This window comes from Lathyrus oleraceus, chromosome 5 (genome assembly GCF_024323335.1).
Source record: "Lathyrus oleraceus cultivar Zhongwan6 chromosome 5, CAAS_Psat_ZW6_1.0, whole genome shotgun sequence".
Classification (NCBI taxonomy): domain Eukaryota; kingdom Viridiplantae; phylum Streptophyta; class Magnoliopsida; order Fabales; family Fabaceae; genus Lathyrus; species Lathyrus oleraceus.
This window is the reverse complement of record NC_066583.1, coordinates 518,094,052-518,238,230: the sequence shown is the minus strand read 5'-3', so window position 1 is coordinate 518,238,230 and position 144,179 is coordinate 518,094,052.

Genomic DNA, 144,179 nt, shown 5'->3' with positions numbered 1-144,179 from the left:
GTCAGAACGTGGATAGGATACTCGCATGAGATACATTATCTATTACCATCAGAACGTAGATAATATACTCGCATGGTAAGAAACACCAAGGATACCGGTTACTGGGTATATAATAGGTGATCTACCGAAAACGTGGATTGGTTTTTACTGCCAAAACACTCATCATCCGAAACACAAACTGGTTAAAGGATGGATATTCGATTCTGCAGAGAATACGAATCTTACTCTACTGGGGAAAATCAACGAAGGACTCCAACCAAAGAGCGCACGAGACATATTATTCATTACCGTCAGAACGTGAATAATATACTCGAAAGGAAGAGACACCAGAGATACCGGTTAAGGCATATAATAGGTGACTTAACCAAAAGAGAGACAATTTATACCAAGCATACGGGTAAACGAAAGACAACTCAAAGGAAATTACAAGCATCCGGCAATTATCCGAAACAAAGAACATTCGGTTCCACAAAGGAAAAACGAATCTTACTCGACTAGGGAAACACAAAAGGCTTCGATTGAAGAGTGCATGAGATATATTATCCATTACCGTCAGAACGTGGATAACATACTCGCATGGAAGATTATCCGCAGCCGGTTACTGGGTTAACAAAGGATAAATCATCCGAAAAGAAAGGCATCGGGATACCAAAACTAGGTATATAAAGATGACCAATCAAAGGGAGCAACAATCATTACCAAGCAAACGGGTAAATGAAAGGTGATCTGCTGGGGATGAATTACAAGCATCCGACAATTATCCACGAGGACTAGCTGGGGATACATTGATAAACAATCAATAATCTGGGGAACAAAACACTAGCAAACGGTGAAAAGACCCACTGGCGACTTCAAAGGGGATAACATTGCGAGCATACGACAATGATCCAGAAGACTTGCTGAGGATAAATTGCTAGCATCCGACAATTGTCCAAAAGCAAAGAGGAATATCAACATCGAACAACGAATGAAGATAACCACAAAGAGTAACCATCATCGGTTAGGATGAACAACAAGGTTAACTCTGTAAAGGAGAGAAATTAGGGTTTACAACTACCGAATACTGGGTAGAAAACCAACAACTCCGCGTGGGGATGGAAAAAATCACAAATCCGCACGGGAACCAAAAATAGGGTTTATAACAAACCACAAACTCTGCTGGAGAGTAAGCAAATAGGATTTACGACTACCGACTACTAGGTAGAAAACGAAAACTCTTGCCGAGGAATAAAAGGTATAACCACCAATTTCCGTCAAAATGGCAAGGAACAATAGGACTTACAACTACCGGTTATGGGGTAGAGGCCCAAAAAGATTCCGCTGGGGATAAAAGAATTATTGCCGGTTACTGGGCAGTTCATTCATTTATTCCACAGGGAAGCACAAGAAACAGCTGACGACACGCCGATTCGGGATCGATCCGAAAAGACAGACTGAATCAAGACTCATCCTAATGAGGATATAACTCAATACGAAAACTCCATCCCAATATATGTGTTGGGAGGAAACGGAAGAAACCGTCATCCACGAGGATATATCTCAGTGGGGAACTGCAGAAGGAAAGACAGACGATATATGCTTATGGGGCTGACTCTATATGGAGAGACTTAAACACCCGACATCTGCTTGGGAAGATCTATAAAGAGATCTATACCACCCATAACAGGGAAACAACAAACAAAGGATATATGGCAAACAATGCAACATGAATATTTGAATGTTTATGAATATGCATGAATATGTGTGGTTTATGTTTGATGAATGCTGACCAAACAGACATATCTAACACAAACAGGTCCAGGAATCAAACGCCCGGTACTATACTTCCAGGGGAGAACCAACTGGAAAGCCAATCTGCGGAGACTCACATGCTATAAAGCAAAGATCTGCGGGGAGGCAAAGAATCAGAGATATCAGGAAACACCAAATCTCTGAGTGATGAATCAACAAACACCCAACCAGGGCACAGAAAGTCACAACAGGCAAACTGCCACCAAGACCAATCTGTCGGGGAACAAGAGAAAACCTCGAAGTTCTGCAGGGGATCCCAGTATCAACTGAGAAACAAAAGTTCACTGCACAAGCAAGAACCGCTGCAAAAGCAACTCCAAACAACTCCGGGGAACAACCCACTGAAGGAGCAAGCATCACACAAGTAGATTCTGCAACAAGCCACTCTACTTGGGGAGAACACACGTCCTACGGATCACGTCAGTAGATTCTGCAATATAAGCCACTCTACTGGGGATCACAAGCAATCAGGAAATCAATCCAATCTTTGGATGCTAGAGCCACCAACCGATCCTACTGGGGATCGAGAAAGTTTTCAACAGGCAGAAACTGCCACAACAACCATTCTGCAGACTAGGCTGGGGAAAAAATGGAAAGCAACCATGCTGAGGAGGCAGATAAAGTACGGAGATGTCAACCCATTAACTGAATCTTCCAAAGACAACATCCATGCTAGGGAGAGACTGCTGCTGGAGAAAAACTGGGTCTTCAACAACACTCTTCTTGCGACTATACTGGGGAAAGTGACGGGGTACCGGGATGTCAACCCAACAACCGCCGAATCTTCCAAAAGGAAAGCACCCATGCTGAAGGGAGACTACTGCTGGAGGAAAGTATGAAGTTTCACACAACACTCCGCTTGGGGAACAATCCCAATAACAACTCTGCTTGGGGAACAACCCCAACAGCAACCCGGAGAAATAAGGATACACCCATGCCAGGGATATGAACAAATGTCCTACCTGTTGGAAATCATACCACCCTCGGGAGAGCACTGAGACATTCTTAAGTACCCTTTCAACATTGTGAATATCCACTTTGTTTAAAACAATAATTTGAAAAAATTTGTTTAAAACAATGACATTTTATCAATTAAAACATGCAAAACATTTGTTGAATTGAAACAAATAAGAGTGCAAATAATTGGATAAAAAGCTCAAATTTATTTGATGGAATGGTAGCCTGCAAATGGCAAGACTCCATAGATCTGTACAAATTTGAAATCAGTGATATATATTGGAAGAGGGCTACATTGAACATAATGATCCTTTCTCTACCAATTTGAATCTCGATGTATTCGAAACTTCAGTTGATGACGAATCGAGAGTCTTTGACGAACAGACAGCTGTAGAACAGAAAGTCTTATCAGGATGCAGTTACTTGCCAAATCCCTAATTTTTGCCTAGATTGCCCCAGAGTGAGGTACTCAATCTAGCGGGATGCAAATATATATTTTTTCCAAGTCTCTAACATTTGCCTGGATCACCCTTGCGGGTTCTCCACCAAGACGCTCATTTTTGCCTAAGCCGCCCTTTCGGGTTTTTAACTTAGCGAGCTATTCTGTTTTTATTTGCATATACTTCTTTTTTAGGCAAAGTATTTCTTGACTGCATCTGAATTCACAAGACGAGTGAAATCCTCCCCATCCATTGTTGTAAGCATCAAAGCACCGCCTGAAAAGGCTCTCTTAACAACATATGGACCCTCGTAGTTTGGAGTCCACTTGCCCCTGGAATCGGGCGCGAAAGGCAAGACTTTCTTGAGCACGAGGTCACCTTCTCAGAAGACACGAGGCTTGACCCTCTTATCGAATGCTTTCTTCATTTTCTGCTGATATAACTGACCATGACACATGGCAGTCAATCTCTTCTCTTCAATCAAATTCAGTTGGTCATAACGACTCTGAATCCATTCAGCATCAGTCAACTTGGCTTCCATCAAGACTCGCATTGATGGGATCTCCACCTCTACTGGGAGAACAACTTCCATGCCGTAAACAAGAGAGAAAGGGGTTGCCCCTGTTGAAGTGCGTACAAATGTACGATATCCATGCAAAGCAAATGGCAGCATCTCATGCCAATCTTTGTATGTGACTGTCATCTTCTGGATAATCTTCTTGATATTCTTATTAGCAGCTTCAACAGCCCCATTCATCTTGGGTCTGTAGGGAGAGGAATTATGGTGTGCGATCTTGAACTCAGCGCACAACTCATCCATCATCTTATTATTCAGATTAGATCCATTATCAGTAATGATCTTATCTGGCACACCATAACGACAAATCAGCTGGTTCTTGATAAACTTCACAACCACCTGTCTGGTCACATTCGCATACGAAGCGGCTTCAACCCATTTGGTGAAGTAATCAATTGCTACGAGAATAAACCTGTGTCCATTGGACGCTTTCGGCTCAATCAGGCCAATCATGTCGATTCCCCACATAGAGAAAGGCCATGGTGATGAAATCACATTCAGAAGTGTCGGAGGGATATGAATCTTATCCGCATAAATCTGACACTTGTGGCATTTCTTCACATACTTGCAGCAATCAGACTCCATTGTCAGCCAATAATAGCCTGCTCTCAACATCTTTCTAGCCATGGCATGTCCATTGGAATGAGTACCAAATGAACCCTCATGAAGCTCAGTCATTAACAAGTTTGCTTCATGTCTATCCACGCATCTGAGCAAAACCATATCGAAATTTCTCTTGTACAACACTTCACCACTGAGGTAGAAACTGCCTGACAACCTTCTCAAAGTTTTCCTGTCTTTCACCGATGCCCCAGGCGGGTAGACCTGGTTCTGGAGGAAATTCTTGATATCAAAATACCAAGGCTTGTCATCTTTCACTTCTTCAATTGCAAATATGTGAGCTGGTCTATCCAAGCACATCACAGCAATATTGGGCACTTCATTCCAATATTTCACAACAATCATTGAAGCAAGCGTAACAAGGGCATCTGCCATCCGATTGTCCTCTCGAGGAATATAATGAAAATCAACTTCTGTAAATCCTCCTTGCATAATCTCTGTACGGAATGAGACCAGGCTGATTCGTCTCCCATCCACCCTTGATCTGATTAACAACTAGGGCCGAATCACCACACACATCAAGATGTTTGATTCTCAAATCAATACATTCTTCAAGTCCCATAATACAGGCTTCATACTCCCCCATATTATTCGTGCATTTGAAAGTTAGCCTTGCTGTAAACGGAATATGAGTACCATGAGGAGTAACAATCACTGCCCCAATTCCATTTCCATACTGATTCACAGCGCCATCAAACACCATCGTCCATCTGGAACCAGGTTCCGGACCTTCATCAAGTGTAGGCTCATCACAATCTTTCATCTTCAAATACAGAATCTCCTCATCAGGGAAGTCATACTGAACAGACTGATGATCTTCAATTGGCTGGTGTGCTAGATGGTCAGCCAAGTTACTACCTTTAATAGCTTTCTGAGCTCGATACTGGATATCATACTCAGACAACAACATCTGCCAACGGGCAATCCTCCCAGTTAAAGCAGGCTTCTTGAAAATATACTTAATTGGATCCATCCTGGATATCAACCAAGTTGTATGATTTATCATGTACTGGCGCAAACGCTTAGCAGCCTAAGCCAAAGCACAGCACGTCTTCTCAAGCATCGAGTACCGAGACTCACAATCAGTAAACTTCTTACTGAGGTAGTAGATAGCAGATTCTTTCTTCCCTGATTCGTCTTGCTGACCGAGTACACAACCCATCGAGTCTTCAAGAACTGTCAGATACATAATCAGAGGTCTTCCTTCCACGGGCGGAGACAGGATCGGAGGTTCAGACAAATACTCTTTGATACTGTCGAAAGCTTTCTGACAATCCTCGGTCCAATCATGAGACTGATCTTTCCGAAGGAGCTTGAATATTGGCGCACATGTGGTAGTCATGTGGGATATAAATCTGGAAATATAGTTCAAGCGGCCAAGAAAACCTCGGACTTGCTTCTCAGTTTTAGGTGCAGGCATCTCTTGTATTGCTTTGACCTTTGCAGAATCAACCTTAATACCTCTCTCGCTGACAACAAAACCCAACAACTTGCCGGAACGGACTCCAAATGTACATTTGTTCGGATTCAGACGAAGTCTAAACTTTCTCAAACGCTGAAAAAGCTTCAACAAATGCTCAACATGCTCAACTTCCGTTCGGGACTTAGCAATCATATCATCGACATAGACCTCTATCTCCTTGTGCATCATATCATGAAACAAGGTAGTCATAGCTCGTTGATACGTGGCTCCGGCGTTCTTCAAACCGAAGGGCATCACTCGATAACAAAATGTTCCCAAGGTGTGATGAATGTTGTCTTCTCCATATCCTCGGGTGCCATCTTGATTTGATTATATCCGGAAAATCCGTCCATAAACGAAAAGACTTTGAATTTAGCTGTATTGTCTACCAACATATCAATGTGTGGTAGAGGGAAATCATCTTTCAGACTAGCCTTATTCAAATCTCTGTAATCAACACACATACGGACTTTTCCGTCCTTCTTAGGAACAGGCACAATATTGGCCACCCATTGAGGATATGTAGAAGTCACCAGAAACCCCGCATCAATTTGCTTCTGAACTTCCTCTTTGATCTTCACTGCCATATCTGGATGAGTTCTTCTGAGCTTCTGCTTTACAGGCACGCACTCAGGCTTCAACGGCAGGAAATGTTGCACAATATCTGTATATAGACCCGGCATGTCTTCATACGACCAAGCAAAGATATCTGAATATTTTCGTAGCAAACTGATCAAATCATTCTTGACAGACTCTTCAAGAAGTGCCCCAATCTTCACCATACGAACACAATCCTCAGACCCCAAGTTGATTGTTTCCAGATCTTCAAGGTGCGGCTGAATGATCTTCTTCTCGTGCTCTAGGAGACGGGTAATCTCATTAGGAATCTCTTCAACATCATCTTCCTCTACCTCGAATACAGGGAATTCAAAATTGGGAGATGGCGTTGGATCATTATGTTCAATGGGTTTTAGAATCAACCTGCATAATGATTTTGGTTAATGAAAAAACTTAGAATTTAAACAAGCAAATCATTATGCAGATGAAAAAGGATTGCTTTTATTCTTGTTTTTATGGTTTTTTGTGATCACTGATTTTATGCAAAAAGCAAAAAGTGAAAATAAAGGGAAAACAAATGTTTAACAATGCATTAATTGAATGAAAATATCATTGTATAAATGCTTTGCCAACAATGTCATCACTTATCCTTTTGGCATGGGAGAAGGGTTTTAAACAAAGTGAACAATTACTTTGATCTATGGATGACTGTAGAAACATCTACAGCGACCCAATTGTGGCAGACACCACCAGGAATGACGAAATTGTTCAGATCCTCTGCATCCTCTTCCAAGATAGCAGTAGCTTCTTCAGGTTGATCAGCATGGATGAATCCTCCACTCTTAAACAAACCTTGCTCATTAAATGCCCCAGAACAATAGCCAATGCCAGCCCGGGATCTATTGTCTTCAAGCTCGATCACCTTCCCCAAACCAGCAACTGCACCACATTCAATGGCCAGTTTTGCATCACGGTAGGTAGCAAATGAAGGAGACTTCTTCTCAATTGGTTCATCAATAGATAAAGCTTGGAATGGAGTTCCAACTTCATCCTCAGCGTCAATGTATGAGAAAGAAGACAAGTGGCTAACCAGGAGAGCCTTTTCTCCCCCTACCACAACCAGTTTCTTATTCTTCACGAATTTCAGCTTCTGGTGTAAGGTGGATGTCACGGCGCCAACCTCGTGAATCCATGGTCTACCAAGGAGACAGCTATAAGATGGGTGGATATCCATTACCTGGAAGGTAACTTGGAAATCACTTGGTCCAATCTTGATTGGGAGATCAACTTCCCCAATCACAGTTTTACGTGACCCATCGAACGCTTTCACAACAACACCACTCTGCCTCATAAGAGGACCCTGATATGACAATCGAGAGAGTGTGGATTTTGGCAATACATTCAAAGATGATCCAGTGTCCACCAGCACATTGGACATGGCGTCCGATTTGCAGTTCATAGAAATATGTAAAGCCATGTTGTGATCTCTTCCCTCCTCAGGGAGATCAGCGTCACAAAAACTTAAAGTGTTGCAAGCAGTAATGTTTGCAACTATACTGTCAAACTGTTCAATAGTGACGTCATGATCGATATATGCCAGATCCAAAACCTTCTGCAGAGCCTCCCTATGGGGTTCTGAATTCAACAGCAGAGATAAAACGGAGATTTTGGATGGCGTTTGTAGAAGCTGGTCTACAACGTTGTACTCACTCTTCTTGATGAGCCTCAGCATCTCATCACATTCTTCGTTCACAACGCCACTAGGGCCAACTGAAGAAGTAGAAGTCTTTTGTACAGAGGAGGGTTTGGCAGCAGCAAGTGCCGGATTCTGAACATTAACAGCCGTCCCCACAATACGTTCAACAGTATCAGAAACAACGGGAGCCTTTGGGGGTGCCGAGAACACACGACCACTCCGGGTCAATCCACTCACATCAGCAATGTTGGTAACAGCAGTTGAAGGCAAAGGCACTTCCATCCCATCTTCCACAACGACGGGATTGTATCTGAATGGTACAACTTTGTAAGAAGAATAAGGCACAGGGCCTGCAGGCTTGATGACTAGTGAAGGAGAGACCTTCGGCTTGCTGCTATCATATCGGATAACAACAGGCTCGGGCAGCTTGAACACAGGAGAAATAACATTTACCTCAGGTTCATCTTCATCAACATTACGGTTCTGAAGAATCTCAATGGTACCTTCATCTAGCAGTTCTTGAAGTTCTCTGCGTACCTGATTGCAACCCAGATGGTTAACGGAACAAATACGGCATTTGTCATGGTCATGCTCCATATGGCTGTACTGACACAACAAACGATGTAATTCGACCAATGACCGTCGAATATGACTCACATATTTGACCTTATATTTCCCGGGACACCCCTGGACCATATTTACAGATTTCCCATGCGCGGGCAATGGGTTCTTTGTAACATTGGGGCCTGAGTCCTCGAAGCTCAGAATGCCACATCTCATCAGGTGTTGCACCTTGGTCTTCAACGGAAAGCAGTTCTCTATGTTGTGACCCGGAGCACCGGAGTGATACACACAGTGTTGGTCTGGCTTGTACCACCACTGAGGATTTGCAGGCACGGCAGGAGGATCCCTGGGAGAAACCAACTTCCTTTCCAACAAGGAAGGATATAGCTCTGCATATTATATAGGGATTGGATCAAAGCTGATCTTCTTCCTATCATAATTCAAATTAGCCTGGTTGGTTGTACTGCCACGAGGCTGGTAAGCCTGTTGCTGTGGACGATGTTGTTGCTGATACTGCGGTTGCTGTTGATGCTGATGTTGCTGAGGTTGCTGATATTGCTGATTATCCCTGAAAACAGGTGTTATATGAGCCACCTGATGCTGATTGTTGTTACGCCTGTAAGACCCCAATTTTGGCCCTAAGATCCCTCATGGCCCATATCATCTCATATCATGGCCTCAAGGATCATTGCATGCCCTAGTTTCCCTCCTAGTGGGTGGGTTGCCTTGTGAGTTGATTCTTGATCACCAAGCATGTTTTGCATTTGTATATCTTTGCTTTTCATATGTTTACTAACCAAAAAGTACAAAAATATTGTCATTCTAACCATGTTACTTGCAGCTGAAGCAATCATCAGCCAATTAGGTCAAAATCAGTCAAAATCAGTCATTGCAGTGCCTGGTGGCCATTCTTGCAGAATTTGGGCACCATGATCAATAATCAAGAGTTCATATGACTTGGGACATCATTTGGAATCAAAATATCAAGGAATTAGGGTTTGGAATTCATCAGAAGGTGGTTCAATCATGCAAAACCCTAGAAAAGTCAACAGAAAGTCAAACTTGGTCAACTGTGGATTTAATCAGTGATTTGAGGATGGGATTTGGTCTGAGAGGTCTCATTCATGCCTATCTAAGCTTCATATATCATGTCAAGCATCCACAATGAAGAAAATCAAGTCAGACAGGAAATTTCCAGAAATAGAAAGTTGACCTGTAATTCAAATTTGCCAAAAATGGAAACTTCTTGATCTTAAACTTACATCATGATACAAGCTTCAAATGAATTTTTGCCCAACATGAAAGTTGAAGATCTTGTTCTACCATTTTCAAAAAGTCCAAGAACACTCAATTCCCATGTATGGTTGGCAAGATATGATCAATTCATTTTCACAATTTCATGAACTTCAAAAGGCCATATCTCATGAACCACTTGGCCAATTTTGATGGGGTTTTTTCCTACAAGCTCTATTTGTTCCCCTCTTTCCAAAAATGCATTCATCATTCATCAAAACCTCACCATGCAAAATGCCATTTTTGGACTTGACTTCATTAAATTCAAGTGGTGCAAAAAGTTGACTTTTGGAATTAAACATTTTCAGCACATTTGGCCATTTGGAACTTATTTGAGTTGATATTTGAAACTTGTCCAAGGCCCAAACTCGGCCAGACCTTACACCTCCATGTGCATTTGGTTAAAACTTAGCAATTTGGCATTTGGCTTCATTTAAGTTAAACATGCTTAGCACCTTCATTAGCAATGTTAAACAGAAGTATAAAATCAACTTTTCTGCAAATTGAACCCTAGTTGCAGCCTCAAACATACAAAAATTCTCATTCTCTCTCATTTTCCATTTTTACATCTTTGCATTTTTTGCTCAAAACTTCCAAAGACCACGAGCCACCTTCATTGTTTCATCATCTGGACATCATTTAGAAGTAATTTGTAGCATCAAACATCAGCTGGAATAGCATTTCGAGTTATGTTTCTCCATGAACCCAACAATGGTGATTTTCGATTTGGGCGTTTCCAAGAGTTGTTGAGCTACAAGCCATCCTCCAGTCATCATTACCAACCATAATCTTCCTCTGTTTGAGCTTATATCATCAAAACAACAACTGTTTCCTCCATTTCTTCCAAATCAAGTAAGATATCGACTTCTATTATTCTCAAAATGTTGCCATGTTTTGTGTAGTCCTTGCCTTGCTGAGTATTGTGAACCTTGAATCATTGAAAATGGTTAACTGTGCTGGGAGAAATCTGAATTTAAAGTTTGTTGTTTATTATTGTTTTGCATGATTTCTTGATGGTTAGCTCGAGTTAATGAATTTTGATGGTAGCATGCTGATATGCATTGCGTGCTGGTTACAATGATATGTCTATTGTTCATTTCTGGGATAAATTGTTTTTCACGATTGGTTGATGATGAAGAACAAGATGCTGCCGTTACTGTACACAAACCCTAGTTCATTTTTTCCAGATTTCTTTTTTTTCAAACGCGTTTGGCTGCTGTCCCGTGTTTCTGCATGAGAAATGCTACTGTTGTATTGCCATAACAAGTCATCGCTTGCCACGCTGCATAACTATACGCACCGTTTCATTTAATTTCCACCCGAATTACCATAATGCCATTGGTCCCAATTATTTGAATTAATTCATTTTAATTGTTCAATATTTATTTCATTTTGGTTATACATCTTACAAAAATCATAACATCTTCATATTAAATCCAAAATTCATGAAAAATTTTCCATTGTGCTCTGCTTGATGTCTAGTATTTTATCATGATTTTTCCAGAATTTTTGCATGGTCGAGTTTTAAATGGAATTAGGGTTTTGCTCATGTATGCATATTTTGTACATCTTACCAATTCAATTGTGAAATTGTGATGCATTGCCCATTGGATCTGAAATTTTTTGTGCTTAATCTACACTCATCCATGGTTATTTTGATGTAGAGTTCATGATTTTATCTTATCTGGTTGTTAAGATATGAATTTTTGAAGTAGGGTGTGACAATTTGTGTCACACCAATGATATGCAATTTCATGATTTTTGTTGACATGCTTCCTGACCTCCAATTAATGTGAATCTTTGCATGAACCTTCTCTTATATGTCTAGTTGACTTGTGATTTTTCTTGGAATTAAGTATGCCATTTCCTAATTGTTTGAGATTTTTCTCCCCTGCCTAGTCAAATGTTAACTTTGTGTGATACATGTTGCCATTCCATTTGGGAAATTCTCATACTTTATTGGATGATCATGAAATTTTACATGTGCATACTAGACATATTAAGCTTTGAATTGGTGTTGATCCCATTCATTTCTCATCTGTTGGCATTGAGTTATGATTTTTTGAAGTTAATACATGTTTGTTTGACTTCTTTGTGCATGCTTGAAATTGTTTTGACTTCCTGATTTTAATTGACCATTTTCCCATAATCCAAATGAGCTGAAATTTTATATGCATGTCATTATGTGGATTGTGATTGAGCATGAATTATTTTATGATTTTTGGAATTGTTTATAATTGGTTTTGAGCTAAGTCTTGCTGTTGACTTCTATGAGCCCTCATTTGCCATGCTTTGACTTCTTTTGTCTATGAAATGATGATGATGCATGATATGAACTTGAAACCAATTGGGTTTGCTTTTTAAATGTTTGAATTTGATCTTGATTGGATATTGTTTGCTGTTTTGGCTTTCTCATTCATTTTTGACCCTAGGCTTGTCCTAGTGGTCCTCTGCTTATGATTGAGTTCATGTTTCAGGTTAAGCTACAAGAGCTTCAAAGAAACTTTTGCAAGTTGATTGGGTTTATCTGTTTATCATGAGCTAACCTTTGTTTTGTAGGTGGCTTGACTCATATGATTTGAGTCTTGTGCTTTGCACATTCATCTGATTATGTTGACTGTTAATTCTATTCTCATTTTGCTTTGATCTTTGAGTTGTGTACTGATTCTGTTTGACTATTTCAGGTACCTTTAGTTGCTTAGTTCTTTAAGAACTTGCTTTGCTTTGCTTTATAGCAATTTGCATTTGAGGTATAATTCCTTATTCTTCATGTAGTCTGGAAGACCTGGCCTGTTACTTGGCCAGGCAACTGTCTGAAGTCCTCCTTAAGAGGCAATGCCTGTGTGTGTTTACATTTGTCCCAAGCAGGAAAAGTCCTTCAAATAAGGCAATTGGTAGATCAAAGAGATAAGCAACCTATCTCCTACTATTCTGTGAGTCTTCTCCTTGCTCCCATTACATGGTTGTAGCATTGAGATCCAAACCCAAGATCTATCGAGTCAATAAAATGTGGAGAGAGTTCCTACTTTCTGAACTCCCACACCTTCTGATATTCAAATGCTCTCCCTGATCAGGGATAAGAGCAATGAGGCACACCCCTCATCTCCTTTCATCTGCTTCACCTTAGCCCCTCAATGGCAAGGTTAAGAGCACCATCAACCTATTCCAGTTGGCTTCAGTGCCTAACCCTCTTGTATGAGCCTCCTTGTTTGGTTATAGAGTGTGCTGTTTGATTCTCATTGATTGATTGTTGCTTCATATGCACATGTTTTCTTGTATGCTTTATGCATTTATCATCATTTATTGCCCATTAGTGCATGATCATCTCATTTGTCTTTGTGACATTATCATTGTTGTTTACCCATTGAGGACAATTGTATGACCATCCTTTGGCCATTGTTCCTAGGATATGGAAGTGAGTATAAGACCATCACCTTGGCCACTCATCTTATCTTTGCTTGATGCATTTGTTTGATTGTATGTGAGGATGCAATTATAAGTCCTTGTAAGTTGGCATTTGCTTTCCTATGATCATATGTTCCTTTGTTTGTTTGTATGTGAGGATGCAATTATAAGTCCCTGTAAGTTGGCATTTGTATTCCTAGGACCATACTGTGGAGGTTAGAGTAAGCCCAGACAGATTGGCATCTGACATCCATGTTTTGCTTTTGTTTGCTTATGTGAGGATGCAACTGTAAGTCCCTGCAAGTTGGCATTTGCTTTCCTATGATCATATATTGGATATTGGTATAAGTCCAGACAAATTGGCAACCGGTATCCAAGTTTCATTTTGTTTTAGGAGATTAGTATAAGTCCATTGAGTGGCCTCTGATATCCATTTCTGTTTTAGGAGACTGGTGTAAATCCATCTATTGGTATCCGGTATCCACCTTTTATTTCTTTGTTTGAGGAGATTAGTGTAAGACCATTGAGTGGCCTCTGATATCCCGTTCTGTTTTAGGAGATTGGTATAAGCCCAGTGATTGGCATCCGATATCCGCTTTTGTTGACTTTCTTGTTTGTTTGTTATTATCCATTGCTTATTCCAAAGGACACACTTGAATTATCCCCTATATGATTTCAAGAAGTGAACCTTCTAAGAAGTTTTACAATCCATCTCCATCCATTCATCCCCATTATGTCCTAAACCTTTTCACACTTTGATTTCAAACTTGACATAGATATTGTGCAAACATCTTCATGTTTTCAAACTAAAAACCTGGACCCCAAGTCCTTGACTTTTTTCAAACTCCATTTCATAACACTTCTTTTGAATCAATCTTAATCATACTTTGACCCTACTTTCACAATCACAATCAATTAACTTCACCCATTCACTTGTTTTGGCTTTGCCCATTGATAATCTTTTCATGCATTAGCCATAGGTTTCAATTATCATTGTGGTTGATGTAAATCTTACCTATCCTTAGTGAGTCGACAGTAAGACTTCCGTACTGAAAACAGGGCTAACCCCTCTAGTACGTCGAAGCTATCCTCGCATGGTGGATGTTGTTCCTTGGTCGAGTTTTCTCCCATTGATAATGAAAAGCCTCAGTGCTATTGTTTAAAATTGAATCCACCAACTTTTGGAAATCTTTTAGCCGAACTACGGCGTTTTGATCCTTACCTTTGATGGAAGGTACGTAGGCAGCGGGTTCATCCGTTCAAACCCAATAAAAATTGTACATTCTTTTCTCATCATCCCAATCATGTTTGCACAATACTTATGTCATAACAAATAACAATCTTTTACAACAAGTGTGAAAAGGGCTCCCTAGGAGTACCTAGGACGTAGTGGGTGCCTAACACCTTCCCATTGCGTAATTTACCCCTTACCCAGACTCTCTGATCTTTTTATTAGTTTTCTACGTGTAAAACTTCTTAGGCTTTTGTTCGCTTTTTAGCCAGTCCTTTGGATAAATAAAAGTGCGGTGGCGACTCGAAATTTCATTGTATGCTTTGCTTATGATTTAATCGATAAATCATATAGCGACGAATACACCGCTACAGAAAAGTGGCGACTCTGCTGGGGACGAATCGATCCTTGGTGGTATTGCCTACTTTTCACCCTTGTTGTGCTATATTGTTACTTTTTATTTGACATATTTTTGTACAATTTGGGATCACTGTATTGATTGTAATGATTGAATTGCTTGATATACAATTGCTGTTTGCTTTGGTGATCCGTGAGATGAGTTCTATACCCGAACTCGAGTGCACTCTAGGATAGGAGAATGGCATAGTCTTGTCGACTGGTGTGGAGTATTCCTTAGCCAGTTGACTTGCGAGTCCATTCACTTGGTGGAGGTCATGTTGAATTAATAATGTCACACAAGTTATTTGTGGTTAGGCATTATTCTTTCAATCATGTGCCGCAGAAGCCAAGGACCTTAGTTTACCAAACCCATCTTGGCCTATTTTTAGGACCGTAGTGCGGAGGTCGTTCAGATGTCAGTTCTGATACGATTGTTACGCGATACTACACTCATAAGAGTTTCTCTTGAGAATATTCTTGGAATACGAGTATTCGTTCCTCCGATAATATTCGAAAGATGGAACGATGATTATGGGAACCTCTGATAGAACATGTCTGGCAGGTTTAAACCCTAGTACACTCCCTTTGGGTGGTTCTTAACCGAGACTCCATGCTCGTGACTCTCAACAAACCCGTGATTCGTGGTTGAGTCGTTCAAACATTGTTAATATCAATGGATCCCGGATCAGGTGTAAAACCTAAAATCCACCAAAGCGGCTGGTTGATATTAAGAATGTTAGAACCGGTTCATGTACCGTTAATATCAATGGAACTTGGGTGTCGATAAGGTGAAAACCTAAATCCACCAAAATGGATGATTGATATTAGGGATACATAGAGCTTTCCCACGACCTTTGTTTGGTGTGCTTTGCTTGATCCTTGAGTGTGTTTGTTGCATTCATGCATTCACCCGCATTCATGTCATCAAAAAAGAGAAAATTTTCAAGGAACTTAAAGGGTTTATTTGCAAAATTTTCAGACATGGAAAGACCAAAAAGGCATACAAAGAAGTACAGCTTCAAGCAGCCCGATATAAAAGAGTTAAGGAATCTGACATCGTATGTATTAGATCCCTTGGGTTTCAAAGCTCGCTATGGGAAGCTTCTACCTCTGCTCACCACTCAGGTTGACGAAGGATTGATGAGCACTCTGGCTCAGTTTTACGATCCCTTGCATCATTGCTTCTTATTTCCGGACTTCCAGTTGTTGCCGACTTTGGAAGAATACTCTCATCTCATTGGGATTCCTATTCTGGATCAAGTGTCGTTCAGTGGCCTAGAGAGTATTCCATCTGCTCGAGAGATTGCTAGTCTGTTGCACATAGATGAAGATCTGATTGGAGCTAATCTGACTACCAAAGGCGGAATTCAGGGTTTTCCTTCCGAGTTCCTCATTGCCCAAGCTACCTTTTATGGGAAGGCCATGAGTGAGGATGCCTTTGAGGCTCTATTTGTGTTACTCATCTATGGATTGGTGCTGTTTCCCAACTTCGACAAGTTCGTGGACATGAACGCCATTAGGATCTTCTCAGTCCTTAATCCAGTTCCGACTTTGTTGGGCGATGCGTATGTCTCTTTGCACCTGAGGAATATGAAGGGTGGAGGAGTTATTGTCTGCTGTTTACCCCTGCTGTACAAGTGGTTTATTTCGCACTTGCCGCAGACAGTTGCTTTCAAGGAGAACAAGGGATGTCTACGGTGGTCTCAGAGACTCATGTCTCTCACCAATGATGATATCACCTGGTATGATCGCGTGTATGATACCGTCCAGATCATCGATTATTGTGGTGAATTCCCTAATGTGCCTCTTCTTGGTACATGTGGTGGGATCACCTACAATCCAATTCTTGCACGTCGTCAGCTTGGGTTCCCCCTGAAGGATAAACCTAATAACATTCTGTTAGAAGGTGTGTTTTTCCAGGGGGGTAAAGATCCCCAAGGCCTGAAAGCCAGATTTGTCCGTGCATGGCGCAGTATCCACAAGAAGAGTAGGAATGAGTTGGGTCCAAAGAACTGCATTGCTTTGGAGCCATACACTTCTTGGGTCAGACAGAGAGCTGCCACCTACCTGATGTCGTACGATCATCCGAGACCTACACTGTTGGATGTGGCTGGGCCTTCAACCCTCCCTACCCAACATGTAGAAGAGTTGAGAGAAGAAGACCTTTCGCGTGCTTGGATCCGCGAAAGAGAGGAATTGCTGCAGCAGCTCAAGGAGAAGGATGCTATGATTGAATTTCTCGAGCACCGAGTGATCGACGATCCGAACGACACTTGGACTTCTCTGCTTCCTCAGTCATCCAAATTCTGGAAAAGGAAGTATGATCGACTTGCAAAAGAGAAAGCTGATATGGAGGCTGCCTATGAGAGAGAGATTAAGAAGTTGTGCACTTCTCGTCTTCCAGCATCCCGAGCTAATAGGGATCCATAGGATGTCATTTACCTTTTCTCTTTGTAATAATCAAAAGAATGATGTATTTCTTTGTCTCAATATATTGAATGAAATATTTTCCATGAGCAATTAAAATGTTTAGATATTCAAAATATTGCAAACAATACCCTAAGGGTTCCTTGAAAACAAAGCATTTGCACAAGCATTTCATGCATCATTCTTGCATAAGCAGGTACCCTTTTTTCTGGTCTTCTGTTCCTAACCTTCTGTTCTTCATTTATTTTGAAGACAAGCTGACTCACCGGTATTATACGCGGGTCAATTCAGCAAGGGTCATGGAGCAATTGGAACAAGAGAACAGAGAATTGAAGGAAGAGGTCGCCAGACTTGGCGCTTTGATGGAGCAACTCCTTGCTGCTCAGAACCAGCCTGCTCAACAGCCAGCAACGCCTGTTCAGAGGACAGTCATTTCAGAAGTCTCTACTTCAACGGTGCCAGTCAGTGCCCATCAGCCTAATGCCATGCCTCTCGGTTTTCCTTGGGGGATGCCTCCAGGCTTCATGCCTGATCTGCCAGCTCCAACATTTGCTCCGATGCCGGCATCTAGCCCGGTCCCTGTTCCCGCTCCTCCTGTCGTGCATACCATGCCTAGGGTAGACGACACCATCTATCACTCTGAGGCATCTGAGGGCTCAGATGTTCATGAAAAGATGGACGCGATGAACGATCAATTCCTTGAGCTGAGAAAGGAATTGAGGACTCTCCGTGGCAAAGATCTCTTCGGCAAGTCTGCAGCCGAACTCTGCCTAGTTCCCGGTGTCAAGATACCGATCAAATTCAAGGTCCCTGACTTTGAAAAATACAAGGGGAACACCTGTCCACTCGCTCACCTGGTCATGTATGCCAGGAAGATGTCAACACAGACTGATAATGATCAACTGCTGATTCATTATTTCCAAGATAGTCTGTCTGGTGCCGCGCTCAGATGGTACATGAGCCTGGACAGTGTCAACATCCGATCTTTCAATGACCTTGGCGAAGCTTTCGTCAAGCAATACAAGTACAATGTCGATATGGCGCCTGACCGTGATCAACTCAGGTCCATGTCATAGAAAGATAAAGAGTCGTTCAAGGAGTACGCCCAGAGATGGCGTGAGCTGGCAGCTCAGATCACTCCACCGCTTGAGGAGAAGGAAATGACCAAGATCTTTCTGAAGACTCTTGGCTCATTTTATTATGAGCGGATGGTAGCGAGCGCTCCCTCTGATTTCACCGAGATGGTGAACATGGGGATGCGTCTTGAAGAAGGTGTCCGTGAAGGACGGTTGGCCAAAGATGATGGTTCTTCCTCTAAACGATATGGAGCGTTTAAGAGGAAAGAAGGTGAAGCACATGCTGTGCAATCTCAGCCAAAGCATAGAAAACCCTCTGTTCAGAGGAAGCCTGCACGTCGTGCCGGACATCAACACCAGGTGGCTCATATAGCGCCTGTATTCAAAGATAATGCTCAACAGTATCAACATCAACAGTATCAGCATCAGCAGCAATATCAGCAACCGCAATACCAACAACAACAGCAGCGTCCACAGCAACAGGCTTACCAGCCTCGTGGAAGTACAACTAATCAAGCTAACATGAATTATGATAGGAAGAGGGTCAGCTTCGATCCAATTCCTATGACATATGCAGAGCTTTATCCTTCCCTGTTGGAAAGGAAATTGGTTTCTCCCAAGGATCCTCCTGCCATTCCTGCAAATCCACAATGGTGGTACAGACCAGACCAGCATTGTGTCTACCATTCCGGCGCTCCGGGCCACAATGTAGAGAACTGTTTCCCGCTGAAGAATAAGGTGCAAGACCTTATGAGAAGTGGAATCCTGAGTTTCGAGGACTCAAGCCCGAACGTCACCAAGAACCCATTGCCTGCGCATGGGGAGTCTGTGAACATGATTCAGGAATGCCTTGGGAAATACAAGGTTAAGTATGTCAGCCACATCAGGCAGTCGTTGGTTGATTTACATAAGATGCTATGTCAGTACAGTTACTTGGAGCATAACCACGACAAATGTCGCGTCTGTTCGGTTAACCGCTTGGGTTGCGACCAGGTCCGCCGTGAGCTTCAGAAGATGTTGGATGAGGGTGCCATTGAGATTCTGCAGAATCGCAATGTTGATACAGTTGAACCCGAGGTGAATGTCATATCACCAGTGTTCAAGCTGCCCGAACCCGTTGTTATTCGTTACAATAGCAACAAGTCGAAGGCTTCACCTTCTTTGATCATCAAACCAGCTGGCCCCGTGCCCTATTCGTCTGACAAAGCTGTGCCATTCCGGTACAATCCTGTTGCCGTCCAAGATGGGGTCGAAGTGCCTTTGCCTTCAACATCCGTGACCATTATTGCTGATGTTAGTGGGTTGACCCGAAGTGGTCGTGTATTTTCTGCGCCTCCAAAGGCTACTGTTTCTGATACTGTTGAGCGCCCTGTGGGAATAGCCGTGAATGTTCAGAATCCGGCACTTGATGTTGCCAAACCCTCCTCATCCGTACAAAAGACTCCTGTTTCTTTAGTTGGCCCAAGTGGCATTGTTGATGAAGAATCTGATGAGATGCTGAGGCTCATCAGAAAGAGTGAGTACAATATTGTAGATCAGCTTCTACACACGCCCTCCAAGATTTCCATTCTTTCTTTGCTGCTGAATTCAGAACCCCATAGGGAGTCTCTGCAAAAAGTCTTGGACCTGGCGTATGTCGATCACGACGTCACCCTGGAACAATTTGATAGTATAGTTGCAAACATTACCGCTTGCAACACTTTGAGCTTTTGTGACGCTGATCTCCCTGAGGAGGGAAGAGACCACAACATGGCTTTACACATATCCATGAATTGCAAATCTGATGCAATGTCCAATGTGTTGGTGGACACTAGATCTTCTCTTAATGTATTGCCGAAATCCACACTCTCTCGTCTGTCATATCAAGGTCCTCCTATGAGGCAGAGTGGGGTTGTTGTGAAAGCATTTGATGGGTCACGCAAGACCGTGATCGGGGAAGTTGATCTCCCAATCAAGATAGGACCAAGTGATTTCCAGGTTACTTTCCAAGTAATGGATATCCACCCATCTTATAGCTGTCTCTTAGGCAGACCATGGATTCACGAGGCTGGCACCGTGACATCCACCCTACACCAGAAGCTGAAGTTTGTCAAGAACAAGAAACTGGTTGTAGTAGGGGGAGAAAAGGCTCTCCTGGTTAGCCATTTGTCTTCTTTCTCGTATATTGACGCAGAGGATGAAGTTGGAACTCAATTTCAAGCTTTATCTATTGACGAACCAATCGAGAAGAAGTTTCCTTCATTCACTTCCTACCGTGATGCAAAGCTGGCCATTGAATATGGTGCAGTTGCTGGATTAGGGAAAGTGCTTGAACTTGAAGATAACCGATCCCGGGCTGGCATTGGCTATGGTTCTGGGGCATGCAATGAGCAAGGTTTGTTCACGAGTGGAGGATTCATCCATGCTGATCAACCTGAAGAGGAAGCTGCTGCTATCATTGAAGAAGAAGATGCAGAAGACTTGAACAATTTTGTTATTCCTGGTGGTGTCTGCCACAATTGGGTCGCTGTGGATGTTCCTACAGTTATCCATAGATCAGAGTAAATTGTTCACTTTGTTTAAAACCCTTCTCCCATGCCAAAAGGAGAAGTGATGACATTGTTGGCAAAGCATATATACAATGATGTTTTCATTCAATTAATTGCATTGTTAAACATTTGTTTTTCTTTTGTTTTCACTTTTTGCTTTTTGCATGAAATCAGTGATCACAAAAAACCCATAAAAACAAGAATAAAAGCAAACATTTTTCATCTGCATAATGATTTGTTTGTTTAAATTCTAAAGTTTTTTCCTTAACCAAAATCATTATGCAGGTTGATCCTAAAACCCATTGAACATAATGATCCAACGCCATCTCCCAATTTTGAATTCCCTGTATTTGAGGCAGAGGAAGATGACGTTGAAGAGATTCCTGATGAGATCGCCCGTCTCCTTGAGCACGAAGAGAAGATCATTCAGCCGCATCTCGAAGACTTGGAAACAGTCAACTTGGGGTCTGAGGATTGTGTTCGTCTGGTGAAGATTGGGGCATTTCTCGAAGAGTCTGTCAAGGAAGATTTGATCAGTTTTCTACGAGAATATTCGGACATCTTTGCTTGGTCCTATGAAGACATGCCGGGTTTAGATACAGATATTGTGCAACATTTCCTGCCTTTGAAGCCTGAGTGCGTGCCTATGAAGCAGAAGCTCAGAAGAACTCATCCAGATATGGCAGTGAAGATCAAAGAGGAAGTTCAGAAGCAAATTGATGCGGGGTTTCTGGTGACTTCTACATATCCTCAATGGGTGGCCAACATTGTGCCTGTTCCTAAGAAGGACGGAAAAGTCCGTATGTGCGTTGATTACAGAGATTTGAATAAGGCTAGTCCAAAAGACGATTTTCCTCTACCACACATTGACATGTTGGTAGACAATACAGCCAAATTCAAAGTTTTTTCCTTAATGGACGGATTTTCCGGATATAATCAAATCAAGATGGCACCAGAGGATATGGAGAAGACAACATTCATCACACCTTGGGGAACATTCTGTTATCGAGTGATGCCCTTCAGTTTGAAGAACGCCGGAGCCACGTATCAACGAGCTATGACTACCTTGTTTCATGACATGATGCACAAGGAGATAGAAGTCTATGTTGATGATATGATTGCCAAGTCCCGAACGGAAGTTGAGCATATTGAGCATTTGTTGAAGCTTTTCCAGCGTTTGAGGAAGTTCAAACTTCGCCTGAATCCGAACAAATGCACTTTTGGAGTCCGTTCCGGCAAGTTGTTGGGTTTTGTGGTAAGTGAAAGAGGTATTGAGGTTGATCCTGCAAAGGTCAGAGCAATACAAGAGATGCCCGCACCCAAAACTGAGAAGCAAGTCCGAGGTTTTCTTGGCCGCTTGAACTACATTTCCAGATTTATATCCCACATGACTGCCACATGTGCGCCGATATTCAAGCTCCTCCGGAAAGATCAGTCTCATGATTGGACCGAGGATTGCCAGAAAGCTTTCGACAGTATCAAGGATTATCTGTCCGAACCTCCGATTTTGTCTCCGCCTGTGGAAGGAAGACCTCTGATTATGTATCTAACAGTTCTTGAAGACTCGATGGGTTGTGTACTCGGTCAACAAGATGAATCAGGGAAGAAGGAGTTTGCTATCTACTACCTCAGTAAGAAGTTTACAGATTGTGAGTCTCGGTACTCTATGCTTGAGAAGACGTGCTGTGCTTTGGCTTGGGCTGCTAAGCGTTTGCGCCAGTACATGATAAATCATACAACTTGGTTGATATCCAGAATGGATCCAATTAAGTATATCTTCGAGAAGCCTGCTTTAACTGGGAGGATTGCCCGTTGGCAGATGTTGTTGTCTGAGTATGATATTGAGTATCGAGCTCAGAAAGCTATCAAAGGTAGTATCTTGGCTGACCATCTAGCGCACCAGCCAATTGAAGATCATCAGTCTGTTCAGTATGACTTCCCTGACGAGGAAATTCTGTATTTGAAGATGAAAGATTGCGATGAGCCTACACTTGATGAAGGTCCGGAACCTGGTTCCATATGGACGATGGTGTTTGATGGCGCTGTTAATCAATATGGAAATGGAATTGGGGCAGTGATCATTAATCCTCAAGGTTCACACATTCCGTTTATAGCAAGGCTAACTTTCAAATGCACGAATAATATGGCGGAGTATGAAGCCTGTATTATGGGACTTGAAGAATGCATTGATTTGAGAATCAAGTATCTTGATGTCTATGGTGATTCGGCCTTGGTTGTCAATCAGATCAAGGGTGAATGGGAGACGAATCAACCTGGTCTCATTCCATACAGAGATTATGCAAGGAGAATTTCAACTTTCTTTACAGAAGTTGAATTTTATCATATTCCTCGAGAAGATAATCGGATGGTAGATGCTCTTGCTACGCTTGCTTCCATGATTGTAGTCAGATGGTGGAATGATGTCCCCAACATTATTGTGATGCGCTTGGACAGACCCGCTCACATATTTGCAATCGAAGACGTGAAAGATGACAAGCCTTGGTATTTTGATATCAAGAATTTCCTCCAGAACCAGGTCTACCCGCCTGGGGCATCTATGAAAGATAGGAAAACTCTGAGAAGGTTGTCAGGCAGTTTCTACCTCAGTGGTGAAGTGCTGTACAAAAGAAATTTCGATATTGTTTTGCTCAGATGCGTGGATAGACACGAAGCAAACCTGTTGATGACTGAGGTCCATGAGGGTTCATTTGGTACTCATTCCAATGGACATGCCATGGCTAAGAAGATGTTGAGAGCAGGCTACTATTGGCTGACAATGGAGTCTGACTGTTGCAAGTATGTGAAGAAATGTCACAAGTGTAAAATTTATGCGGATAAGATTCATATTCCTCCGACACTCCTGAATGTGATTTCATCACCATGGCCTTTCTCTATGTGGGGAATCGACATGATCGGCATGATTGAGCCGAAAGCGTCCAACGGACATCGGTTTATTCTCGTAGCAATTGATTACTTCACCAAATGGGTTGAAGCCGCTTCGTACGCGAATGTAACCAGGCAGGTGGTTGTGAAGTTTATCAAGAACCAACTGATTTGCCGTTATGGTGTGCCAGAGAGGATCATTACTGATAATGGATCCAATCTGAATAATAAGATGATGGATGAGTTGTGCGCTGAATTCAAGATTGCACACCATAATTCTTCTCCTTACAGACCTAAGATGAATGGGGCTGTTGAAGCTGCTAACAAGAATATCAAGAGGATTATCCAAAAGATGATTGTCACGTACAAAGATTGGCATGAGATGCTGCCATTTGCTTTGCATGGATATCGTACGTCTGTACGCACTTCAACAGGGGCAACCCCTTTCTCTCTTGTTTATGGCATGGAAGCCGTTCTCCTAGTAGAGGTGGAGATCCCATCAATGCGAGTCTTGATGGAAGCCAAGTTGACTGATGCTGAATGGATTCAAAGTCGGTATGACCAGTTGAATTTGATCGAAGAGAAGCGTTTAACTGCCATGTGTCATGGTCAGCTATATCAGCAGAGAATGAAGAAGGCATTCGATAAGAAGGTCAAGCCTCGTGTGTTCCGAGAAGGTGACCTTGTGCTCAAGAAAGTTTTGTCTTTCGCGCCCGATTCTAGGGGCAAGTGGACTCCAAACTACGAGGGTCCATATGTTGTTAAGAGAGCCTTTTCAGGCGGTGCTTTAATGCTTACAACAATGGATGGGGAGGATTTCACTCGTCCTGTGAATTCAGATGCAGTCAAGAGATACTTTGCCTAGAAAAAAAAGTATATGCAAATGAAAAAAACAGAATAGCTCGCTAAGTTGAAAACCCGAAAGGGCGGCTTAGGCAAAAATGAGCGTCTCGGTGGAGAACCCGCAAGGGTAATCCAGGCAAAAATTAGAGACTTGAAAAAATAAATATATTTGCATCCCGCTAGATTGAGTACCTCACCCTGGGGCAATCTAGGCAAAAGTTAGGGATTTGGCAAGTAACTGCATCCTGACAAGACTTTCTGGTTTATCAGTCGTCATTTCGTCAGAAGATTCTCGATTCGTCGTCAACCGAAGCTTCGGATACATCGAGATTCAAATTGGTAGAGAAAGGATCATTATGTTCAATGTAGCCCTCTTCCAATATATATCACTGATTTCAAATTTGTACAGATCTATGGAGTCTTGCCATTTGCAGGCTACCATTCCATCAAATCAATTTGAGCTTTTTATCCATTTATTTGCACTCTTATTTGTTTCAATTCAACAAATGTTTTGCATGTTTTAAATTAATAAAATGTCATTGTTTTAAACAAATCAAATTTTTTCAAAATTTTTGTTTTAAACAAAGTGAACATTCACAAGACTGAAAGGGATGCTCAAGAATATCTCAGCGCTCTCCCGAGGGTGACATGATTTCCAACAGGTAAGACATTTGTTCATATTCCTGGTTTGGTTGTATCTTCTTTCTTCAGACCTTTGTTGGGGTTGTTCCTCAAACAAAGTTGTTGGTGGGGTTGTTCCCCAGTATAGTCACAAGCAGAGTGTTGTTGAAGACTTCGTTTTCTCCAGCAGCAGTTTTCCCAGCATGGGTGTTTTCTTGTGAAGTTTCGGCGGTTGATGGTTTGTCATCTTGGTGCCCCGTTACTTTCTCCAGTGGGTCGTTTGCCCCAGACTTTATTTGTCTCCTCAGCACAGTCATGAGTATAGCTGTTATTGATATTCCCCTCGGAGTCTCGAGTAGAGTTGTTATCACTCTTCCCGGTGCAGTTGCCAGCGGAATTGTCTGTTTCCTCAGCATGATCATTTTCTTTTTGAAGACTTGGTAAGTCAGTGGTTTGATACCCGGTACTTTACCTTTTCCCCGGCGAAGTCGTCTGTGGAATTGTTGCTATCTCTCCATCAGAGTTTTTCTCTTCAGCAGAGCAGGATTTATTTTCCTATTCAGTGGTTGATTGGGTTGATATCCCAGTATATTTCAACCATCTTTTCCTCAGCGTAGTCTGCAGAGCGTTTGTTGTGGCGGTTTCGCCTGCTGAATATTCCTTCAATCCCCAGTATGGTCGGATGATGGCTCTAGCATCCAGAGAACGGATTAATTTCCTGACTGTTTGTGATCCCCAGTAGAGTGGCTTATATTGCAGAATCTACTTGTTGTGATCAGTTTGCTATGCATATTCTTCCCCAAGTAGAGTGGTTCGTTGCAGAACCTACTTGTTTGATCTGTCCTCCCTCAGTGGCTTGTTCCCCAAGAGAGTAGCCGACAGTTTTCCCCAGTAGAGTTGCTTATGCAGTTAGATTCTATTTGGATGATGTCATTCTCCCTCAGTGGTTTGTTCCCCAGCGGAGTTATGTGGAGCTGCTTCTACAGCAGTTCGTGCTTATCCACGCACCTTTTTGTTTCTCAATTGACACTGGGATCCCCTGCAGATATCTTGGGACTTCTCTTGTTCCCCTACAGATTCGTCTTGGTGGCCGTTTCGCCCGTTGTGACTTTCTGTACCCTGATTGGGTTGTTTCCTGATATCTCTGACCCTCTGCTTCTTCAGCAGTACCCGCAGATCTTTGCTTCTCAGCATATAGATCTCCGCAGATTGGCTCTCCAGCTGGTTTTTCCCTGGAAGTATAATACCGGACGCTTGGTTCCTGAACCTGTTTGTGTTAGAATTGTCTGTTTTGTCAGCATTCATCAAACATAAATCACGCATATTCATGCATATTCATAAACATTCAGATATTCATGTCGCATTTCTTGCCATGTATCCTTTGTTTGTCGTGTCTCCTGCTATGGTGATATAGATCTCTTTATAGATCTCCCCAAGCAGATGTCGGGTGTTATAAAATCTCTCCATATAGAGTCAAGCCCATAAGCAGAAAATGTTGTCTTTCCTTCTGCAGTTCCCCACTGAGATATATCCTCGTGGATGACGGTTTCTTCCGTTTCCTCCCAACACATATATTGGGATGGATGTTCCTATTTGAGTTATATCCTCATTAGGACGTGTCTTGATTCAGTCTGTCTTTTCGGATAATTCCCGAATTGGCTATTTGTCAGAAGTCTTGTGCTTCCCAGTGGGTTGTTCCCCAGCGGAATGTCTTGGGCCTCTACCCTCATACCGGTAGTTATAAGTCCTATTTTTCCTGGCTTTCTTGACAGAATTTGTGGTTATACACCTTTTATTCTCCAGCCAGAGTTGTTGGTTTTCTACCTAACACCCGGTAGTTGTAAATCCTATTTTCCTGCTCTTCAGCAGTTTGTGGTTTGTTATAAACCCTATTTTGGTTTCCCGTGCGGATTTGTGATTTGTTCTATCCCCACGCGGAGTGTTGGTCTTCTACACCGTATTCGGTAGATGTAAACCCTAATTTTGTGGTCACCTCCACTCCTTTTGGCCCTCTGCCTACAAACCAGCAGTCGTAAGTCCTATCTTTGCGGTTTTTCTACCTACAAACCGGTAGTCATAAACCCCGTTTTCTCCACTTGCAGAGTTAACTTTGTTGTTCATCCCAACCGATGACAATTTTTCCCTTGTGGTTATCTTCATCTAGTTCTTGATGTTGATTTTCCTTTGCTTGGATAAGTTGCTCAGATCAGCACTTATATCCCCAGCAAGTCTTTTGTGGATAATTGCCGTATGCTAGCAATTTTATCCCCAGCGGGTCCTTTCACCTTTTGTCAGTGATTGTGTTCCCCGGATCTTTGATTTTCATCAATGAATCCTCAGCAGATCGCCTTTCATTTACCCTCTTGTCGGTAATGTTTGGTGCTCCCCTTGATTGGTCATCATTATATGCCTAGTTTGGTATCCCGATGCCTTTCTTTTCGGTTAATTTATCCTTTATTAACCCAGTAACCGGTTGTGGATAATCTTCCATGCGAGTATATTATTCACGGTCTGCCGGTAATGAATAATATATCTCATGCACTCCTCAGTCGAAGCCTTTCGTGTTTCCCTGGTCGAGTAAGATTCGTTATTTCCCTTCGCGGAATCGAATATTTCTTTGTTGTCGGATAATTGCCGGATGCTTGCAATTTATCCCTTTGAGTTATCTTTCGTTTACCCGGATGCTTGGTATCGATTGTCTCTCTCTGTTTTGGATAGTCACCTATTATATACCTCGGTATCCCTGGTGTCTTTTCCTTTCGAGTATATTATTCACGGTCTGCCGGTAATGAATAATATGTCTCATGCGCTCTTTAGTTGGAATCCTTTGTTGATTTTCCCAGCTGAGCAAGATTCGTATTCTTTGTAGAATCGAATATCCATCCTTTAACCAGTTTGTGTTTTGGATGATGAGTGTTTTGGAAGTGAAATCCAATTCACGTTTCGGTAGATCACCTATTATATACCCAGTAACCGGTATCTCTGGTGTTTCTTACCATGCGAGTATATTATTCACGGTCTGCCGGTAATGAATAATATGTCTCATGCGCTCTTTAGTTGGAATCCTTTGTTGATTTTCCCCAGCTGAGCAAGATTCGTTTTCCCGTTGTGGATTCGAATATCCATCCTTTAACCAGTTTGTGTTTTGGATGATGAGTGTTTTGGAAGTGAAATCCAATTCACGTTTTCGGTAGATCACCTATTATATACCCAGTAACCGGTATCTCTGGTGTTTCTTACCATGCGAGTTTATTATCTACGTTCTGACGGTAATAGATAATATGTCTCATGAGAGTATTCTATCCACGTTCTGACGGTAATGGATATTATATCTCGTTCACTCTTGGGTCAATCCTTTGTTGCTTTCCCCTCGGAGTAAGATTCGTATTCTTTGTAGAATCGAATATCCATCCTATAAACAAGTTTGCTTTTCTAGCTCTCTTCAGGATGATGAGTGTTTTGGAAGTGAAATCCAATTCACGCTTTGGTCGGTCACCTATTATATACCCAGTAACCGGTATCCTTGGTGTTCCCTCCTTTCTGCTCCCTATTATGACCTCGGTCCCCTGTGGAGTCAGATTTTTCCTGAGTTCATGTACCTTTTCCAGGTCTTTCTCAGATGTTTGGTTGATTGATATCTCTCACCCTTATACCGGTCTTAGATATTCATTCTTCCTGAGTTTGTTACCCTTATACCGGTAACATCTCATTTGTTTGGCGTTTCCTCAGTGAAGTTTTCCTTTTGATTCTCCCCAGGAGTCAGCTTGTGTCTCTCCAATGGATCTATTTTCCTTTGGAATTCTTTTCCCCAGTGTGAGTCCTTCACTCCCCAGTGAGGTTTTCAGTCTGTTTTCTTTTCCCCTAATCAGAGTCGTGTCTTGATTCACGCATATTCTTTTCCTGTTACTATCCCCAACTAGAGTCTTGTTAGAGTCTTTGTTCCTGGTGAGTGTATTACTCCGATGGATCGTCTTTTCTTCTGTGTGAACAATATTCCCCACAGAGTTTGTGTCTTTTGCATGCATACATCTGCATCATGAGGTCTCTTAGGGACCAAAATTTGTCTCATTACTGTTATTTAAGCCCATTCTACCGCGTCGAGATGAAGATTTCTAAACTTCACTTCTCCAGCTAGAATGACCTTAAATAGGGGCATCTGTAAGACCCCAATTTTGGCCCTAAGATCCCTCATGGCCCATATCATCTCATATCATGGCCTCAAGGATCATTGCATGCCCTAGTTTCCCTCCTAGTGGGTGGGTTGCCTTGTGAGTTGATTCTTGATCACCAAGCATGTTTTGCATTTGTATATCTTTGCTTTTCATATGTTTACTAACCAAAAAGTACAAAAATATTGTCATTCTAACCATGTTACTTGCAGCTGAAGCAATCATCAGCCAATTAGGTCAAAATCAGTCAAAATCAGTCATTGCAGTGCCTGGTGGCCATTCTTGCAGAATTTGGGCACCATGATCAATAATCAAGAGTTCATATGACTTGGGACATCATTTGGAATCAAAATATCAAGGAATTAGGGTTTGGAATTCATCAGAAGGTGGTTCAATCATGCAAAACCCTAGAAAAGTCAACAGAAAGTCAAACTTGGTCAACTGTGGATTTAATCAGTGATTTGAGGATGGGATTTGGTCTGAGAGGTCTCATTCATGCCTATCTAAGATTCATATATCATGTCAAGCATCCACAATGAAGAAAATCAAGTCAGACAGGAAATTTCCAGAAATAGAAAGTTGACCTGTAATTCAAATTTGCCAAAAATGGAAACTTCTTGATCTTAAACTTACATCATGATACAAGCTTCAAATGAATTTTTGCCCAACATGAAAGTTGAAGATCTTGTTCTACCATTTTCAAAAAGTCCAAGAACACTCAATTCCCATGTATGGTTGGCAAGATATGATCAATTCATTTTCACAATTTCATGAACTTCAAAAGGCCATATCTCATGAACCACTTGGCCAATTTTGATGGGGTTTTTTCCTACAAGCTCTATTTGTTCCCCTCTTTCCAAAAATGCATTCATCATTCATCAAAACCTCACCATGCAAAATGCCATTTTTGGACTTGACTTCATTAAATTCAAGTGGTGCAAAAAGTTGACTTTTGGAATTAAACATTTTCAGCACATTTGGCCATTTGGAACTTATTTGAATTGATATTTGAAACTTGTCCAAGGCCCAAACCCGGCCAGACCTTACACCTCCATGTGCATTTGGTTAAAACTTAGCAATTTGGCATTTGGCTTCATTTAAGTTAAACATGCTTAGCACCTTCATTAGCAATGTTAAACAGAAGTATAAAATCAACTTTTCTGCAAATTGAACCCTAGCTGCAGCCTCAAACATACAAAAATTCTCATTCTCTCTCATTTTCCATTTTTACATCTTTGCATTTTTTGCTCAAAACTTCCAAAGACCACGAGCCACCTTCATTGTTTCATCATCTGGACATCATTTAGAAGTAATTTGTAGCATCAAACATCAGCTGGAATAGCATTTCGAGTTCTGTTTCTCCATGAACCCAACAATGGTGATTTTCGATTTGGGCGTTTCCAAGAGTTGTTGAGCTACAAGCCATCCTCCAGTCATCATTACCAACCATAATCTTCCTCTGTTTGAGCTTATATCATCAAAACAACAACTGTTTCCTCCATTTCTTCCAAATCAAGTAAGATATCGACTTCTATTATTCTCAAAATGTTGCCATGTTTTGTGTAGTCCTTGCCTTGCTGAGTATTGTGAACCTTGAATCATTGAAAATGGTTAACTGTGCTGGGAGAAATCTGAATTTAAAGTTTGTTGTTTATTATTGTTTTGCATGATTTCTTGATGGTTAGCTCGAGTTAATGAATTTTGATGGTAGCATGTTGATATGCATTGCGTGCTGGTTACAATGATATGTCTATTGTTCATTTCTGGGATAAATTGTTTTTCACGATTGGTTGATGATGAAGAACAAGATGCTGCCGTTACTGTACACAAACCCTAGTTCATTTTTTCCAGATTTCTTTTTTTTCAAACGCGTTTGGCTGCTGTCCCGTGTTTCTGCATGAGAAATGCTACTGTTGTATTGCCATAACAAGTCATCGCTTGCCACGCTGCATAACCATACGCACCGTTTCATTTAATTTCCACCCGAATTACCATAATGCCATTGGTCCCAATTATTTGAATTAATTCATTTTAATTGTTCAATATTTATTTCATTTTGGTTATACATCTTACAAAAATCATAACATCTTCATATTAAATCCAAAATTCATGAAAATTTTTCCATTGTGCTCTGCTTGATGTCTAGTATTTTATCATGATTTTTCCAGAATTTTTGCATGGTCGAGTTTTAAATGGAATTAGGGTTTTGCTCATGTATGCGTATTTTGTACATCTTACCAATTCAATTGTGAAATTGTGATGCATTGCTCATTGGATCTGAAATTTTTTGTGCTTAATCTACACTCATCCATGGTTATTTTGATGTAGAGTTCATGATTTTATCTTATCTGGTTGTTAAGATATGAATTTTTGAAGTAGGGTGTGACAATTTGTGTCACACCAATGATATGCAATTTCATGATTTTTGTTGACATGCTTCTTGACCTCCAATTAATGTGAATCTTTGCATGAACCTTCTATTATATGTCTAGTTGACTTGTGATTTTTCTTGGAATTAAGTATGCCATTTCCTAATTGTTTGAGATTTTTCTCCCCTGCCTAGTCAAATGTTGACTTTGTGTGATACATGTTGCCATTCCATTTGGGAAATTCTCATACTTTATTGGATGACCATGAAATTTTACATGTGCATACTAGACATCTTAAGCTTTGCATTGGTGTTGATCCCATTCATTTCTCATCTGTTGGAATTGAGTTATGATTTTTTGAAGTTAATACATGTTTGTTTGACTTCTTTGTGCATGCTTGAAATTGTTTTGACTTCCTGATTTTAATTGACCATTTTCCCATGATCTAAATGAGCTGAAATTTTATATGCATGTCATTATGTGGATTGTGATTGAGCATGAATTATTTTATGATTTTTGGAATTGTTTATAATTGGTTTTGAGCTAAGTCTTGCTGTTGACTTCTATGAGCCCTCATTTGCCATGCTTTGACTTCTTTTGTCTATGAAATGATGATGATGCATGATATGAACTTGAAACCAATTGGGTTTGCTTTTTAAATGTTTGAATTTGATCTTGATTGGATATTGTTTGCTGTTTTGGCTTTCTCATTCATTTTTGACCCTAGGCTTGTCCTAGTGGTCCTCTGCTTATGATTGAGTTCATGTTTCAGGTTAAGCTACAAGAGCTTCAAAGAAACTTTTGCAAGTTGATTGGGTTTATCTGTTTATCATGAGCTAACCTTTGTTTTGTAGGTGGCTTGACTCATATGATTTGAGTCTTGTGCTTTGCACATTCATCTGATTATGTTGACTATTAATTCTATTCTCATTTTGCTTTGATCTTTGAGTTGTGTACTGATTCTGTTTGACTATTTCAGGTACCTTTAGTTGCTTAGTTCTTTAAGAACTTGCTTTTCTTTGCTTTATAGCAATTTGCATTTGAGGTATAATTCCTTATTCTTCATGTAGTCTGGAAGACCTGGCCTGTTACTTGGCCAGGCAACTGTCTGAAGTCCTCCTTAAGAGGCAATGCCTGTGTGTGTTTACATTTGTCCCAAGCAGGAAAAGTCCTTCAAATAAGGCAATTGGTAGATCAAAGAGATAAGCAACCTATCTCCTACTATTCTGTGAGTCTTCTCCTTGCTCCCATTACATGGTTGTAGCATTGAGATCCAAACCCAAGATCTATCGAGTCAATAAAATGTGGAGAGAGTTCCTACTTTCTGAACTCCCACACCTTCTGATATTCAAATGCTCTCCCTGATCAGGGATAAGAGCAATGAGGCACACCCTTCATCTCCTTTCATCTGCTTCACCTTAGCCCCTCAGTGGCAAGGTTAAGAGCACCATCAACCTATTCCAGTTGGCTTCAGTGCCTAACCCTCTTGTATGAGCCTCCTTGTTTGGTTATAGAGTGTGCTGTTTGATTCTCATTGATTGATTGTTGCTTCATATGCACATGTTTGCTTGTATGCTTTATGCATTTATCATCATTTATTGCCCATTAGTGCATGATCATCTCATTTGTCTTTGTGACATTATCATTGTTGTTTACCCATTGAGGACAATTGTAAGACCATCCTTTGGCCATTGTTCCTAGGATATGGAAGTGAGTATAAGACCATCACCTTGGCCACTCATCTTATCTTTGCTTGATGCATTTGTTTGATTGTATGTGAGGATGCAATTATAAGTCCCTGTAAGTTGGCATTTGCTTTCCTATGATCATATGTTCCTTTGTTTGTTTGTATGTGAGGATGCAATTATAAGTCCCTGTAAGTTGGCATTTGTATTCCTAGGACCATACTGTGGAGGTTAGAGTAAGCCCAGACAGATTGGCATCTGACATCCATGTTTTGCTTTTGTTTGCTTATGTGAGGATGCAACTGTAAGTCCCTGCAAGTTGGCATTTGCTTTCCTATGATCATATATTGGATATTGGTATAAGTTCAGACAAATTGGCAACCGGTATCCAAGTTTCATTTTGTTTTAGGAGATTAGTATAAGTCCATTGAGTGGCCTCTGATATCCATTTCTGTTTTAGGAGACTGGTGTAAATCCATCTATTGGTATCCGGTATCCACCTTTTATTTCTTTGTTTGAGGAGATTAGTGTAAGACCATTGAGTGGCCTCTGATATTCCGTTCTGTTTTAGGAGATTGGTATAAGCCCAGTGATTGGCATCCGATATCCGCTTTTGTTGACTTTCTTGTTTGTTTGTTATTATCCATTGCTTATTCCAAAGGACACACTTGAATCATCCCCTATATGATTTCAAGAAGTGAACCTTCTAAGAAGTTTTACAATCCATCTCCATCCATTCATCCCCATTATGTCCTACACCTTTTCACACTTTGATTTCAAACTTGACATAGATATTGTGCAAACATCTTCATGTTTTCAAACTAAAAACCTGGACCCCAAGTCCTTGACTTTTTTCAAACTCCATTTCATAACACTTCTTTTGAATCAATCTTAATCATACTTTGACCCTACTTTCACAATCACAATCAATTAACTTCACCCATTCACTTGTTTTGGCTTTGTCCATTGATAATCTTTTCATGCATTAGCCATAGGTTTCAATTATCATTGTGGTTGATGTAAATCTTACCTATCCTTAGTGAGTCGACAGTAAGACTTCCGTACTGAAAACAGGGCTAACCCCTCTAGTACGTCGAAGCTATCCTCGCATGGTGGATGTTGTTCCTTGGTCGAGTTTTCTCCCATTGATAATGAAAAGTCTCAGTGCTATTGTTTAAAATTGAATCCACCAACTTTTGGAAATCTTTTAGCCGAACTACGGCGTTTTGATCCTTACCTTTGATGGAAGGTACGTAGGCAGCGGGTTCATCCGTTCAAACCCAATAAAAATTGTACATTCTTTTCTCATCATCCCAATCATGTTTGCACAATACTTATGTCATAACAAATAACAATCTTTTACAACAAGTGTGAAAAGGGCTCCCTAGGAGTACCTAGGACGTAGTGGGTGCCTAACACCTTCCCATTGTGTAATTTACCCCTTACCCAGACTCTCTGATCTTTTTATTAGTTTTCTACGTGTAAAACTTCTTAGGCTTTTGTTCGCTTTTTAGCCAGTCCTTTGGATAAATAAAAGTGCGGTGGCGACTCGAAATTTCATTGTATGCTTTGCTTATGATTTAATCGATAAATCATATAGCGACGAATACACCGCTACAACGCCGTGTAGGCTTCCTCTGAACAGAGGGTCTTCTAGGCTTGACATGGGATTGCACAACATGTGCTTCCCCTTTCTTCTTCTTAAACGCCCCATATCGTTTAGAAGAGCTCTCATCCTTTGCTAAACGTCCTTCACGGACTCCTTCCTCGAGACGCATCCCCATGTTCACCATCTCGGTGAAATCAGAGGGAGCACTTGCTACCATCCGCTCATAATAAAAAGAACTAAGAGTCTTCAAGAAGATCTTAGTCATCTCTTTCTCTTCCAGCGGGGGAGTAATCTGAGCAGCCATCTCTCGCCACCTCTGGGCGTACTCCTTGAATGTCTCTTTATCCTTCTGGGACATGGCCCTGAGTTGATCACGGTCAGTCGCCATGTCAACATTGTATTTATATTGCTTGACGAAGGCTTCGCCAAGATCATTGAAGGACCGGATGTTTGCACTATCAAGGCTCATATACCAGCGAAGAGCCGCACCAGACAAACTATCCTGGAAATAATGAATCAACAGCTGATCATTATCTGTTTGAGTAGACATCTTTCTGGCGTACATAACCAGATGAGCAAGAGGACAGGTGTTCCCTTTGTATTTTTCAAAGTCAGGAACTTTGAATTTGATTGGAATCTTAACACCTGGAACAAGGCAAAGCTCAGCAGCGGACTTGCCAAACAAATCTTTCCCTCTGAGGGTCTTCAACTCCTTTCTCAGCTCAAGGAATTGATCATTCATTGCCTCCATCTTCTCATTGACATCTGGGCCCTCAGACGGCTCAGAATGATAGATGGTGTCGTCTACCCTGGGAATGGTATGCACGACAGGAGGAGCAGCAACAGGGACCAGGCTAGATGCCGACATATGAGCAAAAGTTGGGGCAGGAATATCAGGCATGAAACCTGGAGGCATACCCCAAGGAAACCCGGCTGGCATGGCATTGGGCACAAAATGAGCACTGGCTGGCACAGTCGAAGCGACGACCTCGAAAATAACCGTCCTCTGGGGAGGAGTTGCAGGAGGCGGAGAAGGTTGATTCTGAGCAGACAGAAACTGCTCCATCAAAGCGCTCAGGCGAGCGACCTCTTCCTTCAGCTCACGGTTCTCTTGTTCCAACTGATCCATAACTCTGGCAGAATTGGCTCTTGTATAGTACCGGTGAGTCAGCTTGTCTTCAAAATAAATGAAGAACACAGAGTTAGGCCACAGACAAGAAGACCAGAAACAAGGTACCTGCTTATGCAAAAATGATGCATGAAATGCTAATGCATATGCTTTATTTATTTTCAAGGAACCCTTAGGGCATTATTTGCAAATTTCTTTTGAATATTTAGCATTTAATAGCATATGGAAAATATCTCATTCAATATATTTGGAAACAAAGAAGTACAACATTTTTTTTGATCATTACAAAGAGAAAAGGAAAACAACATCCTATGGATCCCTAGAAGCTCGGGATGCTGGACGACGGGATACACACAGCTTCTTGATCTCCCTCTCATAGGCTGCTTCCATGTCCGCTTTCTCCTTAGCAAGCTGATCATACTTCCTCTTCCAGAACTTGGAAGACTGAGGAAGCAGAGAAGTCCAAGTATCGTTCGGATCATCGATCACCCGATGCTCGAGAAACTCAATCAGAGCGTCCTTCTCCTTAAGCTGCTGCAACAATTCCTCTCTTTCACGGATCCAAGCACGCGAAAGGTCTTCCTCTCTCAACTCCTCTACACGTTGGGCGGGGAGGGCTGAAGGCCCAGCCACATCCAACCGCGTAGGTCTCGGATGGTCGTATGGCATCAGGTATACAACAACTCTCTGTCTGACCCAAGAAGTGTATGGCTCCAAAGCGATGTAGTTCTTCGGACCCAACTCATTCCTACCCTTCTTGTGAATATTGCGCCAAGCGCGGACAAATCTGGCTTTCAGGCCTTGGGGATCTTTACCCTCCTGAAAGAACACGCCCTCTAACAGAATGTTATGAGGTTTATCCTTTAGGGGGAACCCAAGCTGACGACGTGCTAAGATAGGATTGTAGCTGATCCCACCATATGTACCAAGAAGAGGCACATTAGGGAATTCACCACAATAATTAATAATCTGCACAGTATCATACACGCGATCATACCAAGAGATATCATCATTAGTGAGAGACATAAGTCTCTGAGACCACCGTAGACATCCCTTGTTCTCCTTGAAAGCAACCGTCTGCGGTAAGTGCGAAATAAACCACTTATACAGCAGAGGTAGACAGCAGATAATAACTCCTCCACCCTTTGCATTCCTCAGATGCAAAGAGACATAGGCATCACCCAACAAAGTAGGAACGGGATTAAGAACCGAGAAGATCCTAATGGCGTTCATGTCCACAAATTTGTCGAAGTTGGGAAATAACACCAAACCATAGATGAGCAACACAAATAAAGCCTCAAAGGCATCCTCACTCCTAGCCTTCCCATACAAGATAGCTTGAGCAATGAGGAACTCGGAAGGAAAACCCTGAATTCCGCCTTTGGTGGTCAAATTAGCTCTAATCAAGTCTTCATCTATATGCAACAAACTTGCAATCTCTCGAGCAGTCGGAATACTCTCCAAGCCACTGAACGGCACCTGATCCAGAATCAGAATCCCAATAAGATGAGAATACTCCTCCAAAGTAGGCAACAACTGGAAGTCCGGAAAAGAGAAGCAATGATACAGAGGATCATAAAACTGCGCCAAAGTACTCATCAACCTGAGTAGTCAGCAGAGGCAGAAGCTTCCCATACCGAGCTTTGAAACCTAAGGGATCTAATACATAAGATGTCAGATTCCTTTCACATCGGGTTGTCTGAAGCTGTACTTCTTTGTATGCCTTTTTGGTCTCTCCATGTCTGAAAATTTTGCAAATAAACCCTTTTAAGTTCCTTGAAAATTTTCTTTTTCTGATGACATGAGATGCAGATGAATGCATGAATGCATGAATGCAACAATCACACTCAAGGATCAAGAAAGTCACACCAAACAAAGGTCATGGGAAAGCTCATTGTATCCCTAATATCAATCATCCATTTTGGTGGATTTAGGTTTTCACCTTATCAACACCCAAGTTCCATTGATATTAACGGTACATGAACCGACTCGAACATCCTTAATATCAATCATCCGTTTTGGTGGATTTAGGTTTTACACCTGATCAACACCCAGGTTCCATTGATATTAAGGTTGTCTGAACGACTCAACCATGAATCACGGGTTTGCTGAGAGTCACGAGCATGGGGTCTTGGTTAAGAACCACCCAAAGGGAGTGTACTAGGGTTTAAACCTGCCAGACATGTTCTACCAGAGGTTCCCATAATCATCGTCCCATCTTTCAGATATTATCGGAGGAACGAATACTCGTATTCCAACAATATTCTCAAGAGAAACTCATATGAGTGTAGTATCGCGTAACAATCGCATCAGATCTTACATCTGAACGACCTCCGCACTACGTCCTAAAAATAGGCCAAGATGGGCTTGGTAAACTAAGGTCCTTGGCTTCTAAGGCACATGATTGAAAGAATAATGCCTAACCACAAATAACTTGTGTGACATTATTAATCCAACATGACCTCCACCAAGTGAATGGACTCGCAAGTCAACTGGCTAAGGAATACTCCACACCAGTCAATAAGACTATGCCATTCTCCTATCCTAAGGTGCACTTGAGCTCGGGTATAGAACTCATCTCACAGAGATCACCAAAGCAAACAACAATTGTATATCAAGCAATTCAAACATTACAATCAATACAGTTATCCCAAATTGTACAAAAATATGTCAAATAACAAATAACAATATATCACACAACAAGGGTGAAAAGTAGGCAATACCACCAAGGAAATTTATTCTTTCCCCAGCAGAGTCGCCACTTTTCTGTAGCGGTGTATTCGTCACTTTATGATTTATTGATTAAACCAAAAGCAAAGCATACAAAGAAATCGAGTCGTCACCGCACTTTTATTTATCCAAAGGATTGGCTAAAAAGTGAACAAAAGCCTAAGAAGTTTTACACATAGAAAACTAATGAAAGATCAAAGAATCTAGGTAAGGGGTAAATTACGCAATGGGAAGGTGTTAGGCACCCAAAACGTCCTAGGTACTCCTAGGGAGCCCTTTTCACACTTGTTGAATGAAAAATGTTATTTATTTTGAAATATTTATTGTGCAAACATGAATGGGATGGTGAGAAAAGAATATACAAGTTATTATTTTTTTGTGTTTGAACGGATGAACCCGTTGCCTACGTACCTTTCCATAAAAAGGTAAAGGATCAAAACGCCGTAGTTCGGCTAAAAGATTTCCAAAAATTAGTGAATTCAATTTTAAACACAAGCCCTAAGGTCTTACGTTAACCACGGGAGAAAACTCAACCTTATATAAACAACAAGTCCACCATGTGAGAAAAGCTTCAACTTGCTAGTGAGGGGTTAACCCTATAATAAGCAAGGAACTCTTACAATTCAATCACTAAGGACAAAAGGTGAGATTAACATCAACCAACTAGGATAAATCAAACCTATGGCTAATGTATGAAAACTTAACAAGAATGGACAAAGCCACAAAACAATTGAGTGAGTGAAGTTAATTGATTATGAGTATTCACAAAAGGATGGTCAAAGTATGATTAAGATTCAATTCAGAAAGAAGTATTAACAAAAGTGAAGTCTGGAAATCAAGGACATAAGGTCCAGGTTTCTAATTTGAAAAGGCATGAAGATGTTTGCACAACATTTATTTCAAGTTTTGAAAAGCAAGATGTAAAAAGGGGTTTTGGAACCAAACAGGTATGGATGAAGGAATGTAAAACTTCTTAGAAGTTCACCTCTTGAAATCATATAGAAGATGATTCAAGTGTGTCCTTTGGAATAATCAAATGAGCAATAACAAATAAGCAAACAAATGGATACCGGATGCCACTCAATGGACTTACACCAATCTCACAAAACCAAGATGGATACTGGATACCAATCAATGGATTTACACCAATCTCCTAAAACAAACAAGGATATCAGATGCCAATCAATGGACTTATACTAATCTCCTAAAGAAACAAAACAAATAAGGATACCAGATGCCAATAAATGGTCTTACTCCAATCTCCCAAAAGCAAAACAAAACATGGATATCAAATGCCAATCTATCTGGACTTATTCTAATCTCCACAAGATGATCATAGGAATACAAATGCCAACAACATGGACTTACAATTGAATCCTCACATACAACAAACAAACAGAAGCAAATAAGCAAACAGGATACAAGTTGCCAATGAATGGTCTTACACTCAATCCCTTCCAAATCATAGGAACAATGGCCAATCAACAGGGACTTACAATTGATTCCTCAATGGACAAACAAATATGTCACAAAGATATGAAGTGATGATCATGCAATAATGAGCAATTAATGATGATAAATGCACAAAGGCACACAAGCAAACATGTATAAATGGAGAAGCCAACAAGCAATCAATGATTCAGTTAGCACACACTATACACAAGCAATTAGGCTCAAGCAAGGGTTAGACTTTAAAGTCAACTGGAATGGGGTAGATGGTGCTCTTAACCTTAACATTGAGAGTTAAGCTGAAGCAGATGAAAGGATATGAGGGGTGTGCCTCATGCTCTTATCCCTGGTCAGGGAGAGCTTCAAATGATAAAAGGTGTGGGAGTTCAGAAAGTTGGAACTCTCTCCACAAGTTAATGACTCTATAGATCTTGGGTTAAGATCCACAATGCTACAACATGTAATGTGAGCAAAGGGATGACACACAGAATAGTAGGAGATGGACTACACATCTCTTTTATCTACCAATTGCCTTATCAAAGGACTTTTCCTGCTTGGGGACAAAGATAAACAATCACAAACATTGCCTCTTAAGGAGGACTTCAGACGGGTGCCTGACCAAATAACAGGCCAGGTCTTCCAGACTACATGAAGAAAAGAAAGTATACCTAATTGGTTAAGCAACCAAGCAAAAGAAAGTTTAAAATGAACTTAAGCAGCTAATGTACCTGAAATCAATCCAACTCAATCAGTATACAAGTCACAAAAGTCAAACAGAGAATCCAACAATCAACAGACAATATACAATCACAAGTCAAGCTACATTGTGCAAAGCACAAGCTTAAATCAAATGAGCAAAGGGCATCCTATAAAACAAACCAAGTTTAGTCATTAACAAACAAATAAACCAACTCAAGCCAAGTGAGCTCATCTCCTTAAAGCCATATACTTCTTAACCTGAAAACAAACTCAAACATGAGAAGCAAGACCACTAGGACAAGGCCTAGGTTCAAAGAAGGAGAAATGATCCAAAACAGAACATGAAAATTGACCAAAATCAATATTAATCAATCAAGAACAAATTCCAATTGGTCTCATATCAAAAGCATTAACCAATTTCATTTCATAAACAAATCATGTCAAACTAAGCAAGTTGGAAACTCAATGAGGTAAACAGAATGAATCAATTCAAACCAAATCAAGAATGGCTCAATAAATTCCAAGAAAAATCATGCTTAAACAGAACACATTAAATGAGCAACATACCAAAAATCATGGCATTTGGATAAGTATAGGCATGTCTAAGAAAATCACTAAGTCATGGTATGCAAAAACAAGCTCAAACAAGACCACAAATGGTGCATCAACTTAAGGCAATCCTAAAACAGAAATGACATAAGATAAATGAACCAAACCAAAGCCAAAATGAACTTCAACATGTCAACAATCAATGTACAAAATTTCAAGCTCATATGATAAGGCACAACAATTTCACAAATCATGGAAGTTCAACACTCATTTAAAGTCCAAATATGACCAAACAGCAAAGAAAATCTCAAACAAATTGGAAATGGATCCAAAAATTCTACAAACAGTCATGCTTAAACAAGACATCCAGAAGTGTCATCATGCAAAATTTCAGATCATTTGGCAAATGAATGGCATGGTAAATAAAATCAACAAGATAGACAAGAAATGGTGTGACACACATTGTCACACCTCCATTGATCACATCATATGTCAACATCCAGCAATGCAAAAATCACAAACTCTATACCAAAAGATCAGTCAAGATGTCTAGATTATGCATGTAAAATTTCAGATCCATTGGATCAAGCATCATGATTTCATAAAAGAAATGGCAAGCAATATGCAAGAAATGACATGTGAGAACAAACCCTAGGCAATTTTTAAGTCCAACCGAGCACAAATTCTGGAAATATATCCAAAAAATAGCAGACATTACAAGGATCATGGCACAAAAAATCTCATGTGAATTGGATCAATATTGTGAGAGTTATGAATTTTTTAATGTGGAAGAAAATTGAAAAAATGCGAAAGGAAGCATATGAACATGATAAGGCATAAGTGGAATAAAATGCAAAAAGCAAAATATGAAGAAGCCTTGGCCTGGGATCGAACCGTGCCAATTTTCAAATGTGGCGCTCACTTAATGAAACGCACCGTTTCATTAAGTGAGGTGGCGCGCTATGATTGGTGCATGGCACACAAACAGCCAAAACTCATGCAACACACGGCCAGGCAGATCAAAATGTTTCTGGAAATTGAAAACCTAGACATTCATAGCGTGTTCATCCTGTTCACCATGATCAAGTTCCAAACCTCACAGAAATTTATGAAATGCATATCATTCGATTCATCTTTCATCATACATCAATAATACAACAATAATTTGACCTATCTCTAACTGTATCGAACGCATCGATCAAAGAAAGTTTCATCAAACAACATTCAAATCAACCTAACTTTCTCAAAACTCAATGAAATCAAGAGATCTAAAGTGCAAAATGACCTATGTTCCACGATCTACAAGATGCACATGATAATTGGAAGAATTAGAGCAATCGAATTTTTACCTCTATGAAGATGCAGAGTTGGATTCGCTTGATTCAAGACCTGGAAGTGTGAAACAGATGCTTTATGTTGCTTGGATGGATGAATGGAAGCAAGATTTCAGCTCAACAATGCTTGATTCTTCTTAAAACTCCAACTGCCATGGAAGTGTGCAATCTTCAACAATCACGATCCAGCTTGAATTCTGCACAATCTTGCTTCAAAAGATCTTCACAATGCTGTTAGATGATGAACAGATCGAAAAGCAAGCAAAAGAAATGAAGAAAAAAGAAGAAAAAGTTGAGAGAATTTGAGAGGAAAATTTTTTGGATCTGAAATTATGAAGTGTTGTTGATGAATTTTGTTAGAATTAAGGTTTTATATCACCTGTTAATGAAGCTTCTTAATCATGATTAGCAAAAATGCAAATGGATTAAGTGAAATGAAGGTTTATGCAATTTGGCCAAAACACCGTTATGCATATGTGACCAATGGAACAGTGCGAATTTGGCTTGGAAATGCATTGCAAATTCTGTTTTGATGCATATGAAATTGGTTTGGAGTGAAAATAATGCCCATTTTTCAAATTCACATTTTCCCACCAAAATTCAAAATGAAGTCAAGTGAAAAATGCATTTTTTTGTGATGAGTTTTAATGAAATGTGATGCATGATTATGATAGTAGGGATCAAGAGAAAATTTCTCCAAAAAGAACCACATGATTTGGCCATTTGGTGCAAAAGTTATGCTAGCTTGAAGTTCAAAAATCCTTGACAATGATTTGATCATAACTTGCCAACCACAAATGCGAAATGGATGTTCTTGGACTTTTTGGAAAGGTGAGAGAAAGATATTCAACTTTCATGTTGGGCAAAATTTCATTTGAAGCTTTCTTGATGATGTAAATTTGAGGAGAAGACCTTTCCATTTTTGGTAGTTTGAAATTACAGGTCACTTACTATTTTTGGAAACTTTTCATCTGACCTCAAATCCTTCAATGATGATGTTTGGAATGTTATATGAGGCTTGTATGGATATGAATGAGACCTCTCCAACCATCTCCCACCTTCAAATCCCTGATTAAATGCACAGTTGACCACAATTGACTTTGCTAGGGTTTTGGTTGACTGAACAATGCCTTGATGAATTTCAAGCCTCTACCACTTGAGATCTTGATTCCAAATGATACCACAACTCATATGAACTCTTGATGAATGATCATGGTGCCCAAATTCTCAAGAATGGCCACCATCTATTGCTTAATGGCTGACTTTGACTGTCTTGACCTAGTATTGCTTCATCTGCAAGTAACAAGGTTAGATGACATATTTTTGTACTTTTGGTTAGTAAACAAATGAAAAGCAATGATATACAAATGCAATACATGCTTGGTAATCAAAAACCACACTCACAATATAGCCCACCCACAAGGAAAGAGGCAAAGGTGCACAAAGATCCTTGAGGCAATGATATGATATGATATGATGCCATGAGGGATCTTAGGGACAAAATTGGGGTCTTACACCGACCTCAAATAGTTGTGACTTCTACATAAGTCCAATTATGATTTCTTAATATATCGCTAAATTTGTGACATAAAAAGCATAAACATTCTAGTTAGTGAGATTGTAAGTCTCCCCTCTTTCATGGTATTGTGTGGAAACTTTGCATTTTTCCTTCCTTTGGAAGATATCTTGGTTCAAGGATCCATGCTTGTGATAAGTGGGTTGAGTGTTCTCCAAAGAATGACTTCAATTAAAAAGAAAAATCAAAGCAATACTAACTTCTAACTTATTAACTACTAACTTTTAATTTCAAGCTCTTTACTTTAATGCCATTTAATTCTAGCTTTTATACATTTGCCATTGTTCATATCATTCTAATTGCTTATGTTAATGCAATTTTCACTTTGTCCATTTGGACCATATTGTGTGATATATTTTGTTTGTGTATACTTTGTTTGTTTGGGTGGTCTTTCACCATTAATGTACATAATAACAACAAAAAACCCTAAAAAACTTTTGAGTGGACTGTTGGTTTGATCTTGGACAAATGGACTTAGAATCTAGGCAACATTCCTATGCTAAAGGACTTGGCCAATGCCAACTTATTGAAGAACCAAGTGATTGCAATTTGAAACTTCATCTGATACATCATTTAAGATCTTTCTGAGTTCATCTGCAACATGATCATTGTGAAGTTGTTACTTTGAACCTGAGACCTGTGGAATTCATCTGTTACATGAGCTATTTTGAAGAAGATCATGGAATGGATAAGCTTGGATGTGGATATCTTTATTTGATGCCTTTCTCTTCAAGATAATATAATTGTGCATTGTGTTGTTTGATTCTAAAAAGTCCAAGGGAATTCTAGGTTTCTATTGACATTCTTGTCTATTGGATTGCTACCCACTTGGTCAGATCTTTTCAACTCTAAACTTTTAAATTTTGTATAGAGGGTAGTCTCTTCATCTTCTCCCAATTTATTTAATTTCAAAATCTCTCTCTCCATTTTTCAAAATCTTCTTTGTGTGAACTACTTTTGTTCTAAACTTTGACCACTTTGCAAAAAGATAGAAACTTTGGCCTTATGCCATTGCATTTTCAAACTTCTTTTCTTAAATCAAACTTGTAAATAAACTTAACTATTCTTGACCTAAAATTTCAAAAATCCAAAAAGAATTAACTCATTCAAACTGTAAGACCCCAATTTTGGCCCTAAGACCCCTCGTGGCATCATAACATTGCATTTGCAAAGCCTCAAGGATCATAAGCATCTTGGTTCCCCTTGCCTTTGGGTGGGACCTCTTGTGAGGGGTTTGAGATCACCAAGCATGCTTGAATTATATATCATTGCTTTTCTCATTTTATTTCCTAACCAAAATCACAAAAATAAGTCACTAACATTTCTTGTTTGTAGCTTGAGCAATCACAAGGTCAAAAAGCTTCTAGGTGATCCTTTATACAATGATATGGCCAAGAGAAGATGAAGGCAAGCATGACAATGGTTCCCAAAGCTCTCATCCACCAAATATGCCTCCCTAGTATCTCAATTCATCATTTTGATCAAAGCAAATCAAAGGGTTTGAAGTTTGTGTCCCAAAGGGCCCTAATTCCTTTGTGTACCAAGTGTGCCTTGCTAATGAAGCAACCTCAGTCCATGGCCAAATACAATCAAGGGAAGTTCTATAATTCATCATTTCATGCATATTTGAGCTTATTTGAGTGTCCTCAATCATCAAGATATGAGTTGTGGACTTGAGAAGTTGATCAGTCAATTCATCTAACTATTTTGAAATGCACTAAGACCTAACTTTTTATGTGTTGGTTAAATGGAGATGATCCCAAAAGAAAAAATGTTCTTAAGGACACTACGAATAACTTTCATGTTCATAAAAAATTGATTTGAAGCTTGGAAGGTCATCTCCCATTCCAAGACATTATAGGTCATTTTGACTGAAACCCTAATTTTTGGTCAACTTCCCAAGAACATAAATTAGGGTTTCAGTCAAACTATTTATGATTTTGATGTGGGATCAAATGAATTGGAAATCTTATTGTGTCTAATTCAAATGTTATGTTGGACAAAATTTCAAAATCTCAAAAGAAATACATGTGATAATGCAAAACATTATAGGTCACTTTGGACCAAATGCATTGAATGACAAAAAAGTCCAACTTCAAGTGCCCATAACTTCTTCATCCAAAATCCAAATGATGAAAACTTTAAGTCCATCGTGATTGTCTTGAAAAGATATACAACTTTGATGTTGAAGGAGTATCCATTTGAGGCTTGCATCATCAAAATAGAAGGGCTTGAAGTTGGTTCATTTTGACAAAATTCTCAAAGGCATGTTTTGCACTATGAACTTCATGACCTGTTTTCATAAATTTCCGCACTTCAAATGAGTTTTTGTCCAACATAGCATTCGTTCCTTATGTCAAGACCTTTCCAACCATTACCCATATACTTATGTTTGGATTTCCTAATTGGCATTTTCGAAGAGATGAAGTTTTAGGCATAATTATGGAATTCATGATGAAGCTTCATGCACAAGCAAATACCATGCAAAATGCACGTCCATTTCACTTCAAAATGAGCTCAGCTTGCATTTGCATTTGATCATGGGCCTCACATGCGCCTGTACAGGCCCATGCATGGAGGACCTAATTCTCATGCACACGAATTCTTAATGACCTTGCATCAACTCCATCTATAAAAAGAAGGCATTGCTCACTTCAAAACTCAACCTAAGGGTGCCTGAAATACTGCAAGAGTGAATCCCCAACCATACCAAAGGAACTAAATCCATTTTCTTCAAAAAAATTCAGATCTGAAATTCAATTGAATTTGGTTGAATCTTCAAATCTAAAGTTCCTAAACCTTCATCATCTGATCCATTGAAGTTCTGTTTTGCAAAAGGAACCAAGGAAAGTGACTCAAAGCTTCACAATTCAAAGGTGTTCATCAACTGGTTTTTTCTTCAAAACTCCTTATTCTTTGATCTGTTGGCCTTGATATTGTGTTGTCTGAAGTCCTCTCTATAGAGGCATCATTGTTGTATGCTCAATTTTCAAAATCAAGCAAGTTCATGATGAACACCATCAACCTTCCATCTCTGATTTCACTCTTAATAGGAATCTAGAGTGGAAGTGAGTGGTATACGAGTGATGTACATCACTTCCTCTTTCGATTGATGCCTAGATCATCCATTTTGGTGAGCATTTGAACCTCTGTGTTTTTTCCCTCACCGGAGAAGACGGTGGCACCGGCCACCGTCTCTTTGCCAGATTGAATCTGGACCATTGGATGCGTTTCCCACGATCTAATCCTGGCCCTTGTTATGTTTGACTCCATTTAATACATGGTACCACGCGCTTGACTCATGTACATGGTAAGCGCGCACTTGTGGAGCGTTTGATCAGCCACGTCAATTAATGAGGTTTGATCAGACGCCTCTCCTTTTTTCTGATTTTCTTAATTTCCATTTTATTTCTTTTATTTCATTTAACTTCAAAAATTCATAACTCTCTCATTTTTAATCCAAAAAATATGGGACCAATTGCCTTGTTTCTCTTTTTAATTCTAGTTTCTAAAAATGATTTTTAATATTTTTTATTTCATCATTTGATATTTTTTGTGAATTTTATCTTTTCTTGTCATTTTTAATTCATTTTAAATAGTTTTTGATATTCAAAAAATACAAAAATATTTTCTCAACCTATTTGAATGATGATGGATCTATGAAAAATATTCTCATTAATTTATTAATTGATTTGAGATTTATTTGAGATTTTAATTCAATTAGGTTGTTTTTATTCATTTTTAATTGATTAAAAATAGTTTCTGACTTTTAAAAATGCTGAAATTTTTTGTCAAACTTTGTTTGACCTTGTTGAACTTGGGATAAATCACTTGGACCTTTCAAGGTTGATTTGAAGTGATTTTGAAGTTTGACCTTTCTTTATTATTTTAATTCAAGTTTATTTTGAATATTAAAAATTCCAAAAATATGTTGTTCATTTCTTGACTTCCAATCTTCATCTCAATTCTGTTTTTGATTGTTTGACCATGATCCTCAATGTCATTGGTCAACACTTGTTGATTGGTACATTCTATCTCATTTAATGCACTTTTATTCTTTCCATTTTCATTATCCATTACTCATTTCCTTCTTCTTCTTCTTTCTTTTTGATCAATGAGTTAAAGGTTGATAACTTAGCATTGATTAGTGAGGCTTAATCTTCCTTGATTCAAATCTAATTCATCTTGATCAATTGATCAAATGAATGGCTTTGCATTAAGGATAGGTTGCTTCCTAAATCATGCAAAGGACTTAAACCAATACAAGATCAATTCTCTTCTTCTTTTTTGCATGGCAAATTGTTGGAACTTGGATCACTAATCAAGACTTCTAACTTGTGTTGTTGCCTATATTATTATTGACCGGCCTCAGATAGTTGTGACTTCTACATAAGTCCAATTACGATTGCTTAACATAACGCTAAATTTGCCTTATGGAACACTAACCACTAACACTAATCATTAACCATTAACATTTACTTTTTGCACTTTACATTTATGCATATTACTATTCTTGTACATCTTTTTCATTTGCTCTTTTCCTTTGCTCATTGTAGCACATGTTTATGTTAATGCAATTTGCCTTTTGCTCACTTGAGCACATATAATTGTGTATATATCATTTGTGTTTGTGTTTTGTTTTGATTGTTATGGACCAAATACAAAGAAATGGACAAATGGACTTAGATTTTAGGACTTTCCCTATGCAAATTTAGAGTCAAAGAGCAACTAGGCTTTGGGCCTTTAGAGTGCTATAAAAGTCAAAGAGCAACTAGGCATTGAGCCTTTAGAATGCTTAATGTTGAAAGATGACCTTGAAAGGACCAACTTCTAAACTCTTCTTGTCCATTCCTTGTTTGTTTTGCTAGAATCTTTTAATGTGTGTGTTCTTGTGCTAGGGATTCTAACTTGATCCAAATTGAGGAACCATTACCATGAGCTTCTAAGAGGGAGGGACCCAAGATACATTGAGGAGATTTCCAAGAGTTCATTTGATTATTGATTGCTTGAGTTTATACTTATGTGATTGCTTATTCCAAAGGATGGGAGCTACTTGAATCATCACTATGATCTCAAGAAGGGAACTCCATTTGTGGTTTTGCTTCTTACTCCTTACCTCTTGTATGTTTAGGACTTTAGCCATTCTTCTTCTTCTCTCCACTCTAACCCAAGCCAAAACTTTTTGCGCAAACATTTAATATTTATTTTCAAACATTAGAAACCTAAGCCTTATGCTTTTGATTTTCAAACTTTCTTTTCATAACACTTATTTTGAATTGAACCTTTAAATCAACTTTGACCATATTCTGTGAATACTTTTCATTGGTAAATATAACCCATTCAAAATACCTTTTTTATGGTTTCAATGGCCACTTTCTTAATCCAATTTTTCATAACCTCTAGCTGTTAGGTTTAAGTTATCCTTGAGGTAGATGTAATACACACCTATATCCTTAGGGATGGACAATGAGTCTTCCACGCTTATTATAGGGTTAACCCCTTACTAGCATGTTGAAGCTATCCTCACATGGTGGATTTGTGGTTTTAGGTTGAGTTTTCTCCCTTGGATAACAAAAGACCTTTAAGGCTTTTGGACCAATCAATTCACCAACTCATTTTGAGGTTTTTTACCCCGAACTACGAGGTCTTGATCCTAATCTTTCTTAAGATGGTACGTAGGCAATGGGTTTATCCATCCAAACACAAAATGTAAATAAACTTGTATATTCTCCTCTCATCTCTTCAATCATGTTTGCACAAATCAATTTTCATAAAATACCAACCTTACAACAAGTATGAAAAGGGCTCCCTAGGAGTACCTAGGATGTTTTGGGTGCTTAAAACCTTCCCATTGCATAACCAACCCCCTTACCCAGATCTCAGACATTTTTACTAGTTTTTGATTCGATAAAACTTGTAGGTTTTTATTCGCTTTCTAACCATTCCTTTGGATAAATAGAAGTGCGGTGGCGAATAGACTTGTATGGTTTACCTTGGATTTAGTCAATATCTCTAATGGTAACGAATACCCCGCTATAGAAAAGTGGCGACTCTGCTGGGGAAGTAACTTTGCCTAGTGGGTTTTGCCTACTTTTCATATTGTGTTGTATTGTATTATATATTGTTTTGTGACATATTTTTTGTGCAATTTGGGATTACTGTATTGTATGTAATGATTGAATTGCTTGAATATTAATTCCTTGTATGCTTGGTGATCTTTGTGAGATGAGTTCTATACCTGAACTCGAGTACACTTAGGATAGGAGAATGGCATAGTCTTGTTGACTTGTTTGGAGTTATTCCTTAGCAAGTTGACTTGCAAGTCCATTCACTTGGTGGAGGTCATGTTGGGATCAATAATGTCACACAAGTAGTTGTGGTTAGACATTACTCTTTCCAATATAGACCTTAGAAGCCAAGGACCTTAGTTTACCAAGCCCCTCTTGGCCTATTCTTAGGATGTAGTGCGAAAGTCGTTCAAGTGTAAGATTTGATACGATTGTTATGCGATACTACGCTCATAAGAGTCTTTCTTGAGAATATTTTTGGAATACGAGTAGTCGTTTCTCCGATAATATCTGAAAGATGGGATGATGACTATGGGAACCTCTTGTAGAACATGTTTGGCAGGTTTAAACCCTAGTACACTCCCTTTTGGTGGTTCTTAACCGAGACTCCATGCTCGTGACTAGCAATAAACCCTTGATTCGTGGTTGATCCGTTCATGTATCCTTAATATCAATGGAACTTGGGTGTTGATAAGGTATAAACCATAATCCACCCAAATGGATGATTGATATTAAGGATAATATGATCCATCCCATGACCTTTGTTTGGTGTGCTTTGCTTGATCCTTGAGTGTGATTGTTGAATTCATGCATTCATGCACCCATTTGCATCCATATCATCAAAATAATAAGAAAATCTTCAAGGAACTTAATAGGTCTATTTGCAAATTTTCAGACATGGAAAGACAAATAAGGAATACAAAGAAGTACAGCTTCAGACAACCAGATTTGAAAGAGCTAAGGAATTTGACATCCTATGTATTAGATCCCTTGGGTTTCAAGGCTCGTTTTGGGAAGCTTCTTCCTCTTCTGACTACTTAGGTGGATGAAGGATTGATGAGTGTATTGGTGTAGTTTTATGATCCCTTGTACCGTTGCTTCACGTTTCCGGATTTTCAGCTTTTGCCCACACTTGAGGAGTATGCTTACCTTGTGGGTATACCTATTCTAGACCAGTTGTCGTTCAGTGGCTTAGAGAATATTCCTACTTCTCAAGAGATAGGAGACATGTTGCATATAGATGAATCTCTGGTTGGTGCTCATATGACTACCAAAGGTGGAATTCAAGGTCTCCCTTCTGAGTTCCTCATTGCTCAAGCTACTATGTATGGGAAGGCCATGAGTGAGGACGCCTTTGAGGCCATATTTGTAATTATCATCTATGGGTTAGTGTTGTTCCCCAACATCGACAAGTTTGTGGATGTGAACGCTATTAGGATTTTCTCTACTCTTAATCCCGTTCTGACTCTGTTGGGTGACACTTATTTTTCTTTGCACATGAGGAATGCAAAGGGTGGTGGTGCCATTGTGTGATGTTTGCCTCTGTTGTATAAGTGGTTTATTTCTCACTTACCGCAAACGATCGCCTTCAAGGAGAACAAAGGATGTCTACGGTGGTCCACGAGACTTATGTCTCTCACTAATGATGATATCTCTTGGTATAACCGTGTGTATGATGGCGTGCAGATTATCGACTCTTGTGGTGAATTCTCCAATGTACCTCTTCTTGGTACATGTGGTGGGATTAGCTACAACCCCGTTTTGGCACGTCGTCAGCTTAGGTTCCCCCTAAAGGATAAACCCAATAACATTCTGTTAGAGGGTGTGTTCTTTCGGGAGGGTAAAGATCCCCAAGGCTTGAAGTCCAGGATGGTCTGCGCTTGGTGCAAGATTCATAGGAAAGGAAGGAAGGAGTTCGGTCCTAAGAATTGTGTCGCTTTGGAGCCTTACACTGCTTGGGTTAGGAAGAGAGCTTCTGAGTATCTCATGCCGTAAAAGTATCCGAGACCTACACCTTTGGTTATGGCTGGGCCATCAATCCTCCCTGACCAAGGAGTAGAGGAGTTGAGAGACGAAGACCGTTCACATGCTTGGATCCGTGAACGAGAAGAGTTACTTCAGCAGATCAAGGAAAAGGATGCTTTGATTGAGTTTCTTGAGCATCAGGTTATTGATGATCCTGATGACGCATGGACTTCCCTACTTCCTCAGTCTTCTAGGTTCTGGAAGAGGAAGTACGATTGACTCGCCAAGGAGAAGGCAGATATGGAGGCAGCCTATGAGGAAGAAGTGAAGAGGCTTCGTGCATCTTACCTTCCAGTCTCTCGAGCTTTAGATGATTGTTTCTAGGGATCCATAGGATGATTATTTTCCTTTTCCCTTGTATTTGGTTACCAATGTTGTACTTCTTTGGTGTAAAAAAATATTTTCCAGATATTATTGATAGGATGTTTCCATATGTGATAAAAATATAATATTTCCCAAAATTTGCGTATAGAACTCTAGAGTTCCTCTGAAATAAAAAACAAATCATATGCACAAGCATTGCATGCATCATGCGTATAAGGAGGTTTTGCTCCAGGCTTCTTGTCCTTTGGTCTAACTCTGTGTTCTTCATTTATTTTGAAGACAAGATGACTCACCGGTACTACACCAGAGCCAAGTCTTCAAGACTGATGGATCATTTGGAACAAGAGAACCGCGAGTTGAAGGAGGAAGTAGCCAGATTGACTGCCCTGATGGAGTCATTCTTGGCCGCTCAGAGCCAGTCTTCTCCAACACCTGCAACTCCTCCCCAGAGGACAGTCATTTCTGAGATCGTAACTTCTACTATGCCTGCTGCGATAGCTCACTTTGTGCCATCTATGCCAGCTGGGTTCCCTTGGGGAATGCCCACCAACTTTGTGCCATAGGGTTTTACTTCTAATCTTGCTTCCTTGCCGGCATCTAGGCCGGTCCTTTCAATGCCACCTCCTGTCGTGCACACTTTACCAAGGGTTGAAGATACCATCTATCATTCTGAGCCATCTGAGGGCCCAGACGTTTATGAGAAGATGGATGACATGAAAGACCAATTCCTTGAGCTTCGCAGGGAACTGAAGACTTTAAGGGGGAAGGACCTCTTTGGTAAGAGTGCTGCTGAGTTGTGTCTGGTGCCCAACGTGAAAATCCCTTATAAATTCAAAGTGCCGGACTTTGAGAAGTATAAGGGAAACACATGCCCTCTCAGCCATCTTGTGATGTATGCTCACAATATGTCGATGCAAACGGATAATGATCAACTGCTCATCCACTATTTCCAGGACAGTCTGTCATGTGCCGCTCTCCGGTGGTACATGGGTCTGGAAAGTTCGAACATCCGCTCTTTCAATGATCTTGGCGAGGCCTTCATCAAGCAATATAAATATAATATGGATACGGCTCCTGATAGGGACCAGTTGAAGGCAATGTCTCTGTAAGACCCCAATTTTGTCCTTAAGATCCCTCATGGCATCATATCATTGCATTTCATAGCCTCAAGGATCTTTGAGCACCTCGTCTTCCTTTCCCATTTGGTGGGACCTCCTTGTGAGTGGTTTGAGATCATCAGGCATTGTTTGCATTATGTATATCATTGCTTTTCTTGTTTTAATCACTAAGCAAAAGCACCAAAAATATGTCATCTAACATTTGTTTTGTAGTTTAAGCACCACAGGTCAAGCCATTCAAGAGCATCCTTTGTGCAAGAGATGATGGTATTTTCTTGAGATAAAGACCACATGATATTATGTTGAGCTTATATGAGCTATGGTTCCATTTTGGAGCATTTTCCCCAGGAGGTAAAGGCCCAAATTCATCAGTACATGTCAAGGTCATCTGAGGACCAATACAATCAACTGTGCAATTAATTGAAGGCTTTGAGGTGGGGAAGTGAGATGAAACACTCCATTCATGTTCAAACAAGGCCTATTCATCATGTTAAACATCTATCTTGAAGATTTTGAAGTCAATGTAAAAGTTTCCAAAAATGGAAAGTGACCTGTAATTTCAAGTTTCCAAAAATGGAAAGTTTTTTGGTTCACATTAAACTTGACTTTCCAACATCAAAGAAGCTTCAAATGGATTTTTGGTGAACATGAAAGTTGAAGATCTTTCTCTCCCCGTTTCAAAAAGTCTTATATCATGTCCATTTGATAATTGGATGAGAAGTTATGGCCAAATGATAGCAAAGTATGCATGGAAGTTCAACATGGCATAACTTTTGATTCAAAACTCCAAAATGGTCCACTCCTTTTGCAAAATGCTCCTTGTGACCAAGAGATTCCAAATCAACCATTGCCTTGCATGAAAGAAGCTCATATGATCATTTGTTCATGCATGTGCATTTTGGAGGGAAAATTGATAATTCAAAATTGGAAGATCATACAAGCCAAATACCAATTCCATATTGATTATTGAAGGATTTTGAGTGGAATTGAAGCTTGCATGGCACTGTTCACGTACACATGATCACATGCTAAGCACACTTGCATTTTTGCATCACACGTCATATTTCCTTAATCATGTATTAACCAATGCTTAATTATCATTTCAGTGTGATTAACAGGTGGTATATAAGCTAAAGCATAACTGTTTTTTGGGGGAGAAGCAATTTCAGATCCAAAATTTCCATTCCCTCCAATTTTTCTCTCTCTTTGATTTCCAAATTTCTTCACAGAATTCATCAAAATCCTTGCATAATCTTGTTCATCATGCATCATTGAGTAGGAATCCACCTTTGGTTTGAAGAATACAGTGCATATTCAAGCTACACAAGTGCAAACTCATGAAGATGGAACTTGAAAATTGAGCTAGATCCAAGTTGTTTCCATTGCCAATTCTTGCACAAAGCTTCAAGGCACGCATAGAGGAGAAGATCTAGAGCTGGAAGAAGCTTAAGGACACGAATTCAATACATTGCAAGTTCAGGTAGGTGAAATTCGATCATCACACTTTGCCAATTTCTTGCCATAAACATGTAGATCTCGCATCACTAAGCATGCTGATATAATTTGTTTTGAAAATGGATGAAAATTGTGCAAGATATGTTGATTTAGAGTTTGGATGTTCATAATGTTTTCCTTCGATCTGTTCGATTCATGAGGATTTAGGCTAAATGAATATGATATTTGTGATCTATGTTGTAAGACCTTTCCAACCATATATGATTCGTCCAAATCTGGAAAATTTTCTTGTTGCTCCACCAGAGTTCAACCGGAGAAGACGGTTGAAACAACCGTGCGCCACCGCCTGGTTTAAGGCTAGGGTTTGTGCTTAAAACGGTGAGTTTCATTCAAACGCTCCTGGCCTGGCGCGTGTTGGTTCGAGTCCTGGCATTTGTAACTTGTTAATTTAATTTTTGAAACGCTGCGTTTTGGTGAACGCTCCTGGCCTTGCTTGCACGGGTTCGATACCTGGCCTGTATGCTTTGTGAATTTAATTTGGATTTTCGCTTTGAACCTTGCGCGCATCAGTTCGAATCCAGGCGTGTGCTTGCTTTTGAATTTAATTGTTGCATTATCATTTGACTTGCCATGCGCGTGTTCGATCCTTGCCTCATGCATCTGATTTTTATTTCAAATTCCATTTTTCACATTATTTCATATTATTTTCATTCAACTTTGAAAAATCACTAAAAATGGAAAAATGCTTCAATTTGATCCTAATGTTTTTTCTGATCTTGTTTTGATCTCTACTTTTTTATAGGATTTATTTCCTTATTTGTTGATTGCTGGATTTTTAATGAGTGATTTTTGTTTGAACCTTATGCCAAATTAACATGTTACATTCATTGTTTTGTGAAATGCTCATTGTTGATCCAATTGATCTAAAATTTTGCATGCTTGATCCTCACATGTGATATGATTTTTGAGCTTTTGTTTGGAATTTTTATCATATGCTATCACTGTTTTGGACACATGAACATATGTTGTGACAATTGGTGTCACATTTTGGATGTTGTATTTGTGCATTTTCATTTGTCTATCATTTAAGCTCTTCTGGATCTAATTTTTTGCATGATGTATTTTCATAACATGTTGAATTCACATAAAAAAATTCATGATCGTTGGATGCTTTTCTGTTTTGATTTGGATTTTCTAATTTGGATGTCCAACTTTGTGCACATTGTTTGCCTTTGCATAACATGAATTGTTTGAAGCATTTGCATTATGATTTGATCTTAGTCCTTTTGAGGATATCTTATGACATGTTTGAACTTGCTTTGTGAAAAAGATAGACTTCTGGTTTGGTCATTTGACTTGCTTTTGAACCTAGTCTTTGCACTAGTTTGTTTTGTACATACTAATTGTGCTTTATGTTTCAGGTTTGAGCATTTAACTTTGATGGTTGGTGTGGCCTCATTATTTGAGATACAAGTTTCTTTGATTACTAACTATTGTTGTGTTGTAGGTCCATTGATGTGATGAACTCATTTGAGTGCTTGCACTTATGACTTGCATTGTGTACATATTGGAAAGTTCCACTATTGTCTGTTGGTTTTCTGAATGCAATATTAACTGTTTGGCTTTTGTACAGGTACATTAGTTACTAGCTTTGCTTTGCTTAAGCTTTGGAGTGTGGTTGATACACCACTGAGGTAGTTTAGCCTTCTTACTCCATGTAGTCTGGAAGTCCTGTCACCTTTTTGGCAGGCATTTGGCTGAAGTCCTCCTTATGAGGCTCTGATTGTGTTTGTTTATATTTGTGCCAAAGACCTCTAAATGAGGCATGTTACTTGTTAAGTCCTCCTAAGTGAAGAGGCAATTGACAGATAGAAGGGATTTGCAATCAATCCCCTGTTATTCAGTGAGTCGTTCTTTATGCTCACACTACGTGCTGATGCTCTAGAACCTATACCCAAGATCTTGTATAGAGTCTGTCATGTGGAATAGGATCCCTCATTCTGGATCCCCTCATTTTCTTTGTCATAAGCTCACCCAGGCCAGGGTTAAGAGCATGAGGTCTCATCCTCATTTCCATTTTGATCAGCTTCACCCTAACTCTCAATGTTAGTGGTTAAGAGCTCACAGATTACCAATACAGTTGGCTTGTTTGTCGAGGTTGATATGACCCCTCTTGACTAAAGCCCACCTTTGATTGAGCCTCTTGTTTGTATATAGAGTGTGATGCTTGACTGCTTGTTTGCTTACTTGTGAATCTTTCGTGTGTTTGCTTTTCATGCATGTTTGTTTGTTAGGAGTCAGTTATAAGTCCATATATTGGCATTCTGTTCCCTGTTTGTTTTGTGGAGTAGATGTAAGTCTATATATTGGCATTCTGTTTCCTGTTTTTTTGTGGAGTTAGATATAAGTCCATATGTTGGCATTCGGTTTCCTATTTGTTGTGGAGTCGGATATAAGTCCATATATTGGCATTCTGTTTCCTATTTGTTGTGGAGTCGGATCTAAGTCTATTTATTGGCATTCTGTTTCCCGTTCTGTTTTGAGGAGTTAGATATAAGTCCATATATTGGCATTCTGTTTCCTGTTTTATTTTGGAGTTGGATCTAAGTTCATTTATTGGCATTCTGTTTCTTGTTTGTTTTGAGGAGTTAGATATAAGTCCATATATTAGCATTTTGTTTCCCGTTTGTGGTTTGGAGTTTGATATAAGTCCATTTATTGGCATTCTGTTTCCAGTTTTTGTTGTTCTCTTATGAAACTTGCTTATTGCTTTTACTTTGTGTTGCCTAATTCCAAAGGAAATTACTTGGATCATTTCTATGATTTTGAGAAAGGAATTCCTGTTTGTGGCTTTGTCCCTTAACCCTCACCTTTTTGTGCTTAACCTTGATCCATATCTTCATCCTTAACCCAAACCAGAAAACTTTTGTGCAAACATCTGACTTGTTTTCAACATTAGAAACCTAGGCCTTATGCCTTTGATTTTCAAACTTTCTTTTCATAATACTCATTTTGAATTGAACTTTAAGTCATCTTTGACCATCTTTGTTAATACTTCTAATTTGTTAATTCCACCCATTCAAATTTCTTTTGTGGCCTATGTCCACTTCTTAATCAAACTTTTCATGCATTAGCCATAAATCTGAGTTATCTTAGTGGTTGATGTAAATCTCACCTTTGTCCTTAGTGATTGAATTGTAAGACTTCCCTGCTTATTATAGGGTTAACCCCTCACTAGCATGTTGAAGCCATTATCACATGGTGGACTTGTGGTTGTTCAGGTTGATTTTTCTCCCTTTGATAATGAAAGACCTTAAGGCTTTTGTTTAAAATCAATCCACTCATTTGTTTTGAAATTTGTTACCCGAACTACGGAGTTTTGATCCTTATCTTTCATGAAAGGGTACGTAGGCAATGGGTTTATCTATCCAAACACAAAAATGTAAATAAACTTGTATATTATTTTCTCATCCCTTCAATCATGTTTGCACAAAATATTTCATAAAAACAATAACAATACAACAATTGTGAAAAGAGGTTCCCTAGGAGTACCTAGGATGTTGTGGGTGCCTAACACCTTCCCATGACATAACCAACCCCCTTACCCAGATCTCTGACCTTCTTTTACTAGTTTTGTTTGTAAAACTTTTAGGTTTTTGTTCGCTTTATAACCTTTCCTTTGGATAAATAGAAGTGCGGTGGCGACTCGACTTTGTATGATTTACCTTGGATCTAGTTAATATTTCCAATGGTGACGAATACACCGCTACAGAAAAATGGCGACTCTGCTGGGGATAAATCTTCCTAGTGGGTTTGCCTACTTTTCACACTTTGTTGTATTATATTGTCTATTGTTTATGACATATTTTTGTGTTATTTGGGATTACTGTATTGGTTGTAATGCTTGAATTGCTTGATATATCAATTGCTTGCTTTGCTTGGAGATCTCTGTGAGATGAGTTCTATACCCGAACTCGAGTGCACCATAGGATAGGAGAATGGCATAGTCTCGTTGACTTGTGTGGAGTTATTCCTTAGCAAGTCGACTTGCGAGTCCATTCACTTGGTGGAGGTCATGTTGGGATCAATAATGTCACACAAGTCATTTGTGGTTAGACATTACTCTTTCTAATATGTGCCTTAGAAGCCAAGGACCTTAGTTTACCAAACCCATCTTGGCCTATTTTTAGGATGTAGTGCGGAGGTCGTTCAGATGTAATATTTGATACGATTGTTACGCGATACTACACTCATAAGAGTCTCTCTTGAGAATATTTTTGGAATACGAGTATTCGTTCCTCCGATAATATTCGAAAGATGGGTTGATGACTATGGGAACCTCTGGTATGCTTGGCAGGTTTAAACCCTAGTACACTCCCTTTGGGTGGTACTTAACCGAGACTCCATGCTCGTGACTCGCAACAAACCCGTGATTCATGGTTGATCCGTTCATGTATCCTTAATATCAATGGAACTTGGGTGTTGATAAGGTGAAAACCATAATCCACCAAAATGGATGATTGATATTAAGGATGGTTGAGCCGTTCATATATCGTTAATATCAATGGAACTTGGGTCTCGATAAGGTGAAAACCATAATCCACCAAAATGGATGATTGATATTAAGGATAATATGAGCCATCCCATGACCTTTGTTTGGTGTGCTTTGCTTGATCCTTGAGTTTGATTGTTGCATTCATGCATTCATGCATTCATCTGCATCCATATCATCAGAGAAAAAGAAAATTTTCAAGGAACTTAAGGGGTTTATTTGCAAAATTTTCAGATATGGAAAGACAAAAAAGGCATACAAAGAAGTACAGCTTCAGACAACCCGATCTGAAAGAGTTAAGGAATCTGGCATCCTATGTACTAGATCCCTTGGGTTTCAAAGCTCGTTTCGGGAAGCTTCTTCCTCTTCTGACTACTCAGGTTGATGAAGGGTTGATGGGTACTTTGGTGCAGTTCTATGATCCTCTGTATCGCTGCTTCACTTTTCCAGACTTTCAGCTTTTGCCTACCCTTGAGGAGTATGCTTATCTGGTGGGTATACCTATTCTGGATCTGTTGTCGTTCAGTGGCTTGGAGAATATCCCTACTTCTCAAGAGATATCTGACATGTTGCACATAGATGAATCCTTAGTTAAAGCTCATATGACTACCAAAGGTGGAATTCAAGGTCTCCCTTCTGAGTTCCTCATCGCTCAAGCTACTGTTTATGGGAAGACCATGAGTGAGGATGCCTTTGAGGCCATATTCGTGCTTCTCATCTATGGATTGGTATTGTTCCCCAACATCGACAAATTTGTGGATGTGAACGCTATTAGGATCTTCTCTGCTCTTAATCTCGTTCCGACTCTGTTGGGTGATACCTATTTCTCTTTGCATCTGAGGAATGCAAAGGGTGGTGGCGCTATTGTGTGCTGTTTGCCTCTGTTGTATAAGTGGTTTATTTCTCACTTACCTCAGACGGTCTCCTTCAAGGAGAACAAAGGATGTCTACGGTGGTCTACGAGACTTATGTCTCTCACTAATGATGATATCTTTTGGTATAACAGTGTATATGATGGAGTGCAGATCATTGATTCTTGTGGTGAATTCTCCAATGTGCCTCTTCTTGGTACATGTGGTGGGATTAGCTACAACCCTGTGTTAGCACGACGTCAGCTTGGGTTCCCCCTAAAGGATAAACCTAATAATATTCTGTTAGAAGGTGTGTTATTTCAGGAGGGTAAAGATCCCCAAGGCTTGAAGGGCAGAATGGTTCGCACTTGGCGCAAGGTTCACAAGAAAGGCAGGAAGGAGTTAGGTCCTAAGAACTGCATTGCTTTGGAGCCGCATACTGCTTGGGTAAGGAAGAGAGCATCTGAGTATCTCATGCCTTATGATTATCCGAGACCTACACCTTTGATTGTGGCTGGGCTTCAACCCTCCCTAATCAAGGAGTAGAGGAGTTGAGAGACGAAGACCTATCACGTGCCTGGATTCGTGAAAGGGAAGAGTTGCTTCAGCAGATTAAGGAGAAGGATGCTCTGATTGTGTTCCTCGAGTATCAGGTGATTGATGACCCTGACGATGCATGGACTTCTCTACTTCCTCAGTCTTCCAAGTTCTGGAAAAGAAGGTACGACAGATTAGCCAAAGAGAAAGCAGATATGGAGGTAGCCTATGAGAGAGAAGTGAAGAAGCTTCGTGCAGCTTATCTTCCGGTGTCCCGAGCTTCTAGGGATCCATAGGGTGTTTATTTTCCTTTTCTCTTGTAATATGATTGACAATGTTCTACTTCTTTCTTTTGATATAATTGATGAGATATTTTCCATATGCGATAAAATGCTTAATATTCCAAAATTTGCAAATAATAACCTAAAGTTCCTCTGAAATAAAAACAAATCATATGCACAAGCATTGCATGCATCATTTGCATAAGCAGGTTTTGTTTCAGCCTCCAGTCCTGTGGTCTAACTCCGTTTGCTCTTCATTTATTTTGAAGACAAGCTGACTCACCGATACTACACTAGAGCCAACTCTTCTAGATTGATGGATCATCTTGAGCAAGAGAACCGTGAGCTCAAAGAGGAAGTCGCCAGACTGAGTGCTTTGATGGAATCGTTCTTGGCTGCCCAGAGCCAGTCGTCTCCACCGCCTGCAACTCCTCCCCATAGGACAGTCATATCTGAGATTGTTTCCTCAATTGTGCCTGCTGCCAGTGCCCATTTTGTGCCAACAGCCATGCCGTCTGGGTTTCCGTGGGGGATGCCTCCCAACTTTATGCCTGAGCTTCCTGCTCCAACGTTTGCTTCTCTTCCGGCATCTAGCCCAGTCCTTGCTGTTCCTCCTCCTGTCGTGCATACCGTTCCTAGGGTAGACGACACCATCTATCATTGTGAGCCGTCTGAGGGCCCAGATGTTCATGAGAAGATGGATGCGATGAATGACCAATTTCTTGAGCTGCGCAAGGAATTGAAGACCCTTCGAGGAAAGGATTTGTTTGGCAAGTCTGCTGCCGAGCTGTGTTTGGTTCCCGGTGTTAAAATTCCTGTGAAATTCAAGGTCCCTGACTTTGAGAAATACAAGGGGAACACTTGCCCTCTCAGCCACCTGGTCATGTACGCCAGGAAGATGTCAACTCAGATAGATAATGATCAGTTACTCATCCATTACTTTCAGGACAGTCTGTCCGGTGCTGCACTACGTTGGTATATGAGTTTGGACAGTGCGAACATCCATTCCTTCAATGACCTTGGCGAAGCCTTCGTCAAGCAATACAAATATAATGTGGATATGGCTCCCGATAGAGATCAGCTCAAGGCCATGTCCCAGAAGGACAAGGAAACGTTCAAAGAGTACGACCAGAGGTGGCGAGAGTTGGCAGCTCAGATTACTCCTCCGCTAGAAGAGAAGGAAATGACCAAGATCTTTTTGAAGACCTTGAGTTCATTCTATTATGAGCGGATGATTGCTAGCGCTCCTTCTGACTTCACCGAGATGGTGAACATGGGGATGCGTCTAGAAGAGGGGGTTAGAGAAGGACGTCTAACCAAAGATGAAGGCTCTTCTACCAAACGATATGGGGCGTTTGCGAAGAAGAAAGATGGCGAGGCACAGGTCGTGACCTCCCATGTTAAATCCAGAAGACCCTCTGTGAAGAGGAAACCTGTGCGTCCAGCCAGCAATCAGCACCAGGTGGCTCATATAGTTCCTGTTTTCAGGGACAATCAGCAGTATCAGCGTAGCAACAATCAGCAATCGTCTCAGCAATACCAGCAACAGCATCGTCCTCAACAGCAGGCCTACCAGCCTCGTAATAGTAATCAAGCCAGTACGAGTTATGAGAGGAAGAAGATCACTTTTGATCTGATTCTGATGTCATATGCAGAACTGTATCCCTCTTTGATAGAGCGGAAATTGATTACTCCGAGAGACCCGCCAGCTATACCTGCTAACCCTCAGTGGTGGTATAAGCCTGATATGCATTGTGTTTACCACTCTGGTGCTCCCCGCCACGATGTGGAAAACTGCTTTCCGTTGAAGACTAAGGTTCAAGACCTTATGAGGTGCGGCATTTTGAGCTTTGAGGACGCAGGTCTTAATGTTCCGAAAAACCCATTGCCCGAGCATGGGAAGTCAGTTAACATGGTCCAGGGTTGCCCTGGCAAGTACAAAGTCAAATATGTCAGTCATATTCGACAATCTCTTGTTGAGTTGCACCGTTTGCTGTGTGACTACAGTCATCTGGAGCACGACCATGATAAATGTCGAATCTGCTATGTTAACCGTTTGGTTTGTCGCCAAGTGCGCAAAGATCTTCAGGAATTACTGGATGAAGGAGTGATTGAGATTCTTCAGAATAGGAATGTTAACGAAGATGAACCTGAGGTCAATGTGATTTCTCAGTGTTCAGGATACCTAAGCCTATTATCATTAAGTATGATGGTAGCAAGCCGAAGGTTTCTCCTTCCCTGATTATCAAGCCTGTCGGCCCTGTGCCTTATTCTTCTGAGAAGGCAATTCCCTTTCGATACAATGTTGTTGCTGTGGAAGATGGGAAAGAAGTGCCTTTGCCTTCCTCCTCTGTGGTGAATATTGCTGATGTGAGCGGGTTGACCTGTAGCGGTCGTGTGTTTTCTGCCCTGCCGAAGCCTCAGGCTAAGGCTGATTCTGTTGAGCGTTCGGTTGGGAATGCAGTGATTTCTCCGAACTCGACACTTGTTGTTAAATCCTCCCCTGTACAAAAGACTCCTACTTCTGTTGGCCCTAGTGGCAATGTGAATGAAGACTGTGATGAGATGTTGAGGCTCATCAAGAAGAGTGAGTACAGTGTTGTAGACCAGCTTCTACAAACACCATCCAAGATCTCCATGCTGTCATTACTTCTGAATTCAGAACCGCATAGAGAGGCTCTGCAGAAAGTCTTGGATGTGGCTTATGTTGATCATGATGTCACTATAGAACAATTTGATAGCATTGTTGCAAACATTACTGCTTGTAACACTTTGAGTTTCTGTGACTCTGATCTCCTTGAGGAGGGAAGAGACCACAACCTGGCATTACACATTTCCATGAATTGCAAAGACGACGCCATGTCCAACGTGTTGGTGGACACTGGGTCATCCTTGAATGTATTGCCGAAATCCACTCTCTCTAGATTGTCATATCAAGGGCCTCCCATGAGGCAGAGTGGAGTTGTTGTGAAAGCTTTTGATGGGTCGCGTAAGACTGTGATTGGGGAAGTTGATCCCCAAATCAAGATTGGACCAAGTGATTTCCAGATTACCTTTCAGGTTATGGATATCCACCCATCCTATAGCTGTCTCCTTGGTAGACCATGGATTCACGAGGCGGGCGCCGTGACATCCACCCTACACCAGAAGCTGAAATTCGTGAAGAATAAGAAACTGATAGTGGTAGGGGGAGAAAAGGCTCTCCTGGTTAGCCATTTGTCTTCCTTCTCATACATTGATGCTGAGGATGAAGTTGGAACTCCTTTCCAAGCTTTATCTATAGCCGAGCCTGTTGAGAAGAGAACTCCTTCATTTGCTTCCTATCGAGATGCGAAATTGGCCATTGGATGTGGTGCAATTGCTGGCTTAGGTAAAATGATTGAGCTTGAAGACAATAAGTCATGGGTTGGCATTGGCTATTCTTCTGGGGTCTTCAATGAGAAAGGGTTGTTCAAGAGTGGAGGTTTTATCCACACCGGTCAGAGTGAGGAAGTTGCTGCCATTCTGGAAGAGGATGCAGAGGATTCTGACAATTTTGTCATCCCTGGTGGGATCTGCAATAATTGGGTCGCTGTGGATGTTCCTACAGTCATTCATAAGTCAGAGTAATGATTCACTTTGTTTAAAAACCCTTCTCCCATGCCAAAAGGAGAAGTGATGACATTGTTGGCAACATTTATACAATGATATTGTCATTCAATAAATTAATGTTAAATGTTTGTTTTTCCAATTGTTTTCCCTTTTCGCTTTTTGCATGAAATTGGTGATCACAAAAAACCCTAAAAACAAGAATAAAAGCAATCTTTTCATCTGCATAATGATTGCCTTGTTTGATTTCTAAAAAGCTTTTATATTCAAAATCATTATGCAGGTTGATTCTAAAACCCATTGAACATAATGATCCAACTCCATCTCCCAATTTTGAATTCCTTGTATTTGAGGCAAAGGAAGACGATGTTGAAGGGATTCCTGATGAGATTACCCGTCTTCTTGAGTATGAAAAGAAGATCATTTAGCTGCATCTTGAGAATCAGCAAAACTGTCAAACTGGGGCATTACAGTAAAAAAAAAAGGGTGAAAAATAAAATCAAAATAAAAAAAAAGGAAAGAAAAATGTAAAGGAAATAAAAGAAAAATAGCACCCTCAAACCCCAAGTTGACCGGTGCTGAATGGATTCAAAGTCGTTATGTCCAGTTGAATCTGATTGAAGAGAAGAGATTGACTGCCATGTGTCATGGTCAGTTATATCAACAGAGAATGAAGAAAGCATTCGATAAGAAGGTCAAGCCTCGTGTGTTCCGAGAAGGTGACCTTGTGCTCAAGAAAGTCTTGTCTTTCGCGCCCTATTCCAGGGGCAAGTGGACTCCAAACTACGAGGGTCCATATGTTGTTAAGAGAGCCTTTTCAGGCGGTGCTTTGATGCTTACAACTATGGATGGGGAGGATTTCACTCGTCCTGTGAATTCAGATGCAGTCAAGAAATACTTTGCCTAAAATAAAAACAAAATAGCTCGCTAAGTTGAAAACCCAAAAGGGCGGCTTAGGCAAAAATGAGCGTCTCGATGGATTGAAAACCCGAAAGGGCGATCCAGGCAAAAGTTAGAGACATAAAAAAAATTGCATCCCGCTAGATTGAGTACCTCACCCTGGGGCAATCTAGGCAAAAATTAGGGATTTGGTAAGTAACTGCATCCTGACAAGATTTGTTCTACATCTGTCATCCTCCAGAGATTCCTGTTCATTCGTTGTCAACTGAAGCTTCGAATACATCGAATCCGGAATTGGTCAGGAAATGGTCATTATGTTCAATGTAGCCCTTTCCAATATATATCACCAATTTCAAATTTGTAAAGATCCATGGAGTCTTGCCATTTGCAAACTACCATTCCATCAAATAAATTTGAGCTTTTATCCAATTATTTGCACTCTTATTTGTTTCTATTCAACAAATATTTTGCATGATTTTAATTGATAAAATATCATTGTTTTAAATAAACAATTTTTCACAAATTGTTTTTTAACAAAGTGAACATTCACAATGATAAAAAAGATAGTTAGGAGATCCTCAGTGCTCTCCCAAGGGTGGTATGATTTCAAACAGGGTAAGACATTTGTTCATATTTCCCTGGCTTTGATTGAATCCTCTGCCTCCGGAGCCTTTTGTGGTTTTCTCCCGAGCAGGTTGCCTTTCTTGGCTTCGTTCCCTTAGCAGTGTGTTGGGACGATTTTTTTTCGCGCTCCAGATCTCCAGCAGAGCAGTAATCTTCTCCCTTCGGGTGTGTTCTCTCTGGAAGATTGGATTGGTGGTTTCCTCCTCAGTGAAGTTGTTAGAGCAGCAGTCTTCCCTTTATCTATCAGATGGACTCCCCAATAGAGCTGCTCATGTGGTAGAAGTGGTCTTCTTGACTACTATCCCCAGTTGGAATGTTTATTGATTCCTCCCTTAGCAGAAGAGCGGTGGTATTTCCCTCTTCAGCAGCTGTGTCCTTTTGAGGGTTCGTTACTTGGTGGTTGATTCCCAGTAGTCCTTCATTTCCTCAGATAGATCCCCAGCAGTGTTGTTGGTGTGTTGGATCTTATCTTTGATGGTGTTATTCCCTGTAGAGGCATCGCTGATGCCTGGTACCTCTTATCCACAACAGAGTTTTGGTGATGGATTTTATCTGTGATAGTTCATCCCCAAGTAGAGTTGTTGGTGTGGTGGATTTTAGCTGTGTTGACGGTTTCCCCAACCAGAGTTGCTTTTGTAGCAGATTCTACTTGTGCTTTGAGCACTTCTTCCTAGCTGAGACTGATGTTTCATCCTTGCGGAGATTTTGTGATTTCACAGCCTCTCCAACAGAGTTACGGTTGCGGTAGTTTATGCCTGTGCATTGAATCTTTTCTCAGGAGAGATTAATGGTTCAGCCCGGAGTGGTTTGCTTGTTGATGTATCCATCATTTATCCCTGCAGCAGAGCGATGTTTTTCTCCTCAGCATGTGTGATCTCCTTGGTGAGTTTGATACTTTGTGTTTATTTCACCAGTTTCCTCTTGTATCCCTCAGTGGATTCCCCGTAGGGTTGCAGCTGGATTTCCCCAGTAGAGTTGCTACAGTATCCCCAGTAGATTTTCTTGTGTGGCAAATTCTACTCGTGTATTATGTTCTCCTCGTCAGGTGTGATTTTCCTTGGTGGATTTGGTATTTGATCCCCAGATCTCATTCGTTCCCTCGGATGAATCCCTAGCGGAGTTGTTGGTGTGATGAGCTTTATCTATGTTGATCTATCCCCAACAGAGATACTATTGTTTTCTGGTATCTGGATCTCCCCAGCATGAGTTGCTATTGTGGCAGTGTCTGCCTGTGCAATGACTTATTTCCCTAGCCGGATTGATTGATGATCCATCACTCAGAGATTTTGTGATTTTCCTGATATCTCTGATTCTCCAGCAGATCTTTGCTCCCTAGCATCTAGATCTCCAGCAGATTGGATACTCTCCAGTTGGAATTCTTGGCTTTCTCTTTTGAGATGTAGTACCGGGCGGCTATGTGCCTTATTTCCTGGACCTGTTTGTGTTAGATATGTCTGTTTGTCAACATTCATCATACATAAACCATGCATATACATGCATACTTATAACATTTAGATATTCATGTTGCATATTTTGCCATATATCTTTTGATTGTTGTCTCCTGCTAATTGGTGATATAGATCTCCCCAGTAGATCTCCCCAAGCAGATGTGGGTGTGTCTGATCCCTGTAGAGTCAGCCCTTTAAGCAGAAAGTGTTTATCTTTCATGCCATTTCCCCACTGAGCTATATCCTCGTGGATGACGTTTGTTTCCGTTTCCTCCCAACATACATATTGGGATGGATTTCCCTATCAAGTTATATCCTCATTAGGATGAGTCTTGATTCAGTTTTCCTTTTTGGTTTGATCCTAAATTGGCCCTTTGAGACTGTTTTTGGTGTTCCCTAGTAAGGTCGCCAATTTTGTTCACCTTATCCTCGGTGTATCTTTGTGGCTTCTACCCAGTAACCGGTAGTTGTAAGTCCTATCTTTATGGTTTTCTACCCAATAACAGGTAGTTATAAATCCTACTTTCATCCACTAGCAGAGGTAACCTTTGTGGTTCATCCTAGTTGATGGCGGATTTTGTGGTCTTCTACCCAGTATTCGATAGTTGTAAATCCTATGTTGTTTTTCTCCCCATCGGAGTCTGTGCTTCCCCATGGTATAGATGAATAATTGCTCAGTAACCGGCAATCATTCACCTTATCCCCAGTGGAGTTTGTGGTTGTCTACCCAGTATTCGGTAGTTGTAAATCCTATCCTTTTCTCCTCAGCTGAGTTTTTGGTCTTCTACCCAGTACCTGGTAGTTGTAAATCCTCTTTCTCCCCTTTACAGAGTTAACCTTGTTGTTCATCCTAACCGATGACGGTTACTCTTCCGTGGTTTTCTACCCAGTATTCGGTAGATGTAATCCCCTCTTTATGGTTATCTTCATCCAGTATTCGATGTTGATATTCCCTCCTTCTTATGGATAATTGCTCTGAGTAAGCAATTTTATCCTCAGCGGGTCCTCTTTCATTTACCAGTTGCCGGTAATGTTGGTTGTTCCCTTTGATTGGTCATCATTATATACCTAGTTTTGGTATCCTGATGCCTTTCTTTTCGGATGATTTATCCTTTATTAACCCAGTAACCGGTTGTGGATAATCTTCCATGCGAGTATATTATCTACGTTCTGACGGTAATAGATAATATATCTCATGCACTCTTCGGTCGAAGCCTTTTGTGTTTCCCCAGTTGAGTAAGATTCGTTTTCCCTTTGCGGAATCGAATATTCTCCCCCTTTGTTTGGATAATTGCCGTATGCCTGCAATTTATCCCCAGTGAGTCATCTTTCGTCTACCCTGCTGTTGTTGGTAACGATTGTTTCTCTTTTCGGTCAATTTATCCTTTATTAACCCAGTAACCGGTTGTGGATAATCTTCCATGCGAGTATATTATCTACGTTCTGACGGTAATAGATAATATATCTCATGCACTCTTTGGTTGAAGTCTTTTGTTGTTCTTCCCCAATTGAGTATGATTCGTATTCCTGTTTCGGAGTCGAATGTCCATCCTATACACAAGTCTGCTTTTCCAGCTTTCTTCAGGATGATGAGCGTTTTGGAAGTAAAAACCAATTCACGCCCCGGTTGGTCACCTATTATATGCCCAGTAACCGGTATCCCTGGTGTTCCTTCCATGCGAGTATATTATCTATGTTCTGACGGTAATAGATAATATATCTCATGCACTCTTTGGTCGAAGTCTTTTATTCTTCCCTAATCGAGTAAGATTCGTATTCTTTGTAGAGTCGAATATCCATCCCGTAAGTCGAGTTTGCTTTTTCAGCCCTCCCTTCGGATGATGAGTGTTGTGGAAGTAAAAACCAATTCACGCTTTGTTCGGTCACCTATTATATACCTAGTAACCGGTATCTCTGGTGTTCCTTCCTTTCTGCTCCCTATTATGACTTTGATCCCCTGTGGAGTCAGATTTTCCTGAGTCGAAATATACCTTTTTCAGGTCTTCCTCAGATGTTTTGGTTAATTGATATCTCTCACCCTTATACCGATCTTAGATATTCATTCTTCTTGAGTTTGTTACCCAGTAACCGATAACACCTCATCCTCTTGCTTTCCCTGGAGATTTTCTTTTTAGATTTCCCCAGTGAGGTTTCTGTTGAGATTCTTCCTTTTGCTGTGTTGGCATACTCTCCAATACATGCATTTTTCCCGGTAGGGATGTTTTATCCCAATCGTTCCCCAGTCTGAGTCCGGATTTTATCCGAAGTATCCGTTGTGGATAGTTTCGATGTGTTGGCGTATTCCCCAATACATGCATCGTCGAGTCAGTTTGAGTCGTTCCGTTTGGTTTTGTTTCCTTTTGGAAACTCTTTTCCCCAGTAAAGTCTCCAGTTTTGAGTCGTGACCTGCTCACGCATTTATTTCTTGTTCCCTACGAGAGTCCCGTTAGAGTCTCTGTTCCCATGGAGTGAACTACTCCTATGGATGGTTCATTCATCCTGATGTCTTTTCTTCTTTGTCGACACATATCCCCACAGAGTTTGTTTGTTTTTGCATACATACATTTGGATCATGAGGTCTCTTAGGGACCAAAATTTGTCTCTTTGTTATTATTTAAGCCCATTCTACCTCGTCGAGATGAAGATTTCAACCTTCATTTCTCCGGCTAGAATGATCTTAAATAGGGGCATCTGTAAGACCCCAATTTTGTCCCTAAGATCCCTCATGGCATCATATCATTGCATTTCATAGCCTCAAGGATCTTTGAGCACCTCGTCTTCCTTTCCCCTTGGGTGGGACCTCCTTGTGAGTGGTTAGAGATCATCAGGCGTTGTTTGCATTATGTATATCATTGCTTTTCTTGTTTTAATCACTAACCAAAAGCACCAAAAATATGTCATCTAACATTTGTTTTGCAGTTTAAGCACCACAGGTCAAGCCATTCAAGAGCATCCTTTGTACAAGAGATGATGGTATTTTCTTGAATGTGGCAAAAGTTTCCAAAAATGGAAAGTGACGTGTAATTTCAAGTTTCCAAAAGTGGCAAGTTTTTGGTTCACATTCAACTTGACTTTACAACATCAAAGAAGCTTCAAATGGATTTTTGGTGAACATGAAAGTTGAAGATCTTTCTCTCCCCGTTTCAAAAAGTCCTACATCATGTCCATATGATAATTGGTTGAGAAGTTATCGCCAAATGATTGCAAAGTATGCATGGAAGTTCAACATGGCATAACTTTTGATTCAAAACTCCAAAATGGTCCACTCTTTTTGCAAAATGCTCCTTGTGACCAAGAGATTCCAAATCAACCATTTCCTTGCATGAATGCAGCTCATATGATCATTTGTTCATGCATGTGCATTTTGGAGGGAAAATTGATAATTCAGAATTGGAAGATCATACAAGCCAAATACCAATGCCATATTGATTATTGAAGGATTTTGAGTGAAATTGAAGCTTGCATGGCACTGTTCACGTACACATGATCACATGCTAAGCACACTTGCATTTTTGCATCACACCTCATATTTCCTTAATCATGTATTAACCAATGCTTAATTATCATTTCAGTGTGATTAACAGGTGGTATATAAGCTAAAGCATGAATGTTTTTTGGGGGAGAAGCAATTTCAGATCCAAAATTTATATTCCCTCCAATTTTTCTCTCTCTTTGATTTTCAAATTTCTTCACAGAATTCATCAAAATCCTTGCATAATCTTGTTCATCGTGCATCATTGAGTAGAAATCCACCTTTGGTTTGAAGAATACAGTGCAGATTCAAGCTACACAAGTGCAAACTCATGAAGATGGAACTTGAAAATTGAGCTAGATCCAAGCTGTTTCCATTGCCAATTCTTGCACAAAGCTTGAAGGCACGCATAGAGGAGAAGATCTGGAGCTGGAAGAAGCTTAAGGACACGAATTCAATACATTATAAGTTCAGGTAGGTGAAATTCGATCATCACATTTTGCCAATTTTGTTGCCATAAACATGTAGATCTCGCATCACTGAGCATGCTGATATAATTTGTTTTGAAAATGGATGAAAATTGTGCAAGATATGTTGATTTAAAGTTTGGATGTTCATAATGTTTTCCTTCAATCCGTTCGATTCATGAGGATTTAGGCTAAATGAATATGATATTTGTGATCTACGTTGCAAGACCTTTCCAACCATATATGATTCGTCCAAATCTGGAAAATTTTCTTATTGCTCTGCCGGAGTTCAACCGGAGAAGACGGTTGAAACAACCGTGCGCCACCGCCTGGTTTAAGGCTAGGGTTTGTGCTCAAAACGGTGAGTTTCATTCAAACGCTCTTGGCCTGGCGCGTGCTGGTTCAAGTCCTGGCATTTGCAACTTGTTAATTTAATTTTTGAAACGTTGCCTTTTGGTGAACGCTCCTGGCCTTGCTTGCACGGGTTCGATACCTGGCCTGTATGCTTTGTGAATTTAATTTGGATTTTCGCTTTGAACCTTGCGCGCATCAGTTCGAATCCAGACGTGTGCTTTCTTTTGAATTTAATTGTTGCATTATCATTTGACTTGCCATGCACGTGTTCGATCCTTGCCTCATGCATCTGATTTTTATTTCAATTCCATTTTTCACATTATTTCATTTTATTTCATATTATTTTCATTCAACTTTGAAAAATCACTAAAAATGGAAAAATGCTTCAATTTGATCCTAATGTTTTTTCCTGATCTTGTTTTGATCTCTACTTTTTTATAGGATTGATGTCCTTATTTGTTGATTGCTGGATTTTTAATGAGTGATTTTTGTTTGAACCTTATGCCAAATAAACATGTTACTTTCATTGTTTTGTGAAATGCTCATTGTTGATCCAATTGATCTGAAATTTTGCATGCTTGATTCTTACATGTGATATGATTTTTGAGCTTTTGTTTGGAATTTTTATCATATGCTATCACTGTTTTGGACACATGAACATATGTTGTGACAATTGGTGTCACATTTTGGATGTTGCATTTGTGCATTTTCATTTGCCTATCATTTAAGCTCTTCTGGATCTAACTTTTTGCATGATGTATGTTTATAACATGTTGAATTCACATAAAAAATTTCATGATCATTGGCTACTTTTCTGTTTTGATTTGGATTTTCTAATTTGGATGTCCAACTTTGTGCACATTGTTTGCCTTTGCATAACATGAATTGTTTGAAGCAATTGCATTATGATTTGATCTTAGTCCTTTTGAGGATATCTTATGACATGTTTGAACTTGCTTTGTGCAAAAGATAGACTTCTGTTTTGGTCATTTGACTTGCTTTTGAACCTAGTCTTTGCACTAGTTTGTTTTGTACATACTAATTGTGCTTTGTGTTTCAGGTTTGAGCATTTAGCTTTGATGGTTGGTGTGGCCTCATTATTTGAGATACAAGTTGCTTTGATTACTAACTATTGTTGTGTTGTAGGTCCATTGATGTGATGAACTCATTTGAGTGCTTTCACTTATGACTTGCATTGTGTACATATTGGAAAGTTCCACTGTTGTCTGTTGGTTTTCTGAATGCAATATTAACTATTTGGCTTTTGTAGAGGTACATTAGTTGCTATCTTTGCTTTGCTTAAGCTTTGGATTGTGGTTGATACACCACTGAGGTAGTTTAGCCTTCTTACTCCATGTAGTCTGGAAGTCCTGTCACCTTTTTGGCAGGCATTTGGCTGAAGTCCTCCTTATGAGGCTCTGATTGTGTTTGTTTATATTTGTGCCAAAGACCTCTAAATGAGGCATGTTACTTGTTAAGTCCTCCTAAGTGAAGAGGCAATTGACAGATAGAAGGGATTTGCAATCAATCCCATGTTATTCAGTGAGTCGTTCTTTATGCTCACACTACGTGCTGATGCTCTAGAACCTGTACCCAAGATCTTGTATAGAGTCTGTCATGTGGAATAGGATCCCTCATTCTAGATCCCCACATTTTCTTTGTCATAAGCTCACCCAGGCCAGGGTTAAGAGCATGAGGTCTCATCCTCATTTCCATTTTGATCAGCTTCACCCTAACTCTCAATGTTAGTGGTTAAGAGCTCACAGATTACCAATACAGTTGGCTTGTTTGTCGAGGTTGATATGACCCCTCTTGACTAAAGCCCACCTTTGATTGAGCCTCTTGTTTGTATATAAAGTGTGATGCTTGACTGCTTATTTGCTTACTTGTGAATCTTTCATGTGTTTGCTTTTCAGGCATGTTTGTTTGTTAGGAGTCAGATATAAGTCCATATATTGGCATTCTGTTTCCTGTTTGTTTTGTGGAGTAGATGTAAGTCCATATATTGGAATTCTGTTTCCTGTTTGTTTGTGGAGTTAGATATAAGTCCATATGTTGGCATTTTGTTTCCTATTTGTTGTGGAGTCGGATATAAGTCCATATATTGGCATTCTGTTTCTATTTGTTGTGGAGTCGGATCTAAGTCCATTTATTGGCATTTTGTTTCCCGTTCTGTTTTGAGGAGTTAGATATAAGTCCATATATTGGCATTCTGTTTCCTGTTTTGTTTTGGAGTTGGATCTAAGTCCATTTATTGGCATTCTGTTTCTTGTTTGTTTTGAGGAGTTAGATATAAGTCCATATATTGGAATTCTGTTTCCCGTTTGCTGTTTGGAGTTTGATATAAGTCCATTTATTGGCATTCTGTTTCCAGTTTTTGTTGTTCTCTTATGAAACTTGCTTATTGCTTTTACTTTGTGTTGCCTAATTCCAAAGGAAATTACTTGGATCATTTCTATGATTTTGAGAAAGGAATTCCTGTTTGTGGCTTTGTCCCTTAACCCTCACCTTTTTGTGCTTAACCTTGATCCATATCTTCATCCTTAACCCAAACCAGAAAACTTTTGTGCAAACATCTGACTTGTTTTCAACATTAGAAACCTAGGCCTTATGCCTTTGATTTTCAAACTTTCTTTTCATAATACTCATTTTGAATTGAACTTTAAGTCAACTTTGACCATCTTTGTGAATACTTCTAATTTGTTAATTCCACCCATTCAAATTGCTTTTGTGGCCTATGTCCACTTCTTAATCAAACTTTTCATGCATTAGCCATAAATCTGAATTATCTTAGTGGTTGATGTAAATCTCACCTTTGTCCTTAGTGATTGAATTGTAAGACTTCCCTGCTTATTATAGGGTTAACCCCTCACTAGAATGTTGAAGCCATTCTCACATGGTGGACTTGTGGTTGTTCAGGTTGAGTTTTCTCCCTTTGATAACGAAAGACCTTAAGGCTTTTGTTTAAAATCAATCCACTCATTTGTTTTGAAATTTGTTACCCGAACTACGGGGTTTTGATCCTTATCTTTCATGAGAGGGTACGTAGGCAATGGGTTTATCCATCCAAACACAAAAATGTAAATAAACTTGTATATTCTTTTCTCATCCCTTCAATCATGTTTGCACAAAATATTTCATAAAAACAATAACAATACAACAATTGTGAAAAGAGGTTCCCTAGGAGTACCTAGGATATTGTGGGTGCCTAACACCTTCCCATGACATAACCAACCCCCTTACCCAGATCTCTGACCTTCTTTTACTAGTTTTGTTTGTAAAACTTTTAGGTTTTTGTTCGCTTTCTAACCTTTCCTTTGGATAAATAGAATTGAGGTGGCGACTCGACTTTGTATGGTTTACCTTGGATCTAGTTAATATTTCCAATGGTGACGAGTACACCGCTACAGCCCCAGAAAGAGAAAGAGACCTTCAAAGAATACGCCCAGAGGTGGCGCAAATTGGCAGCTCAGATAGTGCCACCCCTAGAGGAGAAAGAGATGACCAAGATCTTCTTGAAGACCTTGAGCTCGTTCTATTACGAGAGAATGATAGCCAATGCTCCCTCAGAATTCACCGAGATGGTGAATATGGGGATGAGATTGGAAGAGGGGGTCCGTGAAGGACGCTTAACTCGAGATGAAGGCTCTTCAGCAAAGAGTTATGGAAGCTTTGCAAAGAAGAAGGAGGGAGAGGCACATGTTGTGTCTTCCCATATCAAGAGAAGACCCTCTATGAAGAGGAAGATTGCTCGCCCAGTCAATAATCAGCATCAAGTGGCTCATATAGCACCTGTTTTCAAGGAAGCTCAACATTATCAACAACCGCAAACTCAGCAATATCAACAACAACAACATCGTCCACAACAGCAGGCCTACCAGCCTCGAAATAACAACAACAATGCCAATACCAGCTACGAGAGGAAGAGGGTCACCTTTGATCCAATTCCAATGACTTATGCTGAACTTTATCCATCTTTGATCGATAGAAAGTTAATCACTCCACGAGACCCTCCCGCTGTACCTGCTAACCCCTAGTGGTGGAACAAGCCTGAGCTTCATTGTGTGTATCATTTCGGTGCTCCCGGACACGACATAGAGAATTGTTATCCTCTGAAGACCAAGGTGCAAGACCTTGTGAGAAGCAGGATTTTGTTTTTCGAGGACGTAGGTCCGAATGTGAAGAAGAACCCATTTCCCGAGTGTAGCACCTCAAATTTGCACCTATCATTGTACATACATTCTCATATTAGGTCATAGCATAACATGGCCCATATCATATCATATCATGGCCTCAAGGATCATTGCATGCCCTAGCTCCCCTCCTAATGGGTAGGTTGCCTTGTGAGTGTGGTTCTTGATCACCAAGCATGTTTTGCATTTGTACATCTTTGCCTTTCACATATTTATCAATCAAAAAGTACAAAAATATTGTCAGTTTAACCTTTTTGCTTGCAGTTGAAGCAATCATCAGCAATTAGGTCAAAGTCAGTCAAAGTCAGTCATTTGCAGTGGATGGTGGCCATTCTTGCAGAATTTGGGCACCATGATCAATAATCAAGAGTTCATATAGCTTGGGACATCATTGGGAATCAAGTTCTCAAGGAATTTGGGTTTGGAATGCATCAGAAATGCTTCAGTCAGGCAAAACCCTAGAGAAGTCAACAGAAAGTCAAACTTGGTCAACTGTTGATTTAATCAATGATTTGATGGATGGAATTGATTTGAAGGAGCTCATTCTTGTCTATACAAGCCTCATACATCATGTCCAACCTCATCATGGAAGAATTTGAAGCAAAATCAGAAATTTCCCAAAATAGAAAGTGGACCTATAATTTCAACTGCCAAAAATGGAAACTTTTTGATCCTCAACTTACATCATGATACAAGCTTCAAATGAATTTTTGCCCAACATGAAAGTTGAAGATCTTGTTCTCCCATTTCCAAAAAGTCAAAGAACTCTCAATTCCCATGTATGGTTGTCAAGATATGATCAAATCATTTTCACAAAATCTTGAACTTCAAAAGGCCATATCTCATGAACCATTTGGCCAAATTTGGTGGGGTTTTTTTCCTACAAACCACATTTCATCTCCTCTTTCCAAAAATATAAATTTCATGTACCAAAAATCTATGGATCAAAATGGCATTTTTGAGCTTGACTTCATTAAAATTCAAGTGTGCAAAAAAGTTGACTTTTGGATTTGGCTATTTTTCAGCAATTTGGCCATTTGGAACTTGTTTTAATTGACATTTGAAGTTTGTTCAAGGCCCAAACTCGGCCAGAACTTACACCCCATATGCATATTTTGGAAAATTAGCAAATGGCCATTTCACTTCATTTGAACTAATCTGGTTTAGCATTTCATTAACTAATGATAAACAGTCCATATATAAACCATTTTCTGCACAAACCAACCCTAGCAGCAGCCTGAAAACGCACAGAAAACTCTCACTCTCTCATTTTTCCATTTTTACACTTTTGCATTTTCTGCTCAAAACTTCAAAGCACTCGAGCAGCCCTTGTTTGTTTCATGATCTAACCAACATTTGAGAGCCATTTGGAGCATCAAACCCCAACTGCACAGCCATTATCGTGTTCTATTTTCAAAGAAACCCTTCAATGGCAGTTTGGAGCTAGAGTGGAATCGAGCAAGTTTGAGCTTAAATAACTTCATCATCCATCATTGGGAGCTTGGACCTTCGACTGTTTGAGCTGACAACATCCAAACAACAACTGTTTCCTCCATTTCTTCATAACCAAGTACCCTTAGTTGCTTAAGTTCTTTGAACTTGCTTTGCTTTGCTATTTAGCAATTTGCTTTGAGGTATAATCCCTTGTTCTTCATGTAGTCTGGAAGACCTGGCCTGTTACTTGGCCAGGCAACTGTCTGAAGTCCTCCTTAAGAGGCAATGCTTGTGTGTGTTTATATTTGTCCCAAGCAGGAAAAGTCCTTCAAGTAAGGCAATTGGTAGATCAAAGGGATAAGCAACCTATCCCCTACTATTCTGTGAGTCTTCTCCTTGCTCCAATTACATGGTTGTAGCATTGAGATAAAAGCCCAAGATCTATCGAGTCAATAATGTGGAAAGAGCTCCATCCTTCTGAGCTCCCACACTTTCTGAAATGCTCTCCCTGATCAGGGATAAGAGCAATGAGGCACACCCCTCATCTCCCTTCATCTGCTTCACCTTAGCCTCTCAATGGCAAGGTTAAGAGCAATCTTTGACCCTATTCCAGTTGGCCTCAGTGCCTAACCCTCTTGTATGAGCCTCCTTGTTTGGTTATAGAGTGTGCTGTTTGATTCTCATTGATTGATTGTTTACCTCATATGCACATATCTGCTTGTATGCTTTATGCATTTATCATCATTAATTGCCCATTAGTGCATGATCATCTCATTTGGCTCTGCGACACATCTTTGTTTGTTTGCCCATTGAGGACAATTGTAAGACCATCCATTGGCCATTGCTCCTGGGATATGGAAGTGAGTATAAGACCATCACATTGGCCATTCATCTTATCTTTGCTTGTTGCATTGTTTGTATGTGAGGATACAATTGTAAGTCCCGCAAGTTGGCATTTGTTTTCCTAGGATCATACTGTGTATGTTAGAGTAAGCCCAGATAGATTGGCATTTGACATCCATGTTTTGCTTTCTTTGTTTATGTGAGGATGCAATTGTAAGTCCCCGCAAGTTGGCATTTGCTTTCCTATGATCATATGTCGGATATTGGTATAAGTCCAGACAGATTGGCATCCGGTATCCAGGTTTCATTTTGTTTTAGGAGATTAGTGTAAGTCCATTGAGTGGCCTCTGATATCCATTTCTGTTTTAGGAGATTGGTGTAAATCCACCTATTGGTATCCGGTATCCGATTTTGTTTGTGAGATTGGAGTAAGACCATTGAGTGGCATCCGATATCATTTGTTTGCTTATTTTATCATTACTTATTGCTCATTCCAAAGGACACACTTGAATCATCCTCTATATGATTTCAAGAAGTGAACCTTCTAAGAAGTTTTACTTTCCACCTTCATCCATTCATCATTCATTATGTCCTAAACCTTTTCACACTTTGATTTCAAACTTGACATAGATGTTGTGCAAACGTCTTCATGTTTTCAAATTAAAAAACCTGGACCCCAAGTCCTTGACTTTTTTTCAAACTCATTTTCATAATACTTCTTTCAAATCAATCTTAATCATACTTTGACTTCATTTTCGTAATCACAATCAATTAACTTCACCCATTCACTTGTTTTGGCTTTGTCCATTGTTAATCTTTTCACATTAGCCATGGGTTTCAATTATCTTTGTGGTTGATGTAAATCTTGCCTATCCTTAGTGAGTCGACAGTAAGACTTCCGTACTGAAAACAGGGCTAACCCCTCTAGTGCGTCGAAGCTATCCTCACATGGTGGATGTTGGTCTTGGTCGAGTTTTCTCCCATTGATAATGAAAAGCCTCAGTGCTTGTGTTTAAAATTGAATCCACCAACTTTTGGAAATCTTTTAGCCGAACTACGGCGTTTTGATCCTTACCTTTGATGGAAGGTACGTAGGCAGCGGGTTCATCCGTTCAAACCCAATAATAAAACTTGTATATTCTTTTCTCATCATCCCAATCATGTTTGCACAATGTTTATGTCATAACAAATAACAATTTAGTACAACAAGTGTGAAAAGGGCTCCCTAGGAGTACCTAGGACGTAGTGGGTGCCTAACACCTTCCCATTGCGTAATTTACCCCTTACCCAGACTCTCTGATCTTTTATTAGTTTTCTACGTGTAAAACTTCTTAGGCTTTTGTTCGCTTTTTAGCCAATCCTTTGGATAAATAAAAGTGCGGTGGCGACTCGAAATTTCATTGTATGCTTAGCTTATGGTTTAATCGATAAATCATATAGCGACGAATACACCGCTACAGAAAAGTGGCGACTCTGCTGGGGAATATAACACATCCTTGGCGGTAGTGCCTACTTTTCACCTTTGTTGTGCTATATTGTTATTTGTTATTCGACTTATTTTTGTACGATTTGGGATCACTGTATTGATTGTAATGTGTGAATTGCTTGATATACAAATGTTGTTTGCTTTGGTGATCTGTGAGATGAGTTCTATGCCCGAACTCGAGTGCACTCTAGGATAGGAGAATGGCATAGTCTTGTTGACTGGTGTGGAGTATTCCTTAGCCAGTTGACTTGCGAGCCCATTCACTTGGTGGAGGTCATGTTGAACTAATAATGTCACACAAGTTATTTGTGGTTAGGCGTTATTCTTTCAATCATGTGCCGCAGAAGCCAAGGACCTTAGTTTACCAAACCCATCTTGGCCTATTTTTAGGACCGTAGTGCGGAGGTCGTTCAGATGTCAGTTCTGATACGATTGTTACGCGATACTACACTCATAAGAGTTTCTCTTGAGAATATTCTTGGAATACGAGTATTCGTTCCTCTGATAATATTCGAAAGATGGAACGATGATTATGGGGACCTCTGATAGAACATGTCTGGCAGGTTTAAACCCTAGTACACTCCCTTTGGGTGGCTCTTAACCGAGACTCCATGCTCGTGACTCTCAACAAACCCATGATTCGTGGTTGAGTCGTTCAAACATTGTTAATATCAATGGATCCCGGATCAGGTGTAAAACCTAAGATCCACCAAAGTGGCTGGTTGATATTAAGAATGTCTGAACCGGTTCATGTACTGTTAATATCAATGGAACTTGGGTGTCGATAAGGTGAAAACCTAAATCCACCAAAATGGATGATTGATATTAGGGATACATAGAGCTTTCCCACGACCTTTGTTTGGTGTGCTTTGCTTGATCCTTGAGTGTGTTTGTTGCATTCATACATTCATGCATTCATCCGCATTCATGTCATCAAAAGAGAAATTTTCAAGGGACTTAAAGGGTTATTTGCAAATTTTCAGACATGGAAAGACCAAAAAGGCATACAAAGAAGTACAGCTTCAAACAGCCCGATGTAAAAGAGTTAAGGAATCTAACATCGTATGTATTAGATCCCTTGGGTTTCAAAGCTCGCTATGGGAAGCTTCTGCCTCTGCTCACCACTCAGATTGACGAAGGATTGATGAGTACCTTGGCTCAGTTCTACGATCCGTTGCATCATTGCTTCTTATTTCCGGACTTCCAGTTGCTGCCAACTTTGGAAGAATACTCTCATCTTATTGGGATTCCTATTCTGGATCAAGTGCCGTTCAGTGGCCTAGAGAGTATTCCATCTGCTCGAGAGATTGCAAGTCTGTTGCATATAGATGAAGATCTGATTAGAGCTAATCTGACTACCAAAGGCGGAATTCAGGGTTTTCCTTCCGAGTTCCTCATTGCCCAAGCTACCTTCTATGGGAAGGCCATGAGTGAGGATGCCTTTGAGGCTCTGTTCGTACTGCTCATCTATGGATTAGTGCTATTTCCCAACTTTGACAAGTTCGTGGACATGAACGCCATTAGGATCTTCTCAGTTCTTAATCCAGTTCCGACTTTGTTGGGCGATGCATATGTCTCCATGCACCTAAGGAATATGAAGGGTGGAGGAGTCATTGTCTGCTGTTTACCCCTGCTGTACAAGTGGTTTATTTCGCACTTGCCGCAGACAGTTGCTTTCAAGGAGAACAAGGGATGTCTACGGTGGTCTCAGAGACTTATGTCTCTCACCAATGATGATATCACCTGGTATGATCGCGTGTATGATACCGTCTCGATCATCGACTATTGTGGGGAATTCCCTAATGTGCCTCTTCTTGGCACATGTGGTGGGATTACCTACAATCCTATTCTTGCACGTCGTCAGCTTGGGTTCCCCCTGAAAGATAAACCTAATAACATTCTGTTAGGAGGTGTGTTTTTTCAGGAAGGAAAAGATCCCCAAGGCCTGAAAGCCAGATTTGTCCGCGCTTGGCGCAGTATTCACAAGAAGAGTAGGAGTGAATTGGGTCCGAAGAACTGCATTGCTTTGGAGCCATACACCTCTTGGGTCAGATAGAGAGCTGCCACCTACCTGATGCCGTATGATCATCCAAGACCTACACCGTTGGATATGGCTGGGCCTTCAACCCTCCCTACCCAACGTGTAGAGGAGTTGAGAGAAGAAGACCTTTCGCGTGCTTGGATCCGTGAAAGAGAGGAATTGCTGCAGCAGCTCAAGGAGAAGGACGCTATGATTGAATTTCTCGAGCACCGAGTGATCGACGATCCGAACGACACTTGGACTTCTCTGCTTCCTCAGTCATCCAAATTCTGGAAGAGGAGGTATGATCGACTTGCAAAAGAGAAAGCTGACATGGAGGCTGCCTATGAGAGAGAGATCAAGAAGTTGTGCACTTCTCGTCTTCCAGCATCCCGAGCTTCTAGGGATCCATAGGATGTCATTTACCTTTTCTCTTTGTAATGAATCAAAAATGCTGTATTTCTTTGTCTCAATATATTGAATGAAATATTTCCATGAGCAATTAAAATGTGTAAATATTCAAAATATTGCAAATAATACCCTAAGGGTTCCTTGAAAACAAAGCATTTGCACAAGCATTGCATGCATCATCTTTGCATAAATAGGTGTTCTCGTGCCGTCTTCTCACCTTGATTCCTGTGTCCAGACAGGATAGCTGATCAAAGGCCGCACCGCTACTCAACGCGACTCAACCATCAACGCAATATGGACCAGGTTCAAGCCGAGTTAGCTGAGATGAGGGCTAACATGGCCCAATTTATTCACATGATGCAAGGGGTTGCGCAAGGTCAAGAAGAGCTTCGAGCACTGGTCCAGAGTGTAAGCCCCAATTTTGGGCCCTAAGATCCCTCATGGCCCATATCATTCATATCATAACCTCAAGGATCAATGTATGCCTTTGCTTTCCCCTTAGTGGATAGTTTGCCTTGTGGGTTTGTTTCTTGATCACCAAGCATACTTTGCATTTGTATATCTTTGCTTTCATGTGTTTATCATCCAAAAAGTACAAAAATATTGTCAGTTTAACCTTGTTGCTTGCAGTTGAAGTAATCATCAGCAATTAGGTCAAAGTCAGTCATTGATCAGTCAAAGCAATGGATGGTGGCCATTCTTGCAGAATTTGGGCACCATGATCAAAGGTTCATACATCTTGAGGCATCATTTGAAGTCAAGTTCTCAAGGAATTAGGGTTTGGAATTCATCAGAAGTGGTTCAGTCACTCAAAACCCTAGAAAAGTCAAACTTGGTCAACAGTGGATTTAATCAGAGATTTGATGAATAGAATTGATCTGAAGGAGTTCATTCATGCTTGTATAAGCCTCATATATCATGTCAAACCTCATCATGGAAGAAAATCAAGTCAATCAGAAAATTTTCCAGAAGTAGAAAGTGGACCTGTAATTTCAACTGCCAAAAATGGAAACTTCTTGATCTTAAACTTACATCATGATACAAGCTCCAAATGAATTTTTGCCCAACATGAAAGTTGAAGATCTTGTTCTCCCATTTTCAAAAAGTCCAAGAACTCTCAAATCCCATGTGTGGTTGTCAAGATATGATCAAATCATTTTCACCAATTTTTGAACTTCAACAAGCCATATCTCCCAAACCATAAGGCCAAATTTGGTGGGGTTTTTTTCCTACACACCACATTTTTCATCCTCTTTCCAAAAATATAAATTTCACTCATCAAAACCCTACCATTCAAAATGGCATTTTTGGACCTATTGCATTTAAAATCAAAGTTTGACCAAACTTTGACTTTTTGAATCATACACTTTTTCTCACTTTGGCCAATTGGGAAAGGTTTAAAATCACATTTGAAACTTGCCTCAAGTCCTAATTCATGGTCATACCACCATTACACCACCATTTGGTATTAAAATGCAAAAACTTGGAAATAAGCAAATAACCTCATTTGAGCAAATCAAGTACAGCAGCTCTGCAGCACACATAAGACAGCAATTAGCAAGGCCACTAGCAGCCTGTACCCAGCCCAAACGTGCAGCATACACCCTCCCATACTCACTTTTATGCCAATTAGCAAAAATGCAAATCATTCCATTAGAGCTAAACCAACTTACCATTTCTTAAACCAATTTAAAACAGACAATATAAAGTGCATTTTTTCTGACATTTGGGAACCCTAGACACTGCAGCCACAGACCAAGAACCTTGATACTCTCTCATTCTCCATTTTTCGCTTTTGGCATTTTCTGCTTAAAACACAAAAAAACCCTTGAACAACTGGGATTGATTCTTCATCTGGACATTCTTTGGAACTCCTTTCGAGCATAAAACATCCTCTGCACAGTTTTTATCCTGTTCTGTTTTCAAAGGAGTCCTTCAATGGCAGCTTGGGTTTAGAGTGAAACCAAGCAAGTTTGAACTGATCTTCTTCAAGCCTTCATCATTATCAACCATTGTGCTCACCTGTTTTTGCTTACAACCACAAAAGGACCACTGTAGCTCACTTTTCTTCAAAACCAAGTAAGGTTTCGACCTTCATTATCTGCTATGCTATGATATGTTTTTGATAGTTTTTGCCCTGCTGAATGTTGTGTGCTTTACATCATTTGATTTGGTTAATCATATTGCAAGAAATCTGAACTTTCATTTCTATGTCCAAATGCATTTTTCATCGAATTGGTTTAATCATGATGAATTGAAGAAAATGGATGTTATCTTATGCTTGTATTTGTGTTGTTGAAGCTTTTGGTATGCTTATTATAGTTTTCTGGAAGTTTTGATTATGATGGATTGTTGGTAATGATACCCTGTTGCTCATGCTGTTTGTCTGCCCAGAATTCCCATGGTTATGTTGGTTCTATTATGTACTGTTGTTGCTGCTGTGTTGTTTTGAAAAACTCTAAGATTAATTTCCAGAAGTTTTCCTGCTGTTTGCTTGATGACTATGTATGATGAAGAATGATGAATGAATGTTGCTGTGTGTTTAAACCTTAAGTTGCCTAGAATTTCTCATACTGCTGTTTCCAAAACATGCCCTATCCAGAAATTCCATTTGTTTTTGTTGTTTTATTGTTCATGTCATGATGCTGCTTGCTTGATGCTCATTTTTGATTGAGTTCATGATGATGAAATAGATGCTGCTATGTGCTGGTGTTCATGTGTTGGTTAAATGAGAAACATTGATGTTCAATGCTATGCTGCTAAACCCTGCCATGATAAACCCTGTATTCTTCCAGAAAAAAACTAGCTCATGCATGTTGGCTGCTGGATGTGTTGTTTGTGTTCATGTTTGATGCTTGCTAAATTCATGCTGTTGTGTGCTGTTGTCTGTTTTGTTTGGATGTTAATGAACACATGATATCATTGCTGACAAAACCTTGCTGCAGTTTTGAAACTCCTTGAAAACCTTACTTGCTGTTGCTTATGATAAGTACATGATGATGAATGCATTATGCTGCTGTTATTGATTGATATTTGAAGGATGATTAGTGATGGATACATGATACCATGCTGTTATGCCCTGCTGCAATTGCCCTGCTGTTTTGAATTGTTTTGTTGGGCTTCATTTTTGATCAATTGCATGAAGTTACATGAGTTTGGATGCTGAATGCTATGATGTTGTATGTTGGTCGAGTATTTGTTTGGATGTTTGAAAATACCATGAGCCATACTGTCAAACCATGCTGCTATACCATGCTAGTTAAACCCTGCTGTTGTGATTGTATGATAGAAACTGGTTTATTTGATGTACGTTTGGCATGCTGTAATAAACCATGAATATGATGATGATATCATACTGCTGTTTTGCAAAACTCCCTTGTCCAGATTTTCACATGAGTAATGTTTACTTGGTTATCGGTTGATGTTGCTTGTCGTTCATTAAGGCCATGACATTGTGTGTTTTGTGCTTGAAACGTGTTTAATGTTGATGAACCATAAACATGAAACTGATGTTGATAATACCTTGCTGTGGTTTGTTTTTGTTTGGTCGAATGATGATGATGAGGAATGTTGTTGCTGCTGTTACATGAACCTAGCCCTGCCCATGAAAATCCTTTCGAATTGTTGGTTTGTTGTGATTATAATGGCTGGTCGATTTTTGTGTTGCTGCTGATTACAAATGCCAATGTTGCTGCTAAAACCCTCATACTGTTTCCAGAAGTCCAACTCATACATTTTGGTTGCTGTGTGTTATATGTCGTATAAGCATATTGAGTGTATTATCATGAGTGTACATATGCCTTGCCATTGAGTTGATTTTGCTCAAAACCTGTTTGATGCTAATGATGAACATGAAGATGATATTGCTTGCTGTTATGATGAACTGCCCAGGGATTCCACCTGTTGTGTTTGGTTTTGTTGTTATCTTGATGATGCTTAATATGTACATGCTGCTGTCCATGCCAAACCATAAACTCTGCCCAGATTTTTTCCCAAATGCCATGTTGTTGCTGTTGTTTGTTTTGGTTGAGATTGCATGTTGGAATTTTTGCTATGCTGCTGTGATGATGAGCAATTGCCCTGCTGTTCAAGGTGAACATGCCTAGAAAAACCATATGATTATGTTGTTTTGCTGTTAGTGTTCATGGCCATATGCTGAATTTGTTTTTGTTCATGTCCATGAATGATGTTGTTTGAAAATGAATGCATGATGTTGCTGTTATGATGAGCTGTCCAGAAATCCATTGGTTTGTGGTTGTTACGTGTGGTTTGCGACTACTTAATTGTTGCATGTTTGTTCTGTTGTATGCTGCTGTCCATTTGGTTTTGTTTGATCGTTTTGTTTGAAGTTTAACATGAGCCATGCTGTGTTAGAAACCCTAAGGGTTTTATGTGAAAAAACAGAAAACATGAATAATGGATTGGCCGAGCTACTGTTCTATTGGCTAGTGGCCAATCAGAACATTTCATCACCTTTGCCTTATGCTGTGTCGTTTCATTTAAGTTGGCAGAAATTACAAGTCTGCCATCGGTTGACTCCTAGTTGACCAATTTGCCATGCTTTCATGTCCAATATTTCATCAATTATTCATCAAACTTCCATAATTCATTTTCAATTCAATTTTTTATCCAAAAATCTTGAAATTTTTCCCTCATACTCATGAATGTGTCTAGAATTTTATTATGAATTTTAATCATTTTTCCATTGGCTGGATTTTTAATGATAATTATTTTCTTGACATGTATGCCAAAATGATACATTGTGCCATTCTTTTTTGTGAAATTGTCATATTGCATCCAATGCCTTTGAAATTTTTTGTGGTGAAACTAGACACATTGACCTTCATTTCCATATAAAGTTTGTGCATTTATCATTTGTGGATTGAGAGTTATGATTTTTTGAAGTCATATGTTGCATTTGGTGTCATACCATGATCATGCACTTTCACAATTTTTGTTCACATGCTTCCTCTTATCCAAATCACTTGAAATTTTGCATGAATCATCCATCACATGTCTAGCTTGTGTATGAATTTTCTTGGAATTAATCATGCTGTTTTCCATTTGATTGAGAATTTTCTTCCATATGTGGTCATTTGTTGACTTTTTGTGCTATGCCTTGCCAAATCTTTTGTGAAATTCTCAAATCTTATTGTATGACCATGAAATTTCATATGTGATAACTAGACTCTTTGAGCTTTGCATTGGTGTTAATCTCATTCATTTCTCTTCTGTTTTCAAATTGATATGATTTTTTGAAGTTGACCCTTGTTTGTTGACTTTCACCATGCTTACTTGAATTTGGTTTGACTTCATGATTTTTGTTGACTGCCTTCCTCTCATCCAAATGCCTTGAAATTTTACATGTATACCATGTTAGATGTTAGGATTGAGTGTGATTTATTTCATGATTTTTGAAATTGGTTTAAGTTGACTTTTGAATAAAGTCTTTGCTGTTGACTTTTGTATGCTTCTCTTGCCATGCTTTGCATCCTTTTGCATATGAAATGACCATGATGCATGATATAATTATGAATCCAATTGAGAATGCTTCTTGAATGTTTAGACTTGGTTTGGGTTGACTTTTCATCGCTGCCTTGACTTTTTCTTTCACCTTTGACCCTAGGCTAGTCCTAGTGGTCCTCTAAGCTTATGTTGAGTTCATCTGTTTCAGGTTGAGCACCAATGCCCCAAAGACCTTTCAATTTTGATTGAGTTGGTTTGTTTATCATGTGCTAACAATTTGTTTTGTAGGTGACTCATATTCTTGAGTCTTTGTGCCTTGCACAATTGGTCCCCTCTGTGGTTGACTATTGGGTTATTTCCTTTTGATTTTGATTGTTGACTTGTTTACTAATGAGTTTGACTTTTTCAGGTACTTTAGTTGCCTAAGTTCTCTGAACTTGCTTGCTTTGCTATTTAGCATTTGCTTTGAGGTATAATTACTTCTTCTTCATGTAGTCTGGAGACCCGGTCTGTTATTTGACCGGGCAAACTGTCTGAAGTCCTCCTTAAGAGGCAATGCCTGTGTTTGTTTATATTTGTCCTAAGCAGGAAAAGTCCTTCAAGTAAGGCAATTGGTGGAAGGTAGGGATAAGCAATCTATCCCCCACTATTCAGTGTGTCCTCTCTTTGCTCCCATTACATGGTTGAAGCAATGAGATAAATACCCAAGATCTAATCGAGTCAATAATGTGGAGAGAGTTCCTACTTTCTGAACTCCCACACTTTCTTTGATGCTCTCTCTGATATGAGATTGAAGCAATGAGGCACACCCCTCATCCCCTTTTCATCTGCTTCACCTGAGCCCCTCAATGGCCAGGTTAAGAGCGACCTTTACCCATTACAGTGGACTTTTAAAGTCAAACCCTCTTGTGTGAGCCCCCTTTGTTTGGCTATAGAGTGTGCTGTTTGATATTCACTGATTGATTGATTGCTTCATGTGCACTTGCTTGCTTGTATGCTATGCATTTATCATCATCATCAATTGCCATTAATGCATGATCATCTCATTTGTTTTGTGATGCTATCATTGTTGTTTGCCCATTGAGGACAATTGTAAGTCCATTGCTTTGGCATTTGCTCCTGTGATATGGAAGGATAGAGTGTAAGACCTCATTGGTCACTCATATCTTCTGTTTATCTGTTGTATGTGAGGTTGCAGTTATAAGTCCCTGTAAGTTGGCAGCTGTTATCCTGTGATCATAATTTGATCTGTTTGATTTGTATGTGAGGTTGCAGTTATAAGTCCCTGTAAGTTGGCATCTGTTATCCTGTGATCATAATTTGATCTGTTTGATTTGTATGTGAGGTTGCAGTTATAAGTCCCTGTAAGTTGGCATCTGCTTTCCTATGATCATAGTTTGTTTCATCTGTTTGTATGAGAGGTTGCAATCATAAGTCCCTGTAAGTTGGCATTTGCATTCCTGTGATCATTTTGTTGCTTTTGTTTCTTGTATGTGAGGATCCATTGTAAGTCCCAGTGATGTGGCATTGGATTTCCTAGGACCATACTGTGGAGATAACCTAAGTCCAGATAGATTGGCAGTTGACTTCCACATTTCATCTTTGTTTTCTTTTGAGGAGATTAGTGTAAGTCCATTGAGTGGCATCTGATATCCTGTTCTGTTTTAGGAGACTGGTGTAAATCCATTTATTGGTATCCGGTATCCGCTCTTATTTCTTTGCCTGTGGAGATTAGTGTAAGACCATTGAGTGGCTTCTGATATCCCGTTTTGTTTTAGGAGATTGGTATAAGACCATTGATTGGCATCCGGTATCCATCTTTCTTTTTGTTTGTTTGTTATTTGCCATTCCAAAGGACACACTTGAATCATCGGCTATATGATTTCAAGAAGTGAACCTTCTAAGAAGTTTTACTTTCCATCCTCATCCATTCATCATTCATTATGTCCTAGACTTTTTCACACTTTATCTTTCAAACTTGACATAAGTGTTGTGCAAACATCTTCATGTTTTTCTAACTAAAAACCTGGACTCAAGTCCTTGACCTTTTTTCAAACTTCATTTCATAATACTTATTTGAATTGATCTTAATCATACTTTGACTCCATTTTCATAATCATAATCAATAACTCCACTCATTCACTTGTTTTGGCTTTGTCCATTAATGTTTTCATACATGAGCTATAGGTTTGATTTATCTTAGTGGTTGATGTTAATCTCACCTTCTGTCTTTAGTGATTGAATTGTAAGCCTTCCTTGCCTATTATAGGGTTAACCCCTCCCTGGCAAGTTGAAGCTGTTCTCACATGGTGGACGTTGTTGTTTGTATAAGGTTGAGTTTTCTCCCGTGGATAACGTAAGACCTAGGGTTTGTGTTTAAAATTGAACCTAGCCCACTTTTGGAAATCTTTTAGCCGAACTACGGCGTTCTGATCCTTACCTTTGATGGAAGGTACGTAGGCAACGGGTTCATCCGTTCGAACCCAATAACCCAATAATAATATAACTTGTATATTCTTTTCTCATCATCCCAATCATGTTTGCACAATCTTTATGTCATAACAAATAATAATTTAGCATAACAAGTGTGAAAAGGGCTCCCTAGGAGTACCTAGGACGTAGTGGGTGCCTAACACCTTCCCATTGCGTAATTTACCCCTTACCCAGAATCTCTGATCTTTTTATTAGTTTTCTACGTGTAAAACTTCTTAGGCTTTTGTTCGCTTTTTAGCCAATCCTTTGGATAAATAAAAGTGCGGTGGCGACTCGAAAATTTCAATGTATCTCTTAGCTTATGATTTAACCAATAGATCATATAGCGACGAATACACCGCTACACAGAGGCAAGAAGCTACATTGCCACCGCCCAACCAGCCTCTGCAAGAGGGAAACCCAGTTCCTGACATTCCTGCTGCTGCTATTCCCGTCAACAATTATGCTGTAGGTGAAGAGTTGAGGGGTATTCGAGTCGACGGTCAACCGATTGCTCCAGATGCTGCTTGTGCCAGAGTCATCCATGCTCCGGCCCGTAACAGAATTCCGATTGTTGACAGACAAGAGGATTTACTCACTATGCTCAGCGAGGACGACGACATTTTGGGCAGAAATGATGAGAGAGATCGTAAAGTCGAGGCCCTTGCTGAGAAGATCTGGGCAATGGAATGTCAAAACTCCCTCGGTTTTGATGTTACAAACATGGGATTGGTAGAAGGACTGAGAATCCCGCACAAATTCAAGGCGCCGTCATTTGATAAATACAACGGTACCTCCTGCCCTCGCACCCATGTGCAGGCCTACTACAGAAAAATCTCCGCATACACTGATGACGAGAAGATGTGGATGTATTTTTTCCAAGACAGCCTATCTGGGGCGTCTTTGGATTGGTATATGGAGTTGAAGCGGGATTCCATCAGGTGCTGGAGAGATCTAGGTGAGGCGTTCCTCAGACAGTATAAGCACAACATGGACATGGCTCCGACCAGGACTCAGCTGCAGAGTCTTTGTCAGAAGAATAACGAAAGCTTTAAAGAGTACGCCCAGAGGTGGCGTGAACTAGCTGCGAGAGTTCAACCCCCTATGCTGGAAAGGGAGTTGACTGACATGTTCATCAGTACTTTGCAAGGTGTATATATGGACCGGATGGGAAGCTGCCCATTCGGAAGTTTTTCTGACGTCGTCATCTGTGGCGAGAGAACAAAAAGTTTAATCAAAGCTGGGAGGATTCATGACGCAGGTTCTTCGTCGTCCTCGAAGAAACCCTTCTCTGGGGCACCTCGCCGTAGAGAAGGAGAGACCAATGCTGTACAACACAGAGGGAGGGTGTACAGAGCCAATACAAACAGAGATCAGTATCGTCCAGTGGCTGCAGTGACTATTCCTGCACCTCAACCTCGTCCACAACAACAGAGAGTTCAACAACAACCGCAACAACAACAACAACAGCAACCACGTCCGTATCAGCCCAGACAAAGAATGGTTGAGCGACGTTTTGATCCATTGCCAATGTCGTACGCTGAATTATTACCCGAACTACTCCGGTTAGGGTTTGTTGAACTGCGTACCATGGCTACACCAACAGTATTGCCGCCTGGGTATGATGCGAACGTTCGCTGTGATTTTCATTCTGGGGCACCAGGGCACCATACTGAAAGATGCCGGGTTTTGCAGCACAAGGTACAAGACTTGATCGATGCTAAGGCAATCAATTTTTCTCCAATTCCAAATGTCGTGAACAATCCTATGCCTCAACATGGCGGGCATAGAGTTAATAATGTTGAAGGGGGAGAAGCTGAAGACTTGATTGTAAATGTTGAAGATGTGCAGACTTCTCTGTTGGTAATCAAGGGCCGTTTGCTGAAGGGGGGTGTTGACCCAAGCTGTGCAGAGGGCTGTGTGGTTTGTGCAGAAGCTGCAAATGGTTGTGACCAGCTGAAGGCTGGTATTCAGAAATTGATCGATGAGGGCTGTCTTCAGTTCAGCCGAGCCGTTAAAGGTAATGGGGCAGTGTCTACTGTCACCATATTTTACAAGTCGTCTGAAGGACGAGGGCGTGGGACTGTCAGTGCACCCACAACGAGCAATGCTCCGGTTACCATTCCAGCTCCGGTAACCATCCGTGCACCAGCTACTATTGTGGCGTCCGGCAGAGGACAAGTTGAAGATAGTAGGGCTGTGCCGTGGAGATATGATAACGCCTATCGCTGGGATAGAAGGGCTGGTAATCAGACAAGGCCAGTTAATCAAGCGCCAGTTACAATCTGTGCTCCAGTGAGGACTCCTGCGGTTACAAGTCCGGTGGTGGACAATGTTGGAGGACCAGGAGGCTTCACCAGGAGCGGACGACTGTTTGCTCCTCAGCCTTTGAGGGATGCTACTGCTGAGGCATCTACAAGGGCTAGGGGCAAGCAAGCTGTGGTTGACGAGGAACCGGCTCAGAAGGAGGCTGAGGGTTCTTTTGAAAAAGATGTTGAGGAGTTCATGAAGATTATCAAAAAGAGTGATTACAAGATTGTAGATCAGCTCAACCAGACTCCGTCAAAGATCTCGATACTCTCCTTGCTGATGTGTTCTGAGGCACATCGGGACGCTTTGCTGAAGATTCTGAATATGGCATACGTCCCGCAAGAGATATCTGTCAACCAGCTGGAGGGTGTACTAGCCAACGTGAGTACCAGGCACGGTGTAGGTTTCACTGACCTAGACCTAACGCCTGAAGGACGTAATCATAACAAAGCTTTGCACATCACTATGGAGTGCAAAGGTGCTGTTTTATCTCACGTGCTAGTGGACACCGGGTCGTCCCTAAATGTCCTGCCCAAGCAGATCTTGAAGAAGATAGATGTTGAGGGAGTTGTGCTCACTCCCAGTGACCTTATAGTTCGTGCATTTGATGGATCCAAGCGTTCTGTCTTTGGTGAAGTCACATTGCCGGTGAACATAGGTCCGGAAGTGTTCGATGTCATCTTCTATGTGATGGACATTCAGCCTGCCTATAGCTGTTTGTTGGGGCGTCTGTGGATACACGTGGCTGGGGCAGTCTCGTCGACTCTCCACCAAAAACTCAAATATGTCTGGAACGGTCAGATTGTGACCGTATGTGGCGAAGAAGAAATTCTGGTGAGTCATCTCTCCTCATTCAAGTATGTTGAGGTAGATGGCGAGATCCACGAAACCCTGTGCCAGGCATTTGAGACTGTGGCGCTTGAAGGGGTAGCTTGTGCTGAGCAGAGGAAGCCTGGTGCTTCGATTACATCGTACAAGCAAGCCAAGGAGGTGGTTGACTCCGGCAGAGCTGAAGGTTGGGGCAAGATGGTTGACTTGTCAGTGAAAGAAGACAAATTCGGCATTGGGTACGAGCCTCTCCGAGCAGAGCAGAGCGTGCAAGCGGGTCCGAGCACCTTTACCAGCGCTGGGCTGATGAACCATGGAGACGTCTTTGCTACTGATGGTGAAGACCGGGATTGTGATTTGGACGTCTGGGTCCGCCCTTGTGCACCAGGCGAGGTTATCAACAATTGGACGGCTGAAGAAGTGGTCCAAGTTACTCTACTGACAGAGTAATTTTCTTTGTTTTTTTTCATTTTGCATGAAAACCCTTTGTTCTGCCCAAGGCGTAGTGATTCATTGTAGGGCCACATCATGTTTACAATGTTTATAAATAAAGGACGTTTTGCAATCAAATTTTGAGATCTTTGTCTTTCTATTTTCTGTTTTCCACTTTTTCAAAAAAAAATATATAAAAATGGCAATGTTTTTTGTTTTCTGTGACTTTATTGAAATCTTTTTCTAAAAACAAAACATTAAACATGCAGAAGTGATATTTTGGCGTCCACTGTGAACGACTCTGTTATGGCTCAGTATGATTTCGACAATCCCATCTACCAAGCTGAAGAGGAGAGTGAGGAAGACTGTGAACTCCCTGCAGAATTGGTCAGACTGCTGAAGCAAGAAGAAAGGGTCATCCAACCTCATCAGGAGGAGTTGGAAATTGTTAATCTGGGTACTGAGGACGCCAGAAGAGAGATCAAGATCGGGGCTGCTTTAGAAGACTCTGTCAAGAGGAGGTTAATTGAGATGCTGAAAGAATATGTGGAGATATTCGCCTGGACATATCAAGACATGCCTGGGTTGGATACAGACATTGTGATGCATCGGTTACCTCTTAGAGAAGAGTGTCCGTCGGTCAAGCAGAAGCTTCGCAGAACTAGTCCTGATATGGCTGTCAAGATCAAGGAAGAGGTTCAGAAGCAGTGGGATGCAGGATTCTTGGCTGTTACCAGATACCCACCGTGGGTTGCCAACATTGTTCCTGTGCCAAAGAAGGATGGCAAAGTCAGAATGTGTGTCGACTACCGGGATTTGAATAGGGCGAGTCCGAAAGATGATTTCCCATTACCTCACATCGATGTATTGGTTGATAATACGGCTCAATCCTCGGTATTCTCTTTCATGGACGGTTTCTCAGGCTATAACCAGATCAAGATGGCGCCAGAGGACATGGAAAAGACGACATTCATTACACCTTGGGGCACGTTCTGCTACAAAGTGATGCCATTTGGGCTGAGGAATGCCGGTGCTACCTATCAGAGGGCAATGACGACTCTCTTTCATGACATGATGCACAAAGAAATCGAAGTGTATGTGGATGATATGATTGCGAAGTCGCAGACAGAAGAGGAGCACTTGGTTAATTTACAGAAGTTGTTTGACAGACTGGTCAAGTTCAAACTGAGGCTGAACCCGAACAAGTGTACGTTTGGGGTGAGATCCGGGAAGCTGCTAGGCTTCATTGTTAGTGAGAAAGGGATTGAGGTAGATCCAGCAAAAGTTAAAGCTATTCGAGAAATGCCTGAACCGAAGACGGAAAAGCAAGTCCGTGGGTTTTTAGGGAGGTTGAACTACATTGCAAGGTTCATATCTCATCTAACTGCCACATGTGAACCAATTTTCAAACTACTCAGAAAGAATCAGGCGATCAAATGGAATGATGATTGTCAGAAGGCTTTTGACAAAATCAAAGAATATTTACAGAAACCTCCAATCCTGATTCCTCCAGTTCCAGGGAGACCATTGATAATGTACCTGTCAGTTACCGAGACTTCGATGGGGTGTGTATTGGGTCAGCATGACGAGTCTGGTCGAAAAGAGCATGCCATATACTACCTAAGCTAAAAGTTTACCGACTGTGAAACAAGATATTCACTGCTCGAGAAAACTTGCTGTGCTTTGGCCTGGGCTGCTCGCCGACTAAGGTAGTATATGTTGAACCATACTACTCTGTTGATTTCTAGGATTGATCCAGTAAAATACATCTTTGAGAAGCCAGCTCTCACCAGACGTGTTGCCCGTTGGCAGATGATCTTAACGGAATATGACATTCAGTACACGTCACAGAAGGCCATCAAAGGTAGTATTTTGTCAGACTATCTTGCCGAACAACCGATCGATGATTATCAGCCTATGATGTTTGAATTCCCTGATGAGGACATCATGTACCTGAAAGCGAAAGATTGTGAAGAGCCACCTGTCGAGGAAGGACCGGATCCTGATGACAAGTGGACACTGATGTTTGATGGGGCTGTGAATATGAACGGTAACGGTGTTGGGGCAGTGTTGATCAATCCCAAAGGTGCTCATATACCTTTTTCTGCCAGATTGACATTCGACGTCACCAACAATGAAGCTGAGTATGAGGCTTGTATCATGGGGATAGAAGAAGCCATTGATCTGCGGATCAAAACACTTGACATTTTTGGAGATTCTGCTCTAGTGATCAATCAGGTCAATGGAGATTGGAATACGAACCAGCCGCATCTGATTCCGTATAGAGATTACACCAGAAGAATACTGACGTTCTTCAAGAACGTGAAGCTGTGTCACGTCCCCCGGGATGAGAATCAGATGGCTGATGCTTTGGCTACTTTATCCTCTATGATAAAGGTTCATTGGTGGAATCATGTGCCACATATTGCTGTGAATCGACTCGAGAGGCCTGCGTATGTGTTTGCAGCCGAGTTAGTTATTGCGATTGATGATAAACCGTGGTATTATGACATCAAGAACTTCCTCAAGACTCAAGAGTATCCTGAGGGTGCGTCGAAGAATGACAAGAAGACCCTGAGAAGGCTGGCTGGAAGCTTTTACTTGAATCAGGATGATGTGCTATACAAGAGAAACTTTGACATGGTCTTGCTCAGATGCGTGGATAGACACGAAGCAGACATGTTAATGCAAGAAGTGCACGAGGGTTCGTTTGGTACCCACGCTAGTGGTCATGCAATGTCGAAGAAATTGCTGAGAGCCGGATATTACTGGATGACTATGGAATCCGATTGCTTCAAATATGCTCGGAAATGCCATAAGTGTCAAATCTATGCTGATAAGGTGCATGTACCACCAAGCCCGTTGAATTTCATGAACTCGCCTTGGCCGTTTGCCATGTGGGGCATCGACATGATTGGGAAGATAGAGCCTACTGCTTCTAATGGACATCGCTTCATCTTGGTTGCGATCGATTACTTCACCAAATGGGTGGAAGCAGCTTCCTATGCCAACGTCACCAAACAAGTGGTTGCCCGGTTCATCAAGAAAGAAATCATCTGTCGTTATGGAGTCCCTGAGAGAATCATCACTGACAACGGTTCAAATCTCAACAACAAAATGATGAAAGACTTGTGCAGAGATTTCAAGATCGAACATCACAATTCTTCTCCCTACAGACCGAAGATGAATGGTGCTGTAGAGGCAGCAAACAAGAATATCAAGAAGATTGTGCAGAAGATGGTCGTAACGTACAAGGATTGGCACGAGATGTTGCCTTTCGCTTTGCATGGGTACCGTACCTCAGTACGTACGTCGACCGGGGCAACCCCCTACTCCCTTGTGTATGGTATGGAAGCAGTCCTGCCAGTTGAAGTGGAGATCCCTTCTCTGAGGGTACTATTAGATGTCAAGCTGGACGAAGCCGAGTGGATTCGTACAAGGTTTAATGAGTTAAGCCTTATCGAAGAGAGACGGTTAGCAGCTGTGTGCCATGGGCAATTATATCAGAGGAGGATGAAGCGAGCCTTTGATCAGAAAGTGCGTCCTCGGACATTTCAAACTGGCGATCTGGTTTTGAAGAGGATCCTTCCTCCCGGTACAGATAACAGGGGCAAGTGGACTCCTAATTATGAAGGTCCATATGTTGTGAAGAAGGTCTTCTCCGGTGGAGCCTTGATGCTTACAACTATGGATGGTGAAGATTTTCCTTCCCCTGTTAACTCAGATGTAGTCAAAAAATACTTCGCATAAATTGACCCGCTGGACAAAAAGAATAAAAGAGTCCAGGCAAAAATGGGCATCCCGGCGAACCAAAAACAGAAAGAAAAGGTTCGGGCAAAAGTTAGGGATAAAAATGAAAAAATTGTACACCCGGTAAGTCGAAAACCCGCAAGGGCGGCTTAGGAAAAAATGGGTATCCCGGTGGATTGAAAACCCGAAAGGGCGATCCAGCCAAAAGAGGGATTAAAGCGAAGACTACAGTTTGAGTTATCTGTACTTCATCATGCTTCGTCAGCTGCCATCTCGACAGATGTGATCGGTCCAGTCAGTCTTCTCAGAAAGCAAGGAATTGGGAGGAAACTGATGATCTATGAGTTATAACAGAGTTGGGAAACGGTGGATGCTGTGTTCACATTGCCATTAGGATAGTTTACTTTCCTTTTATGCGCAATTACCTCTTTCTAGGAATTGCTTCCCAATGTATTTGCCTTTTCAGGCACATTTTCAATCAATAAAAGTCGTTATTCAGATAAATTGCTCTCTTGTTTTTACTTTTATTGTTTTGTTTGCAAAAACGTCCGAATTTTTGATAAACATTGCATATAAAAACATGAAGGCTCAACAATAACGTGCAGAAAGAATTAAAACATTTGAAAATTATTTTGAATGTTGAGGACACTTGAGCGTATCTCGTCCATGTATCCCCCTGGGGCATCTGTTGTTCCGTTACGCAGATCGTTACCTGTGAGCGTTCTCCAACAGTTCTTTCCCCAGACAGAACCATTCTCCTAGCTACGGATTGTTTAAGTCTTCCCCAGCGAAGCAATTATTTTCTCCAGCAGAGTTTATCCTACTAGTGGTTTAGACGAGTCTACCGTAACAGATTGATATCCGCATCCCCAGCTGAGTTGATTCTACTTGTGAATATTGTGGGTCGTCCCCTCGGAGTAACAGTTATTCCCCAAAGCATAGTCTATTTTATCTGAGGTTTGTATGAGCCTTATCCCCAAAGGTTTGCTTGGTTTATCTTCCCCAGCGGAGCAGTTTTTCCCAAGCGGAATTTGATCCTATTTATGGGTTAGTTGGCTCTCCCCAGTAAAGTCGCCTGATTATACCTAGCAAGACGTCTGGTTACTCCCAAGCAAGGTTTGTCTTTCCCTGGCAGGGTGGAAGTTGACGTGGTTATAAGATCCTCAGCACTGTACCTGGAGTTCCCCGGTGTTGTCTCTGGAGGAGATATGTGTTTATGCATTCATCATTTAGATAAGCATAGCATATTGCATCATCAGTGCATAGCATTCCCATGATCATGATCATGGGGCATTATGTAAAAAAAAACTCATACATCAACATTGCAAACATGTCCATTAGCCCTAGGCCGTGGTGGCCCGTCGAGATTGGATTGTTGGAAAGAGTTTAGCATCGCGCCATTGGATCGGCTTCAGATTTGGTTTCATCAGCATGGTTGAGAAGTTAGTGTTTTCCCGACAATTGACTCCTCGTTTGAGGGAGTATCCCCAGCAGTGTTACTCCCCGAAATTGGCATCATTTTGCAAGCTTGGGTCCATTCCCTTAGCAGAAGTGGGCGTGTCTGATCTCTCCATGTAGAGTCTACCCCTTAAGCAGAAAGTGTCTATCCTTTCCTGACATTTCCCCACTGAGATACATCCTCGTGGATGACGGTTGTTTCCGTTCCCTCCCTACACGGGATGGGTTTTCCCTATTGAGTTCTTTCCTCATTAGGATGAGTCTTGTTTCAGTCTGCCTTTTTGGATCGATCCTAAATTGGCTTCCTGTTGGCTGTCTCCTGTGCTTCCCTGGGGCATAAATGAATAGTCGCTCACTAACCGGCACTCATTCATCTTATCCTCAGTGGAATTTGATGGCTTCTACCTGCGAACCGGTAGCTGTAAGTCCTATCTTTGTGGTTTTCTACCCGCTAGCTGGTAGCTGTAAAATCCCACTTTCCTCCCTTTGTTGGAGTTAACCCTTTGTGCTCATCCTATCGATGACTGGTTACTTTTCCGTGGTTTTCTGCCTACTAACCGGTAGATGTAATCCCTTCTTTGCAGTTATCAGTATCCGGTTTGTGATATTGATATTCTTTCCCCTCTGGATACTTGCCTTAATCAAGCAGTATTGTCCCCATTGGGTCTTCCCCTTCCTTTTAGGATACTTGCTCCGAGTAAGCAACTTTATCCTCTTTTGATTGGTCATCTTTTGCATACCTAGTCCTGGTACCCTGATGCCTTTCTTTTCGGTCGTTTATCCATTTAACAACCTACAACCCGGTTATGGATAATCTTCCATGGATAATCTTCCATGCGAGTGTATTATCTACGTTTTGACGGCTATAGATAATATGTCCCACGAATTTTCCGGTATTCAGACCGAAGGAGTTTCCGACGATCAGGTCGATGTACTCATGGCACTCAGGCCAATTTTCCGGTATTCAGACCGAAGAAGTTTCCGACGATCAGGTCGATGTACTTATGTTTTTCCGGTATTCAGACCGAAGAAGTTTCCGACGATCAGGTCGATGTACTTATGTTTTTTCCGGTATTCAGACCGAAGAAGTTTCCGACGATCAGGTCGATGTACTTATGTTTTTCCGGTATTCAGACCGAAGAAGTTTCCGACGATCAGGTCGATGTACTTATGTTTTTCCGGTATTCAGACCGAAGAAGTTTCCAACGATCAGGTCGATGTACTTATGTTTTTTCCGGTATTCAGACCGAAGAAGTTTCCGACGATCAGGTCGATGTACTTATGTTTTTCCGGTATTCAGACCGAAGAAGTTTCCGACGATCAGGTCGATGTACTTTTGTTTTTTCCGGTATTCAGACCGAAGAAGTTTTCGACGATCAGGTCGATGTACTTATGTTTTTCCGGTATTCAGACCGAAGAAGTTTCCAACGATCAGGTCGATGTACTTAGGTTTTTCCGGTATTCAGACCGAAGAAGTTTCCGACGATCAGGTCGATGTACTTATGTTTTTCCGGTATTCAGACCGAAGAAGTTTCCGACGATCAGGTCGATGTACTCATGGCACTCAGGCCAATTTTCCGGTATTCAGACCGAAGAAGTTTCCTACGATCAGGTCGATGTACTTATGTTTTTCCGGTATTCAGACCGAAGAAGTTTCCGACGATCAGGTCGATGTACTTATGTTTTTCCGGTATTCAGACCGAAGAAGTTTCCGACGATCAGGTCGATGTACTTATGTTTTTCCGGTATTCAGGCCGAAGAAGTTTCCGACGATCAGGTCGATGTACTTACGGCACTCAGGCATTGGTTATCCCTGTGTTACCATTTATTTTGGTATCCAGGTCGACTTTTCTGTTTCGGTATTCAGGCCGATTTCTTTTTCCGTTCTAGACGGATTGTTCTTTCAAGACTGTTTCTTTGCCGATCCTGACAGGCATTCTTGTATTATATCCAGGCGGTGCAAATTTCTACGGTTCTTTTGGTATTCAATCCCTGGTTACCCTGAAAGTCTGACAGCCATTGCTATCATCCGTTCGGGTTCCCAGCCGATTGAATAGGGGCAGCTGTAGCACCTCAAATTTGCACCTATCATTGTACATACATTCTCATATTAGGTCATAGCATAACATGGCCCATATCATATCATATCATGGCCTCAAGGATCATTGCATGCCCTAGCTCCCCTCCTAATGGGTAGGTTGCCTTGTGAGTGTGGTTCTTGATCACCAAGCATGTTTTGCATTTGTACATCTTTGCCTTTCACATATTTATCAATCAAAAAGTACAAAAATATTGTCAGTTTAACCTTGTTGCTTGCAGTTGAAGCAATCATCAGCAATTAGGTCAAAGTCAGTCAAAGTCAGTCATTTGCAGTGGATGGTGGCCATTCTTGCAGAATTTGGGCACCATGATCAATAATCAAGAGTTCATATAGCTTGGGACATCATTGGGAATCAAGTTCTCAAGGAATTTGGGTTTGGAATGCATCAGAAATGCTTCAGTCAGGCAAAACCCTAGAGAAGTCAACAGAAAGTCAAACTTGGTCAACTGTTGATTTAATTAGTGATTTGATGGATGGAATTGATTTGAAGGAGCTCATTCATGTCTATACAAGCCTCATACATCATGTCCAACCTCATCATGGAAGAATTTGAAGCAAAATCAGAAATTTCCCAAAATAGAAAGTGGACCTGTAATTTCAACTGCCAAAAATGGAAACTTTTTGATCCTCAACTTACATCATGATACAAGCTTCAAATGAATTTTTGCCCAACATGAAAGTTGAAGATCTTGTTCTCCCATTTCCAAAAAGTCAAAGAACTCTCAATTCCCATGTATGGTTGTCAAGATATGATCAAATCATTTTCACAAAATCTTGAACTTCAAAAGGCCATATCTCATGAACCATTTGGCCAAATTTGGTGGGGTTTTTTTCCTACAAACCACATTTCATCTCCTCTTTCCAAAAATATAAATTTCATGTACCAAAAATCTATGGATCAAAATGGCATTTTTGAGCTTGACTTCATTAAAATTCAAGTGTGCAAAAAAGTTGACTTTTGGATTTGGCTATTTTTCAGCAATTTGGCCATTTGGAACTTGTTTTAATTGACATTTGAAGTTTGTTCAAGGCCCAAACTCGGCCAGAACTTACACCCCATATGCATATTTTGGAAAATTAGCAAATGGCCATTTCACTTCATTTGAACTAATCTGGTTTAGCATTTCATTAACTAATGATAAACAGTCCATATATAAACCATTTTCTGCACAAACCAACCCTAGCAGCAGCCTGAAAACGCACAGAAAACTCTCACTCTCTCATTTTTCCATTTTTACACTTTTGCATTTTCTGCTCAAAACTTCAAAGCACTCGAGCAGCCCTTGTTTGTTTCATGATCTAACCAACATTTGAGAGCCATTTGGAGCATCAAACCCCAACTGCACAGCCATTATCGTGTTCTATTTTCAAAGAAACCCTTCAATGGCAGTTTGGAGCTAGAGTGGAATCGAGCAAGTTTGAGCTTAAATAACTTCATCATCCATCATTGGGAGCTTGGACCTTCGACTGTTTGAGCTGACAACATCCAAACAACAACTGTTTCCTCCATTTCTTCATAACCAAGTACCCTTAGTTGCTTAAGTTCTTTGAACTTGCTTTGCTTTGCTATTTAGCAATTTGCTTTGAGGTATAATCCCTTGTTCTTCATGTAGTCTGGAAGACCTGGCCTGTTACTTGGCCAGGCAACTGTCTGAAGTCCTCCTTAAGAGGCAATGCTTGTGTGTGTTTATATTTGTCCCAAGCAGGAAAAGTCCTTCAAGTAAGGCAATTGGTAGATCAAAGGGATAAGCAACCTATCCCCTACTATTCTGTGAGTCTTCTCCTTGCTCCCATTACATGGTTGTAGCATTGAGATAAAAGCCCAAGATCTATCGAGTCAATAATGTGGAAAGAGCTCCATCCTTCTGAGCTCCCACACTTTCTGAAATGCTCTCCCTGATCAGGGATAAGAGCAATGAGGCACACCCCTCATCTCCCTTCATCTGCTTCACCTTAGCCTCTCAATGGCAAGGTTAAGAGCAATCTTTGACCCTATTCCAGTTGGCCTCAGTGCCTAACCCTCTTGTATGAGCCTCCTTGTTTGGTTATAGAGTGTGCTGTTTGATTCTCATTGATTGATTGTTTACCTCATATGCACATATCTGCTTGTATGCTTTATGCATTTATCATCATTAATTGCCCATTAGTGCATGATCATCTCATTTGGCTCTGCGACACATCTTTGTTTGTTTGCCCATTGAGGACAATTGTAAGACCATCCATTGGCCATTGCTCCTGGGATATGGAAGTGAGTATAAGACCATCACATTGGCCACTCATCTTATCTTTGCTTGTTGCATTGTTTGTATGTGAGGATACAATTGTAAGTCCCGCAAGTTGGCATTTGTTTTCCTAGGATCATACTGTGTATGTTAGAGTAAGCCCAGATAGATTGGCATTTGACATCCATGTTTTGCTTTCTTTGTTTATGTGAGGATGCAATTGTAAGTCCCCGCAAGTTGGCATTTGCTTTCCTATGATCATATGTCGGATATTGGTATAAGTCCAGACAGATTGGCATCCGGTATCCAGGTTTCATTTTGTTTTAGGAGATTAGTGTAAGTCCATTGAGTGGCCTCTGATATCCATTTCTGTTTTAGGAGATTGGTGTAAATCCACCTATTGGTATCCGGTATCCGATTTTGTTTGTGAGATTGGAGTAAGACCATTGAGTGGCATCCGGTATCATTTGTTTGCTTATTTTATCATTACTTATTGCTCATTCCAAAGGACACACTTGAATCATCCTCTATATGATTTCAAGAAGTGAACCTTCTAAGAAGTTTTACTTTCCACCTTCATCCATTCATCATTCATTATGTCCTAAACATTTTCACACTTTGATTTCAAACTTGACATAGATGTTGTGCAAACGTCTTCATGTTTTCAAATTAAAAAACCTGGACCCCAAGTCCTTGACTTTTTTTCAAACTCATTTTCATAATACTTCTTTCAAATCAATCTTAATCATACTTTGACTTCATTTTCGTAATCACAATCAATTAACTTCACCCATTCACTTGTTTTGGCTTTGTCCATTGTTAATCTTTTCACATTAGCCATGGGTTTCAATTATCTTTGTGGTTGATGTAAATCTTGCCTATCCTTAGTGAGTCGACAGTAAGACTTCCGTACTGAAAACAGGGCTAACCCCTCTAGTGCGTCGAAGCTATCCTCACATGGTGGATGTTGGTCTTGGTCGAGTTTTCTCCCATTGATAATGAAAAGCCTCAGTGCTTGTGTTTAAAATTGAATCCACCAACTTTTGGAAATCTTTTAGCCGAACTACGGCGTTTTGATCCTTACCTTTGATGGAAGGTACGTAGGCAGCGGGTTCATCCGTTCAAACCCAATAATAAAACTTGTATATTCTTTTCTCATCATCCCAATCATGTTTGCACAATGTTTATGTCATAACAAATAACAATTTAGTACAACAAGTGTGAAAAGGGCTCCCTAGGAGTACCTAGGACGTAGTGGGTGCCTAACACCTTCCCATTGCGTAATTTACCCCTTACCCAGACTCTCTGATCTTTTATTAGTTTTCTACGTGTAAAACTTCTTAGGCTTTTGTTCGCTTTTTAGCCAATCCTTTGGATAAATAAAAGTGCGGTGGCGACTCGAAATTTCATTGTATGCTTAGCTTATGGTTTAATCGATAAATCATATAGCGACGAATACACCGCTACACCGACCATTGGAAGTCTGGTAATATGGTACAGGGTTATCCTGGCAAGTGTAGCGGGGTATTCGTTACCATTGGAAATATTGACTAAATCCAAGGTAAATCATACAAAGGCGAGTCGCCACCGCACTTCTATTTATCCAAAGGAATGGTTAGAAAGCGAACAAAAACATAATAGTTTTAACAAAAACTAATAAAAGAAACAGAGATCTGGGTAAGGGGGTTGGTTATGCAATGGGAAGGTGTTAGGCACCCAAAACATCCTAGGTACTCCTAGGGAGCCCTTTTCACACTTGTTGTAAAGGTTGTTGTCTTGTGAAAATTTTATTTGTGCAAACATGAGTGAAATGATGAGAAGAGAATATACAAGTTTATTTACATTTTGTGTTTGGATGGATAAACCCATTGCCTGCGTACCCTCTTATAAAAAGATTAGGATCAAAACCTCGTAGTTCGGGGTAAAAATCTTAAAACAAATTGGTGAATTGATTGGTCCAAAAGCCTTAAGGTCTTTTGTTATCAAAGGGAGAAAACTCAATCTAAAACCACAAATCCACCATGTGAGGAAAGCTTCAACATACTAGTGAAGGGTTGACCCTATAATAAGTATGGAAGGCTTATAATCCAATCACTAAGGATATAGGAGAGTATTACATCTACCACAAGGATAAATCAAACCTAATAGCTAAAGGTTATAAAAAATTTGATTAAGAAAGTGGACATGGGAACCACAAAAGAAATTTGAATGGGTTATATTTACCAATTAGAATTATATACAAAAGTGGTCAAAGTTGACTTAAAGGTTCAATTCAAAATGAGTGTTATGAAAAGAAAGTTTGAAAATCAAAGGCATAAGGTCTAGGTTTCTAATGTTTGAAAACAATAGTCAAATGTTTGCACAAAAAGGTTTTGGCTTGGGTTAGAAATGAAGAAGAAGGGCTAAGTCCTAAGGAAAAAGGTGAGGGATAAGAAATGAGACCACACTAGGAGTTCCTCTCTTGAGATCATATGGATCCTCAATGTAAGCAATCATACAAGTCTCATAAGAGATCCTCAATGTATCTTGTATCCACTTAGATGAACATAGTAATGATCCTTCAATTAAGCTCAAATGGAAACTCTTAGTTCAAGAGCACACACATCAACACAAGTAAACCAACATCACAATCTATATCCACACAAGAGGCTCAAACAATGGGTGGGCTTTAGTCAAGAGGGGTCATATCAACCTCGATAAACAAGTCAAACTGTAAGAGGTAATTTGTAGCTCTTAACCACTAACATTGAACGTTAGGGTGAAGCTGATCAAAGTGTAAATGAGGATGAGACCTCATGCTCTTAACCCTGGCCAGGGTGAGCTCATGACAAAGAAAGCTTGGGGATCCAGAAAGAGGGACCCTATTCCACTTGACAGACTCTGGACAAAGATTTGGGATACATGTTCAGAAGCATCAACATGTAGTGCGAGCATAAAGAACGACTCACTGAATAACGGGGGACTGACTACTAATCCCTTTTATCCGTCAATTTCCTATACTCTTGGAGGTCTTATCAAATATCACATGCCTCTCTTGGAGGTCTTTGGCACAATTATAAACAAACACAAATAGAGCCTCTGAAGGAGGACTTGCCAGCAAAATGCCTGCCAAAAAGGTGACAGGACTTCAGACTACATGAAGTAAGAGGCTAACTACCTGAGTGGTGTATCAACCACAATCCAATGCTCAAGCAAAAGCAAAAGCAAGCAAGCAACTAAGGTACTTGTACAAAGACTAAACAATTAGTACTTCAGTCATAAACCAGGAAACAAATAGTGAAACTCTCCAACAGTTACACAACTCAATGTATAAGTGCCTTGGCACTCAAATGAGCTCATGAGTTCACCACCTCAATTGGAACCCTACAAAACAAACATAGGTTAGAACTCAAATGCATTTTGTATTCCACAATATCATTAATGAGTATCCACACCTGAAACAAGTGATAGAGTTAGTTTATGTACACAACAAAACACCAACAAACAATGTCATAAGAGATGAGTTCAAAACCTAACCAAATGACCAAAACAGAACCCAATCTTCTACACATCACACATTAAAACAATCCATTCAATGTCCTCAAAAGGACCAGCATCAAATCAATAATCAAATGCCTCAATTGGCCTATGCCATGCAATGACAAAAAATATGCACAAAATGAACTTCCAACTTAGAAAATTCAAATCAAAACAGAAATGCATGCAATGACTTTGAGATTTTTTATATGAGTTTCTCATGTCATGAATATGAAACATGCAAAATATCAAATCCAGAATGATGCAAATGCTAGATGAACAAAAATGCACCAATTCAATGTCAAAAATGTGACACAAATTGTCACATTCATCTCTATGTGTCAAAATTAATGATAACATGCGAGAAAAATTCCAATCCAGTGACCAAAAATTCATATCATATATGAATGTCAAGCATGCAAAAAATGGGATCAAATGGCTCAACATAGAGAATTTCACAATGCAATGAATGCAATATATCCATTTAGCACAATGTTGATTCAAAAATTCACAAATAAAAATCTAGGCATCAACAAATCATGAATTCAGCATCATAAAAAAATAGATATCCATACAAATCTATGAAAAAAAATTGGGATTCATTTGGATCATTTTGCATTTTTTATGAATTAATCAAAACAACTGAAATATTAAAAGAAATGGAGGGAAACAAAATTAATTCAAATAAACCAGAAAAACCAGGAACCGTTGGATGTTGGCGCGCATAAGCATCAATGGCTCTCATTCAAACGGTGAAACGCACCATTTCACTAATTGACATCAGCATGCCACTCAGCGTTCAAACATACGCGTGGCTTTGATCAAGGCATCTTGTCCAATCATACGTCCACGCAAGGCACACATGGCAGTACACATCACCAAACCCTAACAGGATACAGACGCCGGAGCTACAGCTCCGGTCGTCTTCCCCGATGACTCACGCGGCGGCGCCGCCGTGAGTTTTTCCAGAAATTGACAAATCCTATACCAATCGACTCGTCCTTCAACGTAGATTCCAAATATGCAAGTGGACCATCCTAATTCACTCTAGGTTTTGCAGATCGAAGACAAGAAGATTTGAGATCCAAACTTATATTCATCACTACAACCTCAATTCTCAACCATTTTCAATTCTAATCATATGTACATAACCTACGCAATGAGATCTACAGTTCTATATCATGAAATCAGCAAAAGGAGAAGATGAAATTTGAGTCACCTTGAAGTGAAGGTTTCTGTTCACGCGTTCTAAATAGCTCCAATGCTCCAGGTCTTCTCCTCTACACCTCCTTTGAAGCTTTAAGCAAGAAGCAACGGTTGAAAACACTTGAATCCACCTTAATTTCCAAAATCCATCAACATGTTTATGCTCTTGCACTGCTCGATTTCTGGCTAAATTGCACCAAGTGATGGATGAATCTTGCTCAGTGAAGCTCCAGGAACAAGAATATGCAAAGAGATTTAAGAATTATATGGAGAAATGGAAATTCAAAGAGAGATAAAGTTGAGAAAATTCTTGAATTTTTTGATCTGAAATTGTTCTCTTATTGCAGTTATGATTAAGGTTTGGCCTTTTATATCCCTTGCTAATGACAATGCTAATCACCTTTTCCATTTGTTAATCAAGATTAGTGAGATATGAAGCCAATTGCAAAAATGCAAATGAAGCTCCCCTTGCCATAATACACGTGCACATCCTCATGTTATGATTTGAATTCACTCAATAGCAGCCAATGGTCATGATTTGATGATTGTTTTGCTTGCATCTCAAGCCAAAAATGAATTGTGAGAATTTTCTTCAAAATGAACATGGATGAAATAATGAACTCTTGGCCATGATTACTTTGCACAATTGAGCCAAATGATGTTACTTTGAGATGCCTTGAACATGAGAAGCATTTTGCAAAAAGAATGGACCAATTTGGAGCATTGTATCAAAAGTTATGCCATTTTGAATTTCCATGCACACCTTGTGATCAAATGACCATAACGCCTCAACCATCCATCATATGAACATGAATTAGAACTTTTTGAAAAGGGGAGACAAAGATCTACAACTTTCATGTTCACCAAAAATCCATTTGAAACTTATTTGACATTGACAAGTCAAGTTGAATGTGGACCAAAAACTTGCCAAATTTGGAAACTTTGAATTACAGGTCATTTTCCATTTTTAGTAACTTTTTCCATGACCTTTGAATCTTCAAGATGGATGTTTAGAATGATGAATAGGCCCCATTTGAACATGATTGAGGTGTCTCAACTCATTTCCCCACCTCATAGCCCTCAATTGACTGCACAGTTGACTTTTGGTCCTCAGATGACCTTGAAATGTCTTGATTAACTTGAACCTCTACCACTTGGTGAAATTGCTTCAAAATGAAACCCTAGCTCATGTAAGCTATTCATAATAACCATGTGATCCTCATCCCAAAAAAATACCTCATCTCTGCACAAAGGATCTTCTTGAAGCTCTTGACCTGGTGATTGCTTAAGCTACAAACAAAAGATGTTAGTGACATATTTTTGTGCTTTTGGTTAGTAAACAAAATGAGAAAAGCAATGATATACAATTCAAGCATGCTTGGTGATCTCAAACCACTCACAAGAGATCCCTACCCAAAGGGAAAGGGAGCCAAGATGCTCAATGATCCTTGAGGCTATGCAATGCAATGTTATGATGCCATGAGGGATCTTAGGGACAAAATTGGGGTCTTACAGCAAGTACAAAGTTAAATACGTCAGTCATATCCGCCAATCGCTGGTTAAAAATGCATGGCTTGCTGTGTGATTATAGCCATTATGAACACGACCACGATAGATGTCGAGTATGCTCTGTTAATCAAAGAGGGTGTCTCCAAGTGCGCAAGGATGTTCAAGAGATGTTGGACGAAGGAGTCATTAAGATCCTTCAGAACAGAAATGTTGACGAAAATGCTCCCAAAGTCAACGTAATTTCTCTGGTATTCCGGATACCTGAGCCTGTTGTCATCAAGTATAATGGCAGCAAGAAGAAGGTTTCTCCAGCCCTGACTATCAAACCCGTCGGACCTGTACCGTACTCCTCCGAGAAGGCGGTCCCTTATCGCTACAATGCTGTAGCAGTAGAAAATGGGAAAGAATTGCCCTTACCTTCTTCATCTGTCGTAAAAATTACTGATGTTAGCGGTTTGACCCGTAGCGGTCGTGTATTTTCAGCTTCATTGAAGCCTCAAGTTGATGCTCGAGGAAGTGTTGATGCTGATTTTGTCTAACGCCCGATTGGGAATGTTGTGAGCACTCCGAATCCGGCACTTGTTGCTAAGCCCTCCTCTACGTTGAAAACTCATGCTTCTGCTGTCCCGAGTGGCAATACGAAAGAAGATTATGATGAGATGCTGAGGCTCATCAAGAGAAGCGAGTACAACGTTGTAGACCAGCTTCTACAAACGCCATCCAAAATATTTGTGCTATCACTACTATTGAATTCACAACCACACCGAGAGGCTCTGCAGAAGATGTTGGATGTGGCGTACGTGGATCACGATGTCACGCTAGAATAATTTGATAGCATTGTTGCAAACATCACCGCTTGTAACAACCTGAGTTTTTGTGACGCTGATCTCCCCGAGGAAGGAAGAGACCACAAATTGGCATTACATATCTATGAGCTGCAAGGATGACGCCATGTCCAATGTGTTGGTGGACACTGGGTCATCATTGAATGTATTTCCGAAGACCACTCTTGCAAAGTTATCATATCAGGGGCCTCCCATGAGGCAGAATGGAGTAGTTGTGAAGGCTTTCGATGGGTCTCGCTAAACTGTGATTGGAGAGGTTGATCTCCCAGTCAAAATCGGACCAAGTGATTTCCAAATCACCTTCCAGGTTATGGATATTCACCCATCGTATAGTTGTCTCCTAGGCAGACCATGGATTCACGAGGCTGGCGTCGTGACATCCACCCTACACCAGAAACTGAAATTTGTAAAGAATAAGAAGCTGGTAGTGGTAGGGGGAGAAAAGGCTCTCCCGGTAAGCCATTTGTCTTCCTTCTCTTATATAGATGCTGAGGATGAAGTTGGAACTCCCTTACAAGCTTTATCTATTGCTAAACATGTTGAGAAGAGAACTTCTTCATTTGCTTCCTACAAAGACGCAAAGTTGGCCATTGAGCATGGTGCAACTGCCGGTTTGAGGCAAATGATCAAGTTAGAAGATAACAAGTCCCGGGTTGGCATAGGCTATTCTTCTAGGGTCTTCAACAAACAAGGTTTGTTCAAGAGTGGGGGATTCATCCACACTGGTCAAGACGAAGAGGCTGCTTCCATTTTGGAAGAGGACGAAGAGGATTCTGGCAATTTCGTCATCCATGGAGGGATCTGCAATAATTGGGTCGCTGTGTATATTCCAACAGTTATCCATAAGTCAAAGTAATGTTCATTGTGTTTGAAAACCCTTCTCCCATGCCAAAGGGAGAAGTGATGACATTGTTGGCGCATAAAAACAATGATACTTTCATTCAATAAATTCATGTTAAATGTTTGTTTTTCCAATTATTTTCCCTTTTCTCTTTTTGCATGAAATTGGTGATCACATAAAACCCTTTAAAGATAAAATAAAATCAATCTTTTCATCTGCATAATGATTTGCCTTGCTTGAATTCTAAAAGCTCTTTATATCCAAAATCATTATGCAGGTTGATCAAACCCATTGAACATAATGATCCAACACCATCTCCCAACTTTGAATTCCCTGTATTTGAGGAGGATGAAGATGATTTTGAAGAGATTCCTGATGAGATTACCCGTCTACTTGAGCATGAAGAGAAGATCATTCATCCGCATCTTGAGAATCTGGAAACAGTCAATTTGGGGTCTGAAGATTGTGTGCGAGAAGTGAAGATTGGGGCACTCCTGGAAGAGTCTGTTAAGAAGGGGTTGATTGAGTTGCTACGAGAATATGTTGACGTCTTTGCCTGGTCATATGAAGACATGCCTGGTCTAGATATTGATATCGTGCAACATTTCCTACCTTTGAAGCCTGAATGTGTGCCTGTGAAGCAAAAGCTCAGAAGAACTCATCCCGATATGACAGTAAAAATCAAGGAAGAAGTTCAGAAGCAAATTGATGTGGGGTTTCTGGTGACTTCTACATATCCTCAATGGGTGGCCAATATTGTTCCCGTGCCTAAGAAAGATGGAAAAGTTCGGATGTGTGTGGACTATAGAGACTTGAATAAAGCTAGTCCGGAAGATGATTTTCCATTACCACATATTGATATGTTGGTAGATAATACAGCTAAATTCAAGGTCTTCTCATTTATGGACGGATTTTCCGGATATAATCAGATTAAGATGGCACCCGAGGATATGGAGAAGACCACATTCATCACACCTTGGGGAACATTCTGTTATCGAGTGATGCCCTTCGGTTTGAAGAACGTCGGAGCCACGTATCAACGAGCTATGACTACTTTGTTTCATGATATGATGCATAAGGAGATCGAGGTATATGTTGATGATATGATTTCTAAGTCGAGAACGGAAGTTGAACATGTAGAACACCCGTTGAAACTTTTTCAGCGTTTGAGGAAGTACAAGCTTCGTCTGAATCCCAACAAGTGTACATTTGGAGTCCGTTCTGGCAAGTTATTGGATTTCGTTGTTAGCGAAGGAGGTATTGAGGTAGATCTTGCAAAGGTCAAAGCAATACAAGAGATGCCTGCGCCCAAAACTGAGAAGCAAGTCCGAGGTTTTCTTGGCCGCTTGAATTACATTTCCAGATTCATATCCCACATGATTGCCACATATGCGCCGATATTCAAGCTCCTCCGGAAAGATCAGTCCCATGATTGGACCGAGGATTTCCAGAAAGCTTTTGACAGTATTAAAGAATATTTGTCTGAGCCTCTGGTCTTGTCTCCGCATGTAGAAGGAAGACCATTGATTATGTATCTGACAGTTCTTGAAGACTCAATGGGTTGTATCCTTGGTCAGCAGGAAGAATCAGGAAAGAAAGAACATGTCATCTACTACTTGAGTAAGAAGTTTACTCATTGTGAGTCTCGATACTCAATGCTTGAGAAGACATGATGTGCTTTGGCTTGGGCTGCTAAGCGCTTACGCCAGTATATGTTGAATCATACGACTTGGTTGATATCCAAAATGGATCCAATCAAGTATATCTTCGAGAAGCCTGTTTTAACAAGGAGGATTGCACGTTGGAAGATGTTGTTATCTGAGTATGATATTGAGTATCGAGCTCAGAAGGCTATTAAAGGTAGTATCTTTGACGACCACTTGGCACATCAGCCGATTGAGGATTATCAGTCAGTTCAGTATGACTTCCCAGATGAAGAGATTCTGTATTTGAAAATGAAAGATTGCGATGAGCCTACACTCGATGAAGGGCCAGAGCCTGGTTCCAGATGGAGTATGGTGTTTGATGGCGCTGTAAATCAATATGGAAATGGTATTGGGGCAGTGATTATTACTCCTCAGGGCATACATTTTCCTTTTACAGCAAGGCTAACTTTCAAATGCACGAATAATATGGCTGGGTATGAGGCTTGTATTATGGGATTGGAAGAATGTATTGATCTTAGGATCAAGCATCTTGATGTTTATGGTGATTCGGCCCTCGTTGTGAATCAGATTAAGGGTGAGTGGGAAACGAATCAGCCTAGCCTCATTCCATATAGGGATTATGCGAGGAGGATTTCAACATTCTTTACTGAGGTTGACTTCCATCATATTCCTCGAGATGAGAATCGGATGGCAGATGCTCTTGCTACACTTGCTTCAATGATTGTGATAAGACTTTGGAATGAAGTTCCCAATATCACTGTGATGCGCTTGGATAGGCCAGCTCATGTGTTTGCAGTTGAAGAAGTGAAAGATGATAAGCCATGGTATTATGATATCAAATGCTTTCTCCAAAGTCAGATTTACCCTCCTAGGGCATCTGTGAAAGATAGGAAGACTTTGAGGAGATTATAAGGAAGTTTCTACCTCAATGGCGATGTGCTTTACAAGAGAAATTTTGATATGGTGTTGCTCAGATGCGTGGATAGACACGAAGCAGACCTGTTAATGACTGAGGTCCATGAGGGTTCATTTGATACTCATTCAAATGGAGATGCCATGGCTAGCAAGATGTTGAGAGCAGGCTACTATTGGCTGACAATGGAGTCTGACTGTTGCAAATATGTGAAGAAATGCCATAAGTGTCAGATCTATGCGGATAAGATTCATATTCCTCCGACACTTCTAAATGTGATTTCGTCACCATGGCCCTTCTCCGGGGAATCAACATGATTGGCATGATAGAACCGAAATCGTCCAACGGTCACATATTTATTCTCGTAGCAATTGATTACTTCACCAAGTGGGTTGAAGCGGCGTCATATGCAAACGTGACCAGGCAGGTGGTCGTGAGATTTATCAAGAATCAACTCATATGCCGTTATGGTGTGCCAGATAAGATCATTACCGATAATGGATCTAACTTGAACAACAAGATGATGAAAGAGTTGTGTAGTGAGTTCAAGATTGCACATCATAATTCTTCTCCTTACAAACCCAAGATGAATGAGGTTGTTGAAGCTGCTAATAAGAATATCAAGAAAATTATACAGAAGATGGTTGTCACATATAAAGATTGGCATGAGATGCTGCCATTTGCTTTACATGGATATCGTACATCTGTCCGCACTTCAACAGGGGCAACCCCTTTTTCTCTTGTTTACGGCATGGAGGTTGTGCTCCCAGTAGAGGTGGAGATCCCATCGATGAGAGTTTTGATGGAAGCCAAGTTGACTGATGCTGAATGGGTTCAGAGTTGCTATGACCAGCTGAATTTCATAAAAGAAAAGAGATTGACTGCCATGTGTCATGGCCAGTTATATCAGCAAAGGGTGAAGAAAGCCTTTGATAAGAAGGTTAAGCCTCGTGTGTTCCGAGAAGGTGACCTTGTGCTCAAGTCTTGTCTTTCGCGCCCGATTCCAGGGGCAAATGGACTCCAAACTATGAAGGTCCATATGTTGTTAAGAGAGCCTTTTCAGGCGGTGCATTGATACTTATAACTATGGATGGGGAGGATTTCACTCCTCCTGTGAATACAGATGCAGTCAAGAAATACTTTGCCTAAATGAATAAAAACAGAATAGCTCGGTAAGTTGAAAACCCGAAAGGGCGACTTAGGCAAAAATGAGTGTCTCGGTGGATTGAAAACCCGAAAGGGCGATCCAGGCAAAAATTAGAGACATAAAAAATTTGAATATATGTATCCCGCTAGGTTGAGCACCTCACCCTGGGGCAATCTAAGCAAAAAATAAGGATTTGGCAAGTAACTGCATCCTGGCAAGACTTTGTTCTACAACTGGCATCCGTCAGAGATTCTCGCTCATTCATCATCAACCAAAGTTTTAAATACATCGGATTCAGAATTGATGGAGAAATGGTCATTATGTTCAATGTAGCCCTTTTCCAATATATATCACCAATTTCAAATTTGTAAAGATCTATGGAGTCTTGTCATTCGCAGACTACCATCCCATCAAATAAATTTGAGCCACCATCCAATTATTTGCACTCTTATTTGTTTCTATTCAACAAATGTTTTGCATGTTTTAATTGAAAAAATATTCATCATACATAAACCATGCATATATGCATAGTGATAACATTCTAGTATTCATGATTGCATTCTTTGCCATATATCTTTGCTTGTTATCTCTTGCTAGTGGGTAATGTACTTCCCCAAGTAGATGTCGGTGTCTGATTTCCCCATATAGAGTCAGCCCCATAAGCAGAAAGTGTTTATCTTTCCTTCCATATTCCCCACCGAGTTATGTCCTCGTGGATAATGGTTGTTTCTGCTTCCTCCTGTCGCATTACGCGAAAAACCGGCGGGAAAACAAAACAACAGAGCCGCCACCGTGCGTTATTTATCCCAAAAGAGGGAAAGGAAACGCTCGAAGTAAACCTGGAAAAGACATGGTCTCGCGACCAAAGAGAATGGGATCGGGAGTCGGTTATGCGAAGGGAAGGTATTAGCACCCCTACGCATCCGTCGTACTCGACGGGATCCACGCTCAAAATAATAGAAGAAAGGTTGCTAAAAGACTGCTCAAACACTGCACAAGACTGGAAGGAAACATAGAAAGACGGAAGAAACGGGACTCGGCAGGATATCGCATCCTGGGCCTACGTAGTCTGTCAGACACAGACATCAGAGTCGACGTAGTTCGGGAACAGGGGAAACGTGCTCGCTAGGATGTCGCATCCTATGCATACGTATCTTCTCTAACCAGAGAAAGAATCAGAGCACTCGTAGCTCGGCTAACGCACGCCAAACAAAACCCACACAGGAAACCGACTGCCAATCGCTGGACTTATGTCAGACTCCACACAAACAGGCAAACATGGAAACCGAACGTCAATCGCTGGACTTACATCAGACTCCGAACCAACAAATACACACACAGGAAACCGACTGCCAATCGCTGGACTTATGTCAGACTCCAACAAGCAAACAAGACACAGGAAACCAACTGCCAATCACTGGACTTACGTCAGACTCCAACCAACAGAAATTGAAAAAGAAAAAGGGCGCCCGGAGAGATCAGCTCATCTCCTGCCTACGTACCTCATCTGGTATGAGGATCAGGGTGACGTAGTTCCCCTACGCAGGGAAAAAGGACTAGCCTAACCAGATACAAAGGGAGACACAACTAGGGAGACTACGACTCGAGCCTAGATGTTATCATGCATATCATCTCTAAGTTAAGGTTGCTATCTAACTTGCACAGGAAGCAACCTATCCTAAACAGCACAGGCAAAGCAATCAAACACACAATTAGCACACAGTATACACAAACAAAGTGGGCTCACACAAGGTTAGGCTGTGAAACACAAGCCAGCTGGAATCGAGTGATGTTATCTCTTAACCCTAACATTGAGAGTTAGGGTGAAGCAGATGAAATGGGAAGTGAAGATAAGACTTCACAGCTCTTATCCCTGGCCTGGGAGAGCTTCAGACAAATGAATGTGTGGGTTCAGAAAGTTGGAACCCTTCTACACATATGACTGACACAACTGTACAAGGATCTTGGGTTAATATCCACAATGCATCAACACAATGGTGTGAGCAAAGGGATGACTCAACTGAATAGCAGGAGATGGATTGCACATCTCTTTTATCTGCCAATTGCCTCTTAGAGGTCTTTTCCTGCTTGGCACAAACATAAACAAACACAAGCATTGCCTCTTAAGGAGGACTTCAGACAGGTGCCTGACCAAATAACAGGCCAGGTCTTCCAGACTACATGGAGTCAGAGACATTATACCTCAATGCTCAAGCTATCAAGCAAAGCAAAAGCAAGTTCACAATGAACTATAGCAACTAAGGTACCTGAAAACAATCCAACATAATCAGTACACAACTCGAAAAAGGAAAGTCAACAGACAACAGACAGTCAACTGTACACAAGCAATGCATCAAGCAAAGCACAAGCTCAACTCAAATGAGCTAAAAGCCACCTACAAAACCATTCAATGTTAGTCAACATCAACCAAATAAGTCAACTCAAGCTAATGAATTAATCTCCTCAAGGCCCTATGCTTTTTGTCCTGAAAACAAAGCTCAAACATAAGCATCAACCACTAGGACAAGGCCTAGGGTCAAAGGTGGAGAAATAATCCAAAACAGAACATGAAAATTGACAAGAAGCAAGCTTAATCAATTAATAACAATGTCCAAAAGGTCTCACATTCATATCATCAACCAATTTTATTTCACAAGTCCTATAAGGCAAGGTGTGCAAATTAAAACCACATTGACACAACAGCAAGAACAAATGCATATCAATTCAAAAATGGCTCAATAAATCCCAAGAAAAATCATGGCTAGACAGAACTCATAACATGATCATCATTCCAAAATTCAAAGCATTTGGACAAGTATAAGCAAGCCAATTAAAATCCATAAGGCAAGGTATGCACAAACAAGCTCATAAAAGACACAATTTCATACATCAACTTCACACAAGCACAAAACAGAATCCAAACATGATATGGACATCAAACCAAAGCCAAGACAAACTTCGAAGTGTCTAAAACACATGTGCAAAGTTCCAAGTTCATAAGATAAACATCAAGAATTTCACAAATCATCTAAGTTCATGACTCTCAAAAAGTCCACAAATGGTCAAACAGAAAGGAAAATCTCAAACAAATCCAAATTGAATCCAAAAATTCCATAAGAATTCACAAGCAATCCTAACATCCAGAAGTATCATCATGCAAAAAATAAGATTAATTGGCATTGAAATGGCATGGCAAATAAAATCAGAAAATCAGGCAAGCAATGGTGTGACACACATTGTCACACCTCCATTAACCACAACATATCTCCACAACCAAAAATGATAAAATTGCAAACTCTATACCAAAAAATCCCTAATGGTGTCTAGTTGAAGCATGCAAAGTTTCAAAGTCATTGCATCAACACTCATCATTTCACAATCAAAAGGGCAAGGCATGTCAAGAAAACACATGTATGAACATTCCCTAAGCAAAATAATAATCCATGCGTGCACAATTTCTGGAAAAATCATCAAAAAATAGTAGACATCATGAGGTACATTATGCAAAAAATCCCAGCTCAATTGGATTAATATTCATGGACTTATAAATTTTTGAAGTGAGTGAAAAAATAAAAACATGAAGGCAAGCATACATGAACATGAATGGAGTAAGGAACTAAAAATGCAAAGGCTCATGTGGAAATGTCTAGAGCAGAGAATCGAACTGTGTTGGTTTTCAAACTAGCGCGTTTATGAGTGAAACGCGCCGTTTCACTAATATGATGTGGCAAGGGGAATTAATCTGGTCCAATCAACACGCCATGCTGATGCCACCGTGTACCACTACATGAGGACTAACATGAAAAATCATGCAAACATGCGCCTGAACAGATCAAATGCATTCTGGAATTAAACCCTAAGATGTTCATCCAATGTTCTTCGTGTTCATCAACATCAAGATCCAACATGCACAGAAATTTATCATACGCATACCATTAGAATCGTCCTTCAACATACATCATCATGCCATAACTAATTTGATCTAAACTAACACGCATCAAAAGATTCAAGCACATGAAGTTTCATCAATCAAACTTGTAATCATCATAGCTACTTCAATACTCAATGAAATTCAAAGATCTAAAGCTCAGTGTAACCTATGTTCAAAGATATACCAGAGGCACATGATTATTTCGAGAATTGGAGCATTCGAAAACTGACCTCAATGATGCAACAGAAGTGAAATTGTGCAATTCAGGTCTTGGCAAGTTGAAACAGATGCTCTACAATGCTTGGAGAGATGAAAGGATGATGGTTTGAGTGTTGAACATGCACGATCTAGCTGGAATCTTCAATTGCCATTGATGAACACATGCTTCAACAGTTCCAAAAGCTGCTCGAAAATGGATGGATCTTGCCTCAATCTTGTTCAACTATGCTTGTGAATGATGATTCAACCAAGAACAAGGCAATGGATTTGGAGAAATTTGCAGAAAAAGTGAGAGAAAAAGTTTGTGAAGAAAATGCAAAATGGATCTAGATCTGAGATTTTGATGTGTTAACCCCATTTTCTGTTATGATTTGCAATATATATGGCCTGTTAATCATGTTTGCTAATCAAGATTAAGCAATGCAATTGGAATTAAGTGAAATGCAAGTGTTATGCAAATTAGCCAAAGCACCCTCATGCATGAAATGTAATGCTACAGTGCACGGTTCTTGGCTTAATTCACCTTGAAATGTCATTTGGAGGCAAATGTAAGTGAAACCATGTGTGGAAAATGCTTAATTTTTGAATTGGACTTTTCCCTCCAAAATTAAAATGAAATCCAAATGAAAATTCCAAAATTTTGTGATGGAGATGCATGATATGTGATGCATGTTTTGGATAGCTCATGTTAAAACAAGAATGTTGCAAAAAATCCCACTCCATTTGGCCTTGTGGTGTGAAAGTTATCCCCTTTTGAACTTCAAATTTGCTTGACAATGATTGATCCATAACTTGCCAACCATACATGAGAAATTCATGTTCTTAGACGTTTTGGAAAGGTGAGAGCAATATCTTCAACTTTCATGTTGGACAAAATTTCATTTGAAGCTTTCTTGGACATGTAATCTTGATGAGAAGACCTTTCCATTTTTGGCAGTTTCAAATTACAGGTCACTTACTATTTTTGGAAACTTTTCATCTGACCTCAAATTCTTTATTGTTGATGTTTGGAATGTCAAATGAGACTTGTATGGATATGAATGAGGCCTCTTTAACCATCTCCCACCTTCAAATCCATGATTTCATGCACAGTTGACTTTGGTTGACTTTCTAGGGTTTCAGATGAAATTCAACTTGACTGATGACTTCTGAACATCCAATCTTTGGCCAAACCACTTCAAAATGATCCTTGAATCATATGAACTCAATGAACCAACCCTAGGGCTTTTCTTCAATAGAAATTGCACTTGCTTGCTTGCACAACTGGATCTCCTGACCAGTCTTGACTGATGACTTGCACTTGGGCAATGGACAATGCAATGCTATGCAGTGGACAATGCTAATGTTATGACCTAAAATGAAAAATGTATATACAAAATGGGAGGTGCAAATTTGAGGTGCTACAACTGCCCCTATTCAATCAACTGAGAACCCGAACGGATGAGAGCAACGGCTGTCAGACTTTCAGGGTAAACAGGGAATGAATACCGAAGAACCGTAGAAATTTGCACACTGTGGGGAATGATTTAGAATGTTTGCACTCCACAGGGGGTAATACAAAGGAAAGCCAAACAACCAGACAAGACGTTTACCACCGACTCCTAGGGATTTCTGATTTTCATCAAAAGAAAGGCACAACCATACGTCAACGGACGAATGGGGAAAAACTCAACGTTTATCGAAACAAATGGAGAGGTAACTCTACTGGGGACGACCAGGAAAAACTCGACGTTTACCAAAACCAACGGAGAGGTAACCAAACATCAACGGATGAATGGGAAGACTCGACCAGACGTCAACGGACGAACGAGAGAAGCTCGACGTTTATGGACACCAACGGAGAAAGGTGAACACTTCACTAAGGAAGGAATACATCAACCGGAAACCAAATAGGACGTTTACCGACGACTCTACCGGGGATCTCTGGCTGGGAATACCAGACATTTACCGATGACTTGGATGAGACTCGATGTTTACCGACATCGAAATATGATGTTTACCGACACCAAACAAATACGACCAGACATTTAACGAATGATTGGGGAATAGGATATACAATCAGACGCCAAAGGAAGAATGAGAAAAACTCAACGTTTATCGAAACCAACGGAGAGGTAACTCTGAGGGGAAGGATATCAACTAGACGCCAACGGACGAATAGGAAAAACTCGACGTTTATCGAAACCAACGGAGAGGTGACTCTTTGGGGAAAAGTGAACACAACCAATCATCAACGGACGATTGGGAAAAACTCATCGTTTATCGACACCAACAGAGAGGAGACTCTTAGGGGAATCAACAGCCATTAACAAATGATCGGTGGGGAACATGCAACTATACGTCAACGGACGCATAGGAAAAACTCAACGTTTATCGACACCAACGGAGAGGTGAATCTTCTGGGGAAAAATAAAGGTATTACGAACATCGAAAGATGATGTTTACCGACATCAATAGAAGACCAGACATTGACCGATGACTGGGTGAGACACGATGTTTATCGACACCGAAAGATGGTGCTTACCGACACCAAAGAATGACGACCAGACATTAACGAATGACTGGGAAATACAACTGGATGTTTACCGACACCGAAAGATGGTGTTTACCGACACCAAAGAAAGAACACACGCGGGTGCTGACATGACACTGACCAGTATCACAAGGTGACCTCTACCGCGGGTGCTGTATAGTTGTTGCACAAAATCCGCCTCTGCCGGGGATAGGGTCTGATTAGGTTAACACATGAATGCATATGTTTGACTTTTTCTATGGCGTAATGCTCCATACTGAATGGAAATGCTACGCAATTTGAGGATGCAATGATTACTATGTGCCAAATGATAAACTCGGGCTGGGGAGCCAAAAGATCAGATACTCCAACTCCGCGGGGAGACTCTGCTGAGGAATACTCTATGGGGAGAGCACCGACTTCTCACTCATGCTGGAGAAATAACACTGTTGCCGGGGAAAGGATGAACTCCGCTGGGGACATCCTTCAAAGGACCCCATCCACTCAAGGACTCCGCTTGGGGGAACCATCAAAGCGACTTCGCTAAGGAAGAACAAGGCGACCTCACTGGGGAAGAACTGCCAATCCACAAGTAGGGTAAACTTTGCTTGGGGAAGAAAATACTACTCTACTGGGGAAAACTCATCCAGTCCCCAAGTAGGATAAACTCTGCTGGAGATAATCTTCACCAGACCGGATCCACTCGGGGACTCGCTGAGGAAACTTATCAACACCAATCTCTGCTCGGGAGATCTGCTAGGGATAAGCAACTCAGTTGGGGGTAACACACCAACTTTGCTGGGGAAGAGCATAACTCTGGTGGGGAAAAGCGCTCACGACCATGCTTGGGATATCAGTACTTCAAATCCGACTGCTGGGGAATAACATCATTCCAGCTGACACCTCCGCTGGGGATACAACATCCTTCCAACTCAGTGGGGATTTCAACTGGGGAAATACTCGCTGGGAAATACATCCACTTCCAGGCCTGCTGGGAATAGGCAATTCTTAGATCTGCTGGGGATAGAAGGCATTATCCAAAGGCATCTCTGCAAGGGAGAATAGCTCTGAAAGCTCTCATGCTTGCTTGTGAAACATCTGTTGTGGAATCGTCCTCACAGATGACAACCTGCAAAACAGCACAACAAAATGCCCCAGGGGATACATGGACAAGATACGCTCAAGTGTCCTCAACATTCAAAATGATCTTCAAATGTTTTATCTTCCTACACGTTATTGTTTAGCCTCCATGTTTTTATAAGCAATGTTTATCAAAAATTCGGACGTTTTTGCAAACAAAACAGTAAAAACAAGAGAGCTATTTATCTGAATAACGACTTTTATTGATTGAAAATGGGCCTGAAAAGGCGAATACATCGGGAAGCAATTCCTAGAAAGAGGTAATTGCGCACAAAAGGAAAAATCTATCCTAATGGCAATGTGAACACGGCATCCACTATTTCCCAATTCTGTTATAACTCACAGATCATCAGTTTTCCTCCCAACTTCCTTACTTTCTGAGAAGAATGGCTGGACCGATCACATCTTTCGAGATGGCAGACGACACAGCGCGATGAAGTACAGATACCTCAGACTGTAGTCTTCGCTTTAATCCCTCTTTTGCCTGGATCGCCCTTTCGGGTTTTCAATCCACCGGGATACCCATTTTTGCCTAAGTCGCCCTTGCGGGTTTTCGACTTACCGGGTGTACACATTTTTTTCATTTTTATCCCTAATTTTTGCCCGAACCTTTTCTTTCTGTTTTTTGGTTCGCCGGGATGCCCTTTTTTGCCTGGACTCTTTTATTCTTTTGTCCAGCGGGTCAATTTACGCGAAGTATTTTTTGACTACATCTGAGTTAACAGGGGACGGGAAATCTTCACCATCCATAGTTGTAAGCATCAAGGCTCCATCGGAGAAGACCTTTTTCACAACATATGGACCTTCATAATTAGGAGTCCACTTGCCCCTGTTATTTGTACCGGGAGGAAGGATCCTCTTCAAAACTAGATCACCAGTCTGATAGCTTCGAGGACGCACTTTCTGATCAAAGGCTCTCTTCATCCTTCTCTGATACAACTGCCCATGGCACACAGCTGCTAGCCATCTCTCCTCGATAAGGCTTAACTCGTTAAACCTTGTTCGAATCCATTCGGCCTCGTCAAGCTTGACATCCAATAAAACTCTCCGAGAAGGGATCTCCACTTCAACATGTAGGACTGCTTCCATACCATAGACAAGGGAGTACGGGGTTGCCCCGGTCGACGTACGTAATGAAGTACGGTACCCATGCAAAGCGAAAGGCAGCATCTCATGCCAATCCTTGTACGTAACGACCATCTTCTGCACAATCTTCTTAATATTCTTGTTTGCCGCCTCTACAGCACCATTCATCTTTGGTCTGTAAGGAGAAGAATTGTGATGTTCAATCTTGAAATCTTTACACAGCTCTTTCATCATCTTGTTATTGAGATTCGAACCATTGTCAGTAATAATTCTCTCAAGAACTCCATAACGATAGATGATTTCCTTCATGATGAACCGGGCAACCACTTGTTTGGTAACATTAGCATAGGAAGCTGCTTCCACCCACTTGGTGAAATAGTCAATCGCAACCAAAATGAAGCGATGTCCATTTGAAGCAGTAGGCTCAATCTTCCCAATCATGTCAATGCCCCACATGGCAAACGGCCAAGGCGGGTTCATGACATTCAGAGGGCTTTGTGGTACATGCACCTTATCAGCATAGATTTGACACTTATGGCATTTCCGAGCGTACTTGAAACAATCGGATTCCATAGTCATCCAGTAATAACCGGCTCTCAACAATTTCTTAGACATTGCATGACCACCAGTATGGGTACCAAATGAACCTTCATGCACTTCCTGCATCAACATGTCTGCTTCGTGTCTATCCACGCATCTGAGCAAGACCATGTCAAAGTTCCTCTTGTACAGCACATCATCCTGATTCAAGTAAAAGCTTCCAGCCAGCCTTCTCAGGGTTTTCTTGTCATTCTTCGACGCACCTTCAGGATACTCCTGGCTCTTGAGGAAGTTCTTGATATCACAATACCACGGTTTCTCATCAACAACAGACTCGGCTGCAAACACATACGCAGGCCTCTCGAGTCGATTTACCGCAACATGTGGCACATGATTCCACCAATGAACCTTTATCATAGACGACAAAGTAGCCAAAGCATCAGCCATCTGATTCTCATCCCGAGGGACGTGATACAACCTCGCCTTCTTGAAGAACGTCAGTATTCTTCGGGTGTAATCTCTATAAGGAATCAAATGCGGCTGGTTCGTATTCCAATCTCCATTGACCTGATTGATCACTAGAGCGGAATCTCCATAAATGTCAAGAGTTTTGATCCTCAGATCAATGGCTTCCTCTATCCCCATGATACAAGCCTCATACTCAGCCTCTAAAGGTGAGAAAAACAAGAAAGGGGGGGGGGGTTTGAATTGTTTGGAAAATAAGCGCTTTTTCAAAATAAAAACCACACAAGGAATTTATACTGGTTCGCTTATAACACAAAGCTACTCCAGTCCACCCGGCCAAGGTGATTTCGCCTTCAACAAGGACTTAATCCACTAATCTTGAAAGATTGATTACAAACAACGTCTAAGAGAAAGATCTCTTAGTCCTCTCAAGTATACAGACTGCGCAGAGTCACTTGAGAAAATAAAACAGTAGATAAAAGATTTATGTAATCTAGAGTGCTTCTAAGATAAGCAAATATTACAACAGTAAGAACAAGAGGTGTTTCACGTTCTAAGCAAAAGCTTCGTGAAAGATTGAGAGAGAGAGTAAAACGTTTTTATGTGCGTTGATGTTTCAGTATGTTCTTCTTGCTCTCAATGTTGATTGCAGTCCTTTATATAGGAGTGAAAGAGTCGTTGAAATTGATGGCTCATAATTTGAATTAATGCCATAACTTATATAGCTTCTTGCCAAAACAACTTTCTCTCCTCGAATAACTTCTTTCCAAATATAGTTCCTTTTCATTTGAATTTGGAGTTTAACGTCTCTTTCTGTATTAGGAAATCCATGATCAAGTCTTTATTTGAAGTTAACGTTACTCTTACTGTATTAGGAAATCCATGATCAGAGTCTTCGTGTTTCTGGGAATCTTGGAATCTTGCTATCTTGATTCGGAACTTCTGATATTGATCTCTTTTGAGTTCTGATGGTTTCTTCAGATAGCGCTGATAGCTTCTGGAGTTTGACATACCATTGTTCAGAGTCAGAACTTCTAGAGCGTACTTCTTATTCAGATGCTTCTGATACTTTGCTGTTTTGCTCAGAGTTAGACTTTCTTGAACGTGTTTCTACTTCAGATGCTTCTGATCTTCTGATAATTTGTATCTGATATGATTCTGTATCTGATGACGTCATCAGATCTCTTCCTTCTTTCCTTAGAACCCTGCACACTTAGAAACTTTTCGTTAGGGTGCCATTTTTGGTTTCATCCTTTGTTATCATCAAAATCATGGAATCTGTTGTAGAACAATTTTTGTTCTTACAATCTCCCCCTTTTTGATGATGACAAAACAAACTTAATTAGCAGATGAAACATAAACAATATCAGATCAGATAGACAAGAGCTCCCCCTGAGATAGGCTAGGAGTTCAGAAGTTCTTACCAGAGCTTCCAAGCAATGAGGTTTCTTGATACCTTCTGCAATTTCTTAAGTCTAGTGTTAGATAAATTTATTTTTAAGAAAAGTATGTTGCAGAGTGCTTAAGGTATTTAGACAATATTTTCATTAGAGCTATTAATGACTTCTCCCCCTTTTTGTCAGAATCAAAAAGACATAGCAAAATATTCAAGAAAAAAAGAAAAGCATTGTATTCAGATAAAAAGGCAACAGAGACAAGGGCAAAAGGAACAAGTAAATATCAGAAACAAGGAAAAGCAAAACAACAGGCAAACAAAATCCTAAGTGCCTAGGGGTTTGGAGGAGGAGGCATCCTCTGAAGCAGTTGAGCCAGCATGTTCTGAATATTATCGTTGACAGTGTCCTGTTTGTCCATTCTGGCTTTGAGCTCTTGCTGGTCTTTCTGAAGTACTTCAAGCGACTTGAGTACCATAGGAATGACAGACGACTCCCCCTGAGTCAGAGCGTTATGTGCTTCAGCAGCGGCCTTCGCTTCAGCTTCAGCAGCAGCTTGTGCTTCAGCTTCAGCAGCAGCAGCAGCATCGGCCAAAGCTTTGGCTTCAGCTTCCCTTGCCCTTTAAATCTCAGCTTGTTTGGCTCTCTCTTTTTCTTGTCTTCTTGCTTCCTCTTCAGCTTCTCTAGCAAGTCTCTCCTGTAGTCTTGCCCAGCATCTCTGATGTAGCCATTTCTGACTTGCTCAGAGATGTTCTTCAGTTTAAAAGCCTCAGAGGTCATCCAGCCAATGACTCTGTTCCAGTGTGTCCTTACAGAGTCAGGATCATCACTGACTTCAGAGTTAATGGTCAGAGACTTGACCTTTTGTACTGAAGCCCCTGCGACCAGCATTATGGCTTCCTCAAGGGTAGGTACGGAAAGGTCAGGTTCAGAGGTTTGAGGTGGAGAGGTTGGAGGGCTGAGGTTTAGTGTTAGAGGATCAGGTTCAGCGGAAGTGTTTTGAGGAGTGGTATCGGAGGTATGAAGGTCAGAAGGTTGGTCTTCAGAAGGTTGGTCTTCAGAAGGGATGTTGGTTGTTTGTTCTGGGGGTGGTGAAGTTACTTCAGATGGAGGTTGTGTTGGTTGTTGAGAAGCGAGGTTTTGAGCCTGAATTTGGGCTAGGGTTGGAGAGTTAGGGTCAGAATGTTCTGGGTCAGAGGAGAGGATAAGGTAGGGAGGTGATTCTGGGGCTGAAGATGAAGAGGAAGTGGTTTGGTTCATTTCTTCAGCTTCAGATAGAGGTAGTGATGTATAGGCAAGATTAAATTTGGGTAGAGGTTGTGAGGTTCTGGTTGTAGAAGGTGGGGTTTCAGAGGATGTGTATATAGGTGGTGTTGGGAGAGGATTAGAGGAAACCATAGGAGGTTCAGAGGGAATAGAGGGAGCAGACTTACCAGTAGTTACTTGCAGAGGCGCTGGAGATCTTGTTTCAGAAGTTTCTCCTAGCCTAGCTTTCTTTGCCTTTGAAGACTTCTTTTTAGAGGGACCTCTTTTGAACCTGACAAAGTCTTCTTCTGAATCTAGACAATCGTCCAGTCTAAAGTCAGAGATGTCGACTCCTTCATCCTTCAGACGCTGCATATAGAAGAGGATAGCGTCTCTGGGTTCATTCTTGTAGAACCTTGCAAGACCATGTGGCAGCTTCCTCTGATCTTTCAAGGCGTCCCAAGAGGTGTCCAGCGTGGGTCTGACTTGAATCTTCTTCAAGATTCCCATGCTTTTCAGATTTCTGGCGTTCAAAGGCCTTCCAGTATCTATCGCCAGATCTTCCATAAGTTTGTTCTTCTCCAGATGATCTACCAGCCCATTCTCGATCAGAACATCAGACAATAGTCTCCCCAGAGGGATGTAGGTTCTGGGTTTCATGTTGTTTTTGGTCTCCCGTACAGAGTCTCTGAGATATCTGAAGAGTAGTGTAGGGAGGCAGAGCTTCAAACCCTTGTGAATGCAATACAAAATGCACTTCTGATCTGTATTGATGTAGTCAGAGGAGTTTGATGCTGGGCGATGATGAATGCTTCCCAGAATGATCTTGAGCCATACTCTGAGGTTCTGATGAAGTTCTTTATTCTTTGAAGGATTGCCTTCAGTGTTGAGTTTGAAAATGGTTGGATTGATTTCCTGAGCAATGCGCCTTGACCTAGGGTTGATTTTGTAGATCCTTCTTCCTCCATCTTTCTCCATGTTCAGTAAAGAAGCAATTGACTTTTCAGTAATCACTATCTTTACCCCCAATACGTAGGAGACGATGAAATGGTCATCAGCGTCAGCAAATCTCCATAATTCTTTGATGAGATTTGGGTAAACAGGGCCATAAAGCCTTTGGAAGTAGTTTTCCCACCCTTGTTGACGGAGTTCTTCAGTAAGATCTACTCCATTTCTCTTCATGTTGTTGAAGTCTACTAGAGATTCACACAAAACTTCCAGTCCCTCAAAGGGAGTTGCCAAGTTGATATGAGGTTCACGATCAAGAACATGGGGTTCCTTGTACACTGGAGTAATGGTGACGCCTGTAACCGTTGGAGTTGAAATGCTTGAACTTTGGGCTGTAGTGCTGGATTCCATTTGTTGAGAAAAGTTGAAAACTTGTTGTTGTTGAGCATCCATAGTTGATGAAGAATAAGATCAAGATGAAGTGTTTATAGAAATGCTTCAGAGAGGGTTTGAGAGTGAGTGAGAGTGATAAGTGTGTGAAATGTGAGAGGAGTGTTTAAATACCCTAAACGAAAACACATGCAAAACGACACACAATTCAGCGTTAGCACAAAAATCAAGTTAGCACGCTTGGGGGTGAAATGATTAAGGCTCATTAATGAAAGTCTAATCCCAACAGTATACACACTGCTCAAGGAGATCTCAAACGTCTGCCCTTTGAATTTCTTCTGAACAGCTGTCTAGAAGTTCCAAGGTTAGACGCTAAGTGCTCCACGTGGTTTGATGTATCTGATCTTCAGGAATACCAAAGGATTGGTTTCTTGAGATTTCTAACTCATATATCTTCTTAACTTGGTAGAAGTATCAGAGTCAGAGGTAGAAGCAATATTTTTTTATGTCAGAGTCTCATTTTACATCTTCAGAGCCACACTTCATTCAGGGCAATTTTGAATGTTCAAATTTTCTAAGATAAAAAGAAATCTATCTTCAGCTAGAGGCTTAGTAAAGATATCTGCCCATTGATGATCTGTATCAATGAACTTCAATGTTACTATCCCTTTCTGAACATAGTCTTTGATAAAATGATGTTTTATTTCAATGTGTTTAGCTCTGGAATGTAGAATGGGATTCTTACTTAGACAAATGGCAGCAGTATTATCACAAAAGGTAGGAATGTTACTCTCGAAGATTTGCAGATCTTCTAACTGATTCTTCATCCAGAGCATCTGAGTTGTGCACAGTGATGCTGAGATGTATTCTGCTTCTGCAGTTGATAGAGCGATAGTTGACTGTCTTTTGCTAGCCCGGGATATCAGATTGTTCCCTAAGAGCTGACAATTTCCAGATGTGCTTTTTCGTTCCAATCTATCTCCTGCATAATCTGCATCACAGTAACCCGAAAATCTATACTCTGATGTTTTCTCATACATCAGGCCCAGGTTAGGAGTTCCCTTCAGATATTTGAGAATTCTCTTAACTGCTGTTAAGTGAGTTTCTCTAGGATCTGATTGGAATCTGGCACAAAGATAGACACTAAAGAGAATATCAGGTCGAGTAGCAGTCAGATAGAGAAGAGAGCCTATCATACCTCGATAGAGCTTCTGACAAACCTTTTTGCTTACTTCTTCCTTTTCAAGAATGCATGTTGGATGCATGGGAGTTTTTGCAGAATTACATTCAGTCATGTCAAATCTCTTCAGAATGTCTTTGATATATTTGCTTTGATGAATGTACGTGACTTCTGAGGTTTGATTAATTTGAATTCCTAAGAAAAACTTTAGTTCTTGCATTAAGCTCATTTCAAATTCTGCCTGCATTAACTCAAAAAAATCTTGACAAACAGAGGCGTTAGCTGAACCAAAAATTATATCATCAACATATATCTGGCATATCATGAGATCATTGTTAAGGTTCTTACAGAAGAGTGTGGAGTCAACTTTCCCTCTGATAAAATTGTGTTCCAGAAGAAAATTACTTAACCGTTCATACCAAGCTCTGGGAGCTTGTTTAAGTCCATATAAAGATTTTTTAAGTTTGAAAACATGTTCTGGAAAATTTGGATTTTCAAAACCTGGAGGTTGGTTGACATACACTTCTTCTGATATATAACCATTAAGGAATGCGCTCTTGACATCCATTTGATATAATTTAATAGAATGATTTATGGCAAAAGATACAAGAAGACGAATAGATTCTAACCTTGCGACTGGAGCAAAGGTTTCATTATAGTCAATACCTTCTTGTTGATTGTAACCCTGAGCTACCAGTCGAGCTTTGTTTCTGACGACTTCTCCTTTCTCATTCAGCTTGTTTCTAAATACCCATCTGGTTCCAATAACGTGAGTGCCTCTGGGCTTAGGAACAAGATCCCAGACATCATTCTTTGTGAATTGATCTAGTTCTTCTTGCATGGCTGAAACCCAGTCGTTATCTTGAAGTGCTTCATCACAGGACGTAGGTTCGATCAGAGACACTAGTCCCAGAGGAGTATCTTCAGAGGTCCTGAAGGTAGATCTGGTTCTGACAGGTTCATCCTTGTTACCCAGAATCAATTCTTCAGATACGTTGATACGACTTTTGGCTTTCTTTGGTATAACTGGGAAGTTAGTTTTCTCAGAGTTCTGAGTGGCAGTTGCTTCTAGAGCTTTATCAGATCCTGCAAGAGTGATTTCTAAATCTGCAAAATTTTCAACTAGCTTTGACTTTTCAGGGTCAAGCTTATCATCAAATCTGACATGAATTTATTCCTCCACAATTTTGGTTTCTGTGTTATATACTCTGTACCCTTTAGAGCGTTCTGAGTATCCTAACATAATACCTTTCTGTGCTTTGGAATCAAACTTGTTCAGAAGTTCTTTAGTGTTTAAAATAAAGCAAGAACATCCAAATGGATGAAAATATGAAATGTTTGGTTTTCTTCCTTTACACAGTTCATAGGGAGTCTTATCCAGAATAGGTCTTATGGAAATTCTATTCTGAATGTAACACGCTGTATTTACAGCTTCTGCCCAAAAGTGCTTAGCCATATTAGTTTCGTTGATCATAGTTCTGGCCATCTCTTGGATTGTCCTATTCTTCCTCTCTACAACTCCATTTTGTTGTGGAGTTCTAGGTCAGGAGAAATCATGGGATATTCCATTAGAGTCAAATAATTCCTCAAAGGACCAAATAAGTCCATACTTCTTTCCATTAACTTATGTTGTTTTCACAGGACCAAATAAGTCAATGTGAAGAAGTTCCAGAGGCTTAGAGGTAGAAACAACATTTTTCTTTTTAAAGGATGTTTTTGAAAATTTTCCTTTCTGACATGCTTCACACAGAGCATCTGAAGAAAACTTCAGTTTAGGTAGGCCTCTGACTAACTCGAGTTTATTTAGCTGAGAAAGTTTCCTCATGCTAATGTGGCCCAAGCGCCTATGCCATACCCATTGCTCTTCGTGAACCGACATCAGACATTTAACATTTTGTTCTTTTAAATCAGAAAGATTAATTTTATAAATGTTGTTTTTCCTCTTGCCTGTGAATAGGACAGAGCCATCGTTTTGATTAATGGCTTTACATGTTTTTTGATTAAAGATTACATCATAACCGTTATCACTTAATTGACTTATGGATAACAAGTTATGCATTAATCCTTCTACGTAAAGGACATCAGATATAGAGGGAAGAGTACCATTACCAATAGTTCCGGAGCCTCTGATCCTTCCTTTCTGATCTCCTCCGAAGCCTACGAATCCAGTGTCTTTAAGTTCCAGACTTTGGAACATAGACTTTCTTCCCGTCATGTGTCGCGAGCATCCAGAGTCCAGGTACCATGACTGGTGTCTGAACTTTGCTGCATAGGATATCTGCAACATAAACAATCTTATGTTTCGGTACCCAGAATCTCTTGGGTCCTTTCTGATTAGTTTTCCCAGAGTTTCTTATAACTTTGGGTTTTCTAGCATTTTCAAATTTTTGTTCTTGTGTGTGTGTATAGTGATATGAAAATGGAGATTTAAGTTGGTCACTAGTAGAAGTTTTATCTTCCTTAGGATCATACCCAATTCCCTTTTTATTGTTCTGACTGACTCCATAAATCATGGATGCCATAATACTCCTACCTATCCCATTTTTCAGAAATTCTTGAAAGGCTTCTTCGTATTCATAAATTATTTTATTTGAAGTTTGTGGTGCTTGAGACAACGCTTCTTCTAATTCTAAGCTTTTTCTTTTTGCTCCATCTCTTTCTAATGTTAAAGATCTGATTGTATCTTCTCGTGCTAGAATTGTCATCTCAAGTTCGCCACATTCTTCGAATTTTGCTTTAAGACATCCTTTTATGTTTTTAAACTTTTGTTTTAATTTCTGATATGAGCTAAGAGTTTCTGACAAGCATGATTCTAGATCAGATCGAGAGAGTTCAGAAAATACCTCTTCAGATTCTTCATCTGAGCTGTTCCTGGATGTGGTAGCCATAAGTGCCACGTTGGCCTGTTCATCAGAGTCAGATTCTGATGACCCAGATTCACTATCATCCCAGGTAGCCATTAATCCTTTCTTTGTCCTGAAGGTATTTTTCTTGAAGCTTTCTTTTCTAGAATTGTCTTTCTTTAGCTTGGGGCATTCATTCCTATAGTGACATGTTTCTTTACATTCATAACAAGTAATATCTTTGTTAGTTTTACCTTTTGAGGTTGATTCTGATCGATCCCCTCTAGGTCTTGGTCTTCTGAAGTTGTTGTTCCTCTTTTTCCAGAGTTGTTTAACTCTTCTGGTCAGGAGGGATAATTCTTCTTCATCATCAGAATCTTCTGGTTCAGAGTCATCAGTATCTTCAGTTTCTGCCTGGAGAGCTTTGGTTCTGTCAGATTTGCGTCTTTCAGATCAGGACTTTAATGCTACGGACTTGTTCTTTTTCTGAGGCTCATCTTCCTCTAGTTCTATCTCATGGATTCTGAGGGAACTGACAAGTTCTTCAAGACTGATATTGTTCAGATCCTTTGACAGCTTCAGAGCAGTAACTATGGGTCTCCATTTCTTTGGCAGACTTCTGACTATCTTTTTGACGTGGTCTGCAGTTGTGTATCCTTTGTCAAAAAACCTTGAGACCTGCAATAAGAGTTTGGAATCTAGAGAACATTGCCTCCATGGCTTCATCATCTTCCATTTTGAAGGCTTCATATTTCTGGATAAGCGCCAGAGCCTTTGTCTCTTTGACTTGGGAGTTTCCTTCATGAGTCATCTTCAGAGAGTCAAGTATGTCTTTGGCTGTTTCTCTGTTGGTGATCTTTTCATATTCGTTGTAAGATATAGCATTGAGAAGTATGGTTCTGGCCTTGTTGTGATTTTTTAAGACACGCTTCTGATCTTCTGACATCTTACTTCTGGGAACTTCAACTCCATTTTCTGAAACTAGAGGTGTGTATCCATCTGTGACAATGTCCCAGAGGTCAGCATCATAACCCAGAAAGAAACTTTCGATTCTATCTTTCTAGTAGTCGAATTTCTCTCCATCAAAAACAGGAGGCTTAGCATTGTAACTGTCTCTTTCATTTGTGTGGGCCATAGTTTTTCTCGTTCTGGATCTCTCTACACTGTTAAGTGTTTGATTAGAAAATCAATAACAGAGCCGGAGCTCTGATACCAATTGAAGGTGAGAAAAACAAGAAAGGGGGGGTTTGAATTGTTTGGAAAATAAGCGCTTTTTCAAAATAAAAACCACACAAGGAATTTATACTGGTTCGCTTATAACACAAAGCTACTCCAGTCCACCCGGCCAAGGTGATTTCGCCTTCAACAAGAACTTAATCCACTAATCTTGAAAGATTGATTACAAACAACGTCTAAGAGAAAGATCTCTTAGTCCTCTCAAGTATACAGACTGCGCAGAGTCACTTGAGGAAATAAAACAGTAGATAAAAGATTTATGTAATCTAGAGTGCTTCTAAGATAAGCAAATATTACAACAGTAAGAACAAGAGGTGTTTCACGTTCTAAGCAAAAGCTTCGTGAAAGATTGAGAGAGAGAGTAAAACGTTTTTATGTGCGTTGATGTTTCAGTATGTTCTTCTTGCTCTCAATGTTGATTGCAGTCCTTTATATAGGAGTGAAAGAGTCGTTGAAATTGATGGCTCATAATTTGAATTAATGCCATAACTTATATAGCTTCTTGCCAAAACGACTTTCTCTCCTCGAATAACTTTTTTCCAAATATAGTTCCTTTTCATTTGAATTTGGAGTTTAACGTCTCTTTCTGTATTTGGAAATCCATGATCAAGTCTTTATTTGAAGTTAACGTTACTCTTACTGTATTAGGAAATCCATGATCAGAGTCTTCGTGTTTCTGGGAATCTTGGAATCTTGCTATCTTGATTCGGAACTTCTGATGTTGATCTCTTTTGAGTTCTGATGGTTTCTTCAGATAGCGCTGATAGCTTCTGGAGTTTGACATACCGTTGTTCTGAGTCAGAACTTCTAGAGCGTACTTCTTGTTCAGATGCTTCTGATACTTTGCTGTTTTGCTCAGAGTTAGACTTTCTTGAACGTGTTCCTACTTCAGATGCTTCTGATCTTCTGATAATTTGTATCTGATATGATTATGTATCTGATGACGTCATCAAATCTCTTCCTTCTTTCCTTAGAACCCTGCACACTTAGAAACTTTTCGTTAGGGTGCCATTTTTGGTTTCATCCTTTGTTATCAACAAAATCATGGAATCTGTTGTAGAACAATTTTTGTTCTTACAATCTCCCCCTTTTTGATGATGAAAAAACAAACTTAATTAGCAGATGAAACATAAACAATATCAGATCAGATAGACAAGAGCTCCCCCTGAGATAGGTTAGGGAGTTCAGAAGTTCTTACCAGAGCTTCTAAGCAATGAGGTTTCTTGATACCTTCTGCAATTTCTTAAGTCTAGTGTTAGATAAATTTATTTTTAAGAAAAGTATGTTGCAGAGTGCTTAAGGTATTTAGACAATATTTTCATTAGAGCTATTAATGACTTCTCCCCCTTTTTGTCAGAATCAAAAAGACATAGCAAAATATTCAAGAAAAAAAGAAAAGCATTGTATTCAGATAAAAAGGCAACAGAGACAAGGGCAAAAGGAACAAGTAAATATCAGAAACAAGGAAAAGCAAAACAACAGGCAAACAAAATCCTAAGTGCCTAGGGGTTTGGAGGAGGAGGCATCCTCTGAAGCAGTTGAGCCAGCATGTTCTGAATATTATCGTTGACAGTGTCCTGTTTGTCCATTCTGGCTTTGAGCTCTTGCTGGTCTTTCTGAAGTACTTCAAGCGACTTGAGTACCATAGGAATGACAGACGACTCCCCCTGAGTCAGAGCGTTATGTGCTTCAGCAGCGGCCTTCGCTTCAGCTTCAGCAGCAGCTTGTGCTTCAGCTTCAGCAGCAGCAGCAGCATCGGCCAGAGCTTTGGCTTCAGCTTCCCTTGCCCTTTAAATCTCAGCTTGTTTGGCTCTCTCTTCTTCTTGTCTTCTTGCTTCCTCTTCAGCTTCTCTAGCAAGTCTCTTTTGTAGTCTTGCCCAGCATCTCTGATGTAGCCATTTTTGACTTGCTCAGAGATGTTCTTCAGTTTAAAAGCCTCAGAGGTCATCCAGCCAATGACTCTGTTCCAGTGTGTCCTTACAGAGCCAGGATCATCACTGACTTCAGAGTTAATGGTCAGAGACTTGACCTTTTGTACTGAAGCCCCTGCGACCAGCATTATGGCTTCCTCAAGGGTAGGTACGGAAAGGTCAGGTTCAGAGGTTTGAGGTGGAGAGGTTGGAGGGCTGAGGTTTAGTGTTAGAGGATCAGGTTCAGCGGAAGTGTTTTGAGGAGTGGTATCAGAGGTATGAAGGTCAGAAGGTTGGTCTTCAGAAGGGATGTTGGTTGTTTGTTCTGGGGGTGATGAAGTTACTTCAGATGGAGGTTGTGTTGGTTGTTGAGAAGCGAGGTTTTGAGCCTGAATTTGGGCTAGGGTTGGAGAGTTAGGGTCAGAATGTTCTGGGTCAGAGGAGAGGATAAGGTAGGGAGGTGATTCTGGGGCTGAAGATGAAGAGGAAGTGGTTTGGTTCATTTCTTCAGCTTCAGATAGAGGTAGTGATGTATGGGCAAGATTAAATTTGGGTAGAGGTTGTGAGGTTCTGGTTGTAGAAGGTGGGAATTCAGAGGATGTGTATATAGGTGGTGTTGGGAGAGGATTAGAGGAAACCACAGGAGGTTCAGAGGGAATAGAGGAAGCAGACTTACCAGTAGTTACTTGCAGAGGCGCTGGAGATCTTGTTTCAGAAGTTTCTCCTAGCCTAGCTTTCTTTGCCTTTGAAGACTTCTTTTTAGAGGGACCTCTTTTGAACCTGACAAAGTCTTCTTCTGAATCTAGACAATCGTCCAGTCTGAAGTCAGAGATGTCGACTCCTTCATCCTTCAGACGCTGCATATAGAAGAGGATAGCGTTGTTCAGAGTCAGAACTTCTAGAGCGTACTTCTTGTTCAGATGCTTCTGATATTTTGCTGTTTTGCTCAGAGTTAGACTTTCTTGAACGTGTTTCTACTTCAGATGCTTCTGATCTTTTGATAATTTGTATCTGATATCATTCTGTATCTGATGACGTCATCAGATCTCTTCCTTCTTTCCTTAGAACCCTACACACTTAGAAACTTTTCGTTAGGGTGCCATTTTTGGTTTCATCCTTTGTTATCATCAAAATCATGGAATCTATTGTAGAACAATTTTTGTTCTTACAGCCTCATTGTTGGTGACATCAAACGTCAATCTGGCAGAAAAGGGTATATGAGCACCTTTCGGATTGATCAGCACCGCACCAACACCGTTACCATTCACATTCACGGCCCCATCAAACATCATTGTCCATTTGTCATCAGGATCTGGTCCTTCCTCGATAAGAGGCTCTTCACAATCTTTCATCTTAAGATACATGATGTCTTCGTCAGGGAATTCAAACATCATAGGCTGATAATCTTCAATCGGTTGCTCGGCAAGGTAGTCTGATAGAATACTACCTTTGATGGCCTTCTGCGACGTGTACTGAATATCATATTCTGTTAAAATCATCTGCCAACGGGCAACACGTCCGGTGAGAGCCGGCTTCTCAAAGATGTATTTCACTGGATCCATCTTAGAAATCAATAAGGTAGTATGGTTCAGCATATACTGCCTCAGTCGGCGAGCAGCCCAGGCCAAAGCACAACAAGTTTTCTCAAGCTGTGAATATTTGATTTCACAGTCGGTAAATTTTTTGCTAAGGTAGTATATGGCATGCTCTTTTTGACCAGACTCGTCATGCTGTCCCAATACACACCCCATCGAGTTCTCAGTCACTGACAGGTACATTATCAGCGGTCTCCCAGGAACTGGAGGTATAAGGATTGGGGGTTTCTGTAAATACTCTTTTATCTTGTCAAAAGCTTTCTTACAATCATCATTCCACCTGATTGCTTGATTCTTTCTTAGCAATTTGAAGATCGGTTCACACGTGGCCGTTAGGTGAGATACAAACCTTGCAATGTAGTTCAATCTCCCTAAAAACCCACGAACCTGCTTTTCTGTTTTCGGTTCAGGCATCTCTTGAATAGCTTTGACTTTTGCTGGGTCAACCTCAATCCCTTTCTCACTGACAATGAAGCCTAACAGCTTCCCGGATCGCACTCCAAACGTACACTTGTTTGGATTCAGCCTTAGTTTGAACTTTCTCAAACGGTCAAACAACTTCTGTAGATTAACCAGGTCCTCCTCTTCTGTCTGCGACTTCGCAATCATATCATCCACGTACACTTCAATCTCTTTGTGCATCATGTCATGAAAGAGAGTCGTCATAGCCCTCTGATAGGTAGCACCGACATTCCTCAGCCCAAATGGCATCACCTTATAGCAGAACGTGCCCCAAGGTGTAATGAATGTTGTCTTTTCCATGTCCTCTGGCGCCATCTTAATCTGATTATAACCAGAAAAACCATCCATGAAAGAGAAAACCGAGGATTGAGCCGTATTATCAACCAATACATCAATGTGAGGTAATGGGAAATCATCTTTCGGACTCGCTCTATTCAAATCCCGGTAGTCGACACACATTCTGACTTTGCCATCCTTCTTCGGCACGGGAACGATGTTGGCCACCCACGGTGGATATGTCGTCACTGACAAGAAACCAGCATCAAACTGCTTCTGAACTTCTTACTTGATCTTAACAGCCATATCAGGACTCGTTCTGCGAAGCTTCTGCTTGACCGAAGGACAATCATCTCTGCGAGGTAGTCTATGCACCACGATATCAGTATCCAGCCCAGGCATATCTTGATAAGACCAGGTGAATATCTCCACATACTCTCTCAGCATCTCAATCAATCTGCTCTTGACCTCTGTCTTCAAAGCAGCCCCGATCTTGATATCCCTTCTGGCGTCCTCAGTACCAAGATTCACAATCTCCAACTCCTCCTGATAAAGTTGGATGACCCTCTCCTCTTGCTTCAACAATCTAGCCAATTCTTTAGGGAGTTCACAGTCTTCCTCACTCTCCTCTTCAGCTTGGTAGATGGGATTATTGAAATCATACTGAGCCATAACAAAATTGTTCATAGTAGATGCCGTGAGATCACTTCTGTATGTTTTAATGCTTTGTTTTAGAAAAGAGTTCAATAAAGTCACAAAAAACAAAAACATTGCCATTTTTATATTTTGAAAAATGAAAAACAAAAATAAAAAGACAGGGATCACAAAATTGTTTGCAAAACTTCCTTTATTAATGATAATCATTGAAAACATGAGGCCCTACAATGAACCACTACGCCTTGGGCAGAACGTAGGGTTTTGTGCATAATGAAAAAAACAAAAGAAAATTACTCTGTTTGAAGAGTAACTTGGACTACATCTTCTGCCGTCCAATTGTTGATCTGCTCCCCTAGTGCACTCGGGCGAACCCAGTAGTCGAGATCACAATCACTGTCCCCATCTTCAACATCAGCCGCAAAGACGTCACCGTGATTCATCAGCCCGGCGCTGGTAAAGGTACTTGGACCAGCTGGCACACCCTGCTCCGCCTGCAAAGGTTGATAGACAATACCAAACTTGTCCTCCTTAACCGGCAAGTCCACCATCTTGCCCCAGCCTTCAGCCCTGCCAGAGTCAACAACCTCTTTGGCCTGCTTGTAAGATGCAATTGAAGCACCCGGCTTTCTCTGATCAGCATACGCCATCCTCTCGAGAGCAACAGTCTCGAATGCCTGGCATAAGGTTTCATGGATCTCGCCATCCACCTCTACATACTTGAACGAGGATAGGTGACTCACCAAAATATCTTCTTCACCGCACACGGTCACAATCTGACCGTTCCAGACATATTTGAGCTTTTGGTGAAGAGTCGACGAGACTGCCCCTACTGCATGAATCCATGGACGTCCCAACAAACAACTGTAAGCGGGCTGGATGTCCATAACATAAAAGATGATGTCAAAAACCTCTAGACCTATCTTCACAGGCAAAGTGACTTCTCCAAAAACTGACTGTTTGGATCCATCAAATGCACGAACTATCAGGTCACTAGGAGTGAGCACAACTCCTTCAACATCAATCTTTCCAAGAATCTTCTTGGGCAGCACGTTCAGAGAAGAACCGGTGTCTACTAACACGTGCGACAAAACAGCCCCCTTGCACTCCATCGTGATATGCAAGGCCTTATTATGATTTCGCCCTTCAGGCGTCAAGTCAAGGTCTGTGAACCCCAAGCCATTCCTGGTGCTCACGTTAGCAATCACACCTTCCAGCTGGTTGAAGGAGATCTCCTGAGGTACATACGCCATATTCAGCATCTTCAACAGGGCGTTGCGATGTGCCTCAGAGCACAGCAGCAATGAGAGTATGGAGATTTTGGACGGAGTTTGATTGAGCTGATCTACAATCTTGTAGTCACTCTTCTTGATGATTTTCATGAATTCCTCCACATCTTTTTCAAACGAACCCTCAGGCACATCCTTTTGAGCCGGTTCTTCGTCAACCACAGCCTGTTTGCCCTTTGATCTGGCAGAAGCCTCAGCATTGGCGTCCCTCAACGGTTGCGGAGCAAACAGTCGTCCGCTACGGGTAAAACCTCCTGGACCACCAACATTGTCCACAACGGGACTCACAACCACAAGAGTTTTACTAACTGGCATACTGATAGTCACAGGCACTTGGTTCGATGGCCTGACCCGATTCTCAGCCCTTCGATTGTTGCGGTAGGCATTGTCATACTTCCAGGGCACGACCCTGCTATCAACAAGTCTTCTGACTGGAGCAACAATGGTAGTTGGGTTACTGACGGTAACTGGTGCAGAGATGGTAACCGGAGTACCAGCGGTTGTAGGCGCACTAACAACACTCTGTCCACGTCCTTCAGACGGTTTAAAATAGATAGTGACAGTTGACACTGCCCCATGATCTCTGACAGCCCTACTGAATTGCAAACTGCCTTCGTCCATCAAACCCTGAATACCAGCCCTTAACCGGTCACAACCGTTATCTGATTTTGCACATTCGACACACTTCTCACAACAGCCCGGGTAGACACCCCCATTCAGCAAACAGTCTTTTACAACAAGCAAAGAAGTCTGAACGTCTCTGATACTAACAATCAGATCCTCAGCTTCTGCCTCTTCAATATTATTCACCCGGTGAGCACCATGCGGCGACATAGGGTTATTTACAACATTCGGCACAAGAGCGAAATTGATAGTCTTAGCATCAATCAGGTCCTGGACTTTATGGTGAAAAGCCCTGCAGTTCTCAATGTGGTGCCCCGGTGCACCAAAGTGAAAATCACAACGCACATTGGCATCATACCCAGGTGGTATTTTTGTCAATGGCGCCATAGTCCTCAATTCAACAAACCCTAGTCTGAGCAACTCAGGCAGTAACTCAGCATAGGTCATTGGCAGTGGGTCAAAACGTCTATCAGGCATCCTCTGCCTTGGCTGATATGGACGTTGCTGTTGTTGTTGTGGTTGTTGTTGAGGCGGTTGTTGTTGAACCCTCTGTTGTTGCTGTTGACGAGGTTGAGGTGCTGGGATGGTCACAGCAGCAACCTGGCGATATTGATTTCTATTCGGAGTTCGGCGGTGTTGCACAGCATTGGTATCACCCTCTCTATGGCGAGGTGCCCCAGCAAATGGTTTCTTGGACGACGAGGAACCCACATCCTGAATTTTACCAGCTTTAATCAGGCTCTCTGTCCTCTCTCCACAGATGACCACATCAGAAAAGCTACCGAACGGGCAACTTCCCATCCGGTCCATAAAAACACCTTGTAGAGTACTGATGAACATATCAGTCTACTCCCTTTCCAGCATTGGGGGTTGTACTCTAGCAGCCAACTCACGCCACCTCTGGGCGTACTCCTTGAAGCTCTCACCGGATTTTTGGCAAAGACTCTGCAGCTGAGTCCGACTCGGTGCCATATCCATATTATGCTTATACTGCCTCAAGAAGGCTTCACCCAGATCCCTCCAGCATCGGATCGAAACTCTCTTTAGCTCCATGTACCAGTCCAAAGAAGCCCCAGATAGACTATCTTGGAAAAAGTACATCCACATCTTTTCATCATCGGTATACGCAGAGATTTTCCGATAATACGCCTGCACATGGGTGCGAGGGCAAGAAGTACCGTTCTACTTATAAAAAGATGGCGCTTTGAATTTGTGGGGAATTCTCAACCCTTCCACCAGCCCCATATTGGTCACATCAAAACCCAGAGAGGTCTGACATTCCATCGTACGGATTTTCTCAGCAAGGGCATCCACCTTACGATCCCTATCCTCAACTCTGACCACTTCATCATCTTCACTCAGCAGCGTGAACATGTCCTCTTGTCTGTCGACAATCGGAGCAGGATGACGAACAAGAGCCCGGGTAGCTCTGACATTGACAGTCTCTGCAGCAAGAGGTTGTCCATTAATCCTTATTCCTCTCAGTTTATCTCCCACGGCGTAGTCGTTGGCGGGAGCAGCAGTAACATTCTCATGAACAGGGACACCAGCAGGTGAAGCACGGTTAGACGCCTAGATCACCATCTCTTGTCTTTGAACCAGGGCTCGAAGTTCTTCCTGACCTTGCACAACCCCTTGAATCATTGTCATAAACTGGGCCATGTTCGCCCTCATCTCAGCCAACTCCGTCTGAACTTGATCCATACTTCTCTGTTGATTGAGTCTGGTTGAATACCGGTGCGGTCTCTGATCATCTATCCTGCCTGACACAGGAACCAGAGTGAGAAGTCACGAACAAGAACACCTGTTATGCAAGATGATATGAGTATGATTATGATGCTAATGCATATGATGCACATGATATGTTCATTCCTCAGGCATTCAAAGAGCCTAATTCACCTTCGAAAGATGGCAACCTGCAACAAGAATAACACAGGAAGCATAGAAATAGCATACACAAGAGCAACGAGTACAGAGTGAAACCAAAAACCTCATCTATAAATGAGCCACAGGATCATACAACAATGTCAACAAAGATCCAGATACATCAAGGTACAACAATGAATCCCACCCAACAAGCCTGGGGATGATTCTCAACATATACATCAGAAATACAAGCTAAGACAAATGACTTCCAGGAATGAGCGTCTTCAAGTAGTGACACTGGTCTATTAACAGTTCACACTCTGAACATTCTGGCAAGGGAGTGAGCTTCTGAGCTCTACCACTTCTCCTCCAAGGTGGCTTTCTGATGCACGTCTCAAATCAACTTACTTCTTCAACTGGATATCTTTGTCTCTGAGTTGCTTCTCCAAGTCTCTGATCTTCTTCTGATAACTGGCTTCAGCTCTTTGTAGTCTCAAACACTCTCGGTGTTCTGCATCCAACAAGTTCTATATCTCTGCATAAGATCTCTTCTTGCTCCTTGCTCCCACA